General features: G+C 64.5%; 4 protein-coding genes and 1 non-coding gene across 12 annotated transcripts in view; 3 read left to right on the top strand and 2 right to left on the bottom strand.

The window, feature by feature from the left end:
• Window positions 1–21,196: 21,196 nt before the first annotated feature.
• On the top strand, window positions 21,197–61,611 carry GNA12 (G protein subunit alpha 12). The gene is made up of 4 exons (XM_054718246.1): window positions 21,197–21,622; window positions 45,737–45,952; window positions 57,286–57,336; window positions 58,978–61,611. The coding sequence occupies exons 1-4, from the start codon at window positions 21,311–21,313 to the stop codon at window positions 59,545–59,547; spliced, it is 1,149 nt and encodes a 382-aa protein (XP_054574221.1). The 5' UTR covers window positions 21,197–21,310; the 3' UTR covers window positions 59,548–61,611.
• On the bottom strand, window positions 39,875–39,979 carry LOC114227910 (U6 spliceosomal RNA). Its single transcript, XR_003614004.2, has one exon. It is a non-coding gene; the product is annotated as a U6 spliceosomal RNA (small nuclear RNA).
• Window positions 61,612–66,739: 5,128 nt separating the features above from the next.
• On the bottom strand, window positions 66,740–78,452 carry BRAT1 (BRCA1 associated ATM activator 1). Of its 2 annotated transcripts, none has more exons than XM_054718248.1 (14): window positions 78,380–78,452; window positions 76,456–76,598; window positions 72,244–72,398; window positions 71,672–71,819; window positions 70,878–71,250; window positions 70,531–70,647; window positions 70,157–70,248; window positions 69,607–69,725; window positions 69,339–69,531; window positions 69,087–69,160; window positions 68,382–68,484; window positions 68,184–68,282; window positions 67,858–68,033; window positions 66,740–67,627 (listed from the first exon to the last, which is right to left on the bottom strand). In XM_054718248.1, exons 2-14 carry the CDS (start codon window positions 76,580–76,582, stop codon window positions 66,947–66,949), a joined length of 2,457 nt encoding a protein of 818 aa, XP_054574223.1. In that variant the 5' UTR covers window positions 76,583–76,598; window positions 78,380–78,452; the 3' UTR covers window positions 66,740–66,946. The 2 variants fall into 2 exon arrangements, with proteins under 2 accessions (XP_054574223.1, XP_054574222.1); XM_054718247.1 differs by lacking the exon at window positions 78,380–78,452 and adding an exon at window positions 76,895–77,432.
• Window positions 78,453–78,578: 126 nt separating this feature from the next.
• Window positions 78,579–98,877, top strand: IQCE (IQ motif containing E). 6 transcript variants are annotated; one of them, XM_054718249.1, is made up of 22 exons: window positions 78,579–78,711; window positions 81,039–81,086; window positions 82,587–82,632; window positions 82,894–83,019; window positions 84,156–84,226; window positions 85,802–85,915; window positions 86,008–86,058; window positions 86,556–86,626; window positions 87,713–87,785; window positions 88,008–88,057; window positions 88,930–89,093; window positions 89,801–89,856; window positions 90,462–90,697; window positions 91,676–91,780; window positions 93,274–93,364; window positions 93,834–93,992; window positions 94,361–94,384; window positions 94,816–94,926; window positions 95,288–95,409; window positions 96,225–96,316; window positions 97,219–97,284; window positions 98,630–98,877. In XM_054718249.1, exons 1-22 carry the CDS (start codon window positions 78,676–78,678, stop codon window positions 98,794–98,796), a joined length of 2,079 nt encoding a protein of 692 aa, XP_054574224.1. In that variant the 5' UTR covers window positions 78,579–78,675; the 3' UTR covers window positions 98,797–98,877. The 6 variants fall into 6 exon arrangements, with proteins under 6 accessions (XP_054574224.1, XP_054574225.1, XP_054574226.1 ...); XM_054718250.1 differs by having other exon boundaries at window positions 90,465–90,697; XM_054718251.1 differs by lacking the exon at window positions 78,579–78,711 and adding an exon at window positions 78,900–79,040.
• Window positions 98,878–109,322: 10,445 nt separating this feature from the next.
• Window positions 109,323–135,397, top strand: part of TTYH3 (tweety family member 3) — a 27,134-nt gene continuing 1,059 nt past the window's right edge. The window contains exons 1-14 of one of the 2 annotated variants that reach the window (XM_054718256.1): window positions 109,323–109,653; window positions 120,550–120,713; window positions 120,813–120,924; window positions 121,066–121,286; window positions 121,755–121,850; window positions 122,090–122,162; window positions 122,411–122,486; window positions 124,306–124,361; window positions 124,968–125,060; window positions 125,977–126,069; window positions 126,211–126,347; window positions 132,181–132,354; window positions 132,785–132,860; window positions 134,930–135,397. The exon at window positions 134,930–135,397 is cut by the window's right edge and continues 1,059 nt beyond it. In XM_054718256.1, the coding sequence (XP_054574231.1) occupies window positions 109,531–109,653; window positions 120,550–120,713; window positions 120,813–120,924; window positions 121,066–121,286; window positions 121,755–121,850; window positions 122,090–122,162; window positions 122,411–122,486; window positions 124,306–124,361; window positions 124,968–125,060; window positions 125,977–126,069; window positions 126,211–126,347; window positions 132,181–132,354; window positions 132,785–132,860; window positions 134,930–135,004 (1,569 nt within the window). In that variant the 5' untranslated portion in view covers window positions 109,323–109,530 and the 3' untranslated portion in view covers window positions 135,005–135,397. The remainder of the gene's footprint in view (window positions 109,654–120,549; window positions 120,714–120,812; window positions 120,925–121,065; window positions 121,287–121,754; window positions 121,851–122,089; window positions 122,163–122,410; window positions 122,487–124,305; window positions 124,362–124,967; window positions 125,061–125,976; window positions 126,070–126,210; window positions 126,348–132,180; window positions 132,355–132,784; window positions 132,861–134,929) is intronic. The other variant, XM_054718257.1, reaches the window with a different exon arrangement.

A 135,397-nucleotide genomic window follows, 5' to 3' on the forward strand; every position in this document is an offset into this window, starting at 1 on the left:
CCGCCGCCCTGCTGTCCTTCCTGCCGGGTCTGTCTGGTCGGCGTCCCTCTCCCACCCGGCTTCCCAGATGTGACCTTGGCAGCGCGGCCAAGGTCGGCCAGGATGCTAAGGGCTGCTCGCCGGGGAGACGGGCCCCAGCACCTGCCCGGCCCTCTTACTACCCAGGACGTTCTGTGGGGCCCGGGAACTTCCCAAAGCCTTGCCCTGAGCTCCGAGGGCCCACGGAGGCGAGGGCTCTGCGCCCCCTGGGGCCGACCCTGGCTTCACCCTGGCTTCGTCCTTCCCATTTCAAACCCCAGAGCCCAAGCTGACAGCAGGGAGTGCCCCCAGCGGCCTCCCTCTCGCCCCCGCCCCCAGGCCAGCGGGCCAGTCCCGGCCGGCACCTCCCGGACCAGCTGCAGGGACGGGCCTCAGAGAGCGAGGCTTCGTGGAAGGCGGGGGTTCACCTTCGGTTTTAACTGGAATTGTGTGTCCATTTGTAATAGGTAAGACACGCCCAGAGTTGAAAAGCCACACGTAAAAGGCCACCACCTCTGCCACCTCCCCATCCCCGTCCCCCGGACACAGGAAGCCGGCTTGTGATGTCATGTGCGCCTTCCGGAGCCTTCCACAGGGAGCAACGGAGAATCTGGCTCCCCTCTGTCCCCCGACCGCCGCACATTACCACGCTCTTCCGTGCCTCGCTTCTCTTTTCTTTTTTATTGATGTCAGAGGGAGAGGGAGAGGGAGAGAGAGACATCAGTGATGAGAGAGAATCATCGATTGGCTGCCTCCTGCAGGCCCCCACGGGGGTCGGGCCTGTGACCCGGGCCTGTGCCCCGACCGGAATGGAACCGCGACCTCCTGGTTCATAGGTCGACGCTCAACCCCTGAGCCACGCCGGCCGGGCTGCACTTTGCTGCTTCTTCGCCTGAAGCGTGTATCCTGGGCCTCTCCGTGTCCCGCAGGCTGTCCCGCTGTGGAATGTGCTGGATTCCTCTCCGGCCTGGGAACCAGCCCTGTCTCTTCCCCTGCACCTCCCACAGCCCAGCCGCCGAAGGGTTAATGCTCTGCGTTGGCACGGGGGGGGGGGGGGGGCACCCCTTCCTCTGACAGGCCTGCTGCAGACCTTCCTCCATGTCATCCCAGACCAGCCTGCCCGCGGCCCGAGCCTCAGGGGGGACCTGACTTGGGCGGCAACTGTGTCTGGCGGCTGGAGCAGGGGAGTGGCCGGTTGGGGGCCCCGTGTCCCCCGTCCTGGTTCTCTGTTGTTGCATAACCAGTGCTTGGTGGCTTCAGACAGCTGGTGCTCAGGAGGGCAGGCAGAGCTCAGCGGGCAACCCCAGCCACCTGGGTCCTCAGCCGGCTCGGTGACGGTCAGCTGCTGGCAGGCCTCAGCCACATCTGTGCTCGGGCCTGGTCACACCTGTGCTCTGGGCTAGTCACACCTGTGCTCGGGCCTAGTCACACCTGTGCTCGGGCCTGGTCACACCTGTGCTCGGGCCTGGTCACACCTGTGCTCGGGCCTGGTCACACCTGTGCTCTGGGCTGGTCACACCTGTGCTCGGGCCTGGTCACACCTGTGCTCTGGGCTAGTCACACCTGTGCTCGGGCCACAGTCACACCTGTGCTCTGGGCTGGTCACACCTGTGCTCGGGCCTGGTCACACCTGTGCTCGGGCCTCAGTCACACCTGTGCTCGAGCCTCAGTCACACCTGTGCTCGGGCCTAGTCACACCTGTGCTCAGGCCTCAGTCACACCTGTGCTCTGGGCTAGTCACACCTGTGCTCGGGCCTCAGTCACACCTGTGCTCGGGCCACAATCACACCTGTGCTCGGGCCTCCGTTAACTAGGCCGCGGGCTGAGCCTGGCACGTGGCCTCCAGCACAGTGGCCACAGGGGGGAATGCTCACAGGTGGCTCGGGGATCCCAGAGACGTGTCCCCAGGAGGTTCTGTGGCCCAGCCTGAGGAGCCGGACAGACGACACGGAGTCACGGAGGCAGCCTGTCCGGGGAGGGCCTCACCCTGCCCTGGCCGGTGGGTCCGGAGGAATCCGCAGCCTCGGTGCGTCTCACGGGCCCACAGCCCCGGGACCTCCTGGGAAGAGCAGCAGACGCCGCGGCGGGGGCGGAGCCGGCCTGTGTGCTCCCTCCGCCTGGCCCGTGACTGAGGCCCGGCACCAGGGGCAGGCGACCGCAGGGACGCTGGCCACCTGCAGCCGCTGCTCGGCGGCCTGGACCCCGGCCCCTGGGGGGCAGGAGGGGGCTCAGCCGTGTGTCTGCTGCTGTAACCGTGTGGGGCGGGGGCAGTGGGGGCGGGGCGGCCGGGGGCGGGGGCAGCTCCCTCCATCGCCTCGCCAGCCAAGCAGCTCAGAACAGAAGCCCCGGCCCCGGAGCGGCCTGCCAGCCTTGGCCCCTCGCGGCACACACCCCGAAATGCGTATTTCCTGCCGATCCGAGCGACGAGAAAGTGGAGTCACTGGGATTCACACCGGGGCTGCTGTGGGGAGGCTGCTGGCATTTCCTCCTGGCGATGGGAGCGGAGGGAGGCCAGTGCCCTGGGGTGACAGGGGCGCGTGTTTCAAACGTTCCGCGGCCCCCGAAATCGCGGCTATGAGCCACGGACCGAGTCTCCGCGCGGGCCAGGGGGTGCCGCTGGCCTCAGTGAGTTCAATTTAACCCGTGGGACTAGCGAACGGTTCCTTTCCTCGGCCGCGCTCCGTTTCTCTCAAATGTCCATCAGCCTCCCGGAGCTGGTGGCTGCGTCTTGGACGTGTTACAGAACTTACCGGGCGACCGGAAAACGGGCAGGAGCACGGAGGCACGGGAGAAACCCATCATTTCCAGGCGTTTCTCCTGGACCCGCACAGGACTCAGGGGAGGCCGTTTCTCTCCAAATCCCGAGCCCCCCAACATGGAGGAAGCTTTCCCTTTATGCCCTTCGGTTTCTTCGTCCCCCAAATATGGATCAGACTTCCGGACCTTTCGCGGGCTTTGCAAAAAGCCCCGTGTGCTGGGATGGGGCCGTGGGGCCACATCTCACGGCCTGGCCTGGCGCCAGCTCTGATAACCCCTCTCGGGTTGTGTGTTGTTCATTGTTTACTGTGGCCTCTCTAAAATGGGGGTGGTACTTAGGTAAACAGGTCTGCAGGACCCGATCATTAAAGCGGCAGTGACCAGACTATAGGCTAACAAGAATGTGCATGAGGTGCTGGCACAGACTCGATGGCTAGCCCCCCAAGAATGTCTCATTCCCCATCAGACAGAACCGGTTAAAGTGCTGGTGGGACTGCGCTGTGGCCCCTGTCCTGTTCCAGCTCAGGGTGGGCCCTAGAGCCCAGGGGTGTATCAGCCCTGCCCTTCCTCGGGACGCTGGCAGGTGGAGAGGAGGGCAGGGGAGAGGAGGGCAGGGGAGAGGGAGGGCAGGGGAGAGGGGGCAGGGGAGAGGAGGGCAGGGGAGAGGGAGGGCAGGGGAGAGGGGGCAGGGGAGAGGAGGGCAGGGGAGAGGGAGGGCAGGGGAGAGGAGGGCAGGGGAGAGGAGGGCAGGTGGGAGAGGAGGGCAGGTGGGAGAGGGAGGGCAGGGGAGAGGAGGGCAGGGGAGAGGGAGGGCAGGGGAGAGGAGGGCAGGGGAGAGGAGGGCAGGGGAGAGGGAGGCAGGGGAGAGGAGGGCAGGGGAGAGGAGGGCAGGGAAGAGGGAGGGCAGGGGAGAGGGAGGACAGCGCTCACCACCCCCGCCCTGTGACCCTCCCTTGCTCACACCTGTTCTCCTGATCCAATTGTTTCTTTGAATTTTTATGCATTTTTTGAAAACCATGAACAGAAGGTGGACGTCATGTGTACTCATGGCTGGCGTGTGGGGCCTCCCTCCTGGCAGGTCGGGGTCAAGGGCACCGTTGGCCACCCAGCGGCCCCGCCCCCTCCCCGGCGCCAGCCTCTCGGTATCGGACCTGGGCCCTGTGCTGGGCGGGCGCCTCCATCTCCATCCCGGCCCCGGAACGGGCTCAGGTGGGCTCTGAGCACAGGGAGTGGACAGGGGTGGCCCCTTTCTTTGCTTTGGGCCCTAGACCTCAGACCTCGAAACACACCCCACAACCCCGGCACCAATCTGCGACACTGGCCAGTATGCCCCCATTGAAGAGATGGGGACGGAGGCTCAGGGGGCCTCTCGCTGGGAGGGGGCGGAGCTGAGAATTGAAGGGGGATTCTCAGAGCTGCCTGGGGCTTCTCCGCGCAGGTCACCTGGGGGTCACACCAGGCCCCTCCTAGGGGAGGGGTCACCTGGGGGTCACGTCAGGCCTGTCCTAGGGGAGGGGTCACCTGGGGGTCACACCAGGCCCCTTCTAGGGGAGGGGTCACCTGGGGGTCACACCAGGCCGTCCTAGGGGAGGGGTCACCTGGGGGTCACACCAGGCCGTCCTAGGGGAGGGGTCAAGGTCAGACCAATGCAGGAAGCCTGGGTGCCCAGGTCTGGGGGAGGCTGGCGGCGAGGAGGCCGTGCTGAGGGCTGTGGGAGAGGCCAGGCACTCGCTCTCCACAGCCTCCCGGTCCCTCCACCCGCCACCCATCCTGCTGACCTGGCACCTCCCTCCAGGGCCCTGGTGCAGCAAAGCCCTCTGCCCCCAGCAGCGTCCGGGCTGGGTCCCCGGGCCCCTGGGTCCCCAGGCCGGGCCCTCCCCTGGCAGAGCGTCCAGAGGGCCCGCGACCAGAGGCAGGAAGTGAGGCTCACGGGCCGTGAAAGGGGGCGTCGGGGAGAGAGGAGATTTGGGGCTTCCTGGTTCGTTTGGACACTGAAGTCAGTTTGTGGGCGAGGGGCCGAGGCTGCCGACCCCCCGTGCTTGTCTGAAAGGCGCGGCCGCCGGGACCACTCCCAGCACCGAGGGTCTTCCTCTCCCGGCCGGGTCACCTGGCTCCAAGGCTCCCACAGCGCTGTGTCTCCAGCACGTCTCCCAGCCGACGGGACAGGAGGGTGCGTGTGTGTGTGTGTGTGTGTGTGTGTGTGTGTACACACAAGCGCACACACATGCATCTGTTTCAGCAAATGAGTCGGAGGCCTGGGCGGCGTCTAGTGCCCTCTAGTGGCGAGAGGGGCCCACTACTTGGTGCATGGGTATGAGAGTGTGTGTGTGTGTGTGTGAGTGTGTGTGTGTGTGTGTGTGTGTGTGTGTGTGCCACATGTCGGGTGTGTGTATGCACATACATGTGTTTGGATGGAGGGCACATGCATGTGTTTGGGTGTGTGTGTGTATGTATTTGCATATACACCCATGTACTTACTTGTGTATACACTGAGTTTTGTATGTTCATGTGCACACGTATGTTTGGGTGGGTGTGCACACATGGGTTTGGATGTGTGCATGCACATTTCTGCTCACGCTGGAGTGTGGGGTGTCAGGTCCAAGGTGGGCACACGTGGGCATGGCTGCTGGGCTCTCAGTCACACGTCACACACATGCACATGGAGACCCACTCCTGGCTTTTCTCCATCACCCCTGGCCCAGCTGATGGCCTTGTCCCTTCCCGGCTGTGACTGCCATCTGCCCCCCAGTGCACCCCACTCAGTTCAAATTCCCCCAAATAGCTTGGCAAGCCCAGCCCCCCAGACCCTGTCCCTCAGGCCGGCTGACCTGGCTTTCGGTCAGAGTCCCAGGGCGGTGACTGGGCCCACCCCCCTGGCCTGGGTCTGCAGTCCTTGGGGACATAAATCTCCCAGGATGAAGCTGTCCCTGGCTGCGGAGACGCGCCTGGCCTGTCACCTCCAGGGCACGGAGTCCTGCTCAGCTTGCTGGACCGGGACCCATCGATTCCCTTCTGCCAAATGCCACGGCCAGAGGGCAGGCTCTTCCTGGCGTCTTCCGTCCCCGAGTGACCGGGCCCTCCAAGGCCTGGCACACCCAGGAGGTCCGCAGACCTTCAACGTCACGTGGATAAATCCTGCATCCCTCACGCGGGCCGGGCGGGCTGTGGGGAGGAGAAACCCCGTGATGACCCAGCCCCACCAACAGGGCTGGGGCCTGGCTGCACCACGCACGACTCTGTGACCCTGAACAGGGGCCTCAGTGCTTCCACCTGTGAAATGGGCGTGGATCTAAGACGCGCTGGTGAGGTCTGAGCGCTGGCGGGAAGCTCCGCTGAGAACCTCGCCTCCGTGGCGGGCCGGACGCTCAGAACCCGGCTGGAACCCTCCACCCCGGGTGACGGCGCCCTCGTCACCTCCCACGCAGGACGAGGAAACAGGCTCAGCGAGGCAGGGCCTCTCCGAGGACAGGAGCTGTGCAGCTGGGCCGTGCAGCCAGGCCCGGCTCACCCGGAAGTGCGGGCTCTGCAGCGCCCCCCAGAGCACGTGTGTGACCGTGCACCCCGCGGGGAGGGGACGCTGAGCAGGCTGCCGAGCGGTGTGCGGCGTGGCCACAAGCAGCACAGGAGGTGGTGATGCCTCGTTCGTGGACACCTGGGAGAGGGCTGGGGGGCGCCCCCAGAGCCCCAGGTTCATTACCCGTCCCTCCCCCGTGTCTCCACACCAGGTCCAGCGCCAGGTGACCCTCCGGCTCCCACGAGGTGGCAGCATCGGACCCTCCACTCCCTGAGCCGCGAGGGGCTTACACCGGGGCCGCAGTGTGACCAGGTGAGTGGGCAGGCGCACGGGGGTAACGTGTCTTCCCCGAAACGCCCCCAGGCCGGCAGCACCTTGAAAGTTTGGGACGCAGAGGCCACCCAGGGGTGCCCCTCATCCTGTCCTGCGAGATGTGGCTGTGACCCCCACCCCGCAGCGGGGACCCCGTCTTGGGGCTCAGCCCACCTCTGCCCGGGCACCCCCACGCACCGCGGCTCGGACATAAATTAAAATTCAATTTCATTAAGGCAGCGGCGATCAATCCCGGCCGGGCTAACAATGCCGGCGGCCTCCTCCGCGGCGGTAACTCACGCGCCTCCCCCGCTCCTGCTCGCAAACTGCTGGAGCTGCACTTTCCGCCCAAATTTATGGCGCTGGCAGCGTCTGGGCCTGAGTTACAGCCGCGGGTGTGATGGGCCGGCATTCTTCTGCCTCCAGTCCTCCCGCCCTGGCAGCCGAGGGGGGCGGGGGGGGGGGCCTGTTGTTCTCCGGGCACCGGCTTTGTTCTCTGGCCACCAGGCTCTGGCCACCCACCCCAGGCAGACACCCCACAATCCAGGCCCCGGCCACCCACCCCAGGCAGACACCCCACAATCCAGGCCCCGACCACCCACCCCAGGCAGACACCCCACAATCCAGGCCCCGACCACCCACCCCAGGCAGACACCCCACAATCCAGGCCCCGGCCACCCACCCCAGGCAGACACCCCACAATCCAGGCCGCTGACCACCCACCCCAGGCAGACACCCCACAATCCAGGCCGCTGACCACCCACCCCAGGCAGACACCCCACAATCCAGGCCCTGACCACCCACCCCAGGCAGACACCCCACAATCCAGGCCCCGGCCACCCACCCCAGGCAGACGCCCCACAATCCAGGCCCTGGCCACCCACCCCAGGCAGACACCCCACAATCCAGGCCCCGGCCACCCACCCCAGGCAGTCGCCCCACAATCCAGGCCCCGGCCACCCACCCCAGGCAGAGGCCCGAAGCGGTGCCAGCACCCAGCTGAACGCACTCCTGTGTGATCCCGTAAAGGAGGGAGTGCTGGAGCCCATTTCACAGATCGGCTCACTGAGCCCGGCCTGCGGACAGCAGAGCTCACCGCTTAGCCTCTGCACCAGCGAAACACTCGCCCAGGTGCGGCCGACTGCGCGGCCCCCGGATCAGAACAAAAGAGCCAACGCAACAGCCCGCAGCGCGGAGCCGTGGTGGGGCCTGGGCGCCGGGCTCGTGAGCAAGAGCCGGGCCGCGCCGGGTCCCGCCTGCCGAGGCGGCCGAGGTGTGCTGGGCGTGGCAGCCGCCAACGGGAGCAGGTGTGTGCAGTGCGCTGAAGCGCGGGACATACGGTGCAGGCCGCGTGCACAGAAGCTGGGGGGAGGGGAGGGGAGGGGAGGGGGGAGGGGGAGGGGAAGGGGGGAGGGGGCGGCGCGATGGACAGGGCCCGGCGGGGACTGGCGCCACGTGCAGGCCTGGGCAGCATGTCCCCACCTCCCTGCGAAAGGCGGCCCGGCCTCCCCCTGCCCACAGCCTCCGGGAAATGGGCTGGCGGTTCCTCCCTGGGAGGGAGTTCCCAGAATCCAGAGCAAAGTATGCGCCCTGGCCCTGGGGTCGCCGCAAGGTGACTCCCTCCCGGCTCACATTCCTCGGTCCCAGGCCGTGTTTATCAGCAGTTTCGCCCCTGAGGGCTGCGGTGTCCAGACAGGAGTCCTGCCCTCCGGGACTCGGGCTCAGGGGACACAGCCAAGTGCTTGGGGGGGAGACAGGGACCCGGGGCGACGGGCCAGTGGGCGGGTCCAGCCCAGGGAGCCTGCGGAGCAGGGCCTGGGGGAGCCCCGGGGGCCGGGGTGGCCTGGGAGGGGGCCGCATGCTCGGGCCTCCCGCTCCATCACTGGACACAGCTGGGGTCTCTGAGAAGGTCCACTCCGCTCCCTCGCCGTCCTCTCCTCTCTGCCGCCCAACGGAACTTTCTAGTATGTGCCGATGTGGCCGGTCCCTGCCCAGCGCAGACACCTCCGGGCACCCAGAGTCCTCGGGGCAGAATCTGCCCTGCAGTCTGGTCTCCACTTCCTGTGCCAACTCACACACACACACATACACACACACACACACGCAGTCCCATGTGCACACACATGTGCACACACTCCAGCCGCGCGAGCCTTGGCCGGCCCCTCCCTCCACTGCCCCTCCCTGTCTGGCCGGTTCCACGCCCTTAAAACTCAGCGGGCAGAGGCCCCCGCCTCCACAGCTGCTTACACCCCCTGAGGTCGGGCTGCGCGTGACCCGCGGGCTGTGCCCCGGGAACGGACGGAGGGAGACCAGCACATGGGGGGGGTGGACAGGGGGCCGTCCCGTCCGTACCCCAGGACAGCCGCCTGAGACTCACGCACCCCAGCCTCTTCTCCCCAGGACGAGGTTGGAGGTGGTGACGGTGGCACAATCCTCCCAGACGTCCCGGCTCGTCCCTCCTCCACAGCCCTGACCTCCAGGCCGCCCTCAGCAGCAATACGACCCCCACCACGTGGCTCCCAGACGTAGCTCATGGCGGGGGGGTGGGGGGGGGGTGCTGATGGCGTCTAGACCCCACCGCAGGGCCCAGCACCGAGTGGGGGCCGGCGTTAGAGGAGGGAGGTGAGGAGGGCTTTGGGGGAGGGGGACACTGCCTGCGAGGGCACAGAGTACCCGGGACCCGGGACCCGGGACCCGAGGGCTGGCTGGCTGGTGGGGAAACAGGGACGGCTGAGAGGTCCGGCAGACGCTCTGCTCCGACCGCGTGGCCGCAGCGCCCCCCTGTCCCGGCGAGAATCCCGAGACTGGTCCCAGCCTGGAAGACCAGGGCTCAGCCCTCCCACCCGGCGCCTGCCCTTCCGGGGTGGACCCCCGGCCTCCCCCCTCCCCCCGCCGCCCCCCCCTTCGGTGGAGGGTGGACAACCCGCTGGGCCCGATGGTCTTTGCTGGCGCACTCGGCCTCTGTGGGCGCTGGAACGTGCTCCTTCTCCGGATTAGCTCCCGCGTCTGCTCGCCCTGAAGGCCGATTTCCCCGCCTTCCCGCAGCGGCCGGCCCCTCTCCCCGGGGACCCGGCACAGCGACTCCAGGACCCGCGGGTCCCGTCCGCGGCCTGCGCACTCCCCGCCTCCCGCCCGGCCCGCGGTGCTCACTGCTGCGCCTTTACTGACACCGTCCGCCCTTCGGCACCCGTCAGCCTGGCGTGGACTCTGCCCAGCTCACTCGTGGACAAACCAGGCCCGGGGACGGCTGCAGGGGGTCAGGGGGTCAGCCAGGACAGGTCCCTTCAGGGGGGCGCCAGCTTCGGGGCAGCCCGCGTCCGGGTGCCGCCCGTGCCCTGTGTCCGTCGTCCTCCAGGACGTGACGGCCTCTCAGGCCAAGAGAAGGCAAAGCGGGCTCCACGCGGGGCCCAGTGACCAGCTGACCGGGATCGGCCCGGACGGCCTTCAGGCTCTGGGCGGACTTACGGAAAACAGCCATCGTGGCGTGAGGGGCACCCCTGCCCGATCGTGGGCCACCTCCTTCCCACGGAGCCAGCAGCTGCCAGGCTCAGCCCGGAGGCCGAGGGCAGACCCCTGGGCTCGAAGCTGAGACCCCGGCAAGGAGAGGGCCGCGCCTGGAGCGGCCGGCGGCTGACGCTGCTCCCTCGGCCTGCGGCGTCCGGGGGCAGGCGAGCGGCCTGGAGGGGCGGGCTGTGCGGCTGGCGCGGAGGCAAGGCCTCGCAGACCCAGCTTTCCCGACGGCCAAGGCCAAGGCCGGTGGGCAGGGCTGCTGGCTGGCTGGTGGCACCACGGCCACAGGCCTCCCAGGCCTGGGCCCCGGCCTGCCGCCACCTTCCCAGGCTGCCCGGGGCTGGGGATGGGGAGCCCATGAGGTGGTCACACCTGCCTGGTGCCGGAGGAGGACGCCAGGCGCTGATGAGAACAAATGGCAGCCTGGAAACTCATTTGTGGCTCCCAGATGAGATTTGCCAACGCTCCCCTCCTCACCCCAACTGGCCCTCAGTGGGTTTTCTTGTGTGGCGTGAGCGACACCTGGTGGTTGCAGGATGGAATTTCAAGTCGTGTTCAGGATGCTGGGGACACCCCCAGCCGGACCCGCCCTTCTCTGGGCGAAGGCGAGACCACCCCCTGAGCTTCGCGGTGGCCCAGCAGGTGCGGGAAGACTCGCGGCAGTGAGGGCAGCTGTTGGGCCACACCTCCCAGCCAGGTGCCCATCATTCATTCATTCATTCGTTCGTTCATCCCCCAAACAGGTATTAAGCGCCCACTGCATGCCGAGCATTCGGGACAGAGGGATGAACCCAAGGGTCACATGCGGGTTTCCGAGCTTACGCCACAGTAGGGAGGCGATAGCAGGCGTGTGAGGAATGGGATGCTTTCAGTGCCGGCGCCCCGAGGGTTCAGGGGTGGAGCCCAAATCCTCCTTCTCAGGCCTTCCGTGAACCTCACGTCAGCCTCACCTCCCAACGCTCACCTCGACACGGGCCCTGAACCCCAACCTCACGGGGCACCTGCAGGCCCTGGTGAGCAGGTGCGGGCCAGGCCTCAGGGCTTTGCACATGCTGTTCCCTCTGGCTGCAGTGCCCTTCCCACCTCATCCCCGTGACAAACCCCGCTTGCCCTTTTATAACAAAATCAAGGGCCGCCTCTTCCATGAAGCCTCCCCTGATACTCCACAGGCAGAATCAGCCCCCGTCACGCGGTTTGTGCACCGTGCATGAGCCCTGACAGAAGGCCGGAAAGTCGAGTGATTGTCAACACGGGACTTGGAGCCGGGGACCCAGACTCCGCTGCTGCCTACCTGCATGACCTCGGGCAGGCGTGTAACCTTCCGCAGCCTCCCACTCCTCGCCGGTGAAAAGCAGGACGTGTAATGACCCGCTCCTCCTCGTTGCAAGACTTCCAAGCGTGGCGGTCAGGAAAGGGCTCGCAGGGGAACACGGGGAAGGTAGCCCGCCGGCTGCTGTCACCGTGCCCAGAGGCCCCGAGCGCTGTGTGCCGTCGGCCTCCCCACGAGACTCGGGGTGTCTTGCTGTGTCTTGCAGGGAGCGGGCCTTTTCCTGGGGCCCCGAATTGTGGTCTGGACCCCCAGCTGGAGGCAGAGGGGGTCGGGGTCCCGCCAGCAGCCAAAGGGGTGCCTTCTCAGAGCTGAAGAGGGGCCCGCCACCTCCCACCCCCACCCACCCCCACCCCCAGCCGCGCAACAGGAGTCACCCAGGAGGCAGAGGGGGCAGGGAGCGGGTGGGGGTGGGCGGTGGAGAATGAAGAGACACTCGGTTTGGGGGTCCCCTGCCCTGCCCCCCGCCCCCCCAGGCCCAGCAGAGAGGGAAGAAGGGGAGGAGGCACTGGTCCCCTGTCCCTGCCTCTTGCAAGGCTGGGCTGCTCTGCGGGAGGGGACAAGGCGAGCGTGAAATTGGATTTGAGAGGGAAGTTTTAGATTCAACCAGACCAGGCTTTTTATTGCCCCAAAGTGCCCGGGAAATGACCGAGTCGGCCTGAGCCCGGGGAAGGGACCGGAAGCGAGAATGGAAGGAGCAAGGCCTAAGGCCGTGAGTCGCCAGGGAAAACTGACCCATTTCCTGTGCATCCCGGAGAGGCCAGGGGTTCGTCAACAGCCGCTGCTCCCGGGGCCTGAGCCTGGTCCCTCCCTCTGTCCCTCCTCCGGCAGGAGTTCCCTGCCCCAGACACGCTCCCCTGAGGGTCTGGGCCCCCGGCTGCCCCAGCGCCAGGCTCTCGGCAGACTCTCCGTGCTCAGGAGCGCCCTGGCCTGGCTGCAGGCTCTGAGCTGCCATCTGAGGTTCCCAGCGCCGCTCGAACAAGGGGCCGTTTTGCACGGGGCCCCCCAAATCACGTAGCTGGTCCTGGGATGGCTCCTTGCTTCCCATGGGCACCGTCTGGGGTCTCTGACGTGGGGCAGGCTCCCCACTCTTGTCCTTCCCCAGGAGGCTCTGAGCCCACCCCAGGAGGCTGTGTGCCCGTGAGCTCTGAGGGCCTCGGCCTGCACGGGCCACGGGGACAGAGGCCCAGAGAGCGGGGGCGGGGGGGGGGCGCCATCAGCACAGGTCTGCACACTCCAGGGGGAGGGGACGAGGAGGGCGGGGCTCCGGCTCAGAAAGCTGAAGAAGGCAGGCAGGACTTGCAGGCGGCTGTGGGGGGCGGGGGGAGGTGGGGGGGGGGGGGGGACAGACCACACCAGGAATAAAGTCAGCAAAGCCCTGAGCACCTCAGGGTCCCAGACTCGTGCTAAGTTCCAAGCTCGGTGATTTCATCTGCATTTTACAGAACAGGAAACTGAGGCACGGAGAGGTACGCACCTTGTCCGAGAGCCAGCCAGCCGGGAGTGGCAGAGCCCGGGCGAGGCCAGGCCCGACGTTGCAGCCTGGGTGTCTTCCCGACGTTGTCGCTAACCTTTGCAATGACTCCACGGGACTCAGGAACACTGACCCGACGCCAGGGTGACGCCACCGTGTGGTGGTACCTCCAGCCCCTTTGTCGGAGGGGCAACGTGGTCTCTCTCAGTTTGGGGGTCGCCGGAGAAGCAGAAACAACAGAAGAGTGTGTGTCTATAATGTTATGTGATACACTAGAGGCCCGGCGCATGAAATTGGTGCGTGGGTGCGGTCCCTAGGCCTGGCCTGCAATCAGGACCATCTTCCCCAGCTGCCGGCAGCCAGCCCCGCCCCCCGCCGCCACCCACCCCCGGTTCCCCATTCGCCATCGGGTGATCGGTGCCTGACAACCGGGAGAAGGGACCAAGAGGTCAGCTGTTCCCGCCCGCTCGATGGCCCCGCCCCCGCAGCAGGTGGCCGGCAGGCGATCGGGGCCTGCCGGCCGGGGAAAGGGACCAACAGGCGGTCAGTGCGCCTCATAGTGACGTCCAGCGGTCGTCCTGCCGTTGGGTCAATTTGCATATCACCCTTTCATTAGATGGGATGGCATACATAGGCTGTGGTATAGCAGTGATATCTATCCGGAAACTCAGGCCACGTTTCCTATGTCAAGAGATTTCTTTAAGACATTGGCTCCTGGGACTGTGGGGCTGGCCAGTGAGGAACCGGGGGCCTCCGGCAGCCGGAGACTCGGGCGGGACCTGCAGTCTTGAGGCGGAATGTTTTCTTCTCTGGGAAACTTGGCAGGAACAAACTTGGATTGGGCCTTTTTGCTCGTAAGGCCCTTCAACTGTTGGACGAGGCCCACCCACACCCCTGAGGGCCATGTCCTCAAAGTCAGCTGATCGCGAGTGTTAACCGCATCTACGGGACACCCAGCACCACAGCAACTGCTGGTTGGTGTTTGATTCAGTCGCTGGGGCCCTGAGCCCAGCCAACCCCACACGAAACTGACCAACCCGGGGCATGACCCCTGCGCTGCGCTGGGCTGCAAGTCCCTGCCGGGCTGTCCTGTGGTCGCCAGTGCCAACCCGCCAGCCTCCTTCCCTTCCCTCTGCTCAGTGGCCGCCGTGTTCGAGGCGGGGGGCTGCGGGAAGGGGGAGCCTGGGTCCTGGAGTGAGGTCACATGAAAGGGACCTGCCAAACAGCCGTGACGGACTTGGGAGCCAGACGTCCATTGTGGGTCCAGGAGCCTTTTGTGAAGCTAAGCTACAGCGAAAGAAACGGGGTCCCTCTGCGTCACGTGCATTTGCGTATCCCTGACGGACTGGCTGCTGCCGCCTGAGCATCCCCAAGGCAGCCCGGCCCTCGCCAGAGCCGCACGGACCAGGTAGGAAAGGCCCCAGGTGTTGCTGCCAAGGATGGAACCATAACACCCCCTGCGATGTTTGAGCCCTGACCCATCGGAGCCTGAGCTAGAGGCCAGCCCGCTGCCGGCCTGCTGACTTGCTTCTCAGAACTGCTGACTGCTCGTCCCTATACATGTTCTCCTCAGGGGCTTGGGGGACAGAGAAGTAGAACCCAGGTCCAAACAGGGAAGTGCTCAGCCCGTGATCCTGGTCCCACGACCTCACTTCCTTAAAAACATGCTGACTCCGGGTGAGTAGTTAGCCAGCCCTGGCAGCACCCTGGAGAGTCCCCTTGTCCGCTCTCAAGAGAAGTGACAAAGCTCATGTTAAAGAGAGGGCCCTCTGCACCCTGGGGACTGTGCCTGCCACCCACCCACTCATCCACCCATCCATCCATCCACCAACACATCCATCCATCCACCCATCCCCCATCCACTCATCCATCCACCAATACATCCATCCATCCACCCATCCATCCACTCATCCACTCATCTATCCACTTATCCAGCCATCCATTCATCCATCCACCCACCCACCCACCCACTCACCATCCATCCATCCATCTATCCATCCACCCACCCATCCATCCATCCATCCATCCATCCACCCATTCATCCACCCATCCACTCATCCATCCACTCATTCACCCATCCGTCCATCCATTCACTCATCCACCAATCCATCCACCCATCAACTCATCCATCCACTCATCCATCCACTCATCCACCCACCCATCCATCCACTCATCACCCATCCACTCATCCACCCACTCATCCATCCATCCATCCACCAACCCATCCATTCATCCATCCACCCATCCATCACCCATCCAGTCATCTACCCATCAACCCATCCATCCATCATCCACCCACCCACCCATCTATCCACCCAACTATCCATCTATCTATCCATCCATCTATCCAACCACCCATCCATCCACTCATCCATCCATTCATCCATCATTCTTTCATCTTTCCTCACTCCCTTCTTCCCTTCCTTCCTTCCCCCCATCTACCCAGCGAACAATGATTGAGTGCCTACTGTGTACAGGTACAGGGGCTCCAGCCCTCCCTAAAGAGACCCACACCCTACCTCATGGATTCAGCATATAATTACACAAATGATTTCGAATGCGACCCACGCTGGGAAAGGAAAGGATGGGCCTGGGAGAGAAGATCATGGGGGCGGGGCCTGGTTTGGTGGGGTGAGGTTGGGAAGTTTGGGGTGAGCAAAGCCTTTCCTGAGGAAGTACCATGTGAGCTTAGCGCTAAGGTGAGAGCCTGGGAGAGAATTGAGGGCAGTCTCCCAGGCTGCGGGGACACCTGGAGCCAGGCCCTAAGGCAACAGCAATCTCTCCCTGGAATGTGACCGAGTGGGTGGGCTTGTGGGGACGCAGGAAGGAAGGGATGGTGACCTTATTCTTAGTCACCACACAGCGGGGCTGCGTGGGGAGCACGGGCGCCCGGTGAGGACAGAAGACCGGACTCAGATTCTGGTGTCGCCACTTCTTCAGTATGCTTTTGGGCGAAGACTTGACATTTCTGTCCGCTTGACTTCTGTAACATGAAGATAATAAAAGTGATAATAATAGTGATAATTAATATGTATTGCTATCTTACTGTGTATCGTTAGGACTGTACGTGCTACCTCATTTCGTTTTTACTGATTTCAACCTTGTGCTATCGTAGTGCCATTGTGACCCCCACTTTACAGATGAGGGAAAGTGAGGCACCGTGAGGGAAGCAATCCGCTCAAGGTCATCCACCCTGCAGAGGACAGGCCAGGCTCCGAGCAGGCCGCCGGGCCCCAGAGCCCTGCTCGCGACAGTCCGACCGCGTTGCCGGAGGGAGGCTGTATGCGGAGGGTAAATCAGATCATGGGGCAGTGACACGCACACCACCGGGATCTTTTCACCGCGGTGCAGTAACACGCCGTCTAACAAGCTGGCTGTTTACTTCGAAGGTGTATTCTTAATTTCTGTAACTTTGGGCTTTGCAGAAGAAGTATTGATGTTCGTGATATCAAAGGTAATTGCAACACGGTCAGAGAATGCGGGCGGTATGCTACCAGTCCGTGAACATGCAGCGACGCTTGCTTTGTGGCCTATTCTGTGGCCGTTGGTTGTTGTTGTTGTTTGTTGTTAATCCTCACCCGAGGTTATTTCTTCCGTTGCTTTTCAGAGAGAGAGTGGACAGGAGGGTGTGAGGAGGGGAGAGAGGGGAATAAAAACATCGATGTGAGAGAGACACATCCACCGGTTGCCTCCCACACCTGGGGAGCGAACCTGAAGCCCAGGTACGTGCCCTTGACCAGGAATCGAACCTGTGGCCCTTCAGTGCGCAGGCCGGTGCTCTAACCACTGAGCAACACCGGCCAGGGCTCCTGTGGTCGATTTTTTCAAATGTCCCTTGGATTTCAGCAGAACGTGTACCCTCTCATTATTGGGCTCGCTGCTCAACGTATGTTCCGTAGGCCACGCGTGTTCACTGTTGCGGGAGAAGTGTGTGCCACCCGCACCCTCACCCCGCCCGCCGTGACGGCTGATTCTTCAGTGTCTCCTCGAGGTTCGCCCACTTCCTCGCCGTCAGCATTGGAGGCTGTGCAATTAGCTGCGTGAGCGCTTAGACGCGTTGCATCTTACCAGCGGATGAACCTTTCACCGCACGAAAGGACGCGTTGTCACCCGTCTTGCCTTGGACTTCACCTCTATTTCGTCTCCTGTTCACATCGTGTGCCTGGTAGATCTCTCCCCACTCTTTCTTTTCTTTGATCTTTTCTGGGTCGGTAGGTACGTTCTTTCTAAGCAAGTAGCTGAGCCCTGTTTTTATTTTCTCTAGCCCAGCGGTCAGCAAACTCATTAGTCAACAGAGCCAAATAGCAACAGTACAACGATTGAAATTTCTTTGGAGAGCCAAATTTTTTAAACTTAAACTTCTTCTAACACCACTTCTTCAAAATAGACTCACCCAGGCCGTGGTATTTTGTGGAAGAGCCACACTCAAGGGGCCAAAGAGCCGCATGTGGCTCGCGAGCCAGTTTGCCGACCACGGCTCTGTCTGACAATCTTTACCTGTCACCATTGCAACCCGTTTACATTTACTTTGGTGAGTCATAGCCTGGGGTTGGTTTTCATCTTCTCGTTTTGCCCAGGTTGTCCCGTTTTCTTTATTTTTTTTCATTCTGCACATTGATTGATTTTTGTTCCCTCATTCCTCTTGCCCCCTCTGCTCACGTGGAATTCATTCACTCTATTTCTCTTCTTTTCGTGTTCACCCTAAAAATGTTAACATGACTATGTAACTCGACAAAGTTGAACATTAATCAAAAATATTTATTCTCCTCGTAAGTAATTCAAAGATCTAATTATGGTTGCCCCTCCTGACGTGTATATGCCTTTTGCGTCCTATTATTGTAACTCTATTTTTTCTTAACTCCGCACATTAAAACTCTCGGTGTTGGGTGCGGTCAGTAAGCGTTACCCATCTGTCCACGAAGTAGCCACTGTCCCCTTTGGTAGGGCAGACCTTCCTTGTGAGATGGCTTCCCCGCGGCACGCCGTGTCAGTCGCCAGGGGTGGCGTAACAAAGCACCCAGGCTGGGCGATGCAGCGACAGAACTTCACTTTCTAACCAAGCTGGAGGCTAGAAGCCAGGACCCAGGGGTCGGCAGGGTCGGTTTCTCCTGCAGCCGAGCCCGCTCCTACGCTCGTAGAGGCCGTCCTCCCCACGTCCTCACATGGTCTACCTTCTGCCGTGTCTGTGTTCAAATCCCCTTTCCTTACGAGGACACCAATCATATAGGATCGAGGCCCGCCCTAGTGACCTCATTGTAACCTCATCACTTCTTTCAAGTCCTGTCTCCAAATACAGTGACATTGTGAGGTGCTGGGGGCTAGGGCTTCCACCTATGAATTTGGGAAAGGAGGCGCAAATCAGCCCTTTATACACAATATACACTGAGTGGCCAGATGATGATGATCTCTGAACGCATAATAATCTGGCCACTCAGTGTATATCCTATATAATAAAAGGCTAATATGCAAATTGTCCCCTCGACCAGGAGTTCAACCAGCAGGCAGGCCAGCCAACCGCCCATGTTCTCTCCCCCTGGCCAGGCTGGCCGGACACCACACATACACGAATTCATGCACTGGGCCCCTAATATACATACACACACACACACACACACACACACACACACACACACACTGAGTGGCCAGATTATTATGCGTTCAGAGATCATCATCATCTGGCCACTCGGTGTATATGTTAGAGATTCCTCCTCTAGCGTTCCTGTCTCTTAGCCTATCTTTGTATTGGATTCCGGGTCATTTTTTCAGATCTGTATATTTCAGTGTATTCTCTTCATCTGTGTCTGAGTCTGCACCGTAACACATCTATTACGTTTCTACTTCGATCATCATAGCTTTCATTTTCAGATGTGGTGTTTGGTCCTTTCTCACCTCCCCGCTCAAAGTGTTTTCTGAACCACCTTCACTTCTTTTAGCCGCGTGGGGGCTAACGCTGGTCCATTGCTGAATCCCACAGGCCCCTCCTCGGTGGCCTTCGAGGCCTCTGCACGCTCTCTCTTGTTCTCCCAGACAACCAGCGTTTAACTTTCCTGTGGAAGACCGTTTTCACAAAGAAACCAAACTTTTCCCACCGCTTTGAAGGATGACAAAGGACTGCACAAAGCCTTGACACTAATTCTCGCTTCTCGGGCAGGAACAGGGACTCACTCACCTGCACGCGCCGGTGACTAGTGTGGTCTGGTGCCCGAACTGAAGTGTACGTGTCTTCCTTGCTGTCTGTTTCTGTTTTTTAATCGTCTCCCGGGGACATTTTCCCATTGATTTTTCAAGAGAGTGACGAGAGAGGGAAAGACAGAGAGAAATATCAATGTGAGGAAGACACATTGATTGGTTGCCTCCTGCACGAGCCCTGACCAAGGCCCCGGCTGGGGAGGAGCCCGCAACCCAGGTACATGCCCTTGACCAGAATCGACCCCAGGACCCTTCAGTCCGCAGGCCGATGCTCTCTCCACTGAGCCAAACTGGCTAGGGCTGAAATGTACGTTCCTTGATTCAAAGGTTGCATTTTATCTGTCTTCAGATTCCTCTCCCGCAGCCCTCAGCGCCTGGCATTCTCATAGCTATGCAAAAAACATCTGTAGAACTGAGTGAGGTCACACCCGCTCATGGTTTCTGGTGCTCCCACCCCACCCATGCAGTGCGCGCAGGGTGGAGAGGGCAGGGTCCGAACCGGCCCTTGATGGCACCTCGGCTAAGTCCTCTGTGGCTGGCCTTTATCTCACACCTGTTCACGGCGAGGGGGGTGGACAGGACGATCTTTCAGGCCCGTTCAGTTAATCCAACAAGGTGGCCCCGAGGCTGAGGCGGCCTTGGTAAGAAAACCCGACTCCCAGCCTGCAAATGCCTCCAGCTTACAAGATCGAAACGCGAAGGACAGCCAGTCACCAACAGCACACTCGTTTCCAAGCTTTCGCCAATCAATCGACCCCCCTTCTCTGCCCCGCGCTCCCTCTAGGAAGTCTTTGTCCTGCGCCCGTCCTGGGGCAGAGCCCCTATTCCGTTTGGCACGGCCGGACGGGAATCGATTTGTGCTCAAACTCTTAAAATTCTCAATATGCCACCGTTTACCTTTCAACAGACCGAGGCTCCCCAGTCTGGCCAGTCACCTGGAGGTGAAGAGAGACTGGGATTCTCAGGAGCTTGACTCACACTAAGACTCAGTCATAAGATGAGCCAACGCTTAGCAGGAACGAACTTGGATCCGGGCACTGTGCTTCGGGTTGTACAAGTTCAAGTTCTCGGTTCATAGCTTCAAGCCATGTGAGGTAGTCGCTATCATCCCGGTGTAGCTCGGTTGCTTGAGTGTTGAGCCATGAACCAAGAGGGGTCATGGTTCGATTCCCCGTCAGGGCACATGCCCGGGTTGCAGGCCTGGTCTCAGGTAGGGGGTGTGCAGGAGGCCGCCCATCAGTGATGTTTCTCCCATCATTGATGTTTCTATCGCTCCCTCTCCCTTCCTCTCGCTCTAAAAAATCAATAAAAACATTAACTTAAAACACACACACACACACACACACACACATATGGGGGAGAAGGAGGTTATTCGACTAGTGAACTAGCACAGGGTCCAGTGCAGGTTCCGGTTCTGACCCAGCAGCGCCGGACCCCGCTCCCCGTCACTGCGCTGCAGAGGGCTGGGAGGCTCTGGTGGCTGATGGTTAGCAGCCGCCGGAGCCAGGCCGCTCTCAAAGGGTGCATTTGTCCGAAATGTACGGCCCATCCCCCTCCGCCGTTCCTGGAAGGAACATGGTTTAGGAACAGCTGTCTCTCCAAACACAGGTCGAGCGGCAGGTGACCCTCTCGTCGGCACACCCCAGCTTTCGGGCAGCACGGAGCGAAGAACTGCAAAGCTCCGGGTCTCACAGGTTGGTCCCATCTGGGAATCCAGGGCGACTTTCTGTACACCTGGCACTTCTGGTCCCGCCCCATTTCGCAAAACCCCCAATCCCAGACACTTTCGCCGTGATTGACGTGATCCCGGAGCAATTATCATTGGTCATGGCGGACGGCCACTCCGCCTCCCCGGTGACCCCGCCTCCCTTTCATTCTGAAAGAAAGAACCTCAGCCCGAACGTCCAATGAGAAGCGCCCCCACTCCAAAGATCCCGCCTCTTTCGGCTCCGACCACGCCCCAAAAGCCGCAGGGGATGCCCGCCTTGCGGCGTGGCACGGGCCAATCGGAGGGCGCGTTCGTCCGTATGGGAGGCAGCCGGCCCAATCCCCGGGCCCCGGGCCGCGTCGCCCCGCCCCTCCGCCGGGGCCAAGCGGCGGGCGAGAGCGGGCCTCCGGGCGGCGACGGCGGCGGACGCGGCCTGAGGGAGCGGCCGGCTGCCGCGCGGGGCTCGCCTCGCCCGCAGCGGGGTCCATGGCCTGAGCGGCCATGTCCGGCGTGGTGCGGACCCTCAGCCGCTGCCTGCTGCCGGCCGAGGCCGGCGGGGGCCGCGAGCGCAGGGCGGGCGGCAGCGGGGCCCGCGACGCGGAGCGCGAGGCGCGGCGGCGCAGCCGGGACATCGACGCGGGGCTGGCCCGCGAGCGGCGCGCCGTGCGGCGCCTCGTCAAGATCCTGCTGCTGGGCGCGGGCGAGAGCGGCAAGTCCACCTTCCTCAAGCAGATGCGCATCATCCACGGCCGCGAGTTCGACCAGAAGGCGCTGCTCGAGTTCCGCGACACCATCTTCGACAACATCCTCAAGGTGCGTGCGTGCCCGCGCCCGCCCGCCCGCCCGCCCGCACACCTGCGCCCAGGTGTGTCCAGGTGCGCGCAGGTGCGGCCCCGCGGACCGCGGCGCCCGCCCGGGACCACCGCCCGCCCCTGGGCTGCCCCCTGGCGTGGCACAGCCCCTCCCTGCGGCCACGTGCCCCCGTGTGGGGAGCTGGCCAGGGATGCGCGCCCCGTCTGCCCGGCGGCGTGGCGGCCTCCGCTCCTGCCCCGTAGGGGCCTGGGGACGGCGGGAGGGGGAAAGCTGGCCGCTTCTGGGGGCCGGAGGGGCGGGGTCTCGGCGGTGGGGAGGCCCCTGGACCGGGCCGCGGGCGCGCCCCTCCGCGATGGCAGCGGCGCGGGGCCCGGTCCAGCCGGGGAGCCAGCCCTGCCCTCCCCTCCCCTCCCGGTGAGTGTAGACGAGCGCCGGGGACTGAGAGGCGTCGGGCCGCAGCCTCAGTCCTGAGCTGTTGATCAGGAAAGTGCCCACCGTGTCCCGAGTGGACGACAGCAGGGCGCCTGGACGCCCCCCCTTCCCCAGCGATCGCCGGGCCGCCCAGACGAGGTGTCACTAGGTTAGAACTGGGGCGCGTGTCTTCCCAAAACAGCCCCGGCCGCGTCCAGCCGAGGATGCACCCCCTCGCCTCCCTCCGCTGCACTCGTTGCTTTGTTTGTTTGCGTGGGATACAGTTGCATCCCTGCGTTGCCATTTTTAATGCACGTCTCAGGTGCTGTGGAATCTCCAGGTTCTTCCGTCTCTTGCCCGATCTTATTCCTTACAATTCATTTGAGGGGAAAACACACACACAAACCTATGGAGTCCACAGGGTCTGGGTTCTGGTGGGGAGCTGGCCAGGGATGCGCGCCCCGTCTCCCTGTCATCCTGAGCCTGTGGCTAAAGGGCCCTGAAGCCCCGGGACCTGGAGGAACCGCTCCGGACCGCCCCGGGGTACGGGCATTTCCCTTTATTCCGTTTCTTATCTTCACCACCCTGCCTGGTCTGGTGTGTGGGAACCAAATTACAGGTTGAGGAACGCTGTCTGGAAGCGGAGGTAGAGGGCTGCCTGGGGGCTGGGTTTTGAGGTGCCAGGGGGACGTTAAAGTGAGCAAAGCGGGGAGCTCCCTCCCGGCACATTTCCCCTTCCGCACCCCCAGGAAGCTTCTGGTCCCGTGCCTCCTGGCCGGGCCTGGGTGCTGGGATCCTGGGACCCTGGGCTGCACACGCCCAGGCCCGCATCCGGAGTCTCCACCCGCATCCCCACGGTGGGTGCCTGTGACTGAAATGTTTCACTGTCGCAGAAACAGCCCTTCAGAAACAGCCCTTTTAGGATCGGACAGACGGAAGGGGACGACCTGAGGGCTAAAACCTCCCCTTCCCTCTTCACCTCCTTCCAAAGCCTGTGAGTCAGCGCTGGCCCAGCTGCGGCTCCCCAAGGCCGGGTGCCCGGGGCGATTCCGGGACCCGTGTGTTTGAAATTCCCCTCATCCTCGGGGTGCAGTGCACTTGACTGCCTTGCTGAGCCCGGCCAGGCTTCCTTTCGCTGCTCTTCTGGCCTCCAAACCAGGCACAGAGATTCGGCCACTGTCTCCTCGTTTCTTGCAACTCCAGAGGCAGAGAAGATATTTTGAAAAACATAGACTCTCCGGGCTGGATCGGTGTTGAAATGTGTTTAGAAAACTCGGTCGAAGCTTTTCCCGATGCACAGAAACATTAGCTTGACTGACTTAGCAACAGAAACGGGACTGGTGAACCAACCCCCTTTTTCCCTCCCACGTTTTTCACTGATTGTGTGAAGCTCACTCTACTTCTTGTGACTATTTCAGTAACTCGTTAGAAAGTCGGCTCCCGTCCTAAAACCAAAAGTGACCCTCCCCCACCCCTGCTGGGACAGATCCCTTTGGGAAGAGACTTGGGGTGGCTTCACGGGTGGACAGTTGAATGACGCCGTTCAGAAGAGTATCTGTGCCTCAGAAGGTCTCGTGGCCACAGGCTGTTTGTTTTTAAAGCACTAGCTGGGTCCATGCTCATTGCCAGGCCCTCACACAGGGCATCTGCCGCCCATAGCACTTCCGATGGCTTTGGCCCATCCAGTCAGGAGGATTTGGAGATGGGGGTTAAAATTCAAGGTCAGTTTCCTAATTAGTAGGTGGCAGAGCTGGGAACCTGGTCTTATTTTTTTTTTTTTTAACTTTGAATTTTGAGATAATCACAGTGTCCTATGCAGTTGGGAGAAATAACACAGAGACCCCGTGTCCCCTCCGCCTAGTCCGCCTCCATGGAAGCGTCTTGCGAAACTGCAGTGCAGTGTTGCAGCGGGATGGTGACGTGGGGAAAGGTACAGAACATTCCCTCACCTAAAGGACGCCTCGTGTTGCCTTTTATAGCCACTCCCTGCCCTGGCACTGACCTGCCTGCCCTCCGATTGCTCCTGTCACTTGAAGAATACTGTACACGTGAAATCATGCAAAATGTGATCTTTTGGAATTGGCTTTTATCACTCAGCTTAACTCCCTGGGGCAGTGGTCGGCAAACTGCGGCTCCTGAGCCACATGCGGCTCTTTGGCCCCTTGAGTGTGGCTCTTCCACAAAATGCCACGTGCGGGCACGCACGTACAGTGCGATTGAAACTTCGTGGCCCATGCGCAGAAGTCGGTTTCCGGCTCTCAGAAGAAATTTCAATCGTTGTGCTGTTGCTATTTGGCTCTGTGGACTAATGCGTTTGCCAACCACTGCCCTGGGGATTCTCGCAAGTTGTCTCATGTATCAGTAATCAATCGTTCTGCTTTTTGATTGCTGAGCAGCATCCATGGCCTGGATTTACCAGGGTGCACCATTTACCTGTGGGGGCATCTGGGTCACTCCCCACCTCTGTACGTGTTTCAGTGTGGACATCCGTGTTCCTGTGTCCGGGATAAAATTGGTCAGTCGTATGGTAGCTGCATGTCAGTTTTGTTTTTTAGTTTTATTTATTTATGCTTTTTGTTAGTCCTCACCTGAGGATATTTTCCACTGATTTTTTTAAAAAAAATATTTTTTTATTGATTTTAAAGAGGAAGGGAGAGGGAGAGAGAGAAACATCAATGATGAGAGAGTCATGGATGGGCTGCCTCCTGCACGCCCCCCACTGGGATCGAGCCCACAACCTGAGCGTGTGCCCTGACTGGGAACCTAACTGTGACCTCCTGGTTCATAGGTCAGCGCTCAACCGCTGAGCCACGCCGGCGGGGCTGCCTGTTCGGTTTTGTAAGGACACTGTTTGCAAAGCGGCCGCACCATTGTACACGCTCACCAGCCCTGCGGGAGCGAGCCGGCTTCTCCGCACTCGCGCCGGCACTGGCGGTGTCGCTTCTTTAGTCCAGCGTGTGCAGGTGTGTGCGTGCTGCCGCGCTGCTGTCTGATCGCATGTCCCTCGTGGGTAGCGGTGTTGAACCCCTTTCCGTGAGCTCCGTGCCACCCGGCACCGATACCGTATGTGGTTTGCACGTATTTTCTCCATTCTGTATAGGGTTACTTTTCATCCACTCGACTTTCCGGGAGCCAAGTTTTCACTTTTAATGAGGTTCGTTTCACCAGTTTTTCCCTTTATGGCTCATGCTTTTGATGTCAAGTCTCAAAACACTTTGTCTAGCCACAGATCCCAAAGATTTCCTATTTTTTTCTAAAGGTTTTATAGTTTTACATATTGCATCTAAGTCCCTGGTCCATTTTGAATTAATATTTGTATAAGGTGAAGGTTTGTTGTGGTTTTTTTTTTTTTTTTTTTGGCCTATGTATATTAAATTGTTCCAGCAACATCTGTTGAAAAGACTGTCTTTCTTCCATCGACTTGCGTTTGCACCTTAGTCAAAAGTCAGTGGGGTCGGCCCTGGCCCGGCAGCCCAGTTGATTGGAGCATTGTCCCGATAGGTCATGGTTGCTGGTTCAGTCCCCAGTCAGGGCACATATAAGAATCAGCCAATGAAGGAATAAATGAATGGAACAAAAAAATCAATGTTTCTTCATCCATCCCCCCCCCCCCCTTCCTCTCTCCTCTCTCTCTCTCTCTCTCTCAAAAATCAATAACTTAAAATTTTTTTAAAAATCAGTATGGGGCCCTGATCGGTTTGGCTCAGTGGATAGAGCGTCGGCCTGCGGACTGAAGGGTCCCAGGTTTGATTCCAGTCAAGGGCATGTACCTTGGTTGTGGTCATATCCCTGGTAGGAGGTGTGCAGGAGGCAGCTGATTGATGTTTCTCTCTCATCGATGTTTCTAACTCTATCCCTATCCCTTCCTCTCTGTAAAAAATCAATTAAATAAAATATTTTTTAAAAATCAGTATGGGTCTATTTCTGGGTTCCCTGTTCCACCCACTGATCTGTCTGTCTCTCCTCTGCCAGCATCACACTGTGTTGATCGCTGTAGCCATATAGTAGGCCTTAATATAGATAAAAACAATTCAAGATTTCTTAGTTATTCCTGGGACCCTGCCTTTCCTTACAAATTTTAGAATAAGTTTGTCTATGTCTATAAAAAGAACTTAGCTTGTATTTTTATAGCAATTGCATTAAAACTACAGGTCAATTTGGAGAGAATAGACATCTCTGTTGTGGTGAGTCTCACCGTCCATGAACATGGTATGTCTTCATTGAGAAGGTCATCTCTGATCAGCATTTTGTGATCGTCAGCCTATGGATCCTGCCTGGGTTTTGTTACATTTGTACTAAAGTATTTCTTCTCCTTTGGAGCCGTTTTAAAGGATACTCTGTGCTTTTCTTTTCCATTTCCAAATGCTCGTCGTTAGTACAGCAGTGGGACTGATGTTTGTGTCTCAGTCTTGTGTCCAGTGACTTGGGGAATATACTTACTGGTTCCAAGGCTTTTTATTTCATTGGTTCTTCTTTATGTTTTTTTCTATCTTCAATTTCATTTATTCCTACTCTTTATCATTTCCTTCCTTCTACTTCCTTTGGGTATATTTCGCTCTTTTTTTCCTAGTTTCCTGAGGTAGAGACTTGGTTTGCTTATTTGAGACGTTTCCTCTCTCCTGCTGTAAGCATCCTACGTGCTGTAACTTCCCTCCTCAGCACCGCTGTCGCCACGCCCACGTGTTTTATATGCGGTGTTTTCATCTTTAGTTGGATTCACGTGTGTGTTGATTGCTTTTGCGATGTCTTCTTTGACCCTCAGGTGACGTAGAGGCGTCGTTGCTTCTGAGAGTTGATGGGGTTTCCTGCCGCCTTTGTGACTGAGTTCTCTGACTCCATCATGGTCCGAGAACTCTGTGTGGTTTCGTTTCTTTTAAGTTGGTCTGTATTCTGTGCGCCTGTGTCTGGGAATGGCCCATGGAAACGGGAAAAAGGTTGTTACCTGGGGAAGCGCTCTCTGTCAGTGAGATCCTGTTGGTGGACGGTGGTGTTTTCCTGTGTCCTCGCCAATTGAGGGATGGCAGCTGCCGAGCGTGCCGTGTCCAAGTCTCCGACTAGTTAACCCTGGAATAACGTGGGGCTTAGGGGTGCTGACCTTCCACGCAGTCACTGTTGACCGAAAGCCTTACTGCTGACATGAACAGTCGATTCCACGTATTTTGTATGTTATGTGCATTGTCTCCTGTATGCTAACGATAAAGTGAGCTAGAGGAAAGCCCATGTGAAGAAAGCCCTAAGGAAGAGAAGGCACATTGCAGCACCTATTGGAAAAAATCCGTGTGCGCGTGCATCTGCAGAGTTCAAGGCCGTGTTGTTCAAGGGTCACCTGTGTGGTGGGGGATTTGCCGACCTCTCCCCCGTAGCTCAGTCAGTGTTTGCTTTGAGCAGTTTGAGCCTCTGTCGTGTGGTGTGTAAATGTTAGGATGATGTCTTCGGGGGGATTGATCCTTATGTCAATACGTGACGTCCCTCTGTCTCTGGTGGTTTTCTTTGCTCTGACATCCGTCTGTCTGAACACAGCCACTGCTGTCCTGGATGCTGTGGGGCATATGTTTCCTCCCGTGTGCTGGTCACTGACCCACTGAGTCGTGTGAATTGAGTTTTATCGTCAGCGTGTTGTTACATCATATCATCTTTATCTGCTCTGTTCATATCCGTCCATTAGTTTGTCTATTTAGACCAGGGGTCCTCAAACTACGGCCCGTGGGCCACATGCGGCCCGCCGAGGACATTTATCCGGCCCGCCGGGTGTTTTTGCCGCCGCTGCCTGACCTGCCTAGCAGCCGACTTAGCAGTGTGCATAGGAATTTGTTCATAGTTTGTTTGTTTTTTAAACTATAGTCCGGCCCTCCAACGGTCTGAGGGACAGTGAACTGGCCCCCTGTTTAAAAAGTTTGAGGACCCCTGGTTTAGACCATTTACGCTTGAGGTAACGTAATTATTAATACGTTGGGGCATAAGTCTCATTTTACTGTTATTATTTTTTTGATCCTCACCTGAGGATATTTTTCCCATTGATTTTTAGAGAGAATGGAAGGGAGGGGGGAGTCAGAGAAACATCGATGTAAGAGAGACACATCCACTGGGTGACTCCCGCACGTGTCCCCACCGGGGCTAGGGATGGATGGAGCCTGCAACCGAGTTACGTGCCCTTGACAGGAATCGAACCCTTTATCCTTCAATCGGCAGGCTGATGCCCTAACCACTGAGCAAACCTGGCAAGGGCTCATTTTATTTTTTTTTTATTTCTTACCTTCCTGTGGGTTATTTTTAATCCTCACCCAAGGATACTTTTCCCATTGATTTTTAGAGAGAGTGGAAGGGAGAGAAGGGGGAAAGAGAGAGAGACACATTGACCAACCGCCCCGGCTGGGAATCGAACCCGAGACCCTTGGGTCTGAGGGCTGACACGCCCACCACGGAGCACGGCCAGGGCCTCCCTGTGGGTTGTGTAAAGGTGTTTCTGTCTTTGACGATTGACTGTCGAGTGTGTCAGGCCGAGCTCTGCATCGTTGTGTGGCGGTGGCTCTGGGTGTACCGGACACACATCTAGCTGGTCCCGGGCTGGAATCCGTGTGCGGCTTTAAGGGAAGTGTGGAAACTTCACGCCCACTCGGCTCCCTCTGCCCTCCACACATCTCAAACGTAAGTGTCCGACGTGTTTTTATTGTGCTTGGAACATTGCCTCCTGGCTTTCCTGAGTCCTCAGATGGGATCAACACCCCGAGAGCAGGCTCAGCCGCGGCCTGCCCGCCTCGGCCTGCTGAGTGTCCCTTCCTGACGCTCCCGCCTCTGTCACTCTCCCCGCGGAGAACTTCCGCAGCCCTCCCTGCGTGTGGGCTTGCCGCCAGTCCTCTCGCTCTCCTTCGCCCCGACATCTGTACCCCCGCCCTGGAAGGGCGTCCTCGCCCGCGGTGGAGCCCATAGCTGACACCTCTCCTGCCCACCGTGTCCTCTTGCTCAGTGGCTGGCATTTCAGCGGGGGAGGGGGCAGGGAGCATCTGGGAGGGACCGGAAGTCTCCCTCCCGGTCCTGTGGTTCCAGGACCGGGCCCTGCCTTCAGGCCGGCAGCGGGGCCTGAGTGGGAGCGGTCGGCCCAGCGTCATCTCCTCCGGGCCCTGCCGCGGGTCATTGGAGTCTGCGAGTTGCTTTGACTTCCTGTAAATACTCCCTGTCCCTCTTCTTGTTTTTATAACCTTAGAGGTGACAGTCTCTCCCTGGTGGACGTGGCGGCCCAGGGATGGGCCGGCGGCGCTGTGTGCCCAGGCCTCCGCAGCCAGGCTCCATCTCGGGCCCCTCCCTCACCGCGCTCGGGACGGAGCCTCTGGAACACTGCGTGTCACAGCCCCTGGGAGTGAATGAACCGTCAGCCGTGTGAGCTGTTTCGGGGTCTCTGTTACAGCCTGGCAGCCAGTGTCATGCATGTGGCTGCCTGGGTGTCCCATTCCCCACCCGTGTGCCTCCCCCCGCCCCCGCCCCCGCCCCCGGGACCTGAGTATCCACGGTTAGGAACCTGGTGAAGGACTAGAGCATTAAAATGAGTGGCCTCCTGTTGACGCTGGAACGAGGAATCAGTTTGACAGACTTTTCTGGCCTGTACCCAAGACCCTCTGCCAGGTGCTGGGGGCTCCACGGTGGGCGCTGCCAGGCCCTGCCCCCGGGCACGCTGACAGCTGAGGAGACAGGCGCCCAGTGACCGGTGCCCAGTCGGATGTGTGCCAGGCTCAGTGCGCCGCAGAGACGTACGGAGAGCAGGAGGGAGCCTGGCCGGGCATCTGGAAGAGCCTGCCGGGGGAGTGTGCCCACGCTGGCCTTTGAAGTCCGCGGGGCTCGGCAGGTGGAGGAGACACAGGGCCCGGATCGGCCCGTCTCTGCCCAGCGTCCATGTGGTCAGGCAGGGAATTCTGATCAGAGGAGGTTCTAGGCGAGACCGAGTGGAGGAGCTGGATGGAACTTTCTAGTACGCGGGGTCACGATGCATGCTAGCTGCAGACCCGTGGTCTCAGTACTCACGCTGAGGGACGCAGTTCAGCAGCTTCTGCGTGGACCAGCCGAGGCGGTGCTGGGCTGGTGAGCTGAGGGCGTCTCCCTTCCCGGGACGGTGCTGGGCCGTGCTTTCTTTGGCTGCGGCGATGGGACTGCGGGGAAGCTCCGGGACCCGCCCGCAGCCCCTGCCCGGTTCCGGAGCACCCCGTCTCCAGGCCGCAGTGGGTTTGTGGGACGGGAGCGTCCGTGTGCCCTGGGGTCTGGGAGAGCACCCGGGTGGGTTGCCTGTTGGCAAATCTCATTTCAGCGGGCAGGTCCACTGTCACTGCTGGGCACACGGCTGGTCTCTCAGTCACGCAAACCCCACCCTTGCCATCGGTTAAAAACCCAGCGAGACCCGCTGGCTGTTTGGGGGTTCAGAGCACATGACGTTTGGTCTCCAGCTTTCGGGGTGACATGTTGATTGTTTCACCAAATCTGTCTTGGGGGCCAGGTTGCCCTCCCGCCGTGTGTCTGCTGAGGTTGGAACCCGCTGGCTTGACGCTGGCCAGTGCTGTGTGGAGGCTGGGAGCCCGTTCCTGCAGTGACACAGCTGCGTGTCGACACGGCTCTTACCGGTTTGGGTGGGACGAGGACGTACACAGGGTCATCGGGAGAGATAATTACAGGGCGGCCTCCAACTGGGAGGCCGCGTTGTGCAACGACCTGCGCTTGGCCTGCACCACCTGGAGGCAGAGCGGCCCAGGTCAGGCCGCGTCAGGCGGTGAGTCGTGTTCTCTGCAGGTAAACAAAGCGCCGGAGGCTTCTGCGTCCCTGCCGGTGGGCTGGGGGGGGGGGGGGGGGCGGAGGGGGGGGGCACCTGCTTCCCGCCACTGCCTGCCCTGGAGCGGGAGCAGAGCGCACGGGGTCCTGGCTGTGGCTGCTCCGCGCCTGGGGTTGTGGGCAGGGAGACGCTTGGGTCTCACACGGGGCTCGGGGCTCGATGCTCACGCCGGCCCGGGCGCTCGGTCCCGGGCAGGGCTGGGAACCTTTGTTCTGCCCAGGGCCGTTGGATATTTGTAATGTCAAGGGCCATACAAAACTGTCAGCTTGAAAATGAGCCGGCTGTCTTTGGTCAAACGTTTAGTTACCTCACCCCTGATGCCTTGGCGGGGCCAGGCCAATGACGTTGAGGCCTTAGATGGCCCGCGGGCCGCACGTCCCCCACCCTGGACTTGGGAATGGAAAGCTTCGTCAGGGAGGCCACGCCCATCGCCCAGCGGACTGAGTCTCTCGGCACTTGTGCTGTGCGTGCAGCGCACCGGACAGGACGGGGACAGTGTGGCTGTGCGAGTACTCGCAGGTGGACAGAGGGCAGCGGATGCCCCGGGCGGAGAACGTTCCGGGCCCGGGGACAGCCCCTCTCTCTGAGCTGGGCATCTGTGTCACTGTGTAGCCTGAACCTGGGCACCAGCCTGGTCAGCCGCCCTGTGCCATCAACGGGGCAGCCAGACTGACCTCCCTGGTGTGGGCCAGGTCTCAGGTCACCTGTCCACTAGACAGCTGAGCGGACTCTAAGCCAGGGGACACGGAGACTCGGAGAGCCTGTGTCCTCAGTGCTAGCGCTGTGGGGCCTCGGAGGGCTGTCCGGGGGCTGGCACGGTGGCTTCCCGCGAGCCCGAGTTGCCTGTGCGGGACCGGCCAGCCCGAGTTGCCTGTGCGGGTGAGGGCCGGGCCTCTGCGCTGTGCTGTGCGTGAGCTGAGTGGAGGGTGCGTGGCGCTGGGCCCTCCTGTCCTGCCCATCTCCATTGGCTTCTGTGGGGACGGGAGACACGGGGGGACAGGAGCCCAGCAAAGGAGGCCACAGAGCCCGTACACAGGGTGTGTGACCAGGGTCACCGGGGCTGGAGCTGCAGGACACGTCCTGGGGCCGCCGGTGACTCAGGCTGCTGGGAACCCATGACGAGCAGTCGTGCTCAGTGCTGGTCAGCGTGAGGGGCAGGCGTGGGCCGAGCACTTTGGGGTGCAGACTGAATTCATTTTCAAGGTTATTGTGTTCGTCTTTGTAGACAAGATGCGGTGTTCCACGCAAGAGACCTGACATTTACCGACGGGAAAGGGAGGAAGTACCTCAAAGTCCTCTCCCTGCTGGTTTCCTGTGGATGAAGGAGAGGCGTGGCCGTGCAGGTTTACAGCACTGTGCGCAGGGCTCTTAGTGTATTTTATTTTAGAGAGAGAGGGAGGGGGAGGGAGAGAGAAGCATTGGTGTGCGAGCGGAGCACGGCCAGCGGCCTCCTGCACCCCAACACCGGGGATCGAACCTGCAGCCCCGCATGCGCCCTGACCGGGGATCGAACCAGCACCCGTTAGTGCTCGGGACGACGCCCAACCAACGGAGCCCCCGGGCAGGCTGAGCAGGGCTACCCCCTGGCACTCAGTGCCGTACCAGGCATTGTGGCACACCTGAGGTGACCAGACTGTTTGTTGTGTGGGCAGCAGGTGGTCTCGAGGAAGCGAGGCCCTCACTGCCGTGGCGTGTGCTGCTGCCCTCGCCCAGGGGAAGGGCATGTCTTCCTGGTGGCGATGGCAGGTCAGGCCGAGCAGGCTGTAACGGTGCAAGTGGAGGGGGTGGGGGGAGCTCCCCGAGAGGCCAGTGGAACTGAGAGACAGAGACGCCGTTTACCTCTTACGGCGCTTACCTGACCGACTGCAGCGTGAGGAGGCTGTGTGAGCCCATTCCAGCGCCCCCCGCCCCGGACATGCCGGTCCAAGCAGGTGTCTCAGCAAAAGTCAGCATCTCAGGAAGCCTGGTCAGCAAGCACCGTGTGGGCACATGTGCTGTGTGTGTGTGTGTGTGAGAGTGCAGTATGCATGCTGTGACTGTGTGTGCTGTGCATGCATGTGTGTGTGTGCATGCTGTGCATGTGTGCGTGTGCTGTGTGTGTGAGAGCGTGGTGTCTGTGCTATGTGTGTGCATGTGTGTGCATGTGTGTGTGAGAGAGAGCACGGGGTGTGTGCTGTGAGTGTGTGTGTTGTGTGTGTGTGTGTGTGAGAGCGCGGTGTCCGTGCTGTGTGTGCGTGCTGTGTGTGCATGTGCATGTGTGCTGTGTGTGCACGTGTTTGTGCGGTATGCGTGCTGTGAGTGTGTGTGTGTGTGTGTGTGTGTGCGCGCGTGCTCGTGCACACGCTCCCGAGCCGCCTGCTGGAAGAAGCAGCACCTGCCCTCCGTAGGTGGCTCTGCGTGCTTCCAGCCTCATGTGTCCACGGGAGGCGTTCCAGCCACCATCATTTCCTCACCTTCCCTCGCCCTTGGCTCCCAGGGGGAGCAGCTGGGCCACGGAGTTTGGGAGGAGGAGTGAGCACGAGGGACTCAGCCTCTCGGTCTGTCCCCCGAGCCGCCTGCCCCCAGGAGCGTGCCTGCCTGTGTCCAGGTGCTCTGAGCTGGGTGCCCGCCGGGGTCTGTCCAGCCGGGCCAGCGAGCCTCGAACACCCAGCTCTCCCCTCTGCAGCCAGTGTTATAAGCTCAGTCTAGGGATGGGTGCACACGTGTGTGTGTTCTAAATGCTCTCACATGTGAATAGAAAACCTCCCAGGAGCAGTCGGGGGAGGAGCACCAGTGCACAGAGGTTGAACCGTGTGAAATTCTCATCTGTGACCCTCTTCACCCAAAAAACGGCAGTTTCGTATGGTCCAGCCTCATCTTTCAAAGACATGTCACTCGGGGCGAAAGAAGAGGATCCCAGCTGCTGCGGCCCACGGCGCATAGCGGGCTTCGCCGTGCGGTAACAGCGTAGAGCCCCGTGCGCAGAATGCTCTCGTGCGACTTCGTCTGGCGGGAGCTGGTGACACGGGCGTGGGTCGTCTCCTCAGGCTCGTCTCTTGAAGAAATGGGAGTCTGGCCCTAGCTGGTGTGGCTCAGTGGTTAGAGCGTCAGCCCTCGGACTGAAGGGTGTCGGGTTCAATTCCAGGCAAAGGCGTGTACCTCGGCTGCAGACTCGATCCCCACCCTCGTCAGGGTGTGTGTGGGAGGCAGCCCATCGATGTGTCTCTCTCACATCGATGTTTCTCTCTCTCTCTCTCTCTCTGTCTCTCCCCCTCCCTTCCATTCTCTAAAAATCCATGGGAAAAAATACCCTTGAGTGAGGACTAACAAAATTAAAAAATAAGAATAACGAATGGGAGTCGTGCTTAGGTGGGCACAGGCTCCCGGCGGCTCTAGTTTCTCCTGAGCGGGGACATCGGAAGTGGACTTGGGAACTGAACCTGGTGTGTCATGCTTACACGTGAGCAGAACCACACGGAAACCCCCGTGGGACACGGTGCCACGCTCGGGGAGAAGCACACACGCTCTCGCGGTGCGGGACAGCCGTGGCCCGGGCCTGTGTAACCACCTGGAGGAAAGCCGGAGAGCAGCACGCCGCGTGCCCGCTTCTGAGGAACAGGGTGGGGGGGTCCCGTTTTAAATGCGATTTCCGCCGAGGGCGTTCTGTAGCGGCTGCGTGGCGATCTGGCGTTACAGTGTGAGTCCCTGGGAGTGGATTTCGTGATCAGCAGCGATCACTTAAGACCCCTCTCCTGTGTGCACTCCTCTGACGTCCCCGGGTGTTTTCACCGGGAATTGTAGGCGTTGTGACTTAATTTGTGGTTTGAGGCTTGCTCAGGGTTTTTGTGATCCTGAGTATTTTTGGGGTGTGTAAATATTTGCTGAGGAGGCCACAGCATCTTCAGCGTATTTTTTAATTGGAAATGTGTCTTGTTTCTTAATTCTTGGTAACTTCAAGGAAAGCCCAAGTGCCCAGCTCCCTCTCCTGTGCCCGCTGCAGCAGCCCGCTTCCCGCGGGGGGCGCCCTTTCTCGTCTCACTCGTGTTTTTATTTTTATTTATATTTTTAAAATATATTTTTATTGATTTCAGAGAGGAAGAGAGAGGGAGAGAGAGAGAGGAACATCAATGATGAGAGAGAATCATTGATCCGCTGCTTCCTGCACGCCCCCCACTGGGGATCGAGCCCACAACCCAGGCCTGTGCCCTTGACCATGACCTTCTAGTTCTTAGATCTACACTCAACCACTGAGCCACGCCGGCTGGGCTCTCACTCGTGTTTTTATTTTTTTTAAGGATCTTTTTTAGATAGTGCTTTATTTGGGAATGGCTGCAACATTCTGTTACTTTCTTTTTTTTTTTCTTTATTGATTAAGGTATTACCTATGTCTTTATCCTCTCATTGCCCCCCCACCCCCTCACTCATGTTTTTTAATGACATTCTTAAATTATTGGGGAAAAGGAAAATGTTTTAAGTGTGTTTTTGAAGTAGATGAAAAGACTTAAATCTTTAATTAAGTCTCCTAAAAAAGAACTTTGCCCCGTGTTTTTATAGTTAATTAGCAATATATTATAATAAATATACATGGTTAGTCATTTTTCTTGTATATTGCTTTTGTAAATTTATACTCAGGTGATTGTTTCATTAATTATGGCTTTTATTCCCAAATTGTTTTGATATTGATCCTGCCCTTTAACGTATCCTCCTAAATAATAAGAGAGGAATATGCTAATTATCTGTTACACCCTGAGGCATAACGACCAGGCTATAAGCGGGCAGCAGAGAGAGCTACAGGACGGGACAGGGCAGCAAGCTATGGGGGGGGGGGGGGCTACAGGAGGGCAGGGCAGCGGGCAGAGAGCTACAGGAGGGCAGCAGTGACCTACTGGCGCACAGATTCGTGCACAGGGCTACTAGGGTTTTTTTGTTGTTTTTTTTTAAATATATTTTTTATTGATTTCAGAGAGGAAGGAAGAGGAAGAGAGAGATAGAAACGTCAATGATGAGAGAGAATCATTGATCGGCTGCCTCCTGCACGCCCCCCACTGGGGATTAGCCTGCAATCCGGGCATGTGCCCTTGACCGGTATCGAACCTGGGACCCTTTAGTCGGTAGCTGACATTCTATCCACCAAGCCAAACCGGCCAGGGCAGGGCTACTGGTTTTATATAAATGACGTGATCCGAGAGGAAGTCACTTACACTCAGCCACAGACACCCGCGAGTGAGAGCCTGCGTGGTGCTGGCGTGAGCTGGCAGTTCCTGGCACAGACATTCCCACTTCCGACTGCAGCCCAGGACGCCAGTGCCGATCGGTGATTTCAAGGTGTACTGGGCACTCCAGCCAGTCAAACACAAGAGAAAAGACACTAGGTGTACCCCCCACCGCTAACGTAAGAGAATCCAACAGGTCACCCAAGAGGTGATGGGAATGAGAGGCTGTTTGGGGAGCGGCTGGATGCAGTGTGAGTGGGTGTGAACGCCTTTCCCGTGGCAGGGCAGTGCCCCTCACACCGTTGGCACCGAGGAGAGATCGCCAGGAACAGGCGCGAATTGAGTATAAAACATGCATCAGTGGTAGCCGGCTGGTGTGGCTCTGGTTGTCAACCCATGACCCCCGGTCAGGGCACATGCCCGGCTCCATCCCCAGGAGGGGTGTGCTGATGGCAGCTAACCGATGATGTTCCTCTCTCATTGATGTTTCTCTCTCTTCCTCTCCCCTCCTCTAAAAACTCAATAAAAACATATTTTTAAAAAAACGTAAGTAAATGTTGGGGCACGACAGTGACCTTCAGCACGCGGAGTGAGGAGTGAGGCCACGGCTCCGTTTCTGAGCGCGGGGTTTCCCGGGAGGAGACCTGCAGGCGCCTCTCTCGGCGGCTCCCTGCGTGTCCTCGCTCCCTGCGTGTCCTCCGTCGGCACCGCCGCCTGCACGTCAGAGCTGTGGGTCAGCTCCTGCTTTGTGCTCACAGATGCTTTTGAAAGCTCTATCTCCTCGGTAATTGCGCGTCCAGCCGACCGGAACGCAGGCCGCTTTGAGGTCCGGGGCCGCCGCGATGCCGCTCCGGGCGCTGGTGGAGGGGTGGCGGAGCGCGGGGCCCCTCCCGGAACAGCTGTGTGCCTCTCGGCGGCAGAGGTTCTGTGAGCTGACCCAGACCAAAGGATCAGCGCCACCTCCCTAGTTCTCGTTTCTTCTCTGTCGTGCCCCCCCAGCCCCCGTCCTGCTCCCTCCCAGCACTACCCCCAGCCCCCCCAAACCGGGCGAGTTCTCGACCTCAGCTGGGAGACCTCGGCTCCGAGGCGCTGTCCTCAGCCCACACTTGTCCTCGGTGCCCAGACTTAAGAGATAAGCAGCCTTTTTATAGCAGCGGCTCCCTCGCGCCTCCGCCTCCGTCCCCGGGGTAACTGCGGTGTACATGGAGGGAGAGGCCGCCTGGGGCCGGGCGCTGGCCCCTCCAGCTCCAGCAAAGCCGCGATGCGTCGGGCGGCGTGGTGTTGCGATGCTGGAGGAACAGCCACAGGAGTGCGGTGGCTTCAGGGCGCAGTAGAGGCGGGTGCTGTGCTCCCGAAAGATGGCTGCTTCTCATCTCTGACCCACCTGGGGTCCAGGGAGTGTGAGGTCGGGGCGCACGGTGGGGCCCTCGAGGGGCGTCTTTGTAGGCGGGGCCTTCGGTAGAGGCACAGACCCTGCGCAGGGGGAGGGGCTTGTTTGCCGCCTTTGCAGGTCCCTGTCTTTCATCTCCCCGGGGCCTGGAGAAGGGCCGCCTGAAATCTGAGATTGGCGGTGAGGCTGTGCCGGCCGTTGGTGGCCAAGCCACAGGGCACTGCGGTGCTGCGCAGACGGGGAGCGGCGTTGACACCTGGCTGGTGAGGCCCAAAAACCGCCAAAGGAGAGCATCCCAGAGTCACGCCAGGAGCAGGCGGAGATGCGCAGGTTTAAGTGAGACGCATGCCCACAGGCTGCGAGTGGAGGGAGTGCGGCTGACCTTGTGAGCTGGAGTGGACAGGGCTCGGGGTTGATCGTGGTCCCAGCACCACACTTGACTCAGTCCCAGCCCTGATGTCAGCCCTGGTCTCGTGCCCCTGAGCCTCAGGCCCGGCCTGGTACCGGCACGTGGTGGGCATCAGGCATTGGTTGGATGTACGAATAAATACTTTCAGAGGAAAAATGTCTGGAAGAACAAATCATAATTTTAGTGATCTCCTAAACCGAGTATTTTCATGGTTTAAGAACACGCAGGGCAGGGTTCTCCGCAGGAAGGTGGTCTAACCTGGTGCTTCCGGCTGGCGCTTGGCAGGGGAAGAGACCGCTCACCGGGCGTGGCGTCCAGCCTCGCTGAGGGAGGCTCGGGAACTCAGGTGACTGGAGGGTGGCCGGGCCGCCGCTGCAGGAGGAGCTACAGGCCCGGCTTCCTGGCGCAGTCACTGGCTCGCTTGCCGGGAAAGCAGTTCTCTCTGCGCGTCGTCCCCGTCACAGCGCGGCCTGATCCTGCACCGTCCATCTCCCCGCCCCCCCCCCCACGCTGGCACAGACTCCCGAAGGCGCTGGGGCGGCTCGTTCACGTGGCCTTGCTCTGGGCAGCACCGAGCCTGCTCTGCGGGTGGCGGGCTCGCTCGATTCCCAGCCCGTCTTGTGGAACACCTGGGACCTGGGGATCTTCTCAAAGCTCCGTGAGCCTGCAGCAGGCCGCGCATCCGTCAGGAGAGCGCTGACAGCGTCTCTCTAATCCTCGCCTGAGGATATTTTTTTCATTGATTTTTAGAGAGAGTGGAAAGGAGAGGGAGAGACAGAGAGAAACATCGACGTGAGAGAGACACATCGATTGGTTGCCTCCTGCATGCTCCTGACCAGGGTCGGAGCCTGCAACCAAGGTACATGCCCTTGACCGGAATCGAACCCGGGACCCTTCATTCCAAAGGCCGATGCTCTATCCATTGAGCCACACTGGCCAGGGCTAGAGAAGGTTTCTGTAGAACAGTGATGGGCAACCTTTTGAGCTTGGTGTGTCAAACTTCGCCAAAAAACTGAGCATAACTCGGGTAGTGTGTCACTTTGAGGAAAAAACTAACTCCAAGACTCTAGTCGCAAATGTTTCATCCTCAGGAGCAGCAAATGTTTCATCCTCGGCATGCGGCCGCGTGTCATCAGAAATGGCTACGTGTGTCAGTGCTGACACGCGTGTCATAGGTTCGCCATCACTGCTGTAGAAGGTGGTTCCCGGGGAGCTTTGCGTTAGGATGGGGCTGCGCAGTCAGCAGACGTTTGCTGGAAGTTACCGCAGTGCCCATGCCGTAGCCCGCATCTAGCAATAAAGCCAGTGTGTCCCCCATCGGAGCCTGGGAACACCCCTCCGCCCTGGGGGCCTCTCTGCCCTGCACACGGCGTGACCCCGGAGCTGCGGGTGAGCCAGGTCGCCCTGCCAGGGGAACCCAGCCCGCCAGTCTGGGGTGCAGCTGCCGCCTGGCCCCTGGGAGCAGTCCCCAGGCCCAGCCCAGGAGCGTGGGCGAGGCGTCCTTGGTCTGCTCCTCCGAGTCTCACCTGCTGTCGGGGCTGCGGTCCCCTCACGCGGCTGTGCCGGACGCTGTCCCTCCGGGGTCTTTACCTGCAGGCTGCCCGCCCCCTGCCAGGGACCCGGGCCCTGCTTCCCGGGGGCTCCTGTTACCTGGCCGCCCCTGCTGGCCCCCGCCGTGTGGGACCTGCATTTCAGTGTGATTACCGCTCCATCAGGACTAGGAGGATCCTGAGCTACGGAAACGCGTGCTGTGTGCTCCCCGCGTCCCTGAGCGGGCGGCAGCTGGTTCGGGAAGCTCTCCTCCGGCTGGCGGCCCTTTGTCAGCGCTTCTCCCCACCAGGTGTGAGCTGGGCTGCTGGGCGCAGTGCGCTTGCGTCACACGGGCTGCCCCGGGGGCCGGCGCTTCTACGTGAACTTGGCCCGTCGCTCCGCCGCTTTAACTTACTTGCCGCAGTGAGTCGCGCTGTTTCTGTGGCTGAGCTTTTCCTGCAAACAGGCTTTTCTCTTCACTTTGGTCCGTGAACAGGAGAGTCCTTGTGTGTTTAATATGGAACGCTTCGCGAATTTGCGTGTCATCCCTGCGCAGGGCCGTGCTCATCTTCTCTTACCGTTCCAGTTCCGGTAGATGTGCTGCCGAGGCGAGCACAGAGGAGTTCTAGAAGGGATTTCCAGACCCATGGCCACTCACCGGCTTTCACATAAAGCACAGACTATGTTAACGCCCCGCCTCACAGACGATGCGCGTGCGTGTGGCCAGGGTTCCGATGGGAAGCCGTGGGTTCCGGTGGGAAGCCGTGGGTTCCGGTGGGAAGCCGTGGGTTCCGGTGGGAAGCCGTGGGTTCCGGTGGGAAGCCGTGGGTTCCGGTGGGAAGCCGTGGGTTCCGGTGGGAAGCCGTGGGTTCCGGTGGGAAGCCGTGGACGGCAGTGGTGTCGGCGTTGTCGGTGGCTCCGCCCTGGCACCAGGCAGATCTGACTGTCGCGGCCCCACCTCTGCCGTCAGGAATCGTGGCCGCAGCCTGAGAGGCAGAAAGAAAGGCTGGTCCCTGGGCCGCCCCGAGGGACCTGAGACCCAGGCCTCGGCGCGGGGTCAGAGGCAGCGGGCCGGGCGCGGGGTCGGGGGCAGCGGGCCGGGCGCGGGGTCGGGGGCAGCGGGCCGGGCGCGGGGTCAGGGGTAGCGGGCCGGGTGCGGGGTCAGGGGCAGCAGGCTGGACATGGGGTCAGGGGCAGCGGGCTGGGCGCGGGGCCGGGGGCAGCGGGCCGGGCGCGGGGTCGGGGGCAGCGGGCCGGGCGCGGGGTCGGGGGCAGCGGGCCGGGCGCGGGGTCGGGGGCAGCGGGCCGGGTGCAGTGGGCCTCTGTGGGGACCCGTGCGCCTACCCTCATGAGAGGGAGTCGGGTGGGGTTTGCGGAGGAATGCGATGGTGGCTGGTTTGAGAATGACCGAAGGGGACAAGAGCTGACGTGAGGAGAGCAGCGAGAAGCTTTGCAGGAATCCAGGTGGGACGTGATGGTGGCCAACCAGAGCCTGAGCCACGCGAAAGGTTAATGTCACAGAGATTCCATCGGGACGAGACCCAGCACGTTCTCAGATCTCAGACGTTCTCTCGAGATAGCGATGTTTTTGAGAACAGAGAACAGGCTGGCGTGTCGGGCGGGGTGGGCCAGGTGAGGAGGTGAAGGGATTGAGCCGTGCAGATCGGTAGGTACGGAGCAGGAGAGGCGCGGCGACGTGTGCGGCACGGGCATCGTCGGGGGCATCGTGCTGGCTGTGCGGGAATGTTCGTCTCATTCCCTCTGTGCCGCCACCTGAACCTAACACGGAGGAACATGAGTGTGAACTGTCATCGACGGAATGAGACGAATATTCTCAGATGTTAACAGAAGTTCTCTCCAGCAGTGATGTTTGTGAGGCTTAATTCGCTTCTCTGTGTAATTGTTTCCTCTACTTCCTACAGTAAAAAATAGTATTTTTGTCATCGGAAAGAAACGAGCTTCATTTTAAATAATTTAAGTTGTGCTGCGGATCTGGTACACGCATGCCTTTCGTGTACATGCAGGGAGAAGTTTAGAAAAAGAAAATACGACACCAACTAATGTTGTCGTGTCTCTTTGCAGAGATGTATTCAATGAGGGACACACGTACACAGACACTGGTACACGAGTTTAGCTTTAGCGTGTAAATTACTCGATAACAATACTCATTTAGTAGGAACATTACGTTCAGATTGACGGGGAAATCCTCATGAAGTCACGTCAAAAAAATTGAAACGGGGAGAAATTATAGCAAAAGAGAACAAAAAAGGAATAACCATTTTAAAATGGAGAGGTAAGCGGGACATATTACTTCTTCCAACAAAACATACGTCAGAGCTGGTGAATGCTGGAACTAGATCAGGTCACTACTTGACACCAAAGTCGTCGTGGATCCTAATGCAGGAGAAGCAGCAGCTGATCTCTCTGACCAATGAGCGCCCACAATAACCCGTTACAAAACCCATGGAAGGGTGTAAAGAGCCAGCCTTTGAGCTCCTACTACATACTGTTCCCAATGCTCATATTTCATTTAAAAATATTAGCAAGAAGAATGTGAGTAGCACAGAGTTTCGGGAGCAGTTAGCTGTCCATCTCGCTAATTGTCGGGATGGAGAAATCCCAAGTCGCAGTGCGGTCAATACACCTCACGTCTCGTCACGAACTGCAGCAGAAACGGGAAGAGCGTCACAGTCCGAAGACATTGTAAAGAGGCTACGAAGAGAACGCAGCACGATTTGGGCGAGATACCGCCAGGAAGGTGACAAAACAAGTTACAAGATTCTGTGAGACCTGCCCAGGGCAGTCATTTCTGTGTACACCGTGTGTTAATAAGATTCATTAAACATTTTGTTTGTAACAAGTAATACTTAGGTCCATTCTTTTATGATCTCCAAATTATTTAAAAATTTATTACTAGAAGAACATAATTTTTTAAATTGTATATCGTCAGTCAGCAGTGACTGCGCGGTCTGGACGGAAAGTATAGTGCCCGTCACCGGTGACTGACATGGCGCTTAACGTTCCCGCACAGCAGTGCGGTCCAACAGAAATGTAAAGTGAGCCTCGTACATACTTTACCCACAGTAAGCCCGGCTGGTGTGGCGCAGTGGTTGAGCGTTGACCCATGAACCAAGAGGTTATGGATTCGATTCCCAGTCAGGGCACATGCCCTGGTTGCAGGCTCGATCCCCAGTAGGGGGTGTGCAGGAGGCAGCCGATGGATGTTTGTGTGTCATTGATGTTCCTTTCTATCTCTCTATCCCTCTCCCTTCTTCTCTCTCAAATCAATTTAAAAAACACATATTTTAAATTACCCACATTGAGAAAGGTAAAAGAAATAAGTAAAATGATGTATTTTAATAATGCAAAATATCCACAATATTATCATTTCAACACATAATAATATTTAAAATTTAAAGAATTTCCATTTATTTTTCATGCGAAGTCTTTGAAATGCACTGTGTGTTTCTAACACATCTCAGTGGGGACTGGCCACGTCCCGCTGCCCACAGCCCCGGTGGGGGGTCTCGGCCACGCTGCTCTGACAGGGCGTGTGAGGGAGGCGTTCGCTGTTTGTAAAGCAGGGTCTGAACTCATCATCTATGAGTTCGCCAGGCATTCAGCATATCCCTACGTCTAGATCTAATTATTTTAAAAAGCATTCTAGAGAGACCCGGAAATGTTGGGTCCTCCCAGCTCAGTTCAGTTCTGCTTCTAAAGTCCGTGCCTGCTCTTAGCCAGCCCTCCTGCCCCTGCTCCCGTCTCCCCGACGTTCCCAGCGAGGTGCAGGAAGAACATGGGTTAAAGCAAGCACTCGCTTTGAGCCCCTGAGCCGAGCTGCGTCGTCCCCTCTGTGACAGGGGCACGGTACTGCGCCCGCCCGGTCCGAGGTGGAGCCAGCCAGTGGCGGTGGGCACTGAGCAGCCTGTTCCGGGGCGGGCAGTGTGACGGCGGCGGCGTGTGGCTGGAGCGGCTCAAACCGCCTTTGGGGTCCCTGCTTCTGCCCGTTCGACGCCTTGGTCGGAAGCGCAAGGCCTGGAAAGATGGCGTGTCCGTGACCTCCGAGCCTTTGGTCCCCATGACGTGCCCAGGCCCACGCCTGGGGGTGGAGCGGCCGTTTTCAGGAAAGGGGCTCCGCTCTGCTGCTGGGGCGTGTGGGGAGCAGAGCGGGACGCCCCCCCCTGAGGCTGCATGTGGGCGGCTCCCAGAGGAGGGACTGGTGAGGAGCAGCCGGTCCATGGGAACGAGGCGTTGTTCCCGAGAGGAATCGGGGGGGGGGGGGGGTGGGGGGGGTGAGCAGGGGACTGGACCAGGAGGCCAGCAGTCTGCCATCGAGCTCTGGGGACCCTTTGTCCGCGGGCTGCTCTCCTTTATCGCGTTGCCTGCGACCCCTGCATTAGAAGGTGCCTCCGCAGGGTCAGCTCTGAGCAGCGGCGCCCGGGACCCAGCACCGTCCTGTGTGCGTTTCTGGCGCGGGTCTCCATCTGGGCGGGCCCGCGGCCAGCCACCGCCTCGGGTCTCAGCAAAACCCGCTTCCGGAGCAGGCGCCTGTCCGAGGGGGCACACCCGGCCCGCTTCCTCCGTGTCCCTTCAGGCTAGAACAGGCGGCAGGCACCCGCACCCCACGTGTCGGCCGCGGCGCTTTCCGAGGGCAGCTTCGTGAGGAACGGCTCATCCGAGAAGGCTGGCTTGACTCGGACTTAAATTAACAAAACGTATTGGGGAATGAGATCACAGCGTTTGCGATTTTTGGTGTCCGTCCAGTAAAACCAGAAAAAAACCCAAAATCTACATCCCCAGCAGACAGAGAATCCGTTCTTTGACTGGAAGTTGAAGTCCTGGATTTACAAATTGCCTTTAAAACGTGTGCCTTGAACAGTTCCGAGGGTTACACAGTCTGAGATGGAGTCGTCCCGCGCTTAGGCGTCAGCTGTGTTTGGGCGACCGGGTGACGCCTGTCGCTGTGGGACAGCACTTCCTGCGGAACTTGCCTCGGGGTTCGCAGGGCTCGGCCCGCTGTCTTCTGCCCGCACCTCTCCCTGTGCTTTCGTGGGTGAGGAAGGGGTCTCTGTTGGCAAGTGACCGGGAAGGGGCCTTTTCCTGCCGTGCCCGCTGTGCGGTGGCACTCGCAGACGGTGACGGCGACGGCACGACTGTCCGCTCCGCACCGGGACAGGGCATGTGACACCCCAGCGCCCGGCTCTCGCCGACAAGGAAGCGGGGCGCAGAGTGAGCAGACGCCCCCAGCAGGAGCCACCGGGTGGGTGTGGATGCTCAGGTCTCCCCGCGGAGAATTTTAAAGGACAGAAGAGCGACATCTTTTCCGTGATGCCTCTGTCCTCCAGACGAGGGGACTAAGTAGAAGGTGAGCGATGGCGGTCTGGCCTTCCGTGTCGGTGTGGCTCCCGCCTTCATCCCCGGCGTAGGAACCGAGCGGCCCCTGGGCCGTGCGCCTGGGAGGCTAACCCTTCGCGTGTGAAGACGTCTGGAGGTCTGACCGCGCTGTGAGCCGTGGGGGCCGGGCCTCGCGTGCGGGGCAGGGCAGGGCGCGAGCGCTGAGGTCCTGAGCAGCGGCCTCGGCCAGGACGCGGAGCCCTCTCTGAGGGCCCACAGGAGGCCTCTTTCTCGGGTTCTGGGCGGGGGGAGGGGGGTCTGTTGAGATGGCCTCAGAGAAAGCCGGGAGATGGGAGGCCCCAGGGGGGTGGGCCGAGGCAGGAGCGCTGAGCACCTCTCTGCCTGTTTCCTCGCGATGGGCCTGACGCGCTGCCACTGGGGCGTCGCCGCTCGGGCGCCTTTAGAGCCGCTTCCGTGAGGGTCCCAGCCCGCCCTCCTGCTGGTGCGTGGGGCGGGCAGGCGCCCGGTAGGGGAGTGGCCCCGGGGAGTGCGCCCCCCCCCCCCCCCCGCACCCGGCACTGAGCCGCGGGCAGGTCCGCAGCCTGGGAGAGGCTCGGGTCACCGCTCCCATCCACCCAGCGGTTCGGGCGGAGGCGGCACTGCCCCTCCTGCCCGTGGAGGAGGGGAGCTTTGTCGGGAAACCGGGAGCTGGACAGCGGGAACGGGGTGTGGTGCGGCGTCTACTCCGGTGAAGCGGGTTCGGCGGGGTCTGGGTGTGGTGGTGCTGGGAGGGGTTCCGGTCACTGTCGCCTCCTGCCGTGGCCCGTTCAGTGCTGGCTCTGCTCGGGGTGGCCACGTCTTCCCCCAGGCGTGTCCTCCCAGCCTCCCGGTGAGGGGCAGCAAAGGGCACACGGCCGCCGGGTGTGTAACTGCGGGGCACAGTCGTGTTCCCAGGGGTACGGCATCGCGCCCTGACCGGACAGCGGCTCTGCATGGTCTGGCCTCTGCAGCTCACTCATCCTTTCCTCTGTCCCCCCAGGGCTCCAAGGTCCTCGTGGACGCGCGGGACAAGCTGGGCATCCCGTGGCAGCACTCGGAGAACGAGAAGCACGGCATGTTCCTCATGGCCTTCGAGAACAAGGCCGGGCTGCCCGTGGAGCCCGCCACCTTCCAGCTGTACGTGCCCGCCCTGAGCGCCCTCTGGGGGGACTCGGGCATCCGGGAGGCCTTCAGCCGCAGGAGCGAGTTCCAGCTGGTGAGTGAGCGGCGGCGGGGAGGGGTGGGCGGCGGGGGGAGGTTCCTCGCGGATGGTGACCTCGGGCGATGTCCTTGGGCTCTGCACAAGCACAGGCAGGCGGAGGCCACCTTCCCCCTACAGCTCACCTGGCACCCAGCAGGCGCCGCGCAGCCCCGGTGTCCGGGGGAGTGGATGACTCGGGCTCAGCCGGGTCTGTAGGCTGGGAGGGCTCCGAAGGGTGAGAGAGGTCACTCAGAGCTCAGGGTTTAGGTCTGTCTGTGGTGGGGTGATGCCCCTGGGCAGGGTGGGGCCTGGGACTCCCGGGACACGCTGCTCACCTGCTCCTGCAGCGGCTTCTGTTCAGCTTCTTCCCCTTCACTTTAAGCCTGAACTTTTCAAGACGCGTGTCCTCGCCACTTGGAGTCATGGAGGTATGAACCTGAGCAGGAAATGTGGGTGCCGCCCTGGAGAGGCGGGCCGGCCGCACAGAGGCCACGCACCCCGTGGCACGCTCTCACACGCAGCGCCCTCCCCTCAGACCAGCTTAGCTCCCGAGGGACCTGGGCGCGGCACTGGCCAGGCCGGGTGGAGGCGGGTGGGAGCGTTCTGCGCTGTGAACTGCGTGTCCGGCTCCTCGGGCTCCGCTGGGCTCGTCACCTGGGGTCTGGCTTCTTCCCCTGTGGTTGCCAGCGGCGGCAGCACAAGGCCACACAGGGCACGGCAGCGGGAGCAGGAGGGCACCGCAAGGCAGCCACGGAGCCCGTGCCGGGGGGGAGGCCTGCGAACCCTCCGTCCCTGTGCCTCCCGGAGCGGGTGTGCAGCGGGGAGGGGGGGGGGGCACGGCCGGGCGCACTGTGGCCGCGCGCAGTGCACCAGGTGACAGATCCGATCGGCAGCGTTCCCAGGAATTGCTGCCGGTGTGCAGGGCGCACTGAGGGAGGCGGGCCGGACGCTGAGAGCTTGGACGCGGGCGGAAGTGGTTTTGAGACTGGGCCTCGTGTGTCACTGCTCCTGGGCTTTGCACGGCTCTTGCTTCTTGTCTCGGGCAGCGGTCGCCAACCTTTAGGACCTCGCGGGCCACCAGTTGGTGACGGCTGGTGTGGGCCTCGTCATCTTCATTGTTGGACCGCGAGCAGCTGGGGAGACACCAGGTGCCGAGCTGCCTGCGTGGCGGAGCGGTGCCTGCTCTCCGCCCGGCTCTGCAGCCCGTCGCTCCGGGACAGCACGTTCCTGTGGGCGGGGCAGTGACCCCGGAGCTCGCCTGGTAGCCCCTCACCTGCCCTCCGTTGCCGGGTGGCGCCAGTGCCGCTTGCTCAGGCGTGGGAAGACGTGGCCCAGGTGCGCCTCCGCCGCTGGCTTCCCGCTGCTCGGTGTTCGCGAGCCCCTTTTCCATCCTCCGGCTTATGTCCAGATGGCAGCCTGTGCTTCCTTTTCTTTCTTTTTTTCAATATATTTTTTATTGATTTTTTACAGAGAGGAAGAGAGAGGGATAGAGAGTTAGAAACACTGATGAGAGAGAAACATCGATCTGCTGCCTCCTGCACACCCCCTACTGGGGATGTGCCTGCACCCAAGGTACGTGCCCTTGACTGGAATCGAACCTGGGACCTTTCAGTCCGCAGGCCTACGCTCTAGCCACTGAGCCACACCGGCCAGGGCGGCCTGTGCTTTCTTGAGGCTTCATCCTGGGGCTCTGGAGCCGGAGCCGGAGCCGCCACGGAGCGGACGTTTCTGTTCAGAGCAGTGTGTCTTCGTTTCTGGAAGTCCAGCGATGCTGCTGTGAGTGACGTTTCCCTGCCGTGTTCACAGGCATCCAGGCTGTGGCGTTCCCCGAGTGTAGGGAAGGCCGGCCGTGCGGAGAGGTGCCCATCCCGGGCGGCGGCTGCTGCTGCCTCCGTAGGACCCGAGGAGTGAGCAGCCCCGGGAGTTGGCCTGCGGCTGGCTGGGCGGGGTCCTAACTGCGGAGGGGCCCTGGGGCTGGTGGCCTCGCTCCTAACGCGCGCTGCCATCCCTGTGCCGTCGGGGCGTCGGAGCCCTCGGTCACTGCATGCGTCTCCCAGGCCTGACCCTCCTCCCACCCTCGCCCGGTGCACACCGCATGCACTTGGCGTGGCGGGCCTGCTCGGGGCGGCTCCGGCGGGGGTTGAGGGGGTGCCGCGTGCCCCTTTGCATTCCTGAGGCTCGTGCTGCGTGCAGCTCCAGCTCCTCGGGACACCGCACCCGGCCCTCCCAGCAGGCCGGGGCCCTCCCAGCAGGCCAGCGCACGTTAGCCTCGCTGCCTTTGAAACGCGTCTGTGCTTTTGCTGCTGTTGTTTTCATCGCGTTTCTGAAAACTCTCCCCAAACCTTCGAGACACTAGGGGCTGGGCTAGATGGGGGGGGGGGGGGGGGTTGTAGCAGCTACAGCAACTTTGTGTAACTCCCTGGAGGCCACGTGAAACAAAGGAGTGTGGTGCCCTCCCTCTGGGCCCAGCGCTAGGATGGAGGCCGCTCTGCTGGCTGTCTCCTCCAGCTGCTGGAAGTGTGGGTGGGGGTAGCTGGTGATTGGGGGTGAGACCGGAAGTACAGCCTGCCTGGCAAAGGACAGCTCATGTCCTGAGGGCCGTTACTAGTCCAGCTGCCTCCTCGCCCCTGAGTCTCACCCAGGCCGCCTGGCTTTAGCCGGAATCTTCCTGTCTTCTCCATAAAGACGACTTCTTAAAACACTGCAGTCTGCGGGTTTAGACTAGAGAAGACAAGCAGACCCCCGGGTAGGGCGATGGGGTCAATGCCTTCATCGATGCTTCGTGGGGTGCAGTCCGGAACATTCCAGAGCTCCTACTTGGAAAGAGCGGTGGCTGCTGCTGGCGGCAGGTGGAGCGTGTGCCCGGGGGAGGGTGTGCCGTGAGGCGGTCACAGAGGATTGCATGTGACACAAAGCCCGGACTGTTTCCCGCGTGAGAAGCTCAGAGCCCACAGCCCGGGCGACAGGGTGGGTGACCTCCCAGGGCCCAGGCCTGGCTCCGGCCGCAGGCGGCGCTCGGAGTGCGTCCCAGACAGGAGGTGCGGGGGAGAGTCACCCCTTCCTTCTAGGGCGACGGCCGGGTGGCCTGGGGCACCCGCCGGCAGGCCGCGAAGCTCCTCGCGGAGCCAGGACTCGTGGCCCCTCCCGGAGGCGGCTGCACGTGCTGCAGCGCTGCCCGGGGTGATGGGGTCCTTGGGCGCCCTGGGAGCACACGGGGGTTTGTGAGTCTCGCTTTCCGCTGAGTGAGGAGATTCTTACAGACGCTCAGTGAAGTGTCACGTATGCTCATGGCGACACCTCGCAGCTGTGCTCCGCGTGTCTTTAATTTTATGGAATTCATTCATTCAGCACATATTTGTGGAGCAGACACCATGTGCCCGGCGCTCTTACACATCCTGGGAAAGAGCGGCAAACGAACACAAACAAGTCTGCGCCGGCGGAGCTGACGGTCTGCCGGGGAGACAGCACATACGTGAACGGGAGGGGTATGGTATGCGTGTGCGCGTGCACATCCGTGACGTGTGTATTCTGTGCCGAGAGGAGAGGAGGGCAGGGAGTGGGGGGGCTGTGGGCAGGGCAGCCTGGCCGGGCCGGTGAGTGGCCGAGAGGGTCGTAGCAGACGCTTGGTGCTCCCGCGTCGGCTCCCCTTCGCGCATGGTCGTGGGCTGAGAGTGCGCCCCAGAGCCGGCCACGCCTTCTGCTCTCGTTGTGTGGGTGCAGCATGGACTGCGCTCTGCGTCTCACTCTTGCGGTGACTGGACGCGTTGCCAGACTCCCTCCTGTCCACAGGCTGACAGTGTTGAGAGCCGGGCGGTCAGCACAAACCCACGGTGGGTGGAAGCCACGTACAGCTGTGGCCGAGGCGTGGCTTGAGCCCTAAGGTGGCTTCCGAGTGGCCTCTGAGGAAGCCCTGGAGGAGCGGGGAGCAGGCTGTTTGGGTGTCTGGGGAAGAGGGAGGGAGTGTTCTTGCCTGGAGAGGAGCAAGTGCAAAGGGCCTGTGGCAGAGCCAGCCTTGTGTTCCGAGTGCAGCACGGGCAGGAGGCTGGGCCGAGGGAGCAGGTCGGGCGTGTGGAGGGCCTGGTGAGGGCCCGGGAAGGCCGTGGGCTCTGGGGAGAGGAGCGGCGTGGTTTGGTTTTATTTAATAGGGTCGCTTTGGCAGTGCATCAGTAACAGAAACGGAGGCCTGGGATCGGCTTTTGCAGTAAGCGAGGTGACAGGTGATGGTGGCTCATCAGCGAGGCGGTGGGCAGCGAGAAGGGGTCAGGTCTGTGTCCTTCGAACCAGAGAGGAGCTCCCCGAGTCTCGCTGCCTCCCCTTCCTCTCCCCCCTTCAACCCCCCCCCCCCCCCATTGTTGCTCATGTCAGCCTCAGCTGAGGCCCATCACCAGGATGCTGTTTTTGGGTTTGGGGGAATTTTAAAAAATAAATCTATGCTTCTCAGTGAATGAATGTTCCCTTTTTTAAAAAATATATTTTTATTGATTTCAAAGAGGAAGGGAGAGGGAGAGAGAGATAGGAATGCCAATGGTAAGAGAGAATCATCAGTTGGCCGCCTCTTGCACGCCCCCTGTTGGGGATCGAGCCCACAACCCTGACCGGGAATTGAACCAGCGAGCTCTTGGTTCGTGGGTCAGCGCTCAGCCACTGAGCCACGCCGGTTGGCGTGAATGTTCCCCTTTGAAGAGGAGCTTCACCCACCAGCTGTAGTGCAGCGTGTGGTCAGACAGCTCCGGTTTTGTGACGTAACCCACAGCTTACTCTTGTCTGCTGAGCTTACAACACACACGGGGAAACATCCAGCAGAATCCGCCGCCTGAGACGGCGGAGGACATGCTGCTCTGAGAGGCAGTTTATTGACACCTTTCCGATGTCCTCTTTGTCCCGGCACCGGCTGTGGAGGCTCTGCTCCGGGACACACCCCTGGGGCGGCCGGGCTGGGACCTCCGCGTCCCCTCTGCCAGCTCCACTCATGAGGGGAGAAAGCTGACGGGGAATGCTTCCCGCCGTTCCCGCTGCAGAGAAGAGAACGGGGCGGCGTCCATTAGTGACGGAGGTTTGATCGCCCAGGGCTTGGCCAGTCAGTCAGTTTCACAGACGTCACCTCTCAGCCTCAGCCCCGCCTGGAACTGCGTCCCGCACAGTCTGGACGCGGGTGGCCGCTCGGCCTGCGTGGCTCTGGGGGGGTGGAGGCAGGTTGACTCATGTGGCCGCTCAGGTGAGGGAGAGCAGCGAGTGAAGGCCCCCCCTGAAGTCCTGGCACCCAGGAGTGACTGCAGTGCAGGCGGCCCACGCCCCTCCCGCCCTCCGTGCTGCGTGTCCTGGGAACGCGTGTCCCACGGAGCGGCATTTAGACCGGAGGCGCTCTGTGTGAGCTCGCTGTTTAGAGCTGAGATGCGCGTGAGTGCGGGCTCCTCCCACCCAAGGGCTGCACAGGGGCCGCGGGGCCGCGGGGAGTGCCGGATGCGGCATTGACTCAGACGCTGGCAAGGCCAGAGAAAGGCATCCCTGTGGGCGGCCCGCTCCTCCGCCAGAGACGCAAACAAACCGCCCCGGGCGGCGGGCAGCAGCTCGGGGTTCCTTCCCGCTCCTCCTGGGCGTGGGATGCGAGCTTCTCCGGGGCCTCGCCTGGCACGGCTGCCCCCGCCCCAAGCAGGTGTCTGCTCTAAGCCCCTCACTCCGATGGTGGAGGGGGAAGGGAGCCTCCGGGCCGCCTGCGTCCCTCCCTCCACGGAGGTCGGGTCGGTGTCTGTGGAGGCCAGCAGCCGGCCGCGGAGCCCTGAGCACAAGCGCCCTTTATGCGCAGCGTCTGCGCCCCCTCCCCCCCCCCCCCCCCGTGACCTGTCTCCCTCTGCGCCCGCCGCAGCACTGCCGTGACTCAGGCCCTGACACAGGGAAGAGCTCAGAGCCCTCCTGCCCCTTAGTGCCTTGAGGAGGGGGAGGGGGGGTGACGGGGAGCGGCCAGCGAGGGGCACCCTGACCTCGGCCTGGTTCTCCCGGCGAGGGGGCGGGTTAGCTCCCCTGGCAGCCAGGCCACCTCGGGATGGTTTGCCGTCCTGGTGCCGACGCCTGGCGTGTGGCCTTTCTGGTCCGTCCACGGGTGGCCGCCGCCCCGCACGTGGGCGTGAGAGCGGCCTTCGGGGTGGCACGGCCCTCTTGGCCTCAGGCAGGGCGACTCCCAGGCCGTGGCTTCTTCCCTGGGAGGCGGGATGGCACACGAGGTTGGGCAGATGTGATGATGCGTGTCAGGCGTGTGGCGCAACCTTGCGGGACCTCCATGGAGAGGCTGCTACTGGCGCGTGGTCTCTGCCGACGGCCCCACGATCTTTCAGGAACCCGGCAGGGGGCGTGTCCCAGCTGGCACTGCGGGCCCGGTCATGCCTCCTGCACGGACCGCACGGACCGTGTCCAGCCAGCTCCCCAGCCTCCGCCCGAGCGCGCTGGCTTCGCACGGCTCCGCACGGCTCGGCTGGCGCTGGGCGGGGGCCGCCGTGGGGAGGAGGGGAGAGCATGGGCGGGTGGTGTTGGTGGGTGGCTGGGCAGCTGGACGTGCCCCGTCTCCACCTTCCTGCCCCTGTGGGCATGACAGATGGGACGGCGCGCGGGGCTGGGAATTTAAGTGTGGTCTGCAGAGCGAGGGCCCGCCCGTCTGCCCAGCGGGAGGCGTGTTCTAGTTGCTGTCGCTCACGTGCACGCAGTGCTGACACCTCATTCCGCAGCCTGTGGGCAGCTGTGCACGGAGCGGCGGTCAGCAGACCCAGGCCTGCGGAGGGGGACCCAGGTGTGCGTGAGCGGACGCCTGCGCGTGGGGCTGGGAGCGTAGAGAAGTGATGATCGGGGGACAGGCCCGGTGGCCGCAGGGTGCTCTGTCACCCCTTCCTTCCTGTCACCGGACACTCAGTGAAAAGCCCCCGCGGCAGCTTCCTTAGGACCCTCCCCCACCCCAGCCCTCACCGTCACCTTCGGGCCTGTGGGTGGGGGTGGGGGTGGGGGAGGGGGCTTAGACAGCTCCTCTGTCCCGTGTCCCAGCCTGGGGGCAGCTCTGAGCCGGGCCACCTCCCAGGCTTCTGGGCGGGAGACGGTGGAGCGGCCTGCACGCAGGGAGCCCGCGGTCTGGGCTGGGACTGCGTGACCGTCTGCGCAGACGCCCTTCCCTCGACGGTGCGGCTGGAAAGGGTGCCCACGGGTGAGTCCAGGTGCCAGCAAAGGGGCGGCTTGGTGAGGCCTGGGCGGTCCTGGGGGGGTGGGGTGGCGGGGTGGCGGCAGCTAAACTTACTCCCCGAGATGCTGCTGGGGAAGGAAGTGAGCCGGGTTGGAGGGAGGCGTGGGAAAGACTTAAAGGGACAGTGTCCTGCTGGTGCGTGCGGGGTGCTTGATGGACCTGCCGGGCTGTGGCGTGGCGTCCTCGGCCTTGCCGTGGCCACAGGTGTGCGTCCTGCTGTGTCTGGGGAAGGCGTGGGGCTGACGCGGCGCGTCCTGTGGCAGGTCATCGTTCGGGCGGACGAGGGGACGTGTACAAACGGTAAATCGGGCCCACACGGGGCAGCACTACTAAGCGTCGGCCCGAGTGGCGGTAAGGTGAGCTCGCGCCCTCAGGTCCCGCGTGTTCTCAGGCACCCCCACACCTCCTCGTGCCCCGTTCCCCGAGGAAGAGCGGGGACGGCGGGAGAGAACAGCCAAGGGCCAGGGTCCGCGGCCACACGCTCACGGCACCTGGCTCGCGGGCTTCCCTCAGGACAGCGGCCGCCAACCTCTGGGACCTCACGGACGCGGCGGCCCGCGGCCCACTTGTCGGCGACCGCCGCTCTGGACTCAGCGCCTCCCCGAAGCACAGGGCTCTGTGTGTTCGTGCCTCTTTAGGATTGCGTGCTGACGTCACTGCTGTGTGTCCGGGGTCTAAGATGAAGCCTCTGCTGCTTCCTGGTGGCAGGAGGGTGGAGGGTGGAGGGGCAGGCGGCGCCCTGTCACGGGCTTTGAGAAGCGTGGCTGAAACCGTCAGCGGTTTAAAAGCCCCGAGCCCATCACGCTGCCCGCACTCGGCCGCAGCGCGCACGCCCCCCACCCCCCCCCCCCCCCCGGGGCCTCTCGCTGCCGCCACCTGCACAGCCACCCGCTGGCCTGGGCTCACTGCTCGGTTCCCTTCCTGGGTGTCCCCGCCTGTGAGCCCTAAACCGTGCTGAGGAGCCGTGCAGCGTGCCACGTGGGCAGGTAACTCGCCCACGGCACCTGTCCTGTGGTCGGAAGCGGGTGCCAGGGCCCTGCCTCGGGTTCCGTTGAGGTTAACGAGTGGGTGTGGGAGCGGCACCGGGAGCCGGAGTCACTGCGCGCTGAGAGGCTGCAGATCGCCTCGGACGCGTCTCGAGGTCACCGCTGCGTTTGGAGGGTCTCAGGGTGCTGGTTCCTCGGCACACCCCCACCCCACGTCTCACGGCGCCACCGTGTGTCCGTGCCCTGCGCCAGTGCAGCGGCGGTCTCCCGGGTGGTCTCCGCGCCATGGCTGGAGGCCTTGGGGCGGGTCTCCTCCCCTGCTTCCCTCGAGGGTGCGGTGCGCGTCGCTGCTGTCCTCCCGCAGTGGCTGGCTGCAGATGTGCTCACGTGTTTTCTGATTGTCTCAGCTTTAATCTCTGATCAGTGACTCGGGCATGGGGTGCTGCGTGCGTGGAGGGGCTGCTCTGTGGAATGAGTGAGCCACACGCAGGGGCTGCCCCTGTGGAGCCTTCCAGCCAGCTTCCGACCCACCGCGATGGAGTCGGCCGTGCCGCGCCCAGGCGGGAGGCCCTGAGGTCTGCCAGGGCCTCAGGCTCTGCCTGTGCGTCAGGCGGCGCGTCCTGAGTGCTGGTGAAGTGAGCGCCTTTCTCCGGCTCCTCTGCCGTCCGTCGGTCCTCCGGGTGAAGTCTGCAGCTTTGTGCCACTCCCTCTTTGGAGGGGTTTATTACGGTCGCGTTTCCGGTTCTTTATCTGTTCCAGACAGCCTCCGTCAGACGTGGGCCGTACGCCCTGGAGCTTGTCTTCCCTCCCCCTGCAGAGGGTCTCTGGCGGAACAGAGGCTCTGGACTTCCATGGTACCAACGTGGGCTTCTTCAGAGGTGACTTTGGGTGGCCTGTGCTTTTGGTGTCACGTCCAAGAACTCTTCACCCAGCTCAGCATCCAGAGGGGGACGCAGAGCTGTCTTCTCCATTGCGAGGGGGAACACACACCTACAGACGCGATAGAGCGCAGGGCGCTGACCCTGCGCTGTCGCTGTGTAAGGCGGGCCATCAAGGGAAATGGGGGACAGGCACACGGGGCCTCTGTACTGTCCCTGTAGCTTCCTGTGCATCTAGAATTATTGCAGAATACAAAACGGATAGCAAAAGGAAAGCATCGTAAGAGTCTGTCTTTTCACGCTGATCCCTGCCTTTTAGCGTGTCTTGTGATTTTCTGCTGAAAGCTGGACATAATGTGTCAGTTGCTGTAGCCACATCTCTGGCCCCGATAGGCTGTGGTTCTGTGTGTTTGCCTGTCTCTGGCGGCCGGGACCCCAGTCAGCCGCAAGGCCAGTTCTCAGAGGGATCTCAGGAGAGGGGTTGACGTTCAGTTTGCTCAGCTCTTTCCTCGCGAGGACAAGACCTCTCCACGGCAGACCGGGACAGTGAGCCGTCTACGCTGCGTGCGCGAGTGTCCTGAGCACGACTTTCTCCGCGGTGGTGTGTTTAGAGTTTGTGAGCTTCTTGAAATCTGTGAATTTATCTCTTTCACCAAATTAGGAAAGTGTTGTTTTTATACAAAAAGCATTCTCTCTGCCTGGCTCTCCGATCCTGTCCGATTCCAGTTACGGTGTAAGGCCTGCTGCGGCCCCACAGGGGCCAGGGCTGCTGTCCTCTGTGGTGAATCTTTATTTATATTATTCTAATTCTTTCTGGCTCATGTCCAGTCTGTTAAGTCCGTCCACTAGTTTTCCTCTCTTAGACACTGTACATTTAACGTCTGCAGCTTCTACGCTGCGCTCTTTATACTCGCTGTGTACCTGCGAAGGTTTTTATGTCTTTATCCACGTAAGCATGTTGTTGCCTCGTTGAACCTAACTGTAATAGCTGCTCTAGAGCCTTTGTCTAGTAACCCCAATACCCGGGTTATTTGAGTTGGCGTCTGTTGACTTTTCTCCCTGAGGACAGTGAGGGATTGTGGGTGGCATCCTGGACATTGCGAATGTTGTCGCAGGGCCTCCAGGTGCTGTTCTGTCCGCCAGCGAGCGCTGGTTTTGCTCTAGGACAGTCACCGAGGTGAGACCAGTGCCAGGTCTGTCCTCTGGCGTGGGTGGGGGCTAAGCGCGCACGCTTCCCGGGGAGGGCCCGCAGTCTCCATCGTGAGCTCCGAAGGCCTGAGCGGCAGGCAGGCGGTGAGGGAGAGGATTTCAGGGAGGAGGGCCACGGGCAGGTTTGCCGGGGGCGCCACAGCTCTTACCTCGCAGCTGTTTCCTGTCCGCGTGGGAGAGGCAGGGGCTGCAGACAAAGCAAGAGCACGGACAGCAGCCAGCGGACACGGCGGGACGCACTGCCTCCCGTCCCAGATCCTGGCTTTCCCGCTTCACAGGGCTGCGAGTGGGAGGGGAGGGGCCGGCAGTCACGTGGCAGAGGCAGGCTGCGGGAGGGGAGGGGAGGTGTCTTTCTCCCTGGAGCTGTGGGTGCCTTCCGCGCTGGCCTGGCCGCTCGACTCGCAGAGCGGACGGTCCCAGTCAACGCCCATAGCCTCCTGTTGTGGGGCGGGGGAGGGGAGGGGGGCGGGGGGCTGCGTTCGCTCGGCGTGCTCTGTGTGCCACAGGAAGACTGTCCCACCCGCAACAAGTCAGCCAGAGGCCTTCGTTGTAGAATGGGAGCTGGTCCTTCCCAAAGTGGACTCGGCACTTCCTCCGGGCGGGCCACCGGGACAAGTGGGGAAGACCCCTCAGAGCTGGGGTGCTGTCCTCCAGCTCCTTTCCTCGCTCCTCCCCCTCGTTCCCCTCCGAGGTCTAGATGGCGCTGCCGAGGGTGTGGGTTGTGCCGCCTTGCTTTTCCCAAGGCGCAGCCCGCCTCCCGCAGAGCCTCAGTGAAGGAGCAGAGGCCTAGGCCCGCAAGAGCCCTGGGCCGCGAGAGCCCTGGGCCGCGAGAGTTGGGCTCCAGGGACCGCTCAGAGCGCCCATCCCTATGGGGCGTGCACTCCGGCCATCCTACTTCTCAGGAACACGTGTGCGTGCTTTTCACTGGCCGCTCCTCTAGACGTGTCTCATCCCCCGCGAGTGCCATTGCACTGTGGCCCGGCACATCGCCCTAGCGAGTTCCGTGGGCCAGGCTGGGGCTGCGGCTGACACTGCGCTCTGTGTTCCTCCCTGCAGGGTGAGTCGGTGAAGTACTTCCTGGACAACCTGGACCGGATCGGCCAGCTGGTGAGTACAGACCCGCCCGCCCGAGACTCTGGAGAACAAAGCAGCTCGGTGCTCGGGCTTCGCTGGACTGAGGAGCCGGTGGGCTGTGCCCGGTGACCTTGGAGAGGACGATGCCCGCCCTTGCTGGGCAGGGCGGAGGGACAGGTGCTCGGGGGAGGGTCACCCCGTTCCCGCGAGGGAACTCCCCTCCTGTTCATGGACCGCCAGTCCTGCTGGCTGACATGGGAGGCGGTGTTTCTGCAAGAATCCCTTCGCGCGGATCCCCGTGAGGGAGACGGGTGTCGTCACCTCTTCTTGTGGAGACTCACACGTGTGCAAACAGAGCGCTGCTGAGCCCTGGCTGGTCCAGCTCAGCCGATAGAGCGTCGGCCTGCGGGTTAGAGTCCCAGGTTCGATTCTGGTCAAGGGCATGTGCCTCAGTTGCAGGCTCTGGCATTAGGCAACCAATCGCTGTGTCTCTTGCACGGCGGTGTTTCCCTCTCTGCCTCTCCCCCTTCCTTCCACTCTCTGAAATCAGGGGAAAAAGCTCCTCAGATGAGGATTAACAACAACTAATTAATTAATTAATTTTAAAATGAGAGCTGCTTAAAAAAAAAAAGTCCATGAAACCCCAGGTTGAACAATTATCCCTTGTGGTCCGTCTTGTTCCATCAGCCCCACCCCCTCCCCAGGAGCATATCCGTGGTTGTATTAGTTCATCAATGATACTCAGAGCCTGTCTCCGAAAGGTGAGACTCCAGAAGTCAGAACCATCCCTGTCGCTCTGGGAAACTGCAGCCATTCCTAATGCCCGCCAGCCGGGGCTTTCCCGGCTCCTCGCGGCGTGTCCGTGGGTGCCGCCACTCCCGCAGCCAGTCCACGCGCCGCGGTGCAGGTCACTCAGACCCTCTCCCCTGCGCTTCCCCCTCCGGCTCTTCTCTTTCCCTTGCTGACGTACCTGATGGTCTTTCCCCTGCGGGTTCTCCCTCCACCTGCAGCGGGTCCCGTCTGCCCTGCGCATGGGTGGCTGGTCCTGAGGCGTTGCTGTCCCTGTGGGTTTGGGGAGACTGCTCCTGAGCACCCACGTGGGGGTCACGTGGGTCGCAAAGGGGTGACTTGGGGCTCTGAGACTTCCCACGCCCACCTGCCTGCCTGGGGCTGAAGACTTGAAGCTCTCCCTCCAAGAAGCCCCTGGGACGTGCGGAGACCTGCGTCCCACCGGCTCCTGGCGCGGCCGGGGTGCATGTGCTCCGGGCATTAGGGGAGTAACGGGCAGCCGCGGCGCAGAAACAAACACATACGGCTGTTCCTGCGGCGAAGACAGAGGGCAGGTGTTTCCCGGAGCGTGAGGGCCCGGGTGCCTGACCCCCCACCCCACACCCCCCGTGACTCCCTCGGGCTGAAGCAGCCCCCAGCCCGCTGTCCCGGCACCGCTCGCTTCTACCAGCGGCGGGGCCTTCGGTATTTGGTTCGACTTCTCAGGAGCCCCTTGACTGTCTCTCCTCCCCGGCCCGTTCCCCTCTCCTGGCTCTCCCCCGCCCCCCCCCCCCCCCCCCCGCCCCCCACCGCCCTCTCCCGGCTCTCCGCCCCACTCCCCCCGCCGCGCGCCCTCTCTAAGCTCCCCTCTCCCCCGTCCCCTCTGAGCTCCGCCCTGTCTTGCAGAACTACTTCCCCAGCAAGCAGGACATCCTGCTGGCCAGGAAGGCCACCAAGGGCATCGTGGAGCACGACTTCGTGATCAAGAAGATCCCCTTCAAGATGGTGGACGTGGGCGGCCAGCGGTCCCAGCGCCAGAAGTGGTTCCAGTGCTTCGACGGGATCACGTCCATCCTGTTCATGGTGTCCTCCAGCGAGTACGACCAGGTGCTCATGGAGGACCGGCGCACCAACCGGCTGCTGGAGTCCATGAACATCTTCGAGACCATCGTCAACAACAAGCTCTTCGTCAACGTGTCCATCATCCTCTTCCTCAACAAGACGGACCTGCTGGTGGAGAAGGTGCGCAGCGTCGCCATCAGCAAGCACTTCCCCGACTTCCGCGGCGACCCGCACCGGCTGGAGGACGTGCAGCGCTACCTGGTGCAGTGCTTCGACCGCCGGCGCCGGAACCGCAGCAAGGCGCTCTTCCACCACTTCACCACGGCCATCGACACGGAGAACATCCGCTTCGTGTTCCACGCCGTCAAGGACACGATCCTGCAGGAGAACCTCAAGGACATCATGCTGCAGTGAGGGCCCGGCCCGCCCTCCGCCCCGCGCAGCGCCGCCAGCACCTGCGGGAGCGGCCACGCGGGCGGAGGACGGGGCTGCGATGAGCTACTGAATCCTGGGGAGGTACACTACTGAGACGCCGGCGGCAGCTGGTGGGACTGCTGTCGAGTGGCGTGGCTTTCTACAGAAGCGCCGTGTGCATGCCGGCGTGTGCCCAGGTGTGTGTCCGTGTGCATGTGTGCGCGCATGTGCGTGCGCGTTCTCTAACACCAGCACCGAGCGCCGGCCTGCCCGGCTCCCTCTAACCCGCAGGTCTTCCTGCCACTAACCCAGAGCCCTGCCTCGCCGTAGGTGTAGGCGACCCAGTGCACAGACGCAGGCCAGTGCGGCCGCCGCGGGGTCTCGGTGCCCCTCCCAGAGGGAACACGTTGCCTTTTAAAACTCCTGTGCCACGTCCCGGAGCCCCCAGGCTGTGAGACGGAGCCCAGGGCCCAGCCTGGGCGGGGGGGGGGGCTCCTGGCGTGTCGTGCCTTAATGCCTGGGGCGCTGCCTCCTGCCTGTCACCTTCCCCGCCGCATGGACAGGGCACGTCCCTCCACGTAGCACTCGGCGGTGCTTATTACGCTGACCGCCCTGCCCTGCCCCCCTCTCCCCCCGCGAAGACACACCCGCCAGCCTTGTAGGTGGCTGCTCCTCTGCGTCGCCTCGTGCCTGCAGGTGGCCGCTGTGGCGCAGCCCCGGCTTCCTGTCCGCGGCGTCTGGGAGCTGCAGGGTTAGCACAGCCCGTGTCCAGCAGGCGGCCTGTGCACCGCAGACACTGACCTTCAGGAAGCCCCGACCCCGCACCACCTGGGTCCTGCAGACTGCCACCACCCCAGTGCCTCTTACAGCCGGTCCCTTGCCAGGCCGCCCTCCATCCGGGTCCTGTCCAGGCTCCGCCTCTAGAATTCCACACAGCACGTGCTCCCAGCTCAGGGTGCTCGCGGGCCCGGTGGAGGCCCACCCCGGCAGGTGCCACACTGTTCAGTGCATTGCATTCCACTGCCCGCTGCGGGCCACTCCATGTGGTTCTCGGGGGTCGGGCTCGCCTAGCACTTGAGAGAGAAGGAAAGAGCTTCCTCTCTCACCAGCACCAGAACTCACTGGCCTAGCCACACCCCGGGCCCGGTCCTCAGGCCGCCCTGGGCCCCTCCGGTGTCCCTTGGCGCCTCCCTCGGCTCCATGTCAGCAGGCCCGGCACACGTGAGTCTGTGGCAGGGGCTGACCCAGAGGGAAGGGAGGACGCCCACTCCCGAGTCACCTTGTCACCGTGTTTAGCGAGGAGACGCACAGCGTGAGAGTCCCCGGTGCGTGTGCCGAGGGTCGGCTCTGGTTAGAAAGAAGTTGCTGATTGGGTGCCGCCCCCTGTGGCTCTCCACGAGCCGAGGCTGTGGCCCAGGCCCGGCCGTGTGGCCTGGAGGGGAGGGCACAGGCCCGGCCGTGTGGCCTGGAGGGGAGGGCACAGGGCGGCTCAGGCAGGCGGTTCTGAGGTCACGGTCGCCTTCGGTGACGGGGGCGCCGGGTCTCGGGTGTGCGGAGCGGGCTGGACCTCCCGACCGGGAAACGGGGCTCAGGAGAGGCTGCTGGGTCCCGGCTGGGCCCCTGGGGCCCTGAGCGCTTTGCCTGTAGTCAGGCTGACCCGTTTGCTCGCTCACTTCCACGTGAGTGTGAGGACTGTGACCGCGTTGAGCGTGGCGGGATGGCCCGGAGGCCAGGACCCCGACCAGCTCGGCCACCCCTCACCCCTGTGGGCTTCTCGCCGAGCCCGGGCGTCCCCGGCCGAGGAGGGTGTCCCGGCGCTGCTCTAAGTCCTGGGGGCGCCTAACCGGAGAAGAGTTACAGTTTGTGAGGCTGAACTAAACCATTTACAACTTTCTACACATAGACTAGTCCTTCTTGTTTCTGAAGCCTCGGCTTTTGTAATTTTTTATCTTAATTTCACTGTCACCCTTGATTATTGTCTTTTGTATTGAGATGGAGGAGCAGGAGGTAGTGGTGCCTCATCTATTATTGCAAAAATGTAACAATAAACTTCCTCAAATAAGACGCGCTTCTCCGTTTCTCCCGCTCACACTGTACACGTAAGAACACGTGGGGTTGCTGAAGTGTTTTAGCTGCTCAGTCTGTAGAGTTGTTCCAGGTGCTGAGCGACAGCGCTGCGATGATCGCACTCCAGCGCATTTCTTCCTTACGAGTCGGGTTATTAACTCCCTGAGCAGGCACCGATCTGGAGGCAGGATCCTCAGCGTGGCCGTGACCCCCGGGGGGACAGTCACCCCCGCAGGTGAGCGCGGCGTTAGGACGGGGTGTCCGCGTGGGCTCCAGGCGGCCCTCGCACCGGATTGGCACGGCTGCGAGCGTCTGGTTTGCCATTGGACCGCCTCCAGCCTCTCGGTGTTGATTAAACTAAATCCTTACTTTTTCTCTGCTCAGTAGAGAGTACCACTCAGCCCGGCGGCGTGCTCAGGGGCTGAGCATCGACCTACAAACCAGGAGGTCACGGTTCGATTCCCAGTCAGGGCTCAGGCCCAGGCTGCAGGCTCGACCCCCAGTGTGGGCGTGCAGGAGGCAGCCAATCGATGATTCTCTCTCATCATGGATGTTTCTCTCTCTCCCTCTCTGAAATCAATAAAAATACATTTTTAAAAATACCACTCAGGCCAAAACCGGTTTGGCTCAGTGGATAGAGCGTCGGCCTGCGGACTGAAAGGTCCCAGGTTCGATTCCGGTCAAGGGCATGTACCTTGGTTGCGGGCACATCCCCAGTAGGGGGTGTGCAGGAGGCAGCTGATCGATGTTTCTCTCCCATCGATGTTTCTAACTCTCTATCCCTCTCCCTTCCTCTCTGTAAAAAATCATTAAAATATATTTTAAATAAATAAATAAATAAAAATACCACTCAGCACTCAGAACCAACATTAAGTTCCGTTTTCAGACCCAAAAATTCAGCCAGTGACGCTGACGCGCGTCTGCTCACAGGCTCACTGCGATGAGAACCAGGTTTCGCTCCACCTGCCAACGGCCGGCCGCACAGCGGCTGGCACGGCCTCCAAGCACAGCCCCCCATGGGCAGGAGTGGCCAGACGCACCCAGTGGTGACCGCCGGCTGCGCGGGATCCGCTGTGGAACGAGGGCGAGAGGCTGTCGCGTGCTGGCCGTTTCCCCACTGACAGACGGGCGGGAGCGGCGTGGAGGGAGATGGCCATGGTGCCTCCCGCCCAGCTGCCCCCTGGCCACCTGCTTCCCCTGCCCCAGCAGCTCCTCCCACGACCGGCTGAGCTGAGGGAGGCCTACAGCCGACGCCCACTTCCGACAGGTGTTCCCTGAGCAGGTGTGAGGACGGGAGGATGGTCGCCTTGTTGCTACAAGACAGTGCAGGGGAGAGGGATGCGTGGGCTCAGACCACCGAGGCCGCCCGGGCTCCTCCCGCTCTCTTTGGCCTCCTGTTGGCAGGTGAGTGTGCCCCCAGGTGTTAGGACCAGGCCCCACTGACCACGGGCCAGCGGGAGGCCATAACCATGGACAGGTGGTGAGGACAGCTCGGTGCTGAGAATGTCCGTGAACCACAGGGATGCCGAGGTGGCCTCGCTGAGAGGGGACGTTGACGCTGTGCTCTGGGCAGAAGCTGGTACGGGTGGGGGGTGCGTGCAGGAGAGATGCATTCGAGATGCGGGTGCTGTCTGGAGTCCAGGAGCCAGGGAGGCAGGGCCTGCGAGGGCCGAGGGGCCCCCAGGGGACGGGCCGAGAGCCCGGGGTGCCAGGCCTGGCCCAGCTCCACACGACACAGTGGACTAAAGTGCTTGGGTGATGGCCTCCCCTGGGACCGGCTGACTTGGTTTCTGGTTGGCTGGTTGAGAGCCTGGGGGACTGGGGGGCACACAGCCGGCCTTGCGGCCTCTCCGGTCCACTCCTCGGGCCGAGGAGGCGAACACTGTGTTCGGGCGCCTCCGCTGAGCCGGTCCTGGCCTTCATCACAGTGGGGAACTGGGTGGACACGGAGTGGACCTTTCTTGGAAACTGCTTTTTAAAATAGCCCCTGCCCGAGCTTGTTTTCATTTGCCTCTTTACCCGAGAAGCTGGTCTAAAAATAAACCTGTTATTCCGGGTTCTCGTTAATCAAGGTGCTCGGCCAGGGGGCTGCTGGCCGTTTCTCCCTGATTTACGGGGTTTCAGCAGCTCTTCGCGCGCAGCTTGGCGAAGCGGAGGGTCTCCTGGCTCGTTCCCAGCGTTGAGCTTTCCCGGCCTTCGTTCCGAGGGCCATAAACTGGCCAGAAGCTGGTTTCCTTGCAGTGGGCTCCTCTGTGTTCCGTGGCCCCACTGAGCCAGGACTAATCCAGTTACCCGTGGGCCAGGGCGGGGACAGTGGCCCGGACCAGGCCTGTGCTGGCTCCCGGGCCCCCAGGCCACCCCGGGGTCCCTGCGCCTGCCCGGGGAAGCCTGCTCCTCCCTGCTCCTCCCTGCTCCTCCCGGCCTCCGGGATAAAAATATTCCTGCCGGGACGCGCCCTCTCTGTGCACACAGGGCCTCGGAGCGGCAGCTGGGGCCTGTTTAGGTTGGCATCTTCGCCCGAGGCTGGCCACCCACCTGGCCGCGGGGACCTCCCGAGTCTGGGGGAAGGTGCAGCAGCTGCTCTCCGGACCAGGCCGGGCAGGGCCGAGCGGCCGCCGGGAGCCAGCTGCGTCTCCCACCTGGCGTCTCCTTCCTGCTCAGACTGCCCAGGTGCTTCTCTAAGAAAGACCCAGAGCTCAGGGGTCGGTGCCAACCAGGCCTGCTCAGCAGCCCCCAGCTGTGCGGCCTCGGGGAGCCCCCAGCCCAGCCGGCCTCCTGGGCCACAGCAGGGCATCGCCCGGCGGGGCGCTTCTAGACTGAGGCTGATGGTGGCCGCGCTCCCAGGGGAGGGGTTCCAGCAGCCGCCCGGCCCCTCGGGTCCGCAGAGCCGCTGCGTGGCCCGTGTTGGACCTTCCGTGTGCGCCGCCCGGAGCACCCGGAGCATGTGGCCTTTGGACGTGGCGGGGTGTCGTGTGTACCCGGAGCTGTAACATGAGCCGGTGGCTAAGCCGGTGTGTGCCTGTTTTTTCTCTAAGCCCTTTTTGGAGATGTATTTCCTCCCAGAAAAGGCTGAATCAGACGTCCCATGGGCCAGTATCAGCAAGGCCACATCCCTCCTCCCTGCCCCGCGCTCCCCAACCGAGGGACCCCCCCGCAGCGAGGCTAACTTCACCGGCCTGTTTGCAGGGGCTGAGGGTGGGGCGGGGCTTAAGTTGGGTAGGCGGGGCTTAGGTGGGTGGGATAGGGCTTGGTTGGGGCTTAAGTGGGGTGGGCGGGGCTTGGGTTGGTGGGGCGTGGCTCTTATCCTGGGGACTTGGGCGGGGCGGGGCTTAGGTGGGTGGGATAGGGCTTGGTTGGGGCTTCAGCGGGGTGGGCGGGGCTTGGGCTGGTGGGCGTGGCTCTTGGCCTGGGGACTTGGGCGGGGCGGGGCTTAGGTGGGTGGGATAGGGCCTGGTTGGGGCGGGAGGAAGGATCCAGAAGGATTCTGAAGTGACTTTGGCCCTGGGGAGAAAGGGAAACAGAGGCCAGGAATCGGGGCGTCAGGGCTGGCGGAGGGGATGTGTCCCTGCGACGGGCCTGGCTGCTCTGCCCCTTCATCAGGCCGCAGCGGGGCGTGTGTGCAGGTTCTCGGGCTGGACGGGAGCTGCGGGAGGGACTGGCGTGACCCCCTGGCCCCGCAGGCTCCGCCCACACCGCAGGCTCCAGCGGTTGGTGGCGCTGAGATTTTACAACTCCAGGCGGGTGGGGGGGGTAGGATGCCCTGCGGTGCCTCACGCCGCCGGCAGAGGGCAGCACGGCCACGCGGGCTGGACGGACAGAGCGCCTGCCTCGGGGCCTGTTGGGGCTGCCCTCCCTCTGGGACAGACAGACAGACGCCTCTCGTCCCTCCTCCTCCCCAGCGCTACCTGCCCCAGGCTCCAGGCTAAGGATGCAGTAAGGCCTCGGGGCTCGGCACCCCGCGGTCCCACAGGGCAGACAGGGCCGAGGTCTGGGGTGGGGCGGGGTTCCGCCTCGTCCAGGCCGAGCGCCCCCTGCAGGACGCAGCCAGGGGCAGCTCCTCAGGCCCAGCAGGTGGCCGAGTTCAGGGCATGTGACCTGAGCGGCTGTCCTCGACTTCTGCTGCCCAGCGCAGCCCCGGCAGCCGCCGTCGGTTCTCCCTGAGCGCCCTGGGTGAGGCCAGATGGCCAGGATGTGGTCTGAGTGACCTCGGGGAGTAAGGGGACAGACCTGCCCAATGGGGGTACACGGAAGACCCACCCCAACTTAAACTGGACACCTGAAGGGCTGTGCTCCTAGGGCAGGAATGGGTCAGTTACACCTCTCCCCCGCCCCGCTCCACAGCCAGGGAGCGTTTCTCAGTGGCATCGAGCAGGACACGTGACGGTGCCACGACCCCGCGCAAACGGCACCACGAGGCGGCTTGAAGCGTGGCGGGCAGGTGGTCGGACTGCTCGCCCTCCCGCACCCTCGGCCTCGGCACCATCGTCGTCGTCGTCGTCGGGTGTGCCACGTGACCCAGTCTGAGCCGGGGACTGTAGGTGACGTACGTGACTCCCGATCCGCCCAGGCCCCCTTCCTCGGTGTTCCGAGGTCGAGCCGGCCTTGCCTGCCTGAGCTAAACCCACTTGGTCGGGATAGGGAATTCGACTGACACGTTGTTGGATTCCGTATTTTGTTGAGGATTTTTACGTCTGAGTTCATGAGAGGCCTCGCTTTCTCGGACCGTCTCTGTCTGGATGTGGTGTTTGGGTGATGCCGGCTTCGGCGAGTGAGTCGGGAAAGTCCCTCAGTTCTGCCCTCCAGAAGCATTGCAGAGAGTGGGTCAACGTGACCACGGAGCTCCCCCTGCCTGGGGGAGGCGTGAGCTCGGAGTCACTGGACGCTTAGGGCGACTCTGGGGGTTGCGGCTGGAAGCCCGGCCGTGGTTGGATCGGGGGCCACCATCATGAGGAGCCAGGGTCCAGCCCCGTCCAGGCGGAGCTCGGTGCTCGGGCCCTTGGTCATCCCAGAGGCCCGGGGCCCAGGGCAGACCCGCAGGCCAGAGGCCGGTGGCTGCCACGGGAGGTCCCTCCTCGCCCCTCCTCCTGGCCGGCGTCTCAGACACGGCTCGGACTCGGTGGCCTGTCACAGGTGTTTATTTTTAGTAGAAAATAAGCCACTTTAATACACTTCCAAACACGTGACTGGCCGCTGGTCTCCCCCGGCCTGGCTCCCGAGGGTCCCTGTGCAGCCAGCCGAGCTGGGGCCCGGGGCCTGAGGGAGGGACAAGGCCCAGCAGCAGAGGGACAGGGCAGGGAGGTCGTGGGGGGGGCAGGGAGGTCGCCGCGGGCCCTCAGTAGCAGTCGGCCTCGTTGTCCCCCAGGAGGCCCACGGTGGCCAGCATGTCCTGCAGGAGCGACTGGGGGTTCCGCTCCACGTGGTCACTGCTCTCGGCCAGCGCCCCCCGGAGGCCCTCCAGGTCCATGGACCGCAGCACGGCCAGCACGGCCTCGGGCTCCAGGGGCCCCAGGGGCTGGCCCTGCTCGCCTGCCCGCCACCTCTGCAGGGCGGCCTCCACGGGGGCCACGTCGGGGCTGCCCCCCGCCTCCTGCACGCCGTCCCCGGGGGCGGCCTGGTCCCGCAGGAAGAGGAGGAGGTCACAGGACTTCCGGGCCACGGGCCGGTCGTAGTCAAACAGGGCGCGCAAGGCGAACTCCACGAGCTGCACGCGGCAGGCGGCGCGCAGGGCCTGGGCCACGCGGGCCGGGGCGGCGGCCTCCGGGGCGGCCTCGGCGTGAGGGCCCAGCGTCTGCTCCAGGAACACCCGCGCCAGCTCCAGACCCTGGGCCCGGACCTCCCAGTCCAGGTCCCGGCTCGCCGCCTGGAGCACCCTGGCCACGAAGCGCTCCGTGTCCTCGGCCGCCTCGGCGTGGCCGTCCCGCAGCCACTGGGTGAAGACCTGCATGGCGGCCCGGCGGGGGAAGCCCTCCGCGTCGGTGGCCAGCACGTGCAGCAGCTCCAGGAGCAGGCTCTTCTGCGGACGGGAGGGTGCGGGCGGGCGGAGGGTGAGTGCCCACCGCGGGGTGCAGCGAGAGCCCCCAAACCCGCCCACAGGCCTCAGGCGAAGCACGTGCCCCTCGCCCTGTACGTGCTCATCTGTCACGGGAGGGGGGTGACCGCATCCACGCAATGGGGTGCTGGGAGCTGAGGGGAGACCCGGGACGTGCTGGACAGAGCCCTGCCCCAGGCCCTGCCGCCGCCCACCTGCGGGCCCCCGGGGTGCTCAGGGCCGGCGGGGGTGGCGTGCAGCCCTCGGCTGGAGAGCTGCCCCACGGCGGTCACGGCGCTGGCTCGGACGTAGCTCTCAGGGTCCTGCAGGAGCTGCTGCGCGAGCTCGGGCACCTCGGACGCCAGGAGCGCGTGTCGGAAGCCGGCCTGTCCTGAGGGTGCGAGCGCCACAGCCAGCTGTGACCGAGCTGAGCCCGCAGCCTCGCCCTCTCCCCGGGCAGCCTCTCTGGTCCAGGCTCCAGAGCCAACCGGGGTGACCGGTGCAGGTGCCACAGCCCCCCGCCCGCCCCCGCCGCACTCACCTGCCCAGTGTCCGACCACCTGGGTCAGGAACTCGAGGCCCGAGTCCCGCACCTCCCAGCAGGGGCTGCACAGGCGCCTCTGCAGCACAGGGAGAAGCTCTGGGGCGGGAGGGGGGTCAGAGTGGCCCCGCGCCCGCCCCCTCCCGGCCCCGCCCAGCCCTGTGGCTCCCGGGTGTGCCCTGCGGGAGGCCGGGTTACCTCTGAGGAACAGCTGGGTGGGGGGGTCCAGGGCGCAGCAGCCGGGGGGCGCGGGGGCGCTCAGGAGCCACTGCAGCGTGGCCTGGAAGGCCTTCTTCAGAACCTGGGGAGGGCGGGGCTGCAGGCCGGAGGGAGCGCCCCGCCCCGCCCACCACCTGCGCCCCCGCCCCACCCCCCCGTGCCCCGCCCCGCCCCGCCATGGGGGTCAGATGGGCTGGAAGCAGAAGGGGCCTCCAGGGGAGCGAGGGGAGGGGAGGGCGGAGGCAGCCTCCTGGGGACCTCACTCCTGGGGAAACGCAATTTCTGCCCAAGACACGAGAAACTAGCAGGCGCCTCTGCCTCAAGCCCCGGGGAGCGGGGGCCTCGCCCACTCCCACTGCTGCTCGGTGCGTGGGTGGGAGTCACTGCCCCCCCCCAGGGCCCGCTCAACCGCGGGGCTAGGAGAACGGCGTCTGCAGCAAACACCAGGCACCGGCGCAGGGCCCCCTGGCTCTGGGCCACCTCTCCCGGCGAGAACCCGTGCGCAGCCCCCTCCTGCCCTCCCCGCCCAGCTCCCAGCGCCCCATTCAGCCAGGCCCGGCCGAACCCGCAGCCGCCTGCCCCTTAGAACTCACTGGGGAAGCACACTGGCCTGGTCGGAGGCCTGCAGGGCGCCCCCCACCTCTGCCCCGCCCCCGCCCCCCAGGCCTGCCCCCCAGCCTGTACCGTGGGGCTGGAGTCGGGGCTCCGGAGGTAATCCAGGAGGACGGCAAACACCTGCGTCACCAGCTCTGGGGGCCCTGGGACAGACATGGTGGGTGGAACCCCCGCCGCCCGCCCGCCCTGGGCTCCCAGACCCGTCCCAGGGAGTGTCCCCCGACCCCCACAGGACAACAGCCCAGGACGTCCTGAGCAGGGAGGGAAGGGCGGCCTGTGGGACCTGCTCAACCGAGCCGAGCGCGCCGCACCCTCGCTCACCTGTGTCCTCAGACAGCGCCCCCAGGAAGCCGAGGGCCGCGCGCTGGACGCGGACGCAGCCGGCCAGGATGGCACAGAGGCGGCCCCCCACGTCGGAGCCGGCGGCGGGCACCGCCGAGCCATTGCAGAACCGCAGGACCGTCACCGCGGCGCCCAGCAGGGGCGCCTGGGGCCAGGGCGCAGGGCGCTGGGGCTGCGGGAGCGGGGGGTCAGCGGGGTCAGGGGCTGCTGCCCGCTGCCCGGGGGACGCAGGCCGGGCCACACCTACCAGGGGCTGCAGCAGCTCCAGGTGGGCCAGGGTCTGGCACAGGAGCGCCACGCAGGCCGACCGGGAGGACAGGAGCGTGTCCGCCGCCGCCGGGTCGCCCTCGGGCCCGGCCGGCAAGCCTGTGGGACCAGAAACAGCTCCCGGTCGGCGGCACGTCCCGCAGGCCGCACAGGCCTCGCCACCGTCACCAACCCCAGCCACCCCCGCGCCAGCGACTAGGAGGGAGGTTCCAAGCCGGGGCTCGTCAGGTGACAGCAGCCGACCAGGCTGGGCCCGAGCCCGGTCCAGGGCTCCCAGGCCGAGGCCCCGCCGTCCCACACCTGGCCCTTCTCTACCCCTCCCCGTCCGGAGGCTGAAGGGGCAAGTCCCGGAGCCCAGCCGGGCGGGCGAGGCGGCTGCTCTGGCCACGTGGTGCCCACGGGGGCCACGCGCCCACTGACTCGGGCGGGGACGGGAAGACAGGAGCAGCGGAGCTGGGTGGCCCCGTCCCGCCCTCCACCCCTGGTTGGGGTGGCGTCCTCCCACGGGGGTCTGCCCTGCCCAGCGGTACCTGGGGGCGCGGGGGCCTGCGCGGCAGCCTTCAGGACGCAGGCCAGGGGCTGGAGGAGGACGGCGAAGGCCTGGGTGCTCAGGGCCTGGGGACTGAGGACGGAGGGCGCGGTGAGCCCTGCTCCCACCCCAGGCGAGCGGCTGCCTCGAGTGGCCCAGCCGGTGGGCAGAGGGGCAGGGCCAGCACCTGGACACGCCCTGAGAGGCAGCTTCCCACAGGCACCGCGACAGGTACCCGGGCCCCAGGCGGGCGGGGACGGAGGGAGCAGCTAGGAAATGCCCACGGCCTGGCCACACCGCCCGGACAGCGCTGCTCGGACCGTGGACAGCGAGGCCCCGCCCGGCCCCGCCCGCCCCCGCAGGAGCCGCACTCACCAGTCCTGCAGGGTCAGCAGCCCCAGAGCCAGGGGCCCCGCATGTGCGGGCCTCAGGCGGCCCAGAGCCCGCGCCACCGTCTCCCACAGGCTGCGGTCGGAGCTCAGCGCGGGGGACCTGCAGAGACGGGCCCGGCAAGCGAGTGAGTCCGGTGCTCCCCGAGGCCACGCAGGGCCCAGCGCGGCTGCCATGCCCGCGGCTGCCGTGCCCAGCGGGGACGCAGGTCCCTCCCAGGGGCGCAGGCGTCCAGACCCACCGGTGGCCCCTCTACTCCCGGCGTATCAGCCATCCTGAGGCTCCCGGGAAAACCAGCACCCCTCTGCCCCCCTCTGCCCCCCGGGGCTGACCGGGCCACGCTGAGGAGGAGGTCCACCAGCGAGTGTGCGGCTGGCACCGGGTCCTTCTCGAGCAGGCAGGCCACCAGGGGACTCAGCCGCACCCAGAGGACCTGCGTCCACGGGCGGTGGCAGTGCCCGAACGTGGTGGTCAGGACGTTGAGGGCCTGCGTGACCCGCGGGGCGGCGGGGGAGCACAGGGACTCCTCGATGTGGCCCACGATCGTCTGGGCACTGGCCGGCCAGTCGCACACCCGGGGGCCGGGGGGGCCCTCGGCCTGGCCCCGCAGAGACAGGCCCAGGATGTGCGCCAGGAGCTGCCCGGCCGCCGAGGCCACGAACAGGCTGGAGTCTCCCTGCAGGGCGACCACGGTGTCCAGGGCACCTGGGGGGAGACGGCTCAGTGGGACGGGGTGACCGCGGGGACCCACAGCGCCACGCAGCTCCCTCAGCAGCAGCAGCACCTCGGGGCGAGCCTGACCCCACGGCCGAGGGACAAGCGGAGCCCCCGCGTCCTCTGCTCAGGAGCCCAAGCGCCCGAGCTGGGCGGCGGGTCAGCGCCGTTTGCTGCCGGGCGTTAAACCCACAGCGCCCCAATCCCTCCTCTTAGTTCCAAAGCCGCCCGCTGGGCCGCAGCCGCGAGCTAGGACGCTCCCACTCTCGAGGGGCCTCCAGCCCCCCGGTCGCCCCAGGGCTCCTCACACAGCCCGACATGCCTCCCGCCGCCCCCCGGGCCAGGTGAGGAGGTCCCGGGGCCTCGCAGCAGGGGCACGGCGAGGCCACAGCGGGCCGGCGGGGGCACTCACCGAGGTCGGCCAGGAAGTGCAGGGCGCTGGGGTGCTGGGCCAGGGAGCGCAGGCCCTGGACCCAGCCGCTGCGCACGGTGGGCGCCGTCCAGGCCGCTCCGCCGAGGGGGCCCGCCTCCCCGAAGAGCCCGGGCAGCAACTCCCCCTGCTGGAGTGGAGAGGAGTGGGCCCTGGCCTTGCCCGGGGCAGGCGGCTGGCTCCGCTCGGGGCCCTGGGCAGCTGTGCCGGGAGGGGCAGGCGGCCCCGGAGCCCCGTCTAAATAAAGGCTGGTCGATCCTGTTGGTTCGTCTCAGGAATCCGCCCAGAGCAGCACCCCAGCGTCACCTCCAGGGGCACCTCTGCCCGTGACATCCTGGCTTACGGACCCCCATGGTCTCCAAGCCTCCTGGCCCCAGCCTGGGGGACCATCAGGGCACCCCCACCTCCAGGTGTCCCCACCTGGATGCCCCCGCACGCCCGGGGGTCCGGCTGTCCCCTGCCCCACGCCAGCCCTTTACAAGGCAAGCAGAACCGCGGAGACCGGGGGTGGGGGACAGCCCCCCGCTTTATGCACCTGCGGGGAGAAGGCTCACCTGCAGGAACCGGAAGCAGTCCTCCTGGGCGGCGAGCAGGCCCGCCAGGCGGAGCGAGAAGGCGAGGACGCGGGGACTCAGGCACGGGGCCTTCAGCGCCTGGAGCAGCAGCTCCACCAGGCAGGGGCTGTCCCGCAGCAGCTGCAGGCTGGACCCTGGACAAGGGCCGCGGGCCGTCACCGCACAGCCACGCGTGCCGTCACCGCACAGCCACGCGTGCCAGCGGGCTGCTCTCCGGCTGGCAGCTCCCCCGCCCTCGGGCCTTCAGAGGGAGCAGGCTGACGGGAGGACACGTTTGCCACAACGGCCGCGAAGGTCCGTCACTTCACTCAACGCAGGGAACAAACTAGAAGGCCAGCACCTCCGCCCAGGCCGGGGCGCAGACAGGAAGTGCCGGGCCGGAGCCTGACGGAGCCTGACCGGGTTCGGTCTCACTGATCATGAAAGAGGTGCCAGTTCCCACGGGGACCATCCTGGCCTCAAGCGGACACTTTCCTGTTACACTGAGCGAACCTGATGCCGGGAGCACACAGGACGGCCACGCCTGCCGACCCCGCACCTGAGCTCTGCCCTCACCTACCCCGGTCCCTGCCGGTCACCGACCGGGGAGGCAACTTGGAGGAGGGCGGGTCCCAACGAGGGCCCCAGCGAGGACTCCGGACATGGAGCTTCAGGGAGACGGAACGGACAGAGCGAGGAAGAGGGGGGCAGAGCAGCAAGAAGGGTGACCCATGGACACGCGGGAAACGTAAAGGCGCCCGCCGCATTAAGGGGTACAGTTAGGGTTAGGGTTAGGGTTAGGGATAGGGATAGGGTTAGGGTTAGGGATAGGGTTAGGGTTAGGTTAGGGTTAGGGATAGGGTTAGGGTTAGGTTAGGGTTAGGTTAGGGTTAGGGCTAGGGTTAGGGTTAGGGATAGGGTTAGGGTTAGGGTTAGGGATAGGGTTAGGGTTAGGGTTAGGGATAGGGTTAGGGTTAGGGATAGGGTTAGGGTTAGGGATAGGGTTAGGGATAGGGATAGGGATAGGGATAGGGTTAGGGATAGGGATAGGGTTAGGGATAGGGTTAGGGTTTGGGTTAGGATAGGTTAGGGTTAGGGTTAGGGTTAGGGATAGGGATAGGGTTAGGGTTAGGGTTAGGGATAGGGTTAGGGATAGGGATAGGGTTAGGGATAGGGTTAGGGTTAGGGTTAGGGTTAGAGTTAGGTAAGGGTTAGGGATAGGGTTAGGGTTAGGGTTAGGGATGGGTTAGGGTTAGGGATAGGGTTAGTGTTAGGGTTAGGGTTAGGGATAGGGTTAGGGATAGGGATAGGGATAGGGTTAGGGATAGGGTTAGGGTTAGGGTTAGGTTAGGGGTAGGGTTAGAGTTAGGGTTAGGGATAGGGTTAGGGATAGGGATAGGGTTAGGGTTAGGGTTAGGGTTAGGGTTAGGGTTAGGGTTAGGGTTAGGGTTAGGGTTAGGGTTAGGGTTAGGGTTAGGGTTAGGGTTATGGTTAGGGTTACGGATAGGGTTAGGGTTAGGGTTAGGGTGGGCTGCGGGAGGGATTTAAAATAAGACACTCCAAACACCAGGCAGCCAGGGCCCAGGGGTCGTGCTGCCCGGAGTCGCCGCACGAAGACCCAGCCGCGCCCCGAGGACATGCTCGTTATGTGGCCACGCTCGCCCGTGCGCGCGGGAGGTGACCGCTACGGAATGGGCATGGGACGCGCAACTTCAAAGCCGGAAGAAAGGGGTGAAAAAACCGAGAGCTTTATCCGTCCCGTGGAGGGCAGGACAAGGAGGAAAAAGGAGCAAAGACACAGGAAAACATACAGGAACGTGGTGAAGACAGGTTCAAAGGTCACAGGGAACGCATGAAGCAGGTCCTGCCGTGTTAACAGAGCTGCTCGGTCACAGCGAGAGCCACCGGCCGGCGCGCTGGGGACGCGAGATGGCGGGGCGTGGATGGGGCCGGCCGGGCTGAGCGGCGAATTCTAACCGGAAAAAGCCGGCTTCGGCACAAAAGCACCCGGGGCTTCAGAGGGAAGCCATTCCAGAGGAGACGGACCGCAGGAGCCCGCTCACTCCCAACGTCAAGGCTCATGAAGGGAAAAGAATTCCCAAAGGAAAGTGTGGGGCCCAGTCTCCGTGGAAGGTGTTTACACGCCTCGCAGAAACAACCGAGCCACGTGAGCAGGAACAACAAACACGTGAACTAAGGAACCGGCATGGAGGCATGGAGCTATGTAGACGGAACACGGGAAAAGTGAGGGCCGGCCTTGGGGGGGGGGGGGGGGGGTAACCAGGCCTCTTTGGGGATAAAATGTTGCAAAATGAGATTGTGGCGATGGCTGCACAGCCCCGTAAATGCACTAAAAGCCCCCGAGTGTGCACTTTACATGGGTCAGCTGCATGGCGTATCAACTCCATCTCAACAAAGCTGCTCAAAACTATTGCTTTAAATGTGACTCCTGGCCGGTGTGGCTCAGTGGATAGAGCATCAGCCTGCAGACTGAGGCGTCCCGGGTTCGATTCTTGTTAAGGGCACATGCCTGGGTTGTGGGCTTGATCCGCAGTAGGGGACGTGCAGGAGGCAGCCAATCGATGATTCTCTCTCATCGTGGATGTTTCTACCTGTCTTTCCCTTCTGAATTCCCCTCTGAATTCAATAACGACATATTTAAATAAGTAAGTAATAACGTGGCTTAGGAACAAGGCCCCCAGAGAGGACTCTGCGCACCAGAACACCGAGCAGCAGGCTCTACAGAACATTTGCCAAAGTCCCTGTGCCACGCGCCTCCATCAGACCTCATCAGGAGTGCGGAAAGGGAAGGACAGACACCGTCTACCTCCGATGAAATAAATTAGCACCGACAGGGGAGACTGAAGGAAACCCTCGCTGTGAATCTAAAAGACACCCTTTTAAGGAGTTTGTGGCCGAAGGAAAAAATCATCACGGGAAGTATGACATCCCTGGATCTAAATCACAACAAAAGCCCTGTCCAGCGGACCTGCAGGGAGGGCGGGCGGAAGGGGCCCTTTCAGAGAAGCGTGTGGCCCTGAACGCGTGGAGTAGAAAACAAGGAAGACCTAGATGTTCACCTCCAAAGAGAGCAAAAGACGAGGGGGGAAAAGAGCAGAAGCCAATGGCGGAGCATGGTGGTGCCATTTATAACCATGAGACGTTAGAGACAGGATCACCTCACAGCGGAGAAGGAATGAGGTGGAACACAGTGAAGGACAGTCAGTAAATCCACCCGCTCCGCGCAGAAAGCGCCTGCTGTGAGGTAAGAGGGAAACGCCAAGACGCCAAACTGTCCTATGGTGGGACCGCGTTCTTACAAGAAAAACACGGCTCCGTGTACGGAAAGCGCCGGCAGGAAGTGAAAGGTGGGTGTTTAATGTTCCTCTTTACTCCGCTGTGTGGTTGAAGTTTTGGCATCTCTCTCCTCATTTCAGAGAGGACGGGAGAGGGAGAGGGAGGGATAGAAACATCCATGATGAGAGAGAACCGCTGATCAGCTGCCTCCTGCACGCCCCACACTGTGGATCGAGCCCACAACCGGGACATGTGCCCTGACCGGGAATCGAACCCTGACCTCCTGGTTCATTGGTCGATGCTCAACCCTTGAGCCGCCAGCTGGGCATGTGGTTGAAGTTTTATATAAAGAATATGTATTACGCCCCTGGCTGGTGAGCTCAGTGGTTAGAGTGTCGGCCTTGCACGGGAGGGTCTCAGGTTCGATTCCCGGTCAAGGAATGCCTGGGCTGCAGGTTTGATCCCAGCCCCGGTCTGGGCATGTGCAGGAGGCAACCACATCGATGTTTCTCTCTCCCCCTCCCTCCCTCCAATCTTCTCTAAAAATCAACGGGGAAAAAAATCAGAATTTTTTTAAAAAGTTTTACTTTCATAATCAGAGAGAAAACAAAACCGATTTCTTAAGAAAGAAAAAAAAAAGCATTGAGAACAGGAAAATGAGTGTGCCCGCGCCCTCGGCAGCCACCTAGCACGTACCGAGCTGCGGAGGCCTGAACCGGGCTGGAATCCCTAGCACTTCAAGCTGCAGCTCGCGCTCCCTGATCACTCCCTCACCCTGATGTGTCCCCAAGCAGCAGGGGGGCTCCTCACGACATGAAGGAAGGACACTGACCAGACGGGGACCCCCTCCTCCAGGACAGGGGAGCCCTGTGCACCCTCTGGCCTCTGGGGAAAGTCAAGAACAGCGCCCCTTACCTGCTTCAGTGATGGTTTTAAACCAGTCCAGCAACTTCTCCAAGCAGGTGTCATCGGCCACGGGCTGCCTGGGGTCTGCCAGAGCCGCACAGAGAGCCGGGAGGAGCTGCGAACACTCGGGGTCCATGACGAGGCCGGGGGTCCTACAAAGGAAATGTCAGGGCCGGCCCGCACCAGCCCTAGTCGCAAGCAGCCCCCACGCCTGCTCAGGGCCCAGGACTGCCACACAGCGGGCGGATCACAACCATCACAGCCCTGGGGTGATGCATGCAAAGCCTCAGCCTGGGGGTGGGGGGAGCTGGATGGAGGTCCAGAGCAAGCCGGCCCTGACTCCTGGTCGCGGGGCTGGGAGGGAGTCAGTCTGGTGTCAACCACGAGGCCTTAGGAGCTCAACGCTGCCAACCGTGGACTCTGGTGAGGGCAAGAGCATGGTGCTCACCGAGGCCGCAGGTGGGCCCGCGATGGGGTGTGGGTACGTCCGGGGCAGCTAAGTGCTCGAGTGCGTCTGAGTCCGGAAACGCTGCGGCCAGCGGTGTGTCCACACGGCCGTCCCTCCCGAGCCGGTGTGCACCTGCGTGTGGGGCCTGGGCGAGGCGGGGGGCCCTCGTGTACACGCGGGAACACGCACCCCGAGTGCAATGTGTAGCCTATAAACAGCCCGGGGTCAGGGAGGGCTTTGCGGCGGGGGTGGGGTAGGGGGGTGGCCGGTGTCTGTCGGGGTCAGGAGGTCCCCCGGGTCGGGGTGTCCGTCTCCACCCGAGCGAGGCTAGGTCTCCGCAGCTCCGAGTCAGTCTGAGGCCTGTGGACCCCGCCGCGGGCGCCGGGCCCGGGCAGCCAGGTAGGGCCACAGGGATCGCGGGACGGCGGCCGCGGTGCCGCTGGGACGCAGCCGGGGCCGCGCACGCCAAGCCCAGGCGGCTCCCCGCCTTCGCCCGAGGTCCCGATCCCTCCGACCGGCGCGGAGACCGAAACCCTTCCGCTCAGTTCACCCACTCCCGGTCCGTCCGCCGCCGAGGCCCCGCCCTCGCCCCACAGGCCCCGCCCCTCCCACAGGCCCCGCCCCGGACCGCACCACCTGCCAAACCTGGAGGGGGGAGGACGGGGACGGCGGGCATGGGAACAACGAGAGCTCCCGCGAGACCACTCTAGAGCCCAGAGGGCCAGAGTGAGGGAACAGGGTCAACGTGAAAGGCGTTGGGGGCAGGCCAGCGCCAAACCGGTCGCCCCTACCGAGAACATCCCCCCGACGGGATACTCAATGGTACGTGCCAGAGCGTCCGGCGGGCCTAGCGCCAGGAAGGCGGGGCTCCAGGAAGGGGCGGGCCTATTCCCGGAAGGGGCGTGGCCTATCCGGCGGGGACCTCCGGTCTGGAATGGGGGTGGAGCACGTGCCCGAAAGGGGCGTCTTCACCCTTGAGGCAGCGTCCGCGGTCGTTTGGCCTCGCAGCTGGGCCCTCGGCGCCCTCAGCGGCCCGCGGTCCTCAAGGCCGCGGATCTACAAGGCTGCTCTGCACAGTCAGTGTTTCGGCAGCCTTTCGGGGGACATGCCTGGCCTGCAGGTGTGCGGAGGCGGAAAGCAGAATTCCCAGCATTAAAGTGAAATAAAAAGGGCGCTTTAAACACATTCGTTTTGATGGGGGAACCACGTCGGACCACACCCCGCCTGTCCTCACCCCCCCGGGCCCTCAGAACTGCTTGGGTGAAGCGGGGCGAGCCGCCCTGTTGCTCCCTGAACTGGACTCTGGGGAACGGGATGCGCCTCGTCGCCGGCCCGGTAGTCGGGGGCGGGGGGCCCTTAGCTGGCGCTGCGCGAAGTGCGCCCTCGACGTGAACTCGCGGCTCTGCAGCGCCTGCAGGCGGCGCTCTGGCCGCCCCCTCGGGTGAGGAACGGGCACAGGCTCACTCCCGCCCCCGCCCAGCTCACAGGCTTCCCGCGGGAAGGACGGCGACGCCGTGAGGGCTGCAGGGCCCGGAGGCCGGGATCCCCGCCCCGCACCTCCGGGAGCGCTGCCGGTCGGCCCGCCCGCGGGGGGGCGGGGGGCGGGGGGCGTGTCGCGCACGCGCACTGTCGGCCCGGCGCGCCCGGCGCCACATCCGGGGCCCGCGCGGTTGCCATGGCAGCGGGGTCGCGGCGGGCGCGCGGACGGGTCTTGAGGTTGCGGGCCGACGGGGGCCCGCGGAGCCTCAGAACCGGACCGCCGCGCCCGCAGCGCCACAGCCATGTCGCTGGGCACCGGGGATCCGGCTTCGGAGACGGTAAGCGCGGTGGGCGGGCCTCCTCGCTCCCTCCCGCGCGCGGGCCTGCCGGCGGGGGCGCGGGCCGGGAGGGGCGCACGCCGCGGCCGCCGGTGACAGCCGCCGGGATTGTTACCGCATAAGGGCGGCCCGCAGCCCCCGCCCACGTGCGGCCGGCAGGGCATCGCCGCCCCTCGCCCGGCCTCCAGCACCCCTGGACCCCGCCCGCCCTTGCACAGGCCGCCGCTTCCAGGAAGTCCTCCTGGACGCAGCGCCCTCGCCCGGGCGCCTGGGAGGCCAGGCGTGCGCGGTGCCCGCGATCGCGGCCCGCGGGTGACGGAGCTCACTGTGTAGGTGTTCGCCCACCCCGTGCGCACCCGGGGCCTCCAGGGCCGAGCCATCCATCCCGGTGTGAGGGCTTCCCGGAGGCGGTGCCGCCCGCTCCGCTCCCTGGGATGGGGACCGGCGGCTCTCACACTCCCTTTCCCGGGGCTCCGGCCAGGACTGCCTGGGGGATGTCTGGGAGCCAGGCGTTCAGCCGGGGAGAGCAGGCCGGCCGGCCCTGAGCTGTCCGGCGGGCGCAGAGGCTGTGGACGGGTCAGGAGCAGGTGCCCTGAGGGGTGGCCTGGGGCACCTGGAGCAGAGGGCAGCAGTGCCCAGGTCCTGAGGCGGGAGCTGCGGCGGGCTCCAGGGCCTGGGGGGCGGGCAGCGTGGATGGGGCCTGACCTCCTGCCCCCGCCCCGGGAGCCGCTGAAGTTTCCCGCTTGTCCCTGGGGTCCGGGGCCCTTCTGGTCCTGCCTGTTAGCGCTCCTCCATCTCTGAAAAGGAACTCCTGGGGTCGTGATGCCCATTGGAGAAAACGTGGAGAATTACCGGGCACCTAACTACCCACCGAAAACCAGTCGGTGTGTCTGTGTTTCCTGCCCAATCTTCTTTCGAAGCATCTTTTTTTCATAGTTTTAAAAATTGAGACATTTATACTGTTTTGTAACCTTTGCCACTTAGTTTGTTGTTAGCATTTTCCCATATCCACACATTTCCAAGAACATGATTTTATTTATTTTTTAAATAATGATTCATCACTACTCGATAACTTTACCTGTTCTTTGTAACGACATCTGTGAATCAGCTTCAATCTTTTTTTTTTTTTAATCCTCACCCGAGGATATTTTCCCATTGATTTTTAGAGAGAGGGAAGGAGAGGGAAAGAGAGAGAAACATCGATGTGAGAGTAGCATGTTGATTGGTTGCCTCCTGCACGAGCCCCGACCAGGGCCAGGGATCGAGCCTGCAACCAAGGTACGTGCTATTGACCAGAATCGAACCCGGGACCCTTCGGTCCACAGACCAACGCTCTATCCACTGAGCCAAAGCGTCCAGGGCTCAAAAGCGTGATTTTAAGTATTCGAACCCGTGGCTACCCCTGTTTTATCGATCATTTCCCTGCTTTTGCTCCCTCCCTTTCATTGTTCGCTCTTAGAAACGCTCTTTCCCATGCGTTTGTTAAGCCCCTTATACATGCCAGGCTCGGAGGGCACCGGGAGACGCAGCCGGGGGCACCGGCGGGCAGTGGTTTCCCCGCTGAGCCGGCACCTGTTCCCCAGACGGGGACCTCCGCGGGCAGGCTGTCCGGCCGGCCGGCCCAGCCCCGGCGTTCCTCGGCGCAGAGCCGCCCGGCTGGCCGGTCACTCACCTCCCAGCGCTCACCACCGGGGGGCCCTCACCTCCCGGGCGGCGACAGGCCCACTCGCAGGGCCCCGGGGTGCCATGGAGCCTGGGCGTGACCACGTGATTGAAGAGCCAAGCCGGGGACAGGGTCAGGGTTTCAGGCTTTAGCCTGACCTCCTAGGGGTCCCTCTCGGGTCCGTCAGAGGCTGTGGTGGAGGCTGTGGCCACCCGGCGGCAGGGGCCAGGGGCCCGGACCCCACCAGCGGCCTGGACCTCACTGGCTGGCCAGGCGGGCCCTGGACCGGGACGCGGGGCCTTGGTTTGCCCACCTACCTCAGGGACGCGTGGGCTTCACGGGCCTTTGGCTTGCTCTCACCGGGAGACGGTCACGGGTCCTGGAGCTCTGATGGAAGGTGAGCGAGAGAACGTTACACACGTGGGACACGAAAGAAGCACTTCCCACAGGGACCGGTTCTCGATCGAAAGTCCCCAGCGACGGGACACGCCTGCCGGGCTGAGGGACGGGGGCGTTTTTGCTCTGTGTCCCCGCCCGTCCCTCCTGGCGTGGCCGAGCAGCCTGCTGGCGGCTCTCACGGGCGGGTGTTGGGGTTCCTGCCTCAGCGGGTGACTGCGGGGGCCAGGCAGGTGCCTTGAGGTTCCTGTCTGCTCTCTTCCTGCAGGGAGATGACAGTCTGTCCGCGATTACCTTCGACTCCGACTGTGAGACGGTGAGTGGGATCGGGAGGCCCCGCGTGTCCCGTGCTGGTGACGTCCCTTCCGCACACTCCTCACGCGTGTGCAGTGGCGCTCCCCCCACGGCTGTGTGTAGACCAGGAACATGGATTCCGGATGCCTTTAAAAGTGGCAGGTCTTTCGTTGAGTAACTGAGATTGTAAGTTTCAAGCTTGTTTTCAGAGGTCAGTCCTGAGTAGTGGGCAGGTTCCCATCCTGCATCTGGTTTGGCCCCCCCCACCAGGCCCCCAATTCTGACACGTGATGGGAGGGAGCAGGGCTCAGGGCGAGGTCAGGGCAGCTGTGGGGGAGAGGATGCTCTGAGCTGCACGGCGGGGTCCTGGCCGGTCCCAGCCCAGGAAGCGTAGACAGCAGGTCGGGCAGGTCTGGCCCGAGGGCAGCTGCGGCCCCTCGGCCCCCCGGGGTTGTTTGGAGAATGGACCGGCTCCCTGTGCTGGTGGGAGAGGGGGAGCCGGCTCCCTGTGCTGGTGGGAGAGGGGGAGCCGGCTCCCAGCGGGCATTCCAGCCAGGCCGCTGCCCCATGGCAGCGGACTCCCCACACCTCACTCCCCAGTTCTGCGGGCCGTTGTCTGACGGGAGGGCCATTGCAGGGTGAGGAACTGTCCCCCAGCTGCTGAGGGACGGGCCCAGCAGTCTCGGCTGAGGTCTAGCTGCCTGGGACAGACCTGGTGCCTCCGCCGAGGCCAAGCGAGGGGTCCCCGCGGGGAAGCCTGAGGACACGGGCGGAGGTGCCTTCCGGCCACAGGGCCCGAGGCGGGCAGCCCACGGGCGCAGCTCTGTGTCAACACCCTGCTTGCCCCACCGGCTCTCCAGACACGCTCCCCCTTTTCCTGGTCATGAGGTCTCAGCTGCCTGCGCCCACCCTGGGGAGTCACACCGCCACCCAGGCCTGAGGACGCTGGGGTGGGCAGGGCCGCCATTTGTGCAGCGTTTCCAGCTGAATTTAAGGCCCACATCCCCCCTATCTGCGATGTGACTGGAGCCACCCGACCTCGGGGACTCTGCTCAGCTGCAGCCCACAGGGGCCCTGGGTTCGGTGGCACCCCCTGAGCCACGTGGGCCCCCAGTTCAGTGGCACCCCCTGAGCCACATGGGCCCCCAGTTCGGTGGCACCCCCTGAGCCACGTGGGCCCCAGGTTCGGTGGCACCCCCTGAACCACATGGGCCCCCAGTTCAGTGGCACCCCCTGAGCCACGTGGGCCCCCAGTTCGGTGGCACCCCCTGAGCCACGTGGGCCCCCAGTTCGGTGGCACCCCCTGAGCCACATGGGCCCCCAGTTCAGTGGCACCCCCTGAGCCACGTGGGCCCCAGGTTTGGGGCACCCCCTGAGCCTGTGGGCCTTGCTCTGCTCGGTCTGCTCAGCCTGCAGGGCAGTCTCCCCATCGCTGCCCTCGCCCCACCCTGAGCAGCCGGGGCTTGGCCGGGCTGGGGCCGGGGAGAGGCTCACCTGCTGCTCCGGCTCTCCTTTCTCCCAGAAAACAAAGAGGAAAAGTGCCCACAAACCTCCACCCACATCGCCCAGTAAGTACGGCCGCGCTGCCGCTGGCTCCCAGGTGACCTGGGGAGGTGGCTGCTGGGGCGGGGCGTCCTGGGTCCTGGGAGGGAGACCCCGAGTTGGGGGAGGGGGGCGCCAGCCCAGCAGCTCCTGAGCGGTGGCCGAGCCTTCTGCCCGCCAAGCCTGCGTCCTGGGCCCCCGGCTGGGTTTCTCCGCTCGGGGCTCAGCCGTCTGGGAGGAGTGCGGTGAGGCCGGGTGCGCCGCCCTGACCCTGCGCTGGCTTCCAGAGTCGCCGTATTACTGCAAGCCGAGGACCGCGGCTGGGCGGCCCCTGAGGACGGCGGCCAGCATGCCCCTGGGAAGCAGGACGGCCCTGACGCCGCAGAGGCTGTGGCTGGGAAGTGCCAAGCAAGGTCCGTGGTCCCGGCAGCACCTGCGGCTCGAGGGCGGGCGGCGTGGCGGGGAGGGGTGAGGGTTTTAAGGTGACTTGTCTGGAAGACTCACATGAATCTTGAGACGTCGAGCCTCCTGGCTTTTACGAAACCGAGCGTGGTTGGGGACGGCCTCCGTGGGCGACACTGTCCTGGGTCTGTGCTGGCGGCGCCCTGCCCCGCGCGGTCCGGGGTCAGGAGTGTGAGCTGGCGGGCAGCGCACTGACGGCAGCGGGACGTTGGCCGCGGGCACACGAGTGCCGTGGGCGCGGCAGCGGCGCCCACCGGGCCCTCCTCTCTGAGGCCGGCGGCTGGCACCTGCTCCACCCGCTGGTCCGAGCCTTCCGCAGGAGGCGGGTCAGAGGAAAGCCTCCATTCCCCCGGGACCCGCAGTGGCCCGCCCCCGCCAGCACCCCAACCACCTGCCGGAGGTGCTGAGAGCAGAAAGGTCAGACCTCAGGCTTCCGCCAGCAATGGGGAGCGCGGGGCGACCGCGACTGAGCAGGAGCAGAAAGGGGTGAGAGTCGGGGCTTCCTCCATGGAGTGTCCCGAGGACAGTGACCCCGAAAGTCCATTCTGCCCCCGGGAGGTGGCGCTCCTGACGGGACGGTGACTTCGTCCCGGGCTTCCCTGTTCCGCCTCCCGCACAGTCTTATTGGCGGCAGCTGTAGGAACGGTGCCGGGGGGGACAGTGCAGATACGACGAGAAGCCAGGTCTCACGGCGAGGGGGCTGTTCTCACAGCTCTGCCTCCTGTCGGGCCTCTCCGCCTGTCCCCGGCGCCCCGGGAGGCCCTCCCTGCACCGCCCCGTGTGGAGGCCCCGCTTGGAGCCCTGGGGCGGGGGGCGGGGGGGTTGCTTGCTGTCTTTGTTCCCTTGGCTGTTTACAGTTACATGAGTCCCTTCTCCGCCGACTCCGCCCCGGCCCTGTGCTCTGCCGCTCCCTCCTCGGCACGGCCGTTCCCATTCCTCTGGGGACACAGTTGTCATTGGACTAAAAGCTTGAAAGATTCCTGCTCCTCATTGTTAAGGATGATTTTATCCGCTCCCGGGTTTTCCGTAGACGTGGCCGAGAAGCTCCCTCCTTTCCAGGTCTGTCAGAGGCTTGTGTTTCCTCCAGGTCACGCCCCGGGGACGCCGGTCTACAGAGAGAAGGAGGACATGTATGACGAGATCATGGACTTGAAGAAGGTAGTGTCTACCTGCTCCTGGAGGGCTTCCACAGCGAACGCCTCCCCAGCCGTGACGGGAGAGTGGGGTCTGTGCTGGGCCTGGCCATTGAGAGCGTGAGCGTGACCCCGGCTGGACCTGGTGGAGGACAGGCCCGCCCCGTGTCCGCGCGCACCAGGAGGCGGGACCTGCAGAGGCCTTTGCCCTGAGACCGGCCTGGCGATGCCGGCGTCGGTGTTTTAATGTGGTCACCCCCGTATGTGTGTTTCTTAAGTGCTAACGGGGTTCCCCACGCGCCCGGCCGCTCCCACAGCTCACAGCTGGTGGTGGTGGTGACCTTGAGACTCAGAGAGGTCGGGGGTCTGTCCAAGGTGAACACTCCAGCCCCTGAGCCCGGCCTGGGCCAGCTCCGCTCTAGCATGATGCTTTGATGGCATCTCTTCCCAGCCGTTGACTTGGGCCTGCTGTCGGGTTAGTTTCAAATGAGTCTCTGTGGCAGCACCTGAGTGCGTCAGGTTTGTGAACTGCCTTCTGATTGGCCTGTTTAGATCACTTACATGTAATGGAATTGTTGACACGTTAAGATTTAAGGCTTCCATTTTGCTTGGTGTGTGTGTGGCCTCATTGCCACTGGACGAAGGAAAGTCCTGGCCCTCAGTGGGCCGCCTCTGACCCCACCCCTCCCCCCAGGAGGAGGGCAGCACCTGCTGCAGCCCGCGGGGGGAGGCCGGGCGCACTCCCCTTTGCTGGCGGGGAGGGTGCGTGCTTTCTGCGGTGCTTGCTGGGGCGGGCAGCTCTTGTCCGTCAGGCCCGCCCCCCCCCCCCCCGGTTAGAGAGAGAAGGCTGTTCTTGCCCGTGCCCATCGGCTGGTCCGGGCCGGCTTCCCCAGCGCGGCCCCTGAGGCCCCAGCCGGCTGCCTTCCCCCCACACGCCCAGAGCTGCGCCGGCAGGAGGCATAGGCACACGCGTGCTCCGTGTTTTCGGAAGCAGTCCCATGGCTGGCTTCCTGACCTTCCCCGTGACCCGCTGAACACGTGGCGTGGGCTGCCTCATGGCCCCTCTGTGGGGTGTGCACTGGGCGTCCTGGGGTGGCCACGCGTCCCCTGGAGGGAGAGGGTGCTTCCTCATGTGCACATGGAACGAACACGTGACCTTGTGCCCACGGCCTTTTGGGTGGGAGAGTTCCTGGTTCGTGGGGAGGCTCTCCCCCCTGCGCTTACCCCCTGGTCAGTGGTGCCCTCGGTCTCCTTACTGTGACCCCACCTCCGCCCACCGTGCTGTGCGCGCCGCTCACCGAGAGGAGCCGGGCACGGTGAGCTCGGTGCCTCCGCTGCCTGTGTGCACGCGACGTGTGAGCCGGTGTCTATGCTCAGTGTGTGTGCATAGTGTGTGCATGCATGGTGTATGTGTGCAGTGTGTGTGCACCGTATGTGCTAGAGTGTGTGATATATGTCTGTGTGTGTACCTGGTGTATGTGTGCACTCTGTGTGCATGGTATGCGTGTGTGGTGTGTGTGGTGTGTGTGCACGGTGTGTGGTGTGTGTGCACGGTGTGTGCTCGTGGTGTGTGCACGACGTATGTCCTTTCTCTCCTCAGTCACTGCACATGCAGAGAAGCGACGCGGACCTGCTGAGGACGAAGCTCCGGCGCCTCGAGGAGGAGAACAGCCGGAAGGACCGGCAGATCGAGCAGCTGCTGGACCCGTCCCGAGTGAGTGCCCGCCCGCAGGGGGTGCCTGACCGGAGGCGTGGCGGGGCGCCGAGCCTGCCTGCGTGTCTTCACGTCTCGCTCTGCTCACACAGGGCCCGGATTTCGTGTGGACTCTGGGAGAGAAAAGGCCGGACGCTGGCTGGGTGAGTATCAGCTGCGACCGGACAGGCAGCCTTTCCCGAAACCTCACTTTAGGGCCCGCCCCGGTGAGGCGCCTTCGCTCTAGAGCGCGCCCGTGCGGTGAAGCAGGTGCAGCTGAGGGGCTCGGAGCTTCCTAAGACCCTCCTCCCGGAGCCCGGCCCCGCCAGACGCCGCTGAGGGCCTAGGAGGGGCCGGGAGGGGCCGGGAGAGGGTGGCTGAGCAGGTCCCACGGGTGGAATCTGTTGTGGGAGACGCGGTCACGGGGCCTCCCCCCACTAAGCAAGCGCTGCCTGCCGCCGGCACCTGGTTCAGAGCAGGAGCCAAGCAGGAGAAGAACCTCACCCCCCCCCCACATTGTTTAATACACGTGGCACGCTGAGGGACCGGCGATGGGCGGGCCGGGGTGTGGGCAGTGCTGGGCCTCCGCGCACAGACACGTCCCCCTGGGCAGGCCAGGCTCAGAGGAGGGAGCCGTCAGCCTCGGGCGTGGGTTCTGCAGGTCATCAACGGGCTGAAGCAGAGGGTCCTGCGGCTGGAGCAGCAGTGCAAGGACAAGGACAGCACCATCAGGTGCGGGGGCGGGGGGGCGGGGGGGGAGCCTGCACCACCTGGGGCTGCCACGGGGGGGGGGGCGGCCTGCACCACCTGGGGCTGCCACGGGGAGGGGGGCAGCCTGCACCACCTGGGGCTGCCAGCGGGCGGGGCTGCCTCATTCAGTCTGGCATTGGCTCCAGGTTCTCCGGTGCAGCTTGACTTCCTGCCCACCCCCTCCGTCCCAGGTCCCTCCTCTGTCCCAGGTCCCCTCTCTGTCCCAGGTCCCCTCCCTGTCCCAGAGCCCCCCTCCGCCCCAGGTCCCCCCTCCGTCCCAGGTCCCCCCTCCGTCCCAGGTCCCTCCTCTGTCCCAGGGCCCCCCTCTGTCCCAGGGCCCCCCTCTGTCCCAGGGCCCCGCTCTGATCCAGGTCTGGTCCCAGCTTTGTCTTCCACCAGAAAAGGAGGGTGACTATAGCCGTCTCCTGCAGGTGTCAGTAGGGAGCAGGGTTTCCTTTCCTTCCCGGCGCTGCCACATTGCAGGCCTCTAGCCCCTGTGCTCACTCTTCACCTGCAGCAGGGACCTGTGGGTCTTGACACAAGAAGCCCTGATGCGTGGCTTGTCCCAGGCCGCCCTCCCCCCCCCCCCCGCCGTCGGAGGCGGGACGGGAGCCCCTCCCGCTGTTGGCATTGGCTCAGGAAGCTCAGGCTCTGCTTTCCGTTGCCCTCGTCCTCGTGTGCAGCGGTTCCCTCTCCGTTTCTTCTGAAATTGTCGGCTTAAGAAACGCATGTGCTGCAGGGTCCTGCTCGGCACCGCCTCTCGGGGTGCCTCTGTCTGTCTGTCAGCAGCTGAGAAGGGGGACCCATGCTGGCGGGACGGGAGAAAGTACTTCTCTGGCCTGTTACAACTCTGCCCCCCGAGGCCCCGCTCAGGGCGCCGTCCCCTCCCTGGGAGCAGCCGGCCGCCGGGAGGGGCCTGTGCTGCCGAGCTGTCGCCCATCAGGAAAGGGTCTACGCGTGGCCGCCCGCGCCGGGGCCTCAGCCCTCACTCCCGCCCTCTCCGAGGCCCAGGACCGGCCGGTCTCTGCGCCGGGTGCTGGCTCTGCTCACTCTGAACTTGGGTTTCAGCAAGCTGCAGACGGACATGAAGACCACGAGCCTGGAAGAGATGCGGGTTGTCATGGAGACGTACTACGAGGAGGTGGGTGTCCTCTGCCCGGCGGGCGTGGGGCTGGTGGAGAGGGAGGGTCACTGCTGGCTTGGGTGGCCACCCGGCGGCACAGTGGGGACCCCGTCCCCTGCCACCGCGAACATGAGTCAGGCCAGCGCTTCCCTCTCGCACGGGGCAGGGCGGGCCTGTGGCTGCCGCTCCGGGGAGGCGTCCCGGGCGCTAGGGCTCAATGCCTTTCTCTCGCGTCCACAGATCCACCGCCTCCAGACGCTGCTGGCGAGCTCGGAAACGCCGGGACGCAAGTACGATGATCTCGTGTGACACTCACGCCTGCTGGGGTCCCTTTGCCGTGGTTACGGAGGTGCCCTCCGTCGCCCTGCTCACTGCCAACAGCATGGCCCTATGCAGTCACTGTCCACACCCACCGCAGCCCCCCAGGGCGGCAGGCACTGCTTCCAGGCGCCACGGGTGCTGGGGAGACATGGCGCAGGGCCGCGGGCTGTTAGACAGGGAAGCGCTGGCCCGCCTCGTAGCTCGCGGCCTCTGTGAGAGACGGCCCTGGAGCAGCCCCGAGCCAGGCCCGCCCCCCTGGCCTCGCCGCCGTGCAGGGCGGGGGCCCCTGCTCTGTGGGGGCAGCGAGTGCTGCGGGGCCGTCGCTGGCAGCCCAGCCGCTGCGCCGTCTGCAGGGCGCTGGGCGGTGAATGCCACGCGGCTCGGGGGGGGCGGCGGAGCAGTTCCCAGGGCGCCGCTCACGGCGCTGCAGGTGTTGGTCTCGGCGCCTCCCAGGTGCGTGCGTTCGTGGGGTCACACAGCCCTCGGGGCTGCCTCCTGCGTGGGAGCGTGGCCGCTGCACGGGGGCCGCTCTGAGCAGGGAGCCGCTGACAGGAAGCCCCGAGCGGGACAGGCGGCGCTCAGCAGACGCGGGTGACACTCAGTGACCGAGGCTGAGGCTCGGGCGGCGGCGCCTGTCCGACCCGGCCGTGTCCGTGCTGACCAGGGCCCCTGTACACGGGCTCGTGCGGGCGGATGGGGCCTGGGGGGGCTGAGGACCCTCTGGGCCCTGGGAGAAGGGGTGCGCATGCACCAGTGCCCGACGCAGGACGGAGCCCTCTGGGTCGTCTGCGCGCGACCCGCCCCGGAGCCGGCGTGGAGCCTTAGCGGGTCCGGTTCCCAGGCCCGTGGTGGAGAGGAAGGCCGGCCTGCGGCGGCAGAGGAAGCTGAGCGGCGCGCTGCTGAGCCTGTCGCGCAGCGTGCAGGAGCTCACCGAGGAGAACCAGAGCCTGAAGGAGGACCTGGACCGCGTGCTCAGCAGCTCGCCCACCGTCGCCCGGACCAAGGGTACCTCCCGGGCCCTTCCCCCCACCACAAGGCCCGCCAGGGCAGGCACCTGCCACCAGGGCGGCCAGCTGATGTGCCGGGATGTCACGAGCACCTGCTGTGCCCGGCTCTGGCCTGGGGGCTGGAGACGGCAGTAAACTGAAGCAGGCAGGTGCCCTCGTGGGTGACATCGTACCAGGGAGGGAGGAGCCAGCAGGAGGTGGGCAGGCGGGATGAGGGCCGGGCAGGGCCTGCAGAGTCCTCACAGGGGTGCAGGTGCCCTGGGCCAGGCAGGGCACAGTCGGAGAGGAGCAGGTTTGGGGGCGGTCAGTGAGGTCAGGGCCGAGGCCTGGGCAGACCAAGGCCTGGTGGCCATCAGGGAGCAGGTGGCCGGGCAACCTCACAGCACTTGTGAGTGAGCAGAGCGGGGCCAGGAGCGAGCGGTGACCTGGAGCAGGTGCGGGGGGGAGGGTTCAGAGGCTGCGGATGGGGCGGCTGTGGGGCTGGCACAGTGGGGACCAAGGCCTTGAAGAGCCTGCCGGGCAGACCCGGGTCGCCTGAGGCCTAGGAGACGGGTGCCGGGGGCTCCACAGTGGGAGGGGCGGACTCCCCGCTGCGGAGAAGCCCTTTGGAGCAGGAATCTGCCGCCTCACGGGGCCCAGGGCGGTGCCAGGCAGGGGCGGGGTGGCTGCACGCCCCGCGTCCTTTACAGCCGGTGCTTCCGCCAGGGTGCGCGGAGTGGAGCAAGCCCCGGCTGCTGCGGCGGATCGCCGAGCTGGAGAAGGTGAGCGCCTGTCGGCGTTACTGCCCGGTCAGGGCCCGCCCTGCGCGGGGACGGAGATGGGGACAGGCAGGGCTTTGCTCCCGGACTTAGGGACTGAGCCGGGTGGCCCTGAGCATGGCTGACTGCAGAGGGGCACAGTCCAGAGGGGGTAGGCCTGAGCACCCCGCCGCGCGGGCCCAGGTCGGGTAGGTGCAGAGGGCCCCGGCGCCTCAGAAAGCCGCCGCACGTGCCCGTGTGGCTCCTCGCTGCCCACGCGTGGCGGTGGTTCCCTCAGCAGCGTGTGCTGCCTGAGCTCACGGAGACGTGCCGGCCACAGGCACGGCTCTCTGCATGCCGACGTCAGACTGACAAGGCGCCGAGCGGCCGGAGAACGGCTCAGGGCCGCCGCGCTGGTGGCTGAGCCGAGCCATCCTGTAACTTCACATGTTTAGAAGCGGAACGTATAACTTTGTACTTTGGGGTGTTTTAAAACCAAGCTTGTTGGGAAGGAAAGGCCCAGGGGAGGCCCCGGGGCCAGTGGCCGAGCTCTTCCGGGCTGAGGGTGCTGGCGCCGGGATGGGGAGGTCGCTGGGCGTAACTCTAACAAGTGCCTGTGTCGCCCCCAGAAGATCAGCTCGATGGAAAGCCCCAAACCGCAGGCCTCGGACGGGGTCTGGTCAGACCCCCTGGCGCGCTCCGCGTCCAGCACGTGGGGGCACCGGCAGCCGCGCCCCGAGCCCCAGGAGGACAGCGAGCGCCCCCAGGACAGCGAGCGCCAGGAGGACAGCGAGCGTCTGCGGGGCGCCCTGCGGAGCCTGAAGGGCGAGCGGAAGGCCCTGCAGGCCCAGCTGCAGGAGAGAGAGTACGTGGCCCAGCCGCTTCCCTGGAACGTGTTCTCCGGCTACGCGCCCTCTGGGCCGGGTGCTCGGCTCTCAGCGGCCGCACGTGCTTTCGGGGAGTCTGAACCTCTGTTCCGTCTGCGAAATGCGGGCAGCGGGGGGTGAGAGGCCATCCATTGGCCATATTGCGTCACTGAAAGAGGGGCCTTCAGGGCTCCTTACGCTGAGCTGTGGGGGGACGCCCACGTTCTCCTCTAACCCCGTGCAGAGGCCTACAGGCTCCGTCCGTGTTTGACCCCTGCCTGACGTGTCCGACAGCATGTTCTCTAGGCCCGGCTCTGCGAGGGGCTTCTGAGACCGCATCTCTCAGACCTGCTGCTCGGTGGCGGGAGCCAGCACCCAGCACCTCGGCCCCGCCCACCTGGGGGCTGATGGGAGATGCGGCACCTCAGGCCCCGCCCACCGGGGCTGGTTGGAGGCCGGGGGCCCAGACCAGGAATCTGGTGCTGGCTGAGACCCCCTGGTGCCCGCGTGCACATCCAGGCCGGGGAGGACTCGGTGGCTGAGTGCCCGCTGCTCTGTGACCGAGCAGAGCAGGGCAACAGCTGCTCCCTGAGCCCTGCTGTGTGCCCGCTCTGCCCACCACCCACGTGCGACTGGGCTTCCGGCAGAGGTCTCCTCTGAAAGCCCCGCCCTCAGCCCCTCACCTGTGGGACAGGAATGGCCACGTGGGCGCAGCTCCTGGGGGGCGCCTGTCCCCAGGACGGGTGAGAGCAGGGCCTCGTCGAGTCTGCATTGCTCACCACTGTCCCTGCACCTGCTCTCGCTGGCCGTGGCAGGTGTTCAGTGGCATGTGGCGGGGGCTCGGTCCATCCTGGCTCTGTCTCACCCTCTGCCCCTTGTCCGCCCGCAGTCGTGAGAAAGGGAGGGGGCTGCTTGCAGAGCACCCCTGCAGTGACGGCCGGCCAGGGGCTGACCCGCATGTCCGGTTCTCTGTGCAGTCTGGAGGTGAGGCAGCTGCTCCAGGCCAAGGCCGACTTGGAGAAGGAGCTGGAGGAGGTGCGGCGAGGAGAGGAGGCCAGGCGAGCGCAGGAGGCGGCTCTGAGGTAAGCGACCAGGAGCCAGCGGAGTGGCCCTCTCCTCCGGGCAGGCCAGTCAGCAAGCTGGCCCGGCACCCTGCCCACACCCTCCACCCGCCGCCTCCCCCGGCCCCGCCGCGCCCCGTCAGGCCTCCTGGGGACCGTGCCTCCCTGGTCCACCACAGCCCCAAAGCGAAGCAGCCAAACGTCGATGGCGGGGGATGGAGAAACACGGAGGAGGAGTCCACACCGGGGAACGAGAGGGACGCAGTCTGACATGCACCACGGCATGGGTGGGCCTCAGACTGTCCACGGGAGCGGCAGGCAGGCAGGCCGCCGAGGACCCCGGCACGTCCAGAGCGGGCCGGGCAGGGCAGGGAGTGGTCAGTGGTTGCAGGGCTAGGCCAGGGCGTGGGGGTGACGGGCGGGTGCAGGGCTCTGGGCTCCCCACCACCGTGAATGTACTGGACACTGGCTGTGCGCTTTAAAACAGTGGCTTTTGCAGCAATGAGAACCGCCCCCACGAGGCAGAGCAGACATCTGAGCAGAGCGCTTAGCACTCAGAGTGATTCCTAAGACAGGTTGCTGAAATAAACTTTATTTTTACAAGTTTATTCTTAAATGTACACAAGACAGCACTTCGGCCCGATTCCTTACCACCTGTGGCCGGCCCTCCCCCAGCGGAGGCCTCCCCGCGGCCTCGCCTTCAGCGCCTCTTCTTGCTTCTGCTCAAACGCCTGTCTTCTCTCTCATCCGTCTCTGTGGCCTGCTTCGTGGCTGCTTCAGGGCTGCTTGCCACCTTCATGGCGGACACGGCCCCCGCCGCCTCCCCCGGCCCCCCCGCCGCCTCCCCCGGCCCCCCCGCCGCCTCCCCCGGCCCCCCCGCCGCCTCCCCGGGCCCCCCGCCGCCTCCCCCGGCCCCCCCGCCTCCCCCCGACCCGGCCCCACCGCCTCCCCCGGCCCCACCGCCTCCCCCGGCCCCCCCCGCCGCCTCCCCCACCCCAGCCCCACCGCCTCCCCCGGTCCCCCCGCCGCCTCCCCCACCCCAGCCCCACTGCCTTCCCCGGCCCCCCACCGCCTCCTCCCCGGCTCCCCACCGCCTCCCCCACCTCCGCTGCCTCCCCCACCCACCGCCTCCTCCCCGGGCCCCCGCCGCCTCCCCCGCCTCCTGCCACCAGAACCGAAGTGAACATTTGTCTCAGGGGAAAGGCCAGCTGTGGTGCCGCTGGGGTGGGCCAGAGGGGCGGGTCCCAGCAGAGACTTTCGCTCCTTTGGCCGCGGCGGGACGCGCTTCCTGTGGACGTGGCTTGCTTACACCCACCGAGCACCTGCTCGCACCCGCGCAGTCAGCGCCTCTTCCGTTCTCGCCTGGCCGGAGCGATGCTGGGGTGCCACCACGTGCCCGTGTGGGTGCTGCGTGGCGGCTGGGCCCCCACCACTCGTCTGCTGCCGGATGTCCACACGCGGACGCCGCGCACTGCGTGATGGCAGAACGGTGTCCCGTCCCCTTCCCACGCTAGGGAGGAGGTTCGAGCACTGACCAGGAGGTGCCAGGACCTGGAGGCAGCGAAGGAGGAAGAGGCAGACGACCCCACGGAGGGGACCCCTGAGGTACGGCCTCTCCGGAGCCTTTCTCTGGCCACGCGTCCCACGGAGCCCGCCCTCGGGGGTGAGGACATCGTCCGGTGGTGGCTCCTTTGGGGCGGTGTCCTTGTGGGCAGTGCGTGCAGACCCTGAGTGGCACCGGTCAGGCTCACTCTGATCGTCACGGAGCCATTGCTGCTTTCTCCTTCAAAGCCGAGCTAGGAACCTGCCTTCACCCCAGCAGGCCGCGTTTGTGACAGCGTCAGCAAAAGACCGACAGGGCCCTGGGCAGCAGGCGTCCTTGCGCTGTGCAGAGCCACTGGGCTGCCCGCGGGCTGTCCGGGAGAGCGCCCCGAGGGCCCGGTCAGCGAAGACCCGCCTGTGCCCCAGCCCGTGCGGTCCCTCCGGAGCGTCCACTGGGCGTGCGGGCACAGACCTCTCCGGCTCCGGCACCGGCTGTCGGGGCCAGTGACCCCTACACCGTGGTTCCCCGCAGGCCCCGGAGGAGCCCCGGCCTGCCAGCAGTCCCCCTCAGCAGGACCCGGAGCCCGGCACCAGCGAGGACAGCCCGTCCCAGCCCTGCGCCTGCTCGGAGCAGCGGAGACACGCGGCCGCCAGCACCCTGCAGGCCCGGTGGAAGGTGTACAGGCGCCAGGTGAGGGCTCCCGGGGCCCTGCGGGGCTGCACCCACCAGGGGGTGCTGAGGCCCCTGCCAGCTGCCGACCCACCGTCACCGGGCCCCTCAGACGGGCGGGTCTGTGGTCGGTGCAGGAGGACGTGGGAGACAGAACAGACGCGGCCGAGAATGGTGTGCCGGGTGGGGGCAAACACCACCCCTGGAGGCACGAGGGGCCCCCGGGGAGGAGTGAGCGCTCGCCATGGCAGGGGCAGGGGCTGGTCCCAGGCCTGGCAGCTGGCAGAGCGGGCACCTCCCCCCCGTGACTGGCAGGGGCAGGACCAGGAAACGGGCTCCAATGTGAGGCGTTGATCCTCACGTTAGCTCAGGCCTTGTCTCTGTTTCAGAAGAGAAAGGCCGCGCTGGACGAGGTGAGCAGGTTTGGGTCCCGGTTTCAGAGAAGGTGAGTGTGGGGAGGGCTCCGGGCAGCTCAGTCCTGGTCCCCATGGAATCCGACCGGGAGGCTCAGGGCTGCGGGCACCAACCTGCGACAGCGCAGCGCGAGGTCGTGCGGCCGCCCCTCCGGAGGAGCGCGTGGCGGGGTGGCGTGGAGGAGCGGCCACACGACACCGGCTGCGGTTCACGCGCACGCTGAGCCGCCGGGGGTCACGGTCACGGTCACGGGGCTCTGTCTGCGCCCGGAGGTTCTGGGGAGAGAGGCGCTGTGAGTCTCGGTGACGGTGAGGTCGGACGTGAGGGACGCCCTGCCTCTGCTCTCGGAGCTTCCCCCCGAAATCTCCCCTGGTCCCCACCCGCCACCTTCCTGGGCAGTAACCTCATCTCCGTCCTCTCTCCCTGCCAGGCGGCCACGGTGCTCCAGGCGGCCTTCCGGGGACACCTGGCTCGGGCGAGGCTATTGGCGAGCCCAGCGTGTGGTCCCGGACCTCCCAGTGCGCCCGGCCTCCCCAGCCAGGTACCCCCCCCCCCAGGGTGGGACCCAGCGGCCCCTCCCAGCCTCCGGTCCTGCCTCGCCCCAGGTGGTGCCTGCCTCCCTCCCGGCCCTGCAGGCCCCGCCTGGCGCTCCCTGGCGCCCAGTTACGTGGAGGTGCTAGGACATCCGGCAGGAGGTCCTTCTTGCCGTTCAGATGGGAGCTTAGACAGGAGCGGGTGCGCCTCTCCTCGGGGAAGTGGCGAGGGGTCCTCTGAAGGGTCTCGAGCTAGGAACTGACCTGCAGCCGGAAACTGCTGCCTGGAGAGTAGGAGCCGAGCCCCTGACGGAGCTGTGCCACCCGAGGGCGGGCAGTTCTCAGGGCTCGCCCGTCGTTACTCCGCAGAGCCCTCCCTCACCCCGCCCTCCGAGCCCCGTGGTCCAGGCCGAGGGCGACCCCAGGCAGGAGGCGGCCGTCACCCTCATCCAGTCGGTCTTCCGGGCACACCTGGCACGGGTCAGGCCCAGGTAAGCGGCCTGGCAGGCCCGCCTGCTCCGTGTCCCCGGCACAGGTGCGCGTGGGGTCAGAGGGGCCAGAGCAAACGCCGCACCTGCTGAAACCTGCCCCCATGCCGTGCAGGCGGGTGGCCCCGTCCTGGTCAGACGGGCGGGTCAGGCAGGAGAGAGACCCGTGGGGCTGGCAGAGCCCAGCTTGTGGACTGGCTGCCCCGTGTCCCAGCGCATCCCCCTTTCTGAGGAACCGCGCCCCCCACCCTGCCCCCAGGCTCAGGGCCTCCTGCAGCCACACCGTCCTGAGGAATCAGTGCCGTTGCTGGTCACACTGCCCCTCGGGCAGGACTCCCGCTACGGGCACTCAGCCCCTCTGAGCGAACTCGGGCCACGGGTGGGGTCCACAGCGAGGCTCCGCGCCGGCCAGTGTGTGCTCCTGGGAAGCGCAGGCCCCTCCCGGTCCCGCGGGTGCTGCTCTGCCCCCTCCACACACCTCCGTGTCTCGGCCTGCGTGTTAGGCCCACAGCTTCTCCATGCAGAGGGGCAGCCACGTCAGAGCCACACGGTCTGGCTGCGTACGACCGTGGCGGGTCCCCCCCCCCCCCCCGGGCACTCAGCCAGCGGGAGGTGGATGGCGGCCTCACCCCGAGACAGCAGGGAGGGGTGTCTGAGGTCCGGCCTCAGCGAGCATGCGGGAGGCTGACCGAGGACTCGGGGAGCCCCCACGGCCAGCTGTGTCAGGATGGGGTTCGGCCGGGGTGCAGCTCCCTGCTGCCCGCCTGTCGGGCAGTGGCCCCGGAAGCCAGCGAGCCCAGCTGCGGTCTCTCTTCCAGTCCCGGGGCTCTCCCCGCCGCCCCCGCCAGGACGCCTGCTCCGGCCACACTCGGCGCGCCCTCCCCGCCAGCCCCCGCTGCGGCACCTGCCGGTGAGTCCACGTCATGGCGTGTCGGTGCCAGGGCCACACAGCCCACCACCCAAGCACAGGACATGGAGCGCGTGTGAGGCCTGACCCCCACCTGCAGACTAAGTCTCGCCTGGCTGGAGCCTCCCCCAGCCTCCCCGTCACAGCGCGCCCCTTCCCCGGGGGCTGTGGGAGGACAGGCGAGCCCCAGGCCCTTCCTGGGACTCAGAACCAACAGTCACCTGCAGGCCAGTCAGTCACCCGCAGGCGCCCGGTCCCGCTGCGGCCCAGCTGCGGGCAGGCGTCCTGGCTTTGCGCTCGGCTCCAGCTGGGGGCCTCCCTCGGCCAGTGTCCCCGGGGCTGGGTTTTCAGTAAAGAATCGCTTCAGTTTCCTTTTCCGCTCAGGAAGGCCCAGGGGTGGCGGGACCCTGTGAGGTCGGAGCCCGGCGGGGCCACCATGCGAGGTGGCAGCTGGGAAGTGCTTTCAGCCCCCAAATCCAGGGCTCCCTGCCGACCTGGGGATCCTCCCACCTCGTCCTGCAGCTGGGCAGCTCACCTCCACCTGCTGGACGGGGAGGAGCCCGGGTGGGTGGAGATCTAAGCCTGCAGCCTCGGGCTGTGGGAAGGCGCAGCAGGGCTGTGTCACCCTCAGCCTTTCCCAGGGGCATCCGTCCTCGGTGGGAAAGATGAGTCGGAGGAGGCGGGCGGGTGGGCGGCGGCTCCCAGTCAGGGAACCTACAAAAGGCGGCAGCCGTCTGGGGCTCCAGGTGTCATCGAGGTGTAACGTGGTGTGAGTGGCCGGCACCTGTGCCCCTGGCCAAGGGGGCGCCTGAAGCGTTGATCTGAACGGAAGGTGCCGGGAGAACGGAGGGGGGGGGAGGTGAGGGCCGCGCCTGGCGCTGACTGCTCTGGCCTGTGTGTTCCAGGTCAGGAAGACAGTGAAGCGAGCGGTGGGGACGCCGTGGAGGGCCCAGCCCCGCAGCCCTGCCCTGGTGAGTGGGAGGCCACGGGCAGCAGCAGCCGCGGGGACAGGGAAGGAGGTGCCCTCGGCCCAGCACCCCTTCCCTGCAGGGGGTGGGGGGAGGGGAGGTTCCAGGACCAGCTGAGTCTGCACACAGCTCGCCCGGAATCCTCATCGGAAATCACGTCTTACTGTCTCCGTTGCCTTTTTCAGCCTTGTCTGGGCTCTCAAGCTCAAACTCCGGTATTCTCTCCAAACCTCCGTTTGTAAAGCTCAGCAGACAGTCCTGGGACCTGCCCCAGCCCCTGCACTGGGGCGCCGGGCTCCCCGGCCCAGCAGACCCCGTGTTGGCCTGGTCCTGTGATCGGGGCTGCGGTGTGCGCCCCCGCCTCACGGCAGCCTGGCCTCCGCCACTCCCGTGTGCGGCCTGCTCCCCAGAACCAGTCTGTGTGACGGCCCGGGAGCCCGCTCCGTCTGGTTGCCAGTGTTTCTAAGGGAAAAGGCCTGAGCTAACCTTGAATACTGATGTGGTTTTTTGTTTCATTTTGTTAATCCTCACCCGAGGGTATTTTTCCATTGGTTTTAGGGAGAGTGGGAGAGAGAGGGAAAGACAGAGGAACATCATGTGAGAGAGACACATCGATGGGTTGCCTCCTGCACGAGCTGGGCCAGGGAGGGGCCTGCAACCAAGGTACATGCCCTTGACCGGAATTGAACCCGGGACCCTTCAGTCCCCAAGGCGACACTCTATCCACTGAGCCAACCCGGCCAGGGTGATGTTTTTATTTTCATAAGTTTCCACTTCGGTGATCATTTCCCCGAGAGTCCCAGAAGGAAGCCGATGCGGCAAGAGCCCCCCTCATCTCACCTCCGGCTCAGCCACGTGTTCCCTCCGATCCCGCGAAGCAGAGAGCGAGAGCCCTCTCTGAGGGGCCTGCCCTCCACACCTGTCACCTGGGTCCCGGCCCCTCGCCTGGGGTGGCAGCTCCGGTGTGCAGGGGGCACACAGCTCGGAAGCCCCGGTGGCTGCTGGGTGGTCCTGCCTCCGCCCCGATGGGCGATGCTCTGGAGGAGGCTGGTGGCCCGGGCACAGCATCTGCCGCCACCGCCCGCCGGACCTGCTGCCCGGGTGCTCAGGAGCCCCCCACACTCAGCCTCCCGGTGCCGGTGCCGGTGCCGGCAAGGCCTGTCTCACGGCGTTTGCGTGTCGGAAAGGCCAGGGTTCGGAGCTGAGCCGAGAGGCTGGGGTGTGGCGGTGACGGGAGAGGCCATGGCGGTGTGAGGCGGTTAGGTCTGTCTGTCCGACCGCTCTGGCAGTGACCCTCGTTTCCTGCCAGGAGGGCAGTGGGGTGACCCTCCCCCCTGGTTCCTTTCAGCCGAGTCCCCGCCCTCGTCTGCGCACTGGGAAGACGGCGACTCGGACGACTCGGACGAAGTCGTCATGGCTCCAGCTCTGCCCGCGAAGAGAGGCGCCGCCCTGCCCCCCGCCCTGGGTCCCTGCAGGCGCGCCGCCCGCGGGGACAGCCTGTCCGCGGAGGGCTAGCTCAGGAGGAGGCCGCTGGGGGACAGGCCCGGACCCGGGCGTCGCTTTCTCAGGGAGAACAGGACCTGCTCTCCCTCGGCACCTCCGGCTTCTCGTGTGGCTGGTTTGTGGGAGGCCGAGCGCCTTCTCCTCCCTGTGGGCGGTGCTCGCCCCCGCCCGGCCCGTGCCCGGCCCGTTTCCGCAGGGTGGTCGGGGCGCACAGCCGGACGGACGGGCCGGGAGCCGGGAGCCGCCTCGGCCGGGAGCGAAGCTTGTCGCGCGGTCTGTGGGCACCGAGCCCGACCTTCCTCCTCCCCGCCGGCTGCTTGGTGCCCGGCTGAGGCGGCTGCTGCCCGAGCCTCGCTTTACCCGCCGGGCCTGTCGCTGGTGCCGGTCCGGAGCCAGTGGCCAGGAGAGCCCCGGCAGGTGCTGCGTGATTCCGAGGCGCCCTCCGCCCAAAGCTGGCCTCTGTGTGTCTGTCCCTCCGGCAGCTCCAGGCGATGGGCCTGAGGGGGCCGAGGGGCGGGCAGGCTCCGGGGCATCCAGGCCTGTGCACCCAGCCCCCCAGGCCTGGCCCCGGGCAGAGCTGGGAAGGGCAGGGTGAGCCCGCGGACTTGTGGCCTCCGCGTACACAGCCTCGACGCTGCCTCAGCACAGGCCGCGCCTCCGTGACTTTCTGGGCGATGAGATGGCCGTGCAGTGTGCAGCCTGCCTGTGGCCCTGGCCCCTCAGACCCTGCGGCTGTTCCCTGGAGATGGCCCGGCCCCCGCCAGCCACACGTGCAGGGCTGGGACCCAGGGCCCACCTCCGCCTGCTGCCAGACTGGCCCCCACTCCCGGCACCCAGGTGGGCGCCAGCGCTGAGGCCCCCAGGGGGCAGGGGGCAGGGCCTGCGTGAGCCTGGGGGTGGGACGTCGGAGGTAGCAAGACGGAGGCTCCCTGGGGAGGCTGGCCAGGGCCCAGGAGCAGGGACGGGGCCTCAGTGAGCGCCAGAGGCCCAGGGCCTGGTGTCGGGGGAGGGGTGGCTCTGAGCGATTTCCCCGCAGCCCCTGGGCATCACCTCGCCCTGTCAGCGAGCACACCTGTCTCTCCAGACCCTGAGCCAGCAGCGATCTCACGCCATCGGCCTGTGGAGCTGTGGGGGGCACCTGCCCACGGCCCGGGTGCAGGGACCACCCCTCAGGCTCCAGGGGCACCCCCTCAGGGCCCAGCTGGCTGTCTGTCCCCCTTAGCTCACATCCCCCCTCCCGCATGGACAGACTACGGACTCGGGAGGCGGGCGCTGGCGGGAAGTGGCCCGACTCGGGCAGGAAGAGGAAGGGCTGAAGCCAGGGCGATGCGGGGCTGCAGGCTTTGTGCAGAGCGTGGTCCCGGGAGGGTGCGTGGCGGGGACGGCCTGGGTGTCGCTGTGCTGACCAGGGCTCGTCTGTGTGGGCAGGAGGACGGGCATGGCCCTGATGGCAGGCGCTGCTGTGCCCGGGGCCGTCCCTGAGGAGGGGTGGCGCTGGGAGAGGCAGGTGCCCAGCCCGTCCTCAGGGGGGCGGCCTTAGCCCAGGGGCGCCCTGGGACCGGGTGGGCTGGGAACGGGTCTCGCCGGTGGCTCGGGCTCTGAGGACCTGAGAGCTGACACAAACCTGCTGGCCCACCTCCCGACCCTCCCCGGCCCCGAGCAGCTGACCACCCTCCTGCGTCCTTAAAGCCCCAGGTCCCCTCTGGAATGTGACCCCGGCGGGCGGGTCCCTGGGCCGGGCGTCCGTCTGTGCAAGTGTCCAGCTGCACCCCGCCGTCGCGAGGCTCTGGGGAGCGAGAGCCCCTGTGCCCGTGCTGCGGCCTTTGTGAATAAAAGCGGTTTGTCGTCATCGCGCAGAGCCGCACGTGTAATCGCTTCCAGCGTGGGCTGTGGCTCATGCGCAGCCTGTCTGCTCGGCCGCGGGGACCGCTCGCTGGCTCCCGGCAGGCGGCCCGTCAGCTCGGCCTCAGCCTGGCTGCCTCCGGACCCCCGTCCGCCCCGCTGTCTCTCCTGTTCCCCAGCGAGGACTGAGCACCAGGAGAGGAAAAGCGGGGCGTTCCCCAAACCCCACTCCACTTCTGCTTTAGCCGCAGGGAGAGACGTGTTCCGGGCCAAGCAGATGCCGCGGCGAGGACGGGCCCTAGGCCAGCGTCCGCGTGTCCCGGGAGCGTGTCTTACCAGCGCCGGGCGCAGACGAGGCGTGTCCCTGGTCTGTCCGCGTGACTGCTGCCGGCCCTGGCACCGGGCGGAGCTGGTCTGAGCCCCCAGTGACCTGTGGTTGGCCGAGGCGTGTGCCCAAGCCCGTCCTGGCAGCCGATGCCCGCGTGGCGAGCTGGCAGTGGCTCTAGGAGACTTGGTGGTAGCAGAGCGCGGTGGGGCCGTGACGGCAGAGAGCGGGCACATCAGACAGCCCGCCACGCGCTCCCCGAGGCCGGTCAGAGCAGAGGCAGCCGGCGGCCGGGGGTCCCAGCTGAGCTGGGCAGCGGAGAGGGGTGAGCTCCAACCTCGAGCCTCCTCCCCGGGAAAGGAGAGCCGGCCTGTAACCATAGAAAGAGGTGTCAGGGGCACCCGCCGCGCACACAGCCCCCTCCTTCCCTCTGGGGAGCTCGCTCCACTTAAGGCAGCGCTGGGCTCGGTCTGCAAGGAGCGCGGGCGCCTCAGAGACCAGCCTGACCACGATGACGTAAGGAGGGGAACGCGCCCGGGAAACGCAGACAGTCCGGATCGAGCCTGTCCCTTCAGCGCGGCTGGGGGTTCGGCGCTCAAGCGAAGGGTGAGCCTTGCTTGGCTCCCTGCTGGGCGCAGCCGAAGGCCTTGGAGGGGGCACCCTTCCACTCCCCCGGGGCCCAGCCGTGCAGCCTGGGGCGCCCCCTGGAGGCGCTGCCCGGGGGTCCTTTCCGAAGAGGCCGGTGCCCTGCGCTGTGTGTGATCCGGGCTGCGCCACGGCCCGGGCTGCCAGCCAGGCAGCAGGTGTGGGGACTTCCTCCCCCCTGGGAAGGGGTGCATGTGCCCCAAAGCGCTGCCCAGCTCACGGCACTCACATTTGAGATGGAAGATAAGACGAAGGGGGAGCCCTGGCCAGGGTGGCTCAGTGGGTAGAGTCGGCTGGAGGACCAGAGGGTCATGGGTTCGATTCCTGGCCAAGGGCATGTACCTGGGTTGCAGGCTGGATCCCTGCCTCTGTCAGGCCGCATGTGGGAGGCAACCAATCAATGTGTGTGTCTCACACTGATGTTCCTCTCTCACCCCCCCTTCCGCTCTCTCTAAACGTCCATGGAAAACATGCCCTCAGGTGAGGATCAACAAAGATTAGTTTAAAAAAAAAATGAAAAGGAGCCCGGCCAGCGTGGCTCAGTGGTTGAGCACTGACCTATGAACCAGGAGGTCAGGGTTCGATTCCCCATCAGGGCCCATGCCAGGGCTGCGGGCTCCATCCCCAGTGTGGGACGTGCAGGAGGCATTGATGTTTCTCTCTCTCCCTCTCCCTTCCTCTCTGAAATCCATACGAACACTGAACGAAGAGGAGGAGAGGCCCTGGGAGGCCGGACTCCCTCCTCACCTCCTCCTGCTGCCCCGCAGGCCCAGGCCCTGCGCCCTCCCCTGTGCACAGAGCACTCAGGGCCCCACGCAGCTCGGCCCCCCTCCCCACGCAGCCCGGCCCCCCCTCCCCACGCAGCCCGGCCCCCCTCCCCACGCAGCCCGGCCCCCGCTCCACACGCAGCCCGGCCCCCCTCCCCACGCAGCCTGCCCCCGCTCCACACGCAGCCCGCCCCCCCTCCACACGCAGCCCGCCCCCCCTCCACACGCAGCCCGCCCCCCCTCCACACGCAGCCTGCCCCCGCTCCACACGCAGCCCGGCCCCCCTCCCCACGCAGCCCGGCCCCCCCTCCACACGCAGCCCGGCCACTGGCTACAGGGCCCGCTCCCTGTGCTCACAGAGGAGTCATTGCGCCCGTTTTAACATTTGCTGCACGTCTGCCGTGTGCGGGGCACGGCCGGAGGGCCCTTGCGCGGTGGCAGGTTCCGCTCATCTGTGTGCCAGTCTGTCTCCAGCGGCCAGCTCCCTGAGACCCTCCCCTCCCCCGGGAGACACCTGCCCAGGAGCGCCGGGCAGGCCTGGGGCTGAGCCTCCCCCGGGGTGGCGAGGGGTCCGGCTGGACAGGCCCAGGGCACCATGTGCAGAGGGGGCGGTGGCCAGAGGCTCAGGGACATGCTGCCCCTCCCCCCAGGAAAGGGAAAGGGCGGGGGCTGCGGGGGGGTCTTCCTGGCCCTCAGCCCCTGCACGGTGCCCAGGGGCGGGGCCTGTGTGGGCTGCCTGCTCAGGAGTCCGCCCTCACCCTGGGACCGTGGGAATGGGAGGCTGTTGGCTGGAGAGGGACAGGCTTGGGTTCGCCTCTCAGAAGGCGGCGCACAATGGCTCACAGGCTGGGAGACGCCCGTGAATGCTGCCCGCCCCGCCCCCCGCCCCCCTCCACCCTCCACCCGCCCGGAGCCCAGAGAAGCCAGCCCTCTGGGAGAGGAGGGGAGAGCGCTCAGGGCAACCGGAACCTGGGGGGGGGGCGGGGGGAGGGTCTCAGATGGGGAGAGCTCCAGCCACCCTCCTCCCAGTGCATTCTGGGGGCCCTGGTGGAGCAGGGAGGGTGGCAGCCCTGAGGCGACTGCGCCATGGAGCTGGGACCTCAGCCCTGGGCGGATGGGGAGGCCGCCCAGTGGGGCCGCCGGCTCCCAGGTGTCCCCCGCCCACCCCGCCCCGTAGCCAGGCTGCAGAACCCGGAGGGTCCCTGGGCTGCGGGTGCTGGCTGGCCCACCCTGGCCAGGGCTGGGCACGCCTCCGTGTCCCCATCTGTACACAGGGAGTGAGCGTGCCACGTCTCGGTGGGTGTGAGCCGGCGGCCAGGGCAGGCCTGTCCCAGTCGCCAGGAGGGAGGGGCGAGGTGCGGGCAGAGGGGAGGCTGGACTTGGTCCTGAGGCCGGGCAGCAGGGGAGTGACAGGGCAGGTGCCCTCAGAGGAGGCGGGGCAGCAGCGCAGGGCAGAGGCCTGGCCCGCGCTCCAGGTGACCGTGAGCAGGACGTGGGATCCTATTCCCAGGGCCCCCAGGAGGGGCAGCCCGTCCTGAGGGCGACCCTGGCTTCCCCTGCCCGCCCCCCCCCCCCACACACACACACACACCGCCTGGGAGAGAGGGCGCGAGCGAGGTTTGTCAGAGCTGGGCTGGGAGTCTGGGCGCCCAGGGCCCCCCGTGGCACAGCCCCTGCTGTCGGCGTGACAGCCCCAAGGGCATGTGGGGACAGGCTTTGGGGGGCGGGAGGCCGGCCTCCAGCTGTGGCCGCCCTCCCTGGGTTATCCTGGCGCCCACGGGGGGCGGGGGGACTCCTGCTTTCAGACGAGGAGACCGAGGCCCGGACAGCTGCCTGCTCGAAGGGCCTGCGCCCTAGAAAGGGGCTCTGTCCCGGGCAGCCCACGGCCGGAGCAGCCGCAGGCTTCGGAGAGGACGGAGGCCTGTCCCTCGCAGCCAGGCTCCCCCGCTCTGCTGGCCGCTCCCCAGGCCCGAGAAGGCGGCTTCTCCGGATGCAGGGCCACGCGCTGGCATCCTTCCCCCGGCGGCTGCTGCCGCCGTTCCCCGACGCGGTGAGTGAGGCTGCCGGGGGGAGGCCATACCGCCTCCACGTCCGTGCCCACCATTCGGTCCAGCCCTGCCCGTGCCCACTTGGCGCGAGCGGCTTTATGGCTGACGAAAGGACGCCCCTTGAGGGCATCAGACAAATCTTCCCCCGTTGTGTGAGCCCGCGGAATCAGGATTGTCACGGCCACGCCCGGCCCGTGTCCGCGCCTCCCGTGTCCGCCCCTCCCGTGTCCGCGCCTCCCGTGTCCGCGCCTCCCGTGTCCGCGCCTCCCGTGTCCGCCCCTCCCGTGTCCGCGCCTCCCGTGTCCAGGCCTTCGCCGGCATGGCCGTGGCAAACAAACCTCACTAAGTGGGACCCTGCAGGCCGCCCGCGCTTGGGGCTTGCACCCTCTTGCCTCGCCGAGATGCCAGGCGGAGATCCCAGGTGTCCCCCGCCTGCAGGAGCCACTGCCCGGACCAGCGCCAGCCCAGCCCCCTCGGAGCTGCCACGGGACTCCGGGTGCCGACAGGAGAACGGCCCTGCTGAGCCCAAGCCGCTGCCCCCAGGTGGGAACAAATACCGGGCGGCTGTTTAAACCACCAAGTCCCGGGAGCAGCAGGTAACGGACCCTCCAGCTTTTTTTTTTTTAAATATATTTTATTGATTTTTTTAGAGAGGAAGGGAGAGGAAAAGAGAGTTAGAAACATAGATCAGCTGCCTCCTGCACACCTCCCACTGGGGATGTGCCCACAACCAAGGTATATGCCCTTGACCGGAATCGAACCCAGGACCTTTCAGTCCGCAGGCTAACGCTCTATCCACTGAGCCACACCGGTCAGGGCGGACCCTTCAGCTTTTTAGAGCTGCGTCGCTCAGCGGGCTGTGTTGGAGAGAGCGTTCGACCAGAAAGAAGACGGGGTCCCATCTGTCTGCACCTCGTCTCTCCCCTGCGTCTCCTCCTCTTACAACGGGGTGGTGTCATCGGTGTCGTGAGGGCGAGGCTCTGGGTGAAGGGAGTGGTCAGACGTCTGAGGACACCGTCCCCCAAGACGGCCTCGCTTCTGACCCTGACCGCCAGTTCGGGGAGTTGCCCAAACCGCGCTTCGTGTCGGTGGTTTTCCAGGATGATGCACGTCGCTGACAGCTGGCGTTCCCACGCTTCCGTCTATCAGCACAAGGGATGCAGCTGACAATCCGACGGCGGAGGAGACGCAGGGGACGAGTCTCGGGTCCAGCGAGAAGGATGTGTGGCCCTGGCACTGGCGTGTGACAGACACGTGGATGTCACCGTGCCGGCGTGAGCAGCGCCCGTGGTTCTCGGGCAGCCGGGCCCACCAGCCAGGGTCCGCGGTGAGCAGGCCTGGGCTGGCTGCGGGGCTGAGCGGCACCGGGCGGGGCCGCCGCGCGCTGTGGGCGCCAGGGAAGCCGGCCTCCCGCTTTCCCGTGAGCTCTGTCCCTGGAAAACATGAGCCTCTTTGGCCGAGCCCAGCTGCAGGGGATTCCATTGTCCTGGCTTCTGCCCCGGCCCCGGGCCCAGCCCCGCCTGGCCTCTCTCCAGGCTCCACGGTCTTGGGACGGCCCCGCAGGAGCCTCAGCCCAGCCACTGCGGCCGGGAGCTGGACCTGGACCTGGGCAGCGCCCGGCCCGGCCCTCCCCTCCGTTCTAGGTGCTGCCAAGGAGCGGAGCTCAGGCCTGGTGCTCGGGCTTCTCCTCCCAGCGTCACTCACAAACTCTGCTTCCCGGGAGGGAGGGAGGGAGGGAGGGAGGGAGGGAGGGAGGGAGGGAGATTCCGAGGGAGGCCCTTTCACATGCATCTGTGGGGAGGGTGTGGGGTACATTTCATAACCGTTTTAACCATTTTGAGTCTAACTCAGTGGCATTTAGCACATTCACAATGTTGTGCAACCATCACCACTCTCTGTTCTGAAATATTCCCACCGCCCGGAAAGGAAACCCCGTGCTCACTGAGCGCTCACCCACCCCTCGCCAGGCCCTGGCCGCCTCTGACCCGCTGTCCGTCCCTCCGGAGGTGCCTGTCCTGACGCCGCAGCGAACGGGACCCACTGTCTGTGGAGGTCCTCGTCCGGCTCCTCACTCGGCACCCTGTGTTCCAGGCGCCCCGTTGTAGCCAGTCGGCTGCGCAGCCCTCTTCACGGCTGCATAGTCCTCCGGGCGTGGCTGCACCGCCGGGCGCTTCTCCCATCGATCGCCAGCGGGCGGGCACGCGGGCCGTTGCACCCTCTGGCCAGTGCAGACCGCGCTGCTGCGTCCGGCATTTTCTATGCTTCCCTCGTCCCTGTGAGCTCAGTATGACCGTCCTCGCTTTAGCCACGAGCAGGCAAAGCTCCCAGAGGGCTGAGCGTGCACAGGGCACAGGTCTCTAAACAGGAGGAAGGGGGAGCCGGGGAGGCAGGACGGGGCCCGGGGTGGAGCGGGCTCGGCAGGGTTGTCCTTCCTGTCCTCCGGGCGGGCTTCCGGCCCCTGGTGGAGGGGCTGGGGTGCTGCAGCCCTGGCACCGCCTGGGGCCGCTTCCTGAGCTGGGGGAGACCTCGCAGTTCCCCGTGCGTCACCTCCCCCTGAGTCACCCCCGAGTCATCGCCAGCTCATCCCTGTGCCCCAGCCCCTGGCCGGCACCGCGGACCTAGCCGTCCCTGACTTCTCGGGCGCTGGTGCCCTGTCTCAGATCATCCTGTCTGTGGCTGGTTGGAATCTGGTTCCCGAACTGGGTGGCAACCTCATGCCTTCCGAGCCACGGCGCGATCGGGGCCCCAGTTGCTCCATCTGTAGAATGGGACTGAAGGCCAGACTCCGGGCCAGGCAGGAAGAGCTCACCAGCCAATGCTGCAGGCAGAGGGAGGGGCTTGCCTCGGGCCCTGCCCCCGCCCCTGGCAGCCGCTCGCTCACCCGCACCCCAGGGTGCAGCTCAGGGAAGGAGGAGAGACGCCGCCTGAGCTCGCACAGCTGCTCGCGAAGCTCGTCCTGTTCCCGGGCTTTCCAGTCCCCGGGGCTTCCTCACCAGCTGTGCACCCCGGGCGGCAACAGGCTCGGGGCCCTGCGTGCACACTGGCTCCCTCCTCTTCCCCACCAGCACCCCGAGTCGTCCTCCTCACGGACCCCTTAGGAAAGGTTCACCGACCGAAGCACCAGACCGCCCGGCGCAGCGTTTCCTGTGGAGCCTGTGGCCGGGCGCCGGGCGCGGGCCTACAGCACAGGGACTGGGGTCTGGTTCTGGAGGCCGAGGTCCGGGATCCCGGTGCCCCAGGTCGGACCCTTCTGAGGCTGAGCGGCGGGGTGGCTCCGGCATTCCTCGGGTCCTCCGGCTTGTAGACCCATCGCCCCCTCTCGGCCTCCATCTCCCGGCGTGTCCTCCCGCGTCTCTGTCTCCGCATCAGAGCCCGGGGCCTGGTATGACCTCCCGTCCACAGTGACTCGACTTCCAGGCAAGGGCACACAGTCCCAGGCCCCGGAAGCAGGACCGGAACCGATCTCTGGGGGCGACAACCAACCCATTGCACCGAGTCAGCGTGGCATGTCATGTTTGGGGCGGGCTTTCTGGCCTGGGCAGGAGAATGCACCATTTGTGAGGCTTCTGGAACGTTCATGGACCCCGTGCCTCCACGTGGGGACCCTGGTGGGCCTGCCACACTGGTGCTGGGGCAAAGCAGGGGGGCTGTGGCCGTGTGAGCTGCCGGCGGTAACAGGAGCCAGGCACGGTGTCCTGTAGGGACGGCGGGGCGACCTCCCTCCTCCCTCCTCTGCACGTTACCCTGAGAGCAGGAACCACAGCTTTGCAAAGGCGCCTTGCCCCCACCCTCCCATGCCTGCCGCCTCATCACAGGGAAACGGGTGGGTCAGGGCAGTGGGATGAGCAGATGGACAGGCCTCCGGAGAAGCCACTGCCCAGCCTGCCAGGAGGCCCGTCTGCTCGCCGAGCTGGCTGAGCTGGCTGAGCTGGGCGCAGCAGGGCCCGGGAACCTGGTTCTCAGAACTCAGATCCAGAAATGATGCCCCAGGGTGGTGAGGAGCCAGAGCCAACAGACACACCTACTGACCCGGTGCAGAGAGGGGTGCCCAGGGCCCGGCACCTCCAGCGTCTTCAGTCCCCCTGTGTCAGGGTTCCCACCTGCACCTGAATGGGCATGGAGCTGCCCCAATAGGGAATGCTGGCTGTGGAACCCCACCATCTGTGCCCGGCCTCCCTGGCAGTGGCCTGAATTTCCAGGCCGGAGGGTGCCAGGCTTCCCCTCCCTCAGGTCTGGACCAGAGACAAAACCTTTCCCGAAGGGAAGGCCAGGGCGGGGCTCCATCTACCCTCAGACCCTCACAGCCCGTGCTGGGTCACACTGCTGTCTGCGCACCTCTCACTCATCGCTCTTCCCTTTCACGGAGGAGGACAGGATGCACAGAGAGGTTGTGTCACTCGCCCCAGACCACACAGCTCTAGGACCCAGGTCTGAACCTAGAGCGTCCTTATTTTACAGACGGGTCACTGGGCGCCTCGGCCAGCCCGGCCGCTGCAGGCCGACCCCACAGGAGCTTAATGAACGTGCAATAGTGGGTCCAACGAGCTCCGGCTCCGGCCCGGGGGGCGGGGGGGGGGGCCCCCCGCAGCCAGCGTTCCGAGCCCCATCCCCATTCGCGGGCGGGGACAGGGCGCTGGTCCTCGCGTCTTTCCTGCCCAGCGCCCCTCGGCTGGGGCGGGGGGAGGAGTTCTGGTGGGCGGAGCCTAGCGCAACGTGCCAATAGCGACGCGGGGGCGGAGTCGGAGAGCCGCGGGAGGGCGTGTCCGGAGGGAGGCGGACCAATGGCGACGCGGGGGCGGAGTCGGACAGCCGCGGGAGGGCGGGTCCGGAGGGGGCGGGCCAATGGCGGGGCGGGGGCGGGCCGGCGGCGGCGGGCGGGGGCGCGCGGAGGCGGCGGCGGCGGCGAACAAAGAGGCGGCGGGCACGGGCGGCCGAGCGGAGCCGAGCGCAGACGAGCACCGCCGAGCCGGGCCGAGCCGGGCCGAGCCGGGCCGGGCCGGGCCCAAGAGCGCGCAGGCGATGCGGGCGACCAGGCCGGGGTCGGCGGGCCCCTGAACCCGACGCCCGGGGCCAGCGAGGAGCCGCGCGGCGGCCGCGTGTCCGAGGCGGCCGGCCCGCCATGGCCGGGGTCAGCTACGCGGCGCCCTGGTGGGTGAGCCTCCTGCACCGGCTGCCGCACCTGAGCCTGCGCTGGGAGCCCACCGGCAGCCAGTTCCGGCCCGAGGACCCCGACTACCAGCAGGTGACCTGGGCCCCGGGCCGGGGGTCGCGGGTCGGGGGTCAGGGCGCCGGGTCACGGCCCTCCCTTTCAAGGGTCTGAAGACGCCCCTCCCCCACCGACGGCGGTCACGGCGCCCTCCTCCTCGGGGTCGCGAGCCCCTCCCCGAAGGTCGCCGCCCCCGCCTCTTTGAGGGTCTGCGGACGCCCCACTCGGCTTCCATCTGGCATCAGGCTCGCCCCCTGCGTGAGGGTCTCCCTCTGGGTCATGGTCACTCCTTTCCAGCGTGTGAGGACCCCCTGCCCCCATCGAGGGCGCGGGCCGCCTGCAGCCGCGCTTCCCTCCTGGGGTCACTTGAGGCCCTCTTTTCTGGGGTTCGTGGAGCCCCTCTGCCAGCTGGCAGCTCCGGCCCAGGCCCCTGCCCATCACTGGGGGCTGTTGCAGGGCAGAGCCCCCCACCCAGAGGACCCCGCGGCGCTGAGGCCGGCGGGATGGCGCAGTGTGTGCTGAGGGTCGCTCTGCCGCCGGGGCCGGGCCGTGGTCTGTGCCTTCCCGCCCCGGGTCCGGGTTCCAGCCCTGAGGACCGGTGCCCGGTCACCTGGAACCCCTCAGGGCTGCGTCTGGCAATCATTGCACAGCCCCGGGGTGGGTGGCATTGGCTCTGCTTGTCCAGACGGCCTGAGAGTCCCGTGTTCCGTGGACCGTGTCCCTCCCCACCTGTGCAGAACTCTGTTCTCCGTGGCCTCCCTTCTCCAGGGCAGAGGCCAGCAGCCGAGGGCGAGGATGCCGTGGGCACCCCGGCTCCCGGCCCTGCTGAGCAGGTTAGGAAGGGGGCGAGGGATTGGCCCCGGCATGCCCGAGGCAGCAGAAGTGTATAAAACCAGCACCCACATCCTAGAGCCCAGCCCCTGGGCGGGGGGGGGGGGGGGCGGTGTGGGCAGCTCCTGTGCCTCCAGGAACTCTGTGCACTGGCTCTGCCTCACCTGCCCCGGGGGCTGGGCTTAACCTGAGGCGGTTCCCAGCCCCTGGGGCACCTGGGCTGTCTGCCGCCCATGAGCTGCCACCTCTGCGTGCTGCCAACCACGCTTGGACTGGCTGCCTGGCTCCTGCTCTCCGGGTGCCGCCCCCCCCCCCCCCCCATGTGCCAGCTGGGATTCCAGGACACCTGGTAGAGAGTGAGCCCGGGGCAGACACCTGAGGCCCCGGAGGCCTGGGTTGGGGGCCAGGCACCCCTCGGCACAGCCTGGCCTCCTGCAGGGCCCTTTGCCCCCGAGAGGACCCTGCTTCTGGGCCAGCCTCCTGAGTGTCCCCTGCTCTGCTGTGGGGGGGCTCCGACTCACTCTCTCTCCTGCCTCCTCTCTGCGGAGCGGAATGAGCCACTGAATAATTCACGGGGTGGAAACCAGCCGTCTCCATCCCGCCCCCTGCTCCTGGCGTGGGCCGCGGGCGAGCAGGCCTGGTGTGCGAGCTGCCTCCGCCTCGGAGCTGGTGGTCCTGGACAAGCGCTCGGCCTCTCTCGGCCTTCAGGCCTCATCCCGAAACCCCGCTGGAGTGCCTTCTCTGTGGGGCGCCGTGGAACGCGAGGCCCCGGCTCTGCTCCCGCTGGGTGTGCAGCAGAGGGGGCCTCCCTGGGTGGGAGGGCGGTGGGTGCCCTGGGCCATGGCCTGGGGCCCCTGCTGCCTCCCCCATGAAGCCTTCCTAGCTGTGGGGCTTCTACCTCCTGAGCCGACCAGGGAAAGGGGGGCCGGGCTGGAGGGGGGTGGCATGGGAGACCGGCCTTTGCCCTTCTTTGCTGTTTCCTGCCCCCACCACCCGCTGTTGGGAGCCGTGGTGAACCCCACTGGAAAGCCCCGGGGGCTCCCCTTTTTTGGAATGCTGTGTGGGGACATCTGTCACTAGCCCTTTGCCACACAAGCCTGGGAGGTGAGGACTCTCTCCATTGTACAGATTAGCAAACTGAGGCGCGGAGAGGGACTGGCTCAGGACCACACTGCGAGGTCACACTCTCTACCCTCAGTCTTTCTCGTTCTGCTCGCTGCCCTCACCAGTTCAGGGGGTGCTGGAGCTCCAGACGGATGGAGAAAAACGGGTATGGCCTGGTGTATAGTGCTGTGGTGGGGTCAGGGCAGGGCCTGCTGGGGCCTGGCAGTCAGGGGAGGCTTCCTGGGGCAGGTGCTCCTGGCCTTCCATGGAGGCTGCAAGCCAGACTACGGGCGGCCAGCAGCTGGGACTTGCCTGGAGCCTGGTCCGCAGTGGGCACCCTGGGCCATCTCCCAGGCCAGATGGTGGCTTTGCCTCAGGTTTGCCCAGTGCGGGGCGGGGTGGGGGGTCTTTCTTAAGAGCCTGAGTACTGGGATGTTTCCTGCGAGACCCTAAACATGGACTGAGGTAGCTGTGAGAGACCTCGGGGAAGAGGGGTCCAGGCAGGGGTACAGCACGTGCAAAGGCCCTGAGGCAGGGAAGCCTGAGCCTCAGCCCCAAATAAGAGCGTCCCTCTGGTCTGCGCATGCTGCCTGGGGAGGACTGGCTGGCCCCGAGAGGGGTTTGAGACCGCGTGGGGGTCTCCCACCAGAACACAGCGCCGCGGTTTAATGCGATTCAGGCCAGGCCAGCCCCTGCCTGGCAGCAGCTCGGTGGCAGAGCAGGCCTGTCCGGGGGTGGGGCTGGCCCCGGTGTCATCCTCACCGCTAACGGGAAGGAAACTCACTCCCGTCAAACAACGGCATTCATCGCCAAAGGGAGACACCTCCGTGGAGCATTTGGAAAATAGGAAAGAGCTTGAGACAGAAAAAGCCTCTCCCCGCAGGAGTCCGTCCGCACACTTATCCCGGGGAGCGGGGCGGGGAGGCCGCGGAGAACTGGCATCACGCCGTGTGCCCTCAGTCACCTGCCTGGAAGCGTCACGTGTTGGGGATCGTGTCCGTGTCTGTGGTCCGTGGTTCTTGAGGCTTGGCCTGCATCCCAGGTGGCAATCCGGGTTCTGAGGCTGCAGGTGACAGAACCGTGCGAAACGACAGAGCCCCTGGGGGCCGGCGGAAGCTTCTACAGCGCCCCCTGCATGGACAGAGCTCACGCGCTTGGCTTTGGGGTGCAGGGCCCATGCAGGGGTGGCGGGGCAGGGAGCCCCCTGGGCCCAATGGACTCGGCCCGTGCCCCTCCTGGCCAGTGTCCAGGTCCCAGGGAAGAATCCCATTGGCTGAGCTGGGGTCTGGCCAGCAGAGGGCCGGCCGCTCAGTGCCCCCGCTGAGGGGTCGGTGTGGGCCGGACCGTCCCTGCCTGGCGTGGTGCCGGGTCTGCACCACCAGCTCTGTTGTTAGGCCCCTTGGCTCCTGGTTTTGGAGGGTCTGAGGCCGGGGACAGGCTCTGCCGGGGGACGCGTGGGGCAGGGACATCAGCTGTGATGCCGGGCCGGGGGCTCTCAGTTCGGCTCTGGGTGCTCTGACCTCCGGCCGCAGCCGCTGTGCCAGAGGCGCGTGCTCTCTTCTTACAAGCGTTTTCTGGGCACCATCACCCCCAAGGAGCAAAGCCGAGGCCACTGGCACCGGCATCAGTGAGCGGAAGACGCAGCAGGCTCCTCGCCGGCCGGCCGGGCACTCCCCTGCCCCTGCACTGAGCCCGAGCAGCTTCTGAGGCGGGGGGAGGGGGGGAGCCGCCTGGCCCTTTGCCTGGACCCCTCCCCCCAGGCAGCTCTGCTGAGTCCTCTGCTCGGGAAGAGGAACCGAATCTGCAGACAGAGGGGTCACCATGCGGGAAGTGCCCCACGTGGCCCCCGAGGAGTTGGGGCCCAGGTCAGGGGGCAGGGGCAGAACCCCGGGAGCCCCTGGCTGTGCTGGCCGGGACACAGCCCGCCGGTGCCGGGGGCTGCCGCAGTCCTGCGAGGGGGGGGCCCTCGGTGTGCTGAGGCCGCGACGGGCACACCCCGGGCTGTCACCCGAGCAGGGGCCACTCCCCAAAGGGCACCCCTGGCTGGGGCGCTGAGGGGTCCCTCCTGGGTCTGCCCCTGCCCCCCAGGCCCCGGGGCTCCGTGGCAGGCAGACATCTGCTGGGGCCGCGGGTGCCCTTGTCAGGCATGGGGACTGGAGGGCTGTGGTGGGTCTGGGTCAAGGCCAGGCCTCAGCCCAGGGCCAGAGGCAGGAGGGAGCGGCCCCGGTGCCAGCTGGCCACGAGGCCACTCTTGTTCTTGTGTGGAGCCAGGGAGGGCACCTGGGTGTGGGGCGTGCCCTCAGGGAGCAGGGCGGATGGAGCCGAGGTCACAGGTGGTGGGGGGCCCTCTGTGAGCCTCCCTTCCCACGCCCCTTGCCCAAGACCTGGGCTTCGTGTGCCCAGAGGAGCTGTGGCACACACGTGTATGAGCATGCACACATGTGCCACCCTCCACCCTCGGTGCCCCCCGCCTGCTACAGGAGGCTGGCTGAGGCCTGGGTCCCCACGGGAGGGCGGGGGGCTGTGGGGGGCAAGGGGGCCAGCGGGGCTGTTTCCTCCCGCAGGCCCCGCTGTGGCCAGGCCTGTCCTTGGTTGACCTAGGGCACGGGGTGAGGCCGGGCTCCCCAAAGCCTCGGTGACCACTTCTGGGCCCCAGGCTGGGTCCCTGACTGGTGAGGGGCGCTCGGTGCAGGTCTCCCCGTGCCCTCAGGCCTCATCTTCCTGGTGGAGACCAGCCCTGATGATGCCACAGCCCCATCAGACCGGGGCGGCCCCAGAGGGGGTGGTGGAGAGGGCCTCGCTGGGCCTTGGTGGAGGGCAGAGGGGTTTTCTGGGCGTCACACTGGGCGGCAGAGCATGGCGCAGCGGCACCAGGCAGCCCAGGTGCGGGTCTGTGGCGTCTGCTCAGCCCTCCCGCGGCGGGCGTGGGGGAGAGCAGGCCTCAGCACTTCCTCCAGGTGGGCCTGGCTGCAGGGGAGGGGGTGCTGGGCCTGGGGGTGACTGGTCAGAGCTCCCCTGGACCCCTGGGCTCAGTCCACGTGGTTCCTGGCGGGGAGGTGAGCGTGGTGTGTGCCGAGCAGAGAGAACGTGAGCGCAGCCAGTGTCTGCGCCCTGCTGGCCCGGACCTTGGACCTCGGACCTCGGACCTCGGCAGGGCGGGCGGGAGGGGCTTGGACAGAAAGCGGGCCTCTCTCAGGCTCCCGCAGGGCCACGAGCTCACCGGCATGGAATTCGAGAAACCCAAGCCCGCTCGATGGAAATGTGTTTTTAATTTCTGGCCGGCATCTGGGAGCCGCAGCCCAGCCTGTGGGAGGGGCGGGGGCTGTGGCCACGGCCAGCGCGGCACCCCTCGGCCTGGGCCCTGGGCCCTCAGCACGGCACCCCTCGGCCTGGGCCCTGAGCCCTCAGCACGGCACCCCTAGCCTGGGCCCTCAGCGCGCACCCCTCGGCCTGGGCCCTGGGCCCTCAGCACAGCACCCCTCGGCCTGGGCCCTCAGCACGGCACCCCTCGGCCTGGCCCGGGAGGTGCAGGGGCCTTTTCTGGAGCTTTCCTCCTCTGGCCTGTGTGGCTCCGGCCCTGCCTCCGTCACTTAAGTGTGGGTCCTGGGTCCCTTCTGGCCTCAGGCCCCCAGGCCTGGGAAGTGGGTGCCTCCCGGTCTGGGTGGTCTGGAGCCCAGCGAGCCTGTGGGTGCTGAGGCAGAGAGCCAGCCCTTAGGGGAGCCGGGCACAGAGGGTTCAGCCCAGCGCCCCCTCCCCTCTCCTCACCGGCACCCAGGGCTCCAGGCAGGACGTGGGGGCTCCTCTGGATGCCCTGACCCAGTCTTCCTGTGGAGAAGGCAGAGCTGGGGCCCACTGCTCCCCCACATCTGTCTGCCCCGCCCACTCACTAGAGCCCCTACTCTGCGCCCTGGCATTGCGGGCTCAGGCCTGGACCCCGCCTGGCCTCAGCTGCCCGTGGCCCCCAGGGCGCAGGTCTGCAGCCTGGACGTTGCTGGGCCTTTGCCCACACTGTCCCCCCTCATGGTGCCCCCTGGCACCCACTGGCACCCCCTGATGCTCTGCACCCGGTCCTTCTGAGCCTCGGCCTGCACTGCAGGGTCTGGGAGACGCTGGCCTTCCCGGCCTCGGCCTCTGTGCTCACGCAGGCTGTCCTGTCGGCGAGGCCAGTGTTGCCAGCATGTGGCAGGCACTGAGGGCCCAGGCCCCTCGGAGGCCTCCCTGTCCCACCTGTCGGGAGCCCCCTGACCTCTCCAGCTGCTGGAGCACGTGGCTGGCCACAGCGAGGCTGGCCAAGAGGTCACGCTGAGGCCGGGGCAGCAGGGCGCGGGGGCGTGTCCTCTGGGCTGGTCAGGGTCCCTCTGAGGGTCTCCAGGGGCGGAGGCTGTGGACTGGGGCGGGCAGAGGGCCGGAGCCGGTGCCTGGGAGCCATGGAGGTGCCTGCTCAGCAGGCAGGCTGGCTGTGGGTCCCGTGTCAGTGCCGCGTGTGGCGTGCTCCCCGCAGGGGGCACATGGATGTGCTGGGCAGGCCATGCGTGGCGTGGTGGTCGGGGGCATTGTGGGATGGCCCGTGCTGGTGCTGAGCTGCCACTCTGCGCAGGGGGTGCCCACACGGTATCTGACAGGCGTGTTCAGGCCAACGAAGGAGGGGCTGGCGGGCCCAGCTGGCGGCCGCGACCTCCCACGCCCTCTGGCACCGCCCTCGGGGATGGAGCTGGGCCTCGGGCTGCACAACTCTTAGTGAGATTCGGGGCGCGCCATAGCCCTCCCCTCGTGGGGCTGCCTCCCACAGGACAGCACTGCCCTGGGCCCCTTCCCGCCCCGTCTCCCTGCCAGGCCGGGTGGGGGCTGGGACCTGGGCCTGGACTGGGATGGAGACAGGCTTCCGACCCGAGCTCTGGCTCATCCGTGTTGGGGGGGTGGGGGCGGCCTTTGGGGGCCTTAGGGCACCAGGAGAGAGTGGGCTCAGGGCAGGGCCCGCTCCTGGATACGCTTCGTGGGGGGGCTGCAGCGTCCTTGAAAAGGATGCGTGGTCCAGGCTGGAAATCGAGCGGTAGGGTCAGAGGGCGCGTGGGCTGGGGTGCCTGGTGCACGGGTGGCCGCCCGCGCCCTTACTGCTCGTGTCCGCGCTGAGCCCAGGGCATTCCCGGCGCTGCGGGTGGCTGGGAGCCAGCGCTGTGGCCGGCGGTCAGGATGCGGCCCAAGCATCTCGCCTCGCTGACCGGGCGCTGACATCACTTCCATCGCAGACGGAAAATTCCATGTGGTCAGAGCCCAGATGCTGATCGGACAGTCCTGCTCTTTCTGAATGGGCCCTGGGAAGCCGGGACGCGGGGCGCCAGGGGGCGGGGCCGGGGAAGCCGCGCGGGCTGATCCCTGGGACTCTGCCTTCAGGAACTGGGCAAAGGCCACGCCTGGCCCCTGGCCCCGGGGACCGGAGCACAGGCGTGCTGGCCTCCGTGCTGGGCTGGGACCCGGTTCCCTCCTCCCCTCCCCGGGGGGCTGGGGTACAGGGACCCGTTTGCCGCCCAGGGCCACACTGGCCACCCGCTGTCCTTGCGTGGAGGCTCCCGGGAGGAAGCTGCCCGGTCTGTCGAAGCTTGGGGTGGGGGTCCTGAGGGCCCCGCGTTTCTGAGCACCCACTGTGCGCCAGGCTTCGGGCCACAGGGCACCACCCCTGCTAATGGATGAGCTTACTGAGGCCTTCCCAGCGCCCCATAGGGGAGGTGGGCAGAGACCAGGCCAGGTGGTGGGAGGGGGTCCCTGGGTCAGGCAGGCAGACGGGGGAGCAGACCCTGATGCTGGACACCTGGCTCCGTGTGCAGGGCTCCCCCTGCCACTGCCTCCCACAGTTGAGGAACCCCTGCCCTCAGGTGCCCCCCTCGGAGCCCAGGCCACACTCTCACTCTCTCGGGCACAGGTCCCACCCTTGACCAGCTCCCTGACGCAGGGAGGCCTGTCCCCCCGGGATGGGCGCGTCCTTCTCCCCCGGGCAGGTGACCCCGGCCCCTTCTGCCCCTCAGTCTCTGACGAGTGTGTGATGCCCAGGTCCACCCTCACCCGCCATCCCTGAAAGTTTACAGCCACTGCTGGGAGCTCATGGGGCAACTCCTTTATGTGCATGTGTGAACATGGGTGTGTGTGTGTGAATCTGTGTGATAGGCATGTGTGGGTGTGAACGTGTGGGGGCATGCATGTGTGGACGTGGCTGTGCTCACACTCACCTTGTCTGTGATCTGCCCTGGGCGCCCTCCCCGCAGCCAGGGTGCCCCCCGCCTCCTGTCCCCAGCCCACCAGGCTGCCTGTGGGCAGGGGCCCTGACGTTTCCCGGGGGCTCCCCGTGGAGGCGCTGTTGTAAGCCTTCACACACGAGCACATTTAGCCGGAGGGAGCACCCCAGCAGTGATGTCACCCCCTCCGCCTGCCGGTGGAGACACAGGCGCGGAGTTAGTCAGACTCCCCCTCACATCTAGAACCAGGCGGGGGAGCCCGGTTGAACCTGGGCACCCTGGTTCCGAGGGCTGTCCCCTCTGGGGCCCGAGTGTGGGGGGGCTGTGGGAGCCGGGCAGGAGGCCGTCCCCCGGGCCTCCTGGTGGCTGCATCCAGGAAGTTTCGTGATCTGGCAGCAGGGACTGTGCGGCACAGCGCCATAAACCGCCGCACGTCGGCCTGGGGTGCCGGCCTCTCCCGTGACGGCGGCGGGAACTGCCGCCCTGTCTCCACGGCAGGGCCTGCCCGAGGCCTCCCACGCCCGGCTGGAGAGCGCTGCTCACCGGCTTCTGGTTTTGTGTTTTAATTATAAAGTAGTGCGTGTTTGTGGCTTAAAAAAAAGAAAGAAAACCCAAAAAACAACCACAACAAACACGAAGTGAGTCAAAGCTGTAGAGGAAGGTCCAGGGAGGGCAGGCCCGGCTCCTCCCAGGCCTGGGAGCCCAGCTGTGCCTCGCCGGGTGCCGGGATCTCGTCAGGCCAGTGATGCTTATCTTGCCTCAGCTCTCTCATCTGGCAAAGGGAGTGGGTGGTCCTGGCGCCGCCATGGTGGCGATCCGGCGCGCTCGGTCCTGGCCAGCTCCCCGCAGGCCGAGCTCCACGCCCGCCCGGTGCGCCTCCTCGCCCGGGAGCGGCTCTGGGAGAACACCTGCCTGGGTGCTGTCTTTTTCATATTTTTACTTTTTAAAATTGATGTCAGAGAGGGAGGGAGAGAGAGAAACATCCATGATGAGGGGGAATCATTGATCGGCTGCCCCCCCACACCCCCCACTGGGGATCGAGCCCGAAATCCACGCGTGTGCCCTGACCAAGAGTCGAACCGTGACCTCTGGGTTCGTAGTTGGCGCTCAGCCACGGAGCCGCGCCGGCCGGGCTGGGTGCCGTGTTTAAGCAGCAGCTCCGAGCCAGCTGTGTTCTGGATGTGGAGGTGGGGGCCTGCTCCCCCAGATCGTGTCCCCCAGCGAGGGGGAGGCTGCTGGGGAGCGGAGGGTGACATCCAGCAGGGCTGCCAGTGCGGGCGGAGATGGGCCAGTCTGTGAGGCCTCAGGACCACGGGGGCAGGGCGGGCAGGTCTTGGGGGCTCCGCGGGGTGGCGGCTTCTGGGGGGGGGGTGTCTGATGGAGAGCTCAGGGAGGGGCAAGGGGGCTATGAAAGTGAGGCACCCTTGGAGCCGGGGCCCCGGGGCCGTGGGCTGTCCGGCCCTTTGCCTCTGACCCTGTGAGATGGCCGGGGGACCCACAAGATGGCGCTCTTCCAAGCCCCCTAATGTTCACTGACTCCCGGTGTTGGGCAGTGCTGGGTGGGGGAGGGCCCCTCAAGGTGAATGTGCCCCACCCTGACTGGGTCCTGGCCTGTCTCCCCCTGTGACCTTGGGCAAGCTGACCCCGCCCCCCCCCATCCTTGGAGTCCCCACCGACACACAAATGCCCGGGACCTCGAGAGAGCCTTGGGCTGAGAGGTGGCTCTGGTGCTCGCCCCACCAGGCCCGCTCCCCCCCCCCATACAGCGGGTGAGCAGGGGCAGTCGGGCCTGCCAGGCTCTCGGCTGGTGCAAGGCAGTGGTGGCTGCCCCCACGCCCACTGTGCCCAGAGTGTTTGCTGGGCAGCAGGGGGCAGCCTGTGGGAAGGGCTGGAGCAGCCTGGACTGCCACCCCCTGGTGCCCTGGCCTTCCCCAAGCCAGTGCCTCCTCCCCTGCTGCCTGGCAACCGTCTCCCAGGAGACAGCAGCTGGCAGGGCTGGGATGCAGCAGTCCCAGGGGCCCTGCTGGGGGCAGGCGGACCTGGGGTGTCCCACCCCCCACAGCTCCCAGGCTCAGGCCCAGGGCCCGGCTGCTGAGGGGAGGGAGGGTGCGTCCAGGGTCCTCCTGGGGTGAGTCTGGGCAGCGGTGCAGCGAGGCCGCCGAGGGGCGCCGGGTGGTCACCCAGCTGTGATGGTGCCTGTGGGGGCACCTCCACGCGTTGGGCCTCCCGTGTGGTGCCGCCCCGCCCCGTGAGGGCCACACGGCCCTGGACCCCAGAGGCACAGGCCGGGGACACCTTCTCCAAGTTCTTTATCAGCCAAACGGGGTGAAGGGGCAGTGGGGGGGGGGGTCTGTGCTGCCCCCGCCCCCGCCCCCTCGCAGGGCCCGGCCCAGGGCTGAGCCCGCAGCAGGTCAACTGCTTCCCTTGGGGCCCCCCAGCCTCCGCGACAGGAGGGCGCCCCTGGGACGTGGTGGGCTTCGGGGGCTCCAAGGTTGGAGAAGGCGGCTGGGCCCAGAGCGGGCGAGGACGGGGCGATGCCAACAGCCCCCCAGGCCCCGTGGGTTCCGGGGCCCGGAGGCGGCAGGCGCCCTGGGGCGGGTGCAGGCCTGGGCGGTGTCCGGTACGGGGTTCCCGGATCTGGGCGACCACGGGCACTGCCCGAGGGGCGGGGGGCTCGCTGGGAGCACGTGCCCTGGCCCGCGTGCTGCTGCGATGGGCGGGCCGGGGTGGGGCCGGAGCCACCCCGCCAGCGCCCCCCCCGCCCCCGCAGGCGCTGCTGCTGCTCGGGGCCGCCGCGCTGGCCTGCCTCGCCCTGGACCTCCTCTTCCTGCTGCTCTACTCCTTCTGGCTGTGCTGCCGCCGGCGCGAGGAGCCCCGGGACGCCGACTGCTGCTGCACCGCCTGGTGCGTCATCGTGGCCACGCTGGTGTGCAGGTGAGCGGCGGGGCGGGGCCTGGGCCCGGTGGGGGCGGGGCCTGGGCCCGGTGGGGGCGGGGCCTCCCGGCGCCCTCACTTGGCCTTGCCCCGTCGCAGCGCCGGCATCGCCGTGGGTTTCTATGGCAACGGGGAGACCAGCGACGGCGTCCATCGGGCCACCTACTCGCTCCGCCACGCCAACCGCACGGTGGCGGGGGTCCAGGACCGCGTGAGTGGCTGCCGCGATGGGCGGGGCGCTCCCCGCTGCTGACCCCGCGTCTGCTCGCGCCCGAGCCCGCGGGGAGGGGTGGGCAGGCGGCAGGGGGGGCGGGGCGGGGCGGTCCGCGTGCTCACGGCTCCCCCGGCGCAGGTGTGGGACACGGCGGCCGCCCTGAACCTCACGGCGGAGCCCGGCCTGCAGAGCCTGGAGCAGCAGCTGGCCGCCCGGCCCGAGCCCCTGCGCGCGGTGCGGCGGCTGCAGGGCCTGCTGGGCGCGCTGCTGGGCTACACGGCCGCCATCCCGTTCTGGAGGAACGCCGCCGTGTCCCTGGAGGCGCTGGCCGAGCAGGTGGACCTCTACGACTGGTACAGGTGCGCCCGCCCTCTCCTGCCCCCCAGGGCCCCGACCCCCAGCCCCCCTCCAGGGCCCCGCCCCCCAGCTCCCCCCTCCAGGGCCCCGCCCCCAGCCCCCCTCCAGGGCCCCGCCCCCCAGCTCCCCCTCCAGGGCCCCGCGCTCCCAGCTCCCCCTCCAGGGCCCCGCCCCCAGCCCCCCTCCAGGGCCCCGCGCTCCCAGCTCCCCCTCCAGGGCCCCGCGCTCCCAGCTCCCCCTCCAGGGCCCCGCCCCCAGCCCCCCCTCCAGGGTCTGGGTAGTTGGGTTGGAGGGGCTGGGTCTGCAGCAGCCACTCTGGCAGGAGTCCCCCCGGGGCCGGCTACTGAGCATCCGCCTGCAGGCTGTTAGCCTGGGCTCTGCTGGCCCAGGGATGGATGCCTGGCCTGCCCAGCCCCCGCCTTACCCCCCTGCCCAGCCCCTGGCGGCGGCCCACACCTCGTGCTCCGCAGGTGGCTGGGCTACCTGGGCCTGCTGCTGCTCGACGTGGCCATCTGCCTGCTGGTGCTGGTCGGCCTCATCCGCAGCTCCAAGGGCACCCTCGTGGGGTGAGCTGTGGGCCTGGACCCAGGGGTGGGGGGAGGCGCCCAAGCCGGTCTCCCTGAGTCAGCCCCCCTCACCCTCCTTCCTCAGCGGGTCAAGCACAGGGTCTGCCTGGGGGGAGCCACAGGTCCTGTGTGGGCGGACCCCCGGGGTGCCCTGGGGCCTGGCCCTCTGGCCTGCATCCCAGCAGGTGGCCTGAACCCCCCCTCACCTGGGGGGTGCTGATTGGCTGTCATTGCCCCAGGGTCTGCCTGCTGGGGGTCCTGGCCCTGATCATCAGCTGGGGTGCACTGGGCTTGGAGCTGGCTGCGTCTGTGGTGAGTGGCAGCAGGGATCCAGTCTGCTGGGCCGAGTCATGGGGGAGCCACACTTCTCACCCCTCCCCCTCCCGTGGGACATGAGGGCCCAGAGGGGCGGGTCCTGTCCTTGGCACACAGCAAGTCAGTGCCCCCATGGCCTGGAGGCCGGGCCCTGACCCCGGGGGTGGGGTGACCAGGCTGTACCTCTGAGCGGAGGGTGGGGGCCTAGCTTGGTAACCCTGTTTTCCTTGCCCACCTCCGCCCAGGGCTCCAGTGACTTCTGTGTGGATCCCGACGCCTACGTGGCCAGGATGGTGGAGGAGTTCTCGGTGCTGAGTGGGGGTGAGCCTGCGGCCGCACCTGAGCCAGCCGGGGGCGGGGGGGGGGGGGGTGTGTGGCTGGGAGGCATCCTCGCCCTGACGGACCCTGGGTCTGGGTGTGGGTGTGGGTGTGGGGGAGGCAGGACCTACCCGGAACAGGAAGCTAGTGAGTGAGCAGTAACACGCGTGGGAGACTGTGAATCGAGGACAGGTGCCGTGAGTCCAGCGATGATGGGGAGGAGACAGGTGACAGTGGGGGGGCGAGGGGAGCAGATGGGGGAAGCGGGTGATGATAGCGGCTCAGGCACGCAGTCAGGGTGGCCGGCCGAAGAGGCGGCATTAAGATTGAGCCAGAAGAGGCCGTGTGTCTCGTGCAGCGGCCCTGAGGCAGAGTCACGCTTGCGTTCCTGAGGCAGGAAATGGACCTGCTGGGAGAGGAGAGGGTGAGGAGGCATGTGGGCGGGTTGTGGCCGGAGCCCGGACGTGACTCCGGGGCCGTTGGAGGGTGGGGAGCAGGGGAGACGGCTGCCTTTCGGGCTGCTGGTGCGGCCTCAGGAGGGAGCAGGCGGAGACGGCGCCCTGAGCCTGCAGGCGAGGGAAGGGGCTGGAGTGCGGTGTCCATGCTGCCTGCACACGCGTCCATGCTGCCTGCACACGTGTCCATGCTGCCTGCACACGCGTGGCGCCTACCGGCTGTGCAGAGGGGGCGGGGCTGGCGGGACTTCCCCAGAAGTGGGGGCAGGCCTCCAGGCTGTGGGCTGAGTGGGGGGCAGAGCATGGGGGTGCTGAGTGGCCCTCATGGGACTGTCCTACCCCCTTTGCCCAAGAAAGCCCCGGGGTGAGCGAGGCTGGGCTCCAGCTTACTTGGTTAAGGAGCCGTTTCCACCTCAGCCTGGGGCACCCCTGCAGGGGGCGAGCCTGGTCCGCGCGGGTCTGGCAGGGCCGATGGCAGCTGGCCTGGGTGCCACAGCCCGGCCTCCCCAGCTCTGGGCCCTGGGCAAGCGCGCGCAGCCGCCTCCCGTGGGCCCGGCGGAGCGGGTGCTTCCTGTTTCAGCGTTAGCTTCCCGAACCCAGACCTGCGGGGCACGTGGGTGCGGCCAGCCCTGCCCTCCCTCCTGCGCTGGGCCCAGGGTCCCAGGAAGGGGCGCCTAGAGCCACTGTCCCTGCTCGGGGGCCAGACCTGACCCCCCGCCCCAGGGGCTTGTGGGGCCAGGCAGCAGGGGGACGGCAGGGCAGGCGGCCGGTCCAGGGCTCTCGCTGGCCGCAGCCAGGCTCGGGTCTGCTGGTTTGCAGGTCAGAACGGGGAGGGAGTCCCCTTCTTTAGACGCTGCTTAAGGGGGTTGCGACGGGCAGGCCACCTGTGTGTGCTGGGCCCTCAGCTGTGACTGGGCCGCATGCCTTTCTCTTTAGGGTGACACTCTGGCCTCAGGTGTTCTCCCCCCGTGACCCCTGAGCAGGTGCCCCCCAGCGCCCTGTCTGCTGCTCAGAGGGAGGGAGGTGCGGTGCTGCCCCCGGGAGAGCTCGAGCACCTCTGCCGTGCGAGGGGCACACTCCCAGCAGCAGGGTCTGGGCCCGCCCTGGGCTCCCGGAGGCCACACCCACCCTCACACGTGAACGTAGGCTCTCAGTGCAGACAGACCGACACCCGGGCATATCACCCACATGCATGTGCAGATACGCACACACATGCCAGTGCGTGTGCACCCACAGAATGCAGTGTACACGCAGACATGCACACAGGTGTGTCCGTGCACACACGTGTGCTTGTGTGAGCACACACGTAGCCACGCGCACACAGACACAGAAGTGGCAGTCGCTGAGCCGCCCGCCTCTCTCCGCAGACACCCTGCAGTACTACCTGGCCTGCTCGCCCCGCGCCGCCAGCCCCTTCCAGCAGGTGAGAGCTCGGCCGCCCGCCCCGCCCGCCCGGGGAGGCCATCCAGGGCACCATCCGGAGCACCAGGCAGCCCCGCCCTTCATCTCGAATGTCCGCAGCCCACCGGGCCACTCTCGGCCACTGACCTAGGCCGTGGGGAGACAGCTGGGCGGACACCGGGTTGATGTCACTAAGAGCCCCTGAGGGGTGGCCTGCTGATGCCCCCCAACCCCTGGGACTCACTCCTTCCGTGTCCTGGGTTGCGCTGGGCCAGCCCTACAAGGCAAAGCCAGTGGGTGGGTGTGGCGGGGCCCAGGGAAGCCTCGTCCAGGCGGGTCCTGTGTCCCCCCTGGGATAACGGCAGGTGCGGGCGTGGGTTTGCGGGGCACCCTGAGCCTGCTGCCCGCCGCTCCCCATGACCGGACCCCCTGCTTTAAAGATGCCGCGCTGCTGTGCCGGGTGCCTGGGCCCCTGCCGGCCGGGGAGCGTGTCCCGCCAGCCTCAGCAGTGCTGGCGCCCCTCGGGCCCTGGCGCACCCGTCACCCTGGACCCCATGCGGGCAGGCCGCGGGGGGGGCGATGGGGCACGGGCTGCTGGCCTGCTCCACGGCCGCTCTCTCTGGAGCAGACGCTGTCGGGCAGCCACAAGGCGCTGGTGGAGATGCAGGACATCGTGGCCGAGCTCCTGAGGACCGTCCCCAGGGAGCACCCGGCCGCCAAGGTGAGGGGGGCGGGGCCCCACGCACAGGCGGTGACACCAGCCGGCGTCACCCCTCCCTCCGTTTCCCTGAGGGTCTTTGGTGGGTTCTTTAAAAAGTTCTGCTTCTTATTTTAAAAATCACCTGAATTGTTTATATTTAGAAAGTGAGGAAACTGGGAACAGACATAAGACCCCCCTGGGCGGGACCCTGCCACGGGGCGTCCCTGGGGGCGTCCTGGGGCCTCGGGACTGCTTTCCGGTGCTCCAGGGCCCAGCTGGGACACGCACACACACGCGTGCACACACGGTCCACAGCCCACCCCCGGCCTCCCCTCAGTGGGGAGGTCGGTGTCAGCTGCTTGGGTTTCTTCACACTCACCGGGGCGGCTTAGATACCTGTGCCCCAGGCCTGGAGGCTCAAGGCCAAGGTCGGATTGGGCAGGTGGCTGCTCCTGCGTCTGTCTCCTTGGCACGCAGACACGTCACGGTGTGGGCACACAATGGAGACACACACAGCGCAGACAACATACGCACTACAGTGCAGACACGCCACGCAGACGCACGGCAGCCCCGTCGCACGCTGGGGCTCGCTCTGCCCCGTGTTTCCGGGGACGTTTGCTGTTTGAAAGGCTGTGGACACCTTTTGTCTCACTGTTCCTGGAACTGCATCCTTTAAAGGAACCGGCCATGTCAGGAGACGCGGGTGTTGGTCCCTCCTGTCACGGAAAAGGACCACATAGCGGTGGCCGCCCACGACGGGCATTTGTGGTCTGTCCTGGCGTCCTCCGCTGTCCCCACGGCCGGCCGCGGGCTCTGGGCATGCAGTTTCTAGAAGCCCAGGACCCTGAGGTCCGTGCCGAGCCACAGGGTTGGGGTGGGTGGAGACCTGGAGGCTCCCCTCCTGACCGTGTGCTGACCCGGCGCGGCGTGTGCCCAGGACCCTCTGCTCCGCGTGCAGGAGGCGCTGAACGGCACGGAGGTGAACCTGCAGCACCTCACCGCGCTGGTGGACTGCCGCAGCCTGCACCTGGTGAGCGCTCCGGGCCGGGGCGGGGGGGGGGGGGGGGCAGCCCGGCCTGGAGGCCGGCTCCCTGGGGCCGGGGCCGGGCCAGCTTGTCCGTCTCACCCGCCTCCCGTCCCCGGTGCCGGGCCTGCGCCTCTCCGGCCCCAGGACTACGTGCAGGCGCTGACCGGCCTCTGCTACGACGGCGTCGAGGGCCTCATCTACCTGGCCCTCTTCTCCTTCGTCACCGCGCTCATGTTCAGCTCCATCGTCTGCAGCGTCCCCCACACCTGGCAGCAGAAAAGGTGAGGGGCCGAGGCCCGCAGCTCCCCCAGCCCCGGCCCCAGCCCCGGCCGCTCCAGGGAACCGCCTCCCGACACCCTGTCCCCCGCCCCGGAGCTGGGGACGAGGGCCTGCTCACCTCCACGCCTTGTACGCCTCCGCAGTGACGGGCTGGCCCCGTTTCACCGATGGCAAACTGAGTCCAGAGGGGCTCCCAGCCCAGGGCTGCTGGTCCGGAGCCGGCAGGGAGACCCAGGGCTCCTGCCGTGGTGCTGGCGCCGTGCCCCCGCACGTCCGCGCCTCTGGTTCAGGCTGTCTCCCCGTCCCCGTCCCCATCCCCGTCCCCATCCCCGTCCCCGTCCCCGTGCGACGTGCAGGGTTTGGTTGCAGGGACCACCTGGCTGGCTGTGGGGACTGACAGCTGCGCGGGGGGGCCTCTGGCGGCCCTGCCTCAGTCTCCCCAGTCAGCACTGGGTTGGGTGGTTGTATCGGGTGCCGGCCCTTCCTCCTCGGGCCCCCAGGGCTTACCTCCCACAGCTCCCACCTCCCTCCTGGGGGCCGTGGCTGCTCTCGGGCGGCCCAGCAGCTTGGATGGCGATCCCTCGGGTCAGAGCTCTTCCCTTTTGACTCACTCTGTTGTCTTCTGTTGTGGAGGTGATGCTGCTGGTGGGGGTGGGGGTGGGGTGGTGGTGATGGAGATGATGGTGATGGTGATGGTGATGGCGGTGGTGGTAATGGCAATGGTAGTGATTGCGGTGATGGTGGTGGTGGTGGTGATGGTGCTGGTGTGATGGTGATGGCAGCGGTGGTGGTGATGGTGATAGTGATGATGGTAGAGATGGTGATGGTGGTGATGATGATGATGATGGTAGAGATGGTGATGATGATGGTAGAGATGGTGATGGTGGTGATGGTGGTGGTGATGGTGCTGGTGTGATGGTGATGGCAGCGGTGGTGGTGATGTGATAGTGATGGTGGCGGCGGTGATGGTGGTGATAGTGATGATGGTAGAGATGGTGATGGTGGTGATGATGGTGATGGTGATGGTGGCGGTGGTGGTAATGATGATAGTGATGACGGTAGAGATGGTGATGGTGGTGATGGTGATAGTGATGGTGGCGGCGGTGATAGTGATGATGGTAGAGATGGTGATGGTGGTGATGATGGTGATAGTGATGGTGGCGGTGGTGGCAGCGGTAGGAAAGATGGCAGCGGTAAGAAAGATGGCGGCGGTAGGAAAGATGGCGGCGGTAGCAGTGTCTGGATTGGATTCAGACCCTGACTCTCCCCCTGCTTCTTGGGTGACTATCAACTGTCACTTAACCTGGTGGCCTCAGCTTCCCGACTGACGTGAGGTGTGCACCCCCCGCCCCCGCAGAGGCTCCGAGAAGGACAGGACGGCGGAGGCCGGGGCAGTGGCCACTGATGAGTCACTGGTGTGAGCATGCGCCTGGCGTGGCTGGTCGTTGGTGCTCGGCCATCGTTACTCCTGTCCTGCCCACCCCACCGCGTGGAGGGTGGCGCAGACCCTCGGAGGCCACCCAGCTGGTGGTGGGGAGGGGGGACCAGGCGGGGCGGCCGAGTCCTGAGAGACCCCGAGGCCCAGGCCCGCAGCAGCCCGAGCGAGTGGAGGAGGGGCGCAGGGGCCGCAGAGCAGGGAGGCCCGAGCTCCGGCTCCTTGGTGCAGGTCAGCCCCATGGGCCTGCGCACCGCCCCCCCCCCCCCCCCAGGGACCTCCCTTCTTCTTTTTTAATGTATTTTATTGCTGTCAGACAGGAAGGGAGAGGGAGGGAGGGAGAGAAACATCCACGGTGAGGAAATCATTGATCGGCTGCCTCCTGCACAACCCCTACTGGGGATCGAGCCCGCAACCCAGGCATGTGCCCTTGACTGGAATCGAACCTGGGACCCTTCAGTTCGCAGGCTGACTCTATCCACTGAGCCACACCAGCCAGGGCTTTGCTCCCTTTCTTTTTTTTTTCTTAATAATTCTTTATTGTTCAGTTGTTCCTCTTTATTACCATTGTTCCTCTTTTTCCCCCCATAGCTCCCCTCCACCCAATTCCCACCTCACCCTCTGCCCTAACTCCCCCCCCCATTGTCCTCATCCATAGGTGTACGATTTTTGTCCATTTTCTTCCTGCACCCCCCACACCCCTTTCCCCCTGAGAATTGTCAATCCACTCCCTTTCTATGCCCCTGATTCTATTATATTCACCAGTTTATTCTGTTCATCAGATTTTTAATTCACTTGATTTTTAGATTCACTTTTTGATAGATATGTATTTGTTGTTCATCATTTTTACCTTTACCTTTTCTTCTTCTTCCTCTTCTTACAGAATACCTTTCAGCATTTCATATAATACTGGTTTGGCGGTGATGAACTCCTTTAGCTTTTTCTTATCTGTGAAGCTCTTTATCTGACCTCCAATTCTGAATGATAGCTTTGCTGGGTAGAGTAATCTTGGTTGTAGGTTCTTGCAATTTATCACTTTGAATATTTCTTGTCACTCCGTCTGGCCTGCATAGTTTCTGTTGAAAATCAGCTGACAATCATATGGGTACTCCCTTGTAGGTAACTAACTGTTTTTCTCTTGCTGCTTTTAATATTTTCTCTTTGTCTTTTGCTCTTGGCATTTTAATTATGATGTGTCTTGGTGTGGTCCTCTTTGGATTCCTCTTGTTTGGGGTTCTGTGCTTCCTGGACTTGTAAGTCCATTTCTTTCATCAGGTCGGGAAGTTTTCAGTCATTATTTCTTCAAATAGGTTTTCAGTACCTTGCTCTCTCTCTTCTTCTGGCACCCCAATAATTCGGATGTTGGTACGCTTGAAGTTGTCCCAGAGGCTCCTTACACTATCTTCATATTTTTGGATTCTTTTTGCTTTTTGCTTTTCTGGTTGGGTGTTTTTTGCTTCTTTGTATTTCAAATCTTTGACTTGATTCTTGTGATCCTCTAGCCTGCTGTTGGATCTCTGTATATTATTTTTCATTTCAGTCAGTGTATGCTTAATTTCTAGTTGGTCCTTTTTCATATCCTTGAGGGTCTTGCTAAATTTATCGGGCTTTTTTAGAAAATTCTTGAAAAACCTTATAACCGTGGTTTTGAACTCTATATTCAGTAGTTTGCTTTCCTCCATTTCTTTCACTTGTGACCTGTTTCTTTGTCGCCACATTTTGGCTGCTTCCCTGAGTTGACAGAGTGGCTTTGTGTGCTAGGTGTCCTATAGAGCCCAGTGGCTCAGCCTCCCCAGTTACCTGAGGTGGACACTCTTGGTGCACCCCTTTGTGGGCTGTGTGCACAGTCTTATTGTAGTTAAGCCTTGATTGTTGTTGGTATCATTGGGAGGAATTGACTTCCAGGCCAATTGGCTGTGAGGATCAGCTGTGTCTACGATGGGAGAACTTCTGTGCTGGAGACACCCTTATGAGACAAGACTTGCTTCAGTGGGGCTTTGGTGCTCACTGAGTCTGCCCCCGAGTGTGTCCCTTATGGATCTGAGGAGTTGTAATCTGGATGGTCCCACTCTGACCCCTGGGTACACTGGCTCTTGGATCTCCAAAGAGGTGCTAATTTAGCCTCTGCCTGAGGCCACCCAGCAGGAGCTACAGAGAGATCTGCAGATTCCTCTTCTTTGTTTGGGGTTTGGAGGTGCCCAGATGAGGCCCAGCTGTGAAGCAATGCAAGCAGCTGGGGGGCCTTGGGCCTTCTTTTGGATGTTCTGGGTCTCACTGACTCAGCTGCAGTTTGTTAGGTAAGTTTAGATTTCAAAGGACCAGGCCATTCATATGCAAAAGCCTCTGCGCTCAGCTTGGGTGGGGCGGGGTCTCAGGGCAGAGCAAACAGCAATGGCTTCCCATCAGCCCTGCCTCCCCGCCCACCCCGCCCCCGCTGGGTTCAGTGTCCCTTGGTAATCGCTGCAAGCACCTCTGAGAGAAAGCCGCCCTCGAGTTCCACTGCCAGACAGTCCAGTTTCTCCCCGTATGAGTCTGGGTCTGCTGGGAACCGATTCCAGCGTGTAATAATTGCAAGAGTTTCACCAAAAGGTTGGTGGAGCTTGGGCAGCTCAAAAAGGGTGAGCCACGTATGTAGTTTACCTGTTGGAAACGGCTAAACTGCACTTCCCCCAAACCTGAATAGGATTGTTAACTGCCAGACAGCTCAGGGCATTTTACTGCCTCCTGTTGGCCAAACACCTGTAGGCTGTTCCCCAATCTGACAATATCCTTTGATACCCTACCCTTTGAAGTGTATTATCTCCACCTGGCCTTAGGACACATTGTATTAAGTCTTCTGAGGAAGTTACTGAGACTTCCCATGATCCCTCTGTATATGCAAATTAGCCAAAGGGGATACTCTTTAAAAATATAATTATAAATTTAATAAAAATGAGAAATTTTAAAATTTTGAAATCTTTCACTGGTATTTACAGTGTAAACTAAGATTGTTGTTGAAGTATTAAATCTGACAGCAAATAGTAGTCAACTTTACTGTAAAATTACTCGTGATACGGCTACTCGGATGCTTGACGCAGTGTTCAAGCAGCAGCCCTGTAGGTTGTTTGGTAAAAAAGAAAGACAAAGATTTTTATTTTATTTATTTATTTTTTAATATATTTTATTGATTTTTCACAGAGAGGAAGGGAGAGGGATAGAGAGTTAGAAACACCAATCAGCTGCCTCCTGCACACCCCCCACTGGGGATGTGCCCGCAACCAAGGTACATGCCCTTGACCGGAATCGAACCTGGGACCCTTCAGTCTGTTGGAAGGAAATAAAGAGAGGTTTTCTTCAATCATCTGAAGAACTGTAATTAAAAGTCAGTATATTTGGCCTCATAAACTAAAGTAAATTGTGTTTCTGCCTTCCTGACAAACTTTATATAAAGTTGCTCAAAGACTAATTGCAGAAATTTAATTAATGTCATTTATTGTCCATAACTTAGGACAAGTGAAGTTAAAAAATAAAAAGTAAACCTTATTTCAGATTAATTTAAAATTGGCTAATTGAAATAAATATTCAAGAGAATTTAATTATACTGGGCAGGAAACTTCCTGAAGTATTAAAAAATTTTTATTGATGGTTCATCTCATAGTAAAATTGCCAACATGCTATGAATCCAAAGCAGTCATATTTCTGTGCAAAAAAAAATAAAAGTTATCAAGACTGCATTGCAAAATTTCCAAAAGCCTCCTAATATTGAAATAAAAAAAGGGGGGATAGTAGAGTAATATCCTGTAAGATATCCTGTAAGTAAATTACATCAAGACCTTTTTTACTTTGAAAATTACTTTTCATTTGTAATGCTAATAGCAAGACACCCATGAAAAACAATTTTCAAAGTAGAAACTTCCTGTTGGAATGGCTAAAAGGCATGGGTCCCCAGAGTCCCGCCCAGAACTGGGGTTCAGAGCAGTCGGGAGCGTGTGTCTCCCTCCCGATTGAGAAAGCCAGCCCTGTCCTCTGCGTACCTCGGCCTTCCGCGGCTCCTCTGAGTCTCAGTGCTTCTCTCTTCCCTTCTAGTTGTAGAATTTCCACTCAGCCAGCCTTCCCATCCCGTGGTTCTGGATGATGTCGTTTTGTCTTTCAGTTGTAGTTTGGAAGTGGCTGTGCAAGGCAGCAGTTCAGGTGTTTACCTATGCCGCCATCTTGGTTTCTCCTGCTCCCTCTTTTCATCGGCGGGCGGTCCCCGTGCCTGCGCAGGCCGAGCCAGGCCCTGGTTCCCCGTCTCACAGAGAAACGCGGGGTGACTTGCCGCAGCCCATGGTGTGTGCGTGCCCGAGCCAGGATCGGGGCCCCGGGGTCGGTGGCGCTGCCGGGCTCAGCCTGAGCTGGTGCTGGTCCCCCCACCCCCGCAGAGGCCCCGAGGAGGACGGGGAGGAGGAGGCGGCCCCGGGGCCGCGCCAGGCCCACGACAGCCTCTACCGCGTCCACATGCCCAGCCTGTACAGCTGCGGCAGCAGCTACGGCAGCGAGGCCAGCATCCCGGCCGCGGCCCACACCGTCAGCAACGCCCCGGTCACCGAGTACATGTGAGTCGGCGGGAGCTGGGCGCCCAGGGGCGGGGCCGCCGGCACAGCTCGGAGCCGGAGAAGGGTGCTGCGGGGCGGGGCCACGGGAGGCCGGGAGAGAAGCAGGGCCTGTCCACAGTGGGGCCACGGAGGTGGGGCCTCCCCCCGGGGGCTGTCCCCTTGGGAGGCCACTGGGTCAGATGGAGGGAGGCCGTGGCCCAGGGCCCAGGGCCCACGCTGAGCCCTGGTTACTGTGCTGGGCTCACGGCACCCCGAGGCCCTTGCGAGCCGAGCCGGCCGCATCCAGGGAGGGTGTGCCCGCCCTGTTGGCATCAGGAGGGCGGGTGTGGGCAGAGCAGGCGGGCACACCACAGGCTCCGGGACGGGCCCTCGGGCTCCGAGCTGGGACCACGGCCAGCGGTCGCTCAGCCCCTCTCTCCTCGCTCCTCAGGAGCCAGAATGCCAATTTCCAGAACCCCCGCTGTGAGAACACCCCCCTCATCGGGCGCGAGTCCCCGCCGCCCTCAGTAAGTCTCGGGCAGGAGGCGGGTGGGTGTCTGGCGTTTCCTCTGAGCCTGCAGCGAGCGGGAGGCGGGCAGGGTGGGCAGCCCGGGCCCGACTTCCCTCTTCCCACCTGACCTCTTCTTTTCCTCTTGGTAACTCTGAGCTTCCCCCAGTTCTCGGCCCCTGGCCGGTCCAGCCTGGCCTGGGGTCCCCTTGGCCCTCAGGGCTGAGACGCAGAAAAGAGGGGACACGTTGGTTTGTGCCAAAGAGACGGAGCTTACAGAGAGGCAGCCAGGCGGGCTTCCTGGCGGTGGTGGCTGCAGGGGGCAGGTGGCCCGAGCGGCGAGACACTTTGCCGTGGAAATCCCTGCCCACGCGTGCAGTGGCCCCTCGTGCCCTGCCGCACAGAGCCGGCCGGGGGCTGGGGACGGGACCACGGGACTGTCATGTCCCACTGCCCTTCTCACCGCCCGTCCCGGCCCCGTGGCCTCCTATGGCCGGCCCACACCTGGCGTTGAGGCTGCACTCTCTCTCTCTCTCTCTCTCTCCTGCACCCCCACCCCCACCCTGGGCCCTCCTAGCGATATCTGGCTGCCCTGGACTCTGGCAGCCACACAGGCTGGCAGTTTAAGCCCATGGACAGTGCCTGACCGCGGTGGTGGCCATGCCCTCAGAGTGACAGGTACTGACCCACCTGGGTCCCCTGCCCTGTGCACCGCCCGCCCACCTGTGCCCCGTGCCTCACGCCCCTGCTCACCGAGCCCCCGAGCCCGGCTGTCCTTGAGCCCACCTGACGGGCCTGGGCCGTCCCAGATCAGGGCCATGGGGGGCTCTGGGCAGGCAGGCCTGCGGGCTTGTGGCCTCCAGCCCAGCCAGAGGCCTCTGGTGCTGGCCCGGGACCGGCACTCGCCTCAGGACAGTGAGCCTGCCCCCCGCGCCCCGCCCCCGGCCCAGAGCCCCTCCTGTCCCCTCCCAGCAAGGAGACCTGACCCGGAGCCCTGGGCACGCTGCACCGGGTCCCGGGTGCGGCCAGCGGCCTGGCCCTCGCGGTGCCGCCTGCAGGTCCCACGTGCACTCAGGTGGTGCGCGGCGTGCAAGCTGCTCCCAGCCACCCCGAGCTGAGCACCCGCATGGCTGCGCAGCTGCGTCCCTGGCCTCGCTGCATGTCCCAGAGTGGCACGCCCTGGAGCCGCGGCTCCTCCCGGCCCCCTCCCGGCCCCTGCTGGGCACGTGCAGCCTTCTCCCCACCGGCACTGCGGGAGGCCTCTCGGGACCAGGGACGCTGACCCACCAGAGCTGGGGACGGCGGGGTAGCGTGTGGCCGTGGTCAGCCGCCGGGCTCCGTGACACCGGTGGCCTGTGGCACATGCCTGGGCCTTTGTCCCCACCCCCCATGGGCGCGTGACCCTTTATACCTGCCTGGTCTTAGCACACGCCTCTCCACGTGTTTGTGAGCACATACATGCATGCACACACAGCCCCGCACACGCACACACAACCATGTACACGCACGCACTGAGCAAGGCCCTTGTGCCTCAGGTCAGACCAGGGCAGCTGAGACGTGCAGCTCTCCCTTCCCCCCCCCGTCGCCTCGGTCCCTGCGCCTGTGACCCGGGGAGACCGCAGCGGCATCACCTCCGCCCGCGGCCCGCGTGGGCGCCTCCTTTCGCGGGAGACTGGCGGAGCGGCCCTGCTGCTCCGGCCCCCGTGGGCCCTCTGACTTCCGGGGACACAGCCCCCCCACCTTCCGGAGCTCTGCTGGGGGGCTCTGCAGGGGTCCTGTGGGGAGAGGCCGGCTTGTGGGTGGCCTTTGGATCCTGGCATGGAGCCTCTGGGCGCTGGTGTGTGTGTGGGGGGGGGTGGGGTGGAGCTCTGCCTGGCACAGCGCCCACATGCCCGATCCGGGCCTGGGCCCTCAGGGGCTCAGAGTCCTGGTGCTGGGCCAGCAGCCCCTCCCGAGCCCGCCCCCAGGGCTGCCAGTCACGCTGTCCTAGTCTGTCCTGCCTGCCCCCAGGGGTGCTTCTGGCTGGCCCCCCAAGGCCTTGCCCAGCCGACCCACACCCTGCTCACACCGCTTCCCTGTCTTCCGCAGTACACGTCCAGCATGAGAGCCAAATACCTCGCCACGAGCCAGCCGCGCCCCGACTCCAGCGGCAGCGGCCACTAGACGCCGGCCAGCCACCGCCCCACGTGCCAATCGCCCTGCTCCTCCCCAGGCCCCCAGCCCCTCCGTGACGCCCGGGCTGCCCCCCCCTTTCTGCAGGGGCCCTGCCAGTGGAGATGAGGGAGCTCTGGGCTGCACCCTGACCTCGGGGTCCACGCCTGGACACGGAGCACTGTCATGGACACCAGGGCCCTTGCGGTCCCCCCCCCCCCCCCCGCCCTCTAAGGATTCGGGTTCGCAGAGCCCTGCTCTGGGCAGGCGGCGCCCCTGCAGCACGGACCCTCTGGACCTGCGCCTCCAGCTCAGCCCTCTCCCCGCTGCCCTGACGCCTGCCTCTGGCCACTCACGCCCTCTGCCCAGCGCCTCTGCTCCTCTGCGTGTCTCTGGCTCTTTCTC

This window comes from Eptesicus fuscus, chromosome 6 (assembly GCF_027574615.1).
Source record: "Eptesicus fuscus isolate TK198812 chromosome 6, DD_ASM_mEF_20220401, whole genome shotgun sequence".
In the NCBI taxonomy this organism is placed as follows: Eukaryota; Metazoa; Chordata; class Mammalia; order Chiroptera; family Vespertilionidae; genus Eptesicus; species Eptesicus fuscus.

Bases quoted from the DNA above. Each gene is read 5' to 3' on its own strand.
- BRAT1 (XM_054718248.1), bottom strand. From the start codon at position 76,582: ATGGACCCCGAGTGTTCGCAGCTCCTCCCGGCTCTCTGTGCGGCTCTG. The intron at 69,726-70,156 runs GTACCGCTGGGC...CTGGTCCCACAG, and splicing joins GCAGGCCCCCGCGCCCCCAG to GCTTGCCGGCCGGGCCCGAG. The intron at 68,283-68,381 runs GTAACCCGGCCT...CTCCCGCCCCAG, and splicing joins CACCCAGCTGTTCCTCAGAG to AGCTTCTCCCTGTGCTGCAG.
- IQCE (XM_054718249.1), top strand. From the start codon at position 78,676: ATGTCGCTGGGCACCGGGGATCCGGCTTCGGAGACG. The intron at 86,059-86,555 runs GTGAGTATCAGC...TGGGTTCTGCAG, and splicing joins AAAGGCCGGACGCTGGCTGG to GTCATCAACGGGCTGAAGCA. The intron at 88,058-88,929 runs GTACGATGATCT...TCCGGTTCCCAG, and splicing joins TCGGAAACGCCGGGACGCAA to GCCCGTGGTGGAGAGGAAGG.
- GNA12 (XM_054718246.1), top strand. From the start codon at position 21,311: ATGTCCGGCGTGGTGCGGACCCTCAGCCGCTGCCTGCTGCCGGCCGAG. The intron at 45,953-57,285 runs GTGAGTGAGCGG...TCCTCCCTGCAG, and splicing joins GCAGGAGCGAGTTCCAGCTG to GGTGAGTCGGTGAAGTACTT. The intron at 57,337-58,977 runs GTGAGTACAGAC...CCTGTCTTGCAG, and splicing joins TGGACCGGATCGGCCAGCTG to AACTACTTCCCCAGCAAGCA.